We start from the raw sequence: 144,179 nt of genomic DNA, 5'->3' as shown, positions 1-144,179 counted from the left end.
GCGCGTGCACATGCGCGTGCGTGCGTGCGTGCGAGCGTGCGTGCGTGTGTGTGTGTGGTGCTGGGAATTGAACCCAGGAGCCCTGTACCACTGAACTACCCAGCCCTGTACCACTGAACTACCCAGCCCTTTTTACTTAAGTTTGAGAGTTTGACACAGGGTCTCCCTAAATTGTCTCGACTGGCCTTGAACTTAAAATCCTCCTGCCTCAGCCTCCTGAGCAGCTGGGACTACAGGTGCACATCACTACACCCAGCTTTCTATTTTTCTTTTTAACCTAAAATGATGAATGGGGGTTGCGGTACAAGTTGAAGGACCGACTCTACCAATTTCTATTCTAACACACAAGAATGACCTAACCATGCCAGTGGACTAGTTTTGAAATTTGATGGGGCAAATATAAATGTGATAGAAGACTTTTCCTTTTATAAGTTCTTTGGGGCTTTGAAAGTGTCTTGATCTTTTTCTACACTGCAGGAATTCAACTAATTATCAGTCCTAGATCTTTCCTCCTCCCTTTATATAGTTGACATTTTCCAAATATAATATAAAACAAGAGGTTTTAAGATGCTAAGCACACTTTAATAATATAAAATAACACTGTTAAGTGCAGTGATAGATATGAACTTGATATAGCCTTTATGTAAGTATTTTGCAGTTGAATGCAAACCAGAAGATAAGAATTATTACATGAAATGCCTTCAGCATTAAGTAAAGAAAAAACAAGTTCCAAAGAGAATGAGGGAACAGTTTGCTTGCCCAGAGGCTTTGGCTTTTGAAACACTAATCCACTAAAGGAAGTTCTGAATCACCTGCGGTTTTACAATGGCAGAGGAACGTGAGCAAATCCCTTGAGCCAGAAAAGGCTTTAAGCTGAAAGGTTTCACTAGCTCATACTTGCCCTGTGATAGTCTGAAAAAGTGCTGTCAGGTATGTTAGATTTGTTTTGTATCATTTAAAATAATATTGCTATGACTTGCCTCCTGTTCTAAGAAAATTTCCACAGTAAACTCTTTTATACATGAATACTGTCTATATTAATTTTCTACTGGCCTACATGTTCTCTGGGAGGCTCATTCTGAGTCGATCTTTGAAGCAAAGGCAAAAGTGTCCTCCAAAGTCTACCAGGTCTTCACCTTGGAGTGTTCAGAGCCACGGGGACTGTCTCCCATAGCCTACAGTCATGAGTGGCAACAGGGCAGGGATCAACTAGCAGAACAGGACTCAGGAAGGTGAGAGGTCCAATGCTAAGTCAATATAGAGAATGGGTCAGAAGTTCAAGGAATTAGAAAAAAGGAAGCATGCAGAAGTTCTTAAAGGTAAAGATGGAGGGACTGGGTGTGGTGGCACAGGCGTGTAATCCCAGAGGCTCGGGAGGATCAGAAGTTCAAAGAAACTTAGTGAAGCTCTAAGCAACTCAGTGAGACCCTGTCTCCAATAAAATATAACAAAGAGCTAGGGATGTTGCTCAGTGGTTAAGTACCACTGGGTTCAAACCTTGGTATCAAAAATGAATAATTAATAAATAAAAATAAAGATGGGGAGGATCCCCAAATCAGAAAGATATGGAAATTAGAGCAGTGACCATGGGTACTTTTAATGTATTTGTGGCTTGATTTTATTTTCTGTAAAGCAGTTAATCAAAGTCATGACTTGAGTTATTTCCTCAAAAAGACATTCTGAAGTCCTAGAAATCTCAAATGCGATCACCGTGAAATGTAACCTCTTATGCAAATGAGGTCACTGAAGATGTGATTATAAGATACGGCTATACTGAAGTAGAGAGAATATGGGATATGTGTATAGATATAAACATGGGGAAAAGTCATCCTCTTTTATTCCTGGTCATAATAGTAGTTAATAATAATATAATGATGGTGATGTTGATGATGATGATGATGATAGTTGTTGTGAGGAGCAATCTGCCCTGGTTCCTGAGCATCCCTGCATGATTTTGCTGGGTATGCCAAGAATGCAAAGCCCTGACTAATGTTCACCTGGGCCATATGTCAGAGAAGTGTTTGCAGAATATAACCTTAACCGAAGAGGTAACATCTCTTTCTAGATAAAGAGAAAATTTGTTTACTACCTTCTATGAAAACTATGAATGTCTAAATCTGTCTCTTGACTCTAATGTAAATCTGCTGTAAGCTCAACATCTACCTGGGTTCCCATGAGTCATCCATTGAGAATAAGGTGAACCAATACAAATTTGCAGAAGCTTGTGTTTTAGCTGTGTTCTAAGTAAAATCCTTTATTCTTAAACCAGCAGTCTCATGTCTTCTGCCACCCTCCATGAAACTGTGGTGAGCTAATCTGTGAGCTTCCAAGTAGGGTAAAATTCCAGACACAGACAATATAACTTATCTCCATCTGCTCTAATTAACAATAGTAACAGAAAACAACAATTTTTAAAATAACAATATTGGTTATTGAGGACTTATTACATGCCAGGTACTAATTTATGTACTTTGTGTAAATTATGTCATACCCACAATAATTTTGTTCTTAAGGTATCCTGATCATTGTCATTACTGTTCTTTCTTTCTTAACAAAAATCTTTGTTATCCCTTATTTCTACCTTCTTATTGTAATTCCTTAGTCAGACATTAAAAAGATAATCAAAATAAAGAATATAGAACTCGTTCCCCCAGAAAACTCTTATTTCATTTTTCTTATACTCAGTGTAATAGTTAAAAGCTCAGACCCTAGAACTAGCCTTCAGTCAGTAGCTGGGTGATCTTGGGCAGGTTATCTAATTTCTGTGTCTCAGTTTCCTCATTTGTATTACAGGGGATAATAACAGCACCTACCTCACATGGTTGTTGTGGGGTTCAATATAAAGTTAATATAAAGTCCAGTTTACAACAATGCCAAACACACAGTAATAGTTCAATAACAGTCATTCTTCTCACTTTTCTGAAGGCAGAATCATCCTGAATCATCTTTTCTATTATATTAATTCCCTGTTGATGGTGATTGTACTAATCACCTTCAGCCTCCTCCTCCTCAGCTTCAGTTGAGCATATAGCATTTGCAAGGTAAGTATACTGCATTTACATCAGAATAATATTCCATTTCAAAGGTCTATCTTACCAGGGACCTAACACTATTAGATAGGACAGGAAATATAAAACAAGTTGAAACCATTGTCCTGGCCACAAAGGACAGTGCAATTTACCCTAGGATATAAAATTAGCACACATGCAATCATTAATTAATTTTTGGTATGACATTGCTCAGATAAACTCATATCTGTACAATATGAGCTCAGAGAATAATAACTGCTATGTGGCTTAAAAGTAGGCAAATAAGGATTCATATGGTAGAAGTTAAGAATCATGCTGTCTTAAAACATAGGCAACATTTTCTTAAGCAGGAAGGGAAAAGTTGAAGACTCTATTTGTTTAATACTTTCTAGTCTGTACAATTATTTTCCATATATAGATTCATTTTATCTTATGTCAATTTTTTAGTGTAGACTAAAAAGGAATTCTTACTATTTTGGCCCATAGTTGGATCCTGATTCACAGAGCAGTTAAGTAATTTGCCTAAGGTATAGAGTCAATCAATGGAAGCCACTAACCACTCCAGTTCCCACAAAGCCTCTGCCTGTAAGGAGCTGATACTTGTTAATTATAACGTTCATGCAGATATAACATGAACACATGTTAAAGGTTTTATTTAACTCATTATTAATGAAAGAACAAGATGCTACAACCAGTTCAAATGAGTAAAGATACACATATTTATATGAAGTAGAGGAAAATTGCCAATAATTTAAAAATGGATCAGAAAATGTCTTTTTCCATAGTGGAAGAGAGAAAAGTCAATTGAACCCCCAACAGGCAGATATATATATATATATATATATATATATATATGTATATATGAAATATTTTGCATTGCTATCATTTTTCTACAACTTATAGAGTTTTGAAGTAGCTCAAATATCAAATAAAATGAAAGTCTGGAGTTGGGTATCCCAGAAGAATCTTCTCAAAAAAATGAATAATTTCCATTGGAGATATTGAGTCAACTTTATGTTTATTCCAAATTTTCCTATTGTTATGGCTTAAATGTGTCCTCCAAAATCAGATGTTGGAAATTTAATCCCTAATGCAACATTGTTGAGAGGTGGGACCTTTAAGAAATGGGTAGGTCATAGGGGCTGTACCCTTCTGAATGAATTAAGGCCATTATTGCCAGAGGGGATTGTTCATCAAAGGGTGAAATTCAGCCCCTGCTCCTCTCTCTCACATGCTCTTTCACCAAATGATGCCTTCTGCCATGTTATGATGTCAAAAATCCCTCACCAAATGTGGTTCCTTGATCTTGGACTTCCCAGCTTCCAGACCCAATTACCAAAGAAATGCCCATTATTTATAATTTACACATTCTATAAATTATTCTGTATTCTGTTTTTTATCTTATTTTAAAATTTTTATTATTTTTTATTCTTTTTAGATATATATGACAGTAGAATGTATTTGACATATTGTACATATATGGGGTATAACTTATTCTAATTAGGATCCCATTCTTGTGGTTGTACATGATGTGGAGTTACACTGATCATGTATTCATATATGAATATAGAAAGTTATGTCTGATTCATTCTACTATCTTTGCTATTCCCATCCCCCCTCCTTTCATTCATTCCCCTTTGTCTAATCCAATGAACTTTTGTTTTCCCCCTGCCCATGGTGTTCTGTTATTGCATCAGAAGATGGACCAAGATGGTTACACATTGAGTTCTAGATGCAAACAACGTACAAGTGGCACAATAGCAAATGGTACATAGCTATAGGGTTGAAGGTGGGATTTCTAGATACCTAGCACCATACCTTGGGCTCCCAAGCTAGTGTGGAGCTCCTTAGGACCAGGAAACTAGTCAAAGGTGAAGAAAGTAGTTTTGTGATAGTCATTCAAAGAGGTCTGCTCTAAACTAGGCCAGTTTTGAGTTCAAGGGAGGCTCAAAGGTGACATTTTGAAGTTGCTGAGTGAAAGATGGCAGTGGGTACATCCCAGCCTGAACAACATTATAGGTTCCAAATTTAGAGGTTCAGATCACCATTTACTTAAACTTATTATCTAGCACAGCTTAAAAAACAGAAAATAGTAATTAATTTTATGAGACAACATGGATACACTTTCCTTACTTTCAGAGACTAGGGGTACTAGGTAAACTGAGAAACATTTATTGATGTCCTAATGAAGGGTTGGTACAGACATGCCCTTGTGAAAATTGAATTTATATTCAAATAGGTGAATATGTAACTCATCCTTTAAAATATAATTATGCACTTATACAAGGTAATACAAGTAATAATACATAGACTTGGCCTTCCAGGTAGGCAGCCACCTACATGGTGTGATCTGAAGGGTGATCAAAAGCCTCCCTGCTTCCACATGACTCCTAGTGATCTGCCATTTTTTATGACATTCCCACCATTAATGTCATTTCTCTGGGAAAAAGAGGTCCAGAAGACATTTGTTAAAATGCTTGGAATCTTTTTAAAGAGGACTAAGAAAAGAAGGGGATGAAATGGTCTAGACCGTAGGTAGAAATGTCAGTCCTGAGGAGGATGGCATATGGGCATCTCTAAAAACCCTGGAGGTGCCATGGGAGCCCTACCTGGAAGGAAGATCAGTGACAAGGTGGGCAAGAAAGGAAATCTGGAAACATGAGGATACAAATTTGAGTGTGTCACAAAGTTGTGATAGCCCTGTGATAGTATGCACTGATACAAATATATTAAGAATTTCTGTGAGGTGGTTGTGGTGGCATGCACCTGAAATCCCAGTTATTCAGGAGGCTGAGCTAGGAGGATCACTTGACCCCAGGAGTTCAAGGTCAGCCTGGGCAACATAGTGAGATCCCATTTCAAAAGTGCAGTATTCTGTAGAAGAATTGATTTTCCCTGAGTATATACCTGAAGGAATCAAAAGTCAACATACAATAGAGACACCTGCCTAACCATGTTTATCAGGGTGCTGTTCCTAATAGGGATGTTATAGAAGCAGCCTACATGCCCATCAACAGATGAATGCATAAAGAAAATGTTGTATATATACATACAATGGAGTATTATTCTGCCATAAAGAAAAGTGAAATCATGTCATTTGCAGGAAAATGGATGAAACTGGAGATCATCATGTTAGGCAAAGTAAGCCAGAATCAGAAAGACAAGTATCCCATATTTTCTCTCATATGTGAAATTTAGGGGAAAAAGATGACATGAAAGTAGAGGGGGCTGGGCTTGGTAGTTTACATGCTTGTAATCCCAGTGATTTGGGAGGTTGAGGCAGGAGGATCACAAGTTCCAGGCCAACCTGGGCAATTTAGCAAGACTCTGTTTCAAAATTTAAAAAAAAAAAAGGATAAAAAGAACTGGGGACTTATTTCAGTGGTAAAGCACTTTTGGTTTCAATACCCAGTAAAAAAAGAAAGAAACCGCTGGGTGCGGTGGCATACGCCTGTAATCCCAGCAACTCAGGAGGCTGAGGCACAAGGATCCAGAGCTCAAAGCCAGCCTCAGCAACTTAGCAAGGCACTAAGCAACTCAGTTAGACCCTGTCTCTAAATAAGATGTAAAAATGGGCTGGGGATGTGACTCAGTGGTTAAGTGCCCCTGGGTTCAATTCTCAGTACAAAAAAGAAACTTAAAAAATAGAAAGTAAAAGGGGACTATTAGGAAGGGGGAAAGGGACCAGGGAAAGCAGAAATGGGGGTTAGGGAATGCGGATATGATGAAATCATGTTATATGCATGTATAAAAATATCACAATGAAACCCCTCATTTTGTGCAATAGTTATTTTGTGCTAATAACTATAACACAACATTATTATAAAGCATTATTATTATTAGAAAAATATGTTTCAAAAAGCCAAGTCACATATTATATAAGAAGCATCTAATATTCCTAATATTAATATGTTGTTGAAAAATATTTGACTAAGAATTGATACCATAGAACCAAAGTTGCGAATCAGGTATTACTAGAAAACAAAGAGTCCAAGTGGGAAAACTGGTTTATTATTCAAGGTTAAGGACTTAAACACAAATAACCAAGAAAAACATCTTTACTACCCATGACATCTTCATCATCCTTGAGATCAAAGCAATCATTAAATACCTATTGGTACATCGAGCTGCAGCAAGTGAGTAAGCACATGCACACATGGTATTTGTAATGGTATAGATAATTCCATGGGAGGAGTACAGTAAACATATACAGAACTTGAAAAATTGATAACTTACATTAATTTAGCAAGTCACATTTTCTTTGAGTGCAAATATGAAGGTAAGTGCATTTACCAGAGAGTTAAAGAATTAGAATGTGAAATTACTGACACTTTCTTAAGATTTGTCCGCTAGCAATAGACTTTCAAGAACTTTCTAAATAATGGAGTGGAGGAGCTTATACAATTAAACTGAGTACATTTTAGTAGAACATTCAGGGATGAGAATGGATAAATGATACATGTTAGGAGAACCTCCATTTTATTCATAGAACCTAGGTTCAGTGATTCAGATCAGCAATTAAGGTTTTATTTAGCACAAAATTTTTTTTAAAAAAAGAAAGTAGTTAATTAATTTTCTGACACTGACATGGATAGACTTTCCTTACTGCCAGAAACTCGGGGTATACAGTGAGCAGAGAAGACATTTTATTGAGGTCCTAATGAAGGGTTTGTACAGACAGGCACTTATGAAAGTTGTATTTATATTCAAATATGTGAATATGTAGCTCATCCTTTAAAATATAATTAGGCACTTATACAAGGTGATACAAGTACTAATACATAGACTTGGCTGTCTGTGTAGGTAGCCACCCACATAGTTTCCTTCACATTTCCTTGAGGAAACATACATTATAGGAACACCTGTGGGATTTCTCTTTGCCCCTCCTTTATGTCCTATCAAATGAGGAACGATTCATTCAAGCAATGGATTTTTGAAAAGAAACTGAGAAGGCTCTGATTTGCCATTTTTTGGTTATAAATTATTTCTAAGGTTTTTATTGTGGTCTGATCTTGGTTTGTGGGGCAGGCTTGAGCTTGTCCCTCTATGCAAGTGACTAGGTGGGTGAGGCTCCTTAATCTAGGGGTGAGGAAAGCTGTCAGAAAGAAAGCTTAGGATGTACATTTCAGCCATGTCCTCCAGTCAGTTGTATAACTGATATTTTGATCTACTACATGCCCTTGTCTCACTTGCTTTCAAATTAGGAAGATAGATATTGCTGATTGTTCTCCTAAAACCCAATAGGGCAATGGGTAGATTTATCAAACAGAGGGGAAGACAGCTGATAAGAAAGGCAGAGAATTCCCATAAACCACATGAAGAAACTCAAACTTCACTGTCTTCCATTTTCCTTTTCATAATAGTTATCAATATGATATACTATTTAGTCCAGAGCTTCTCAAATTATACTGAAAGAAAAGTTTTTCATTTTTGAAAAATTTGATCTCTTTAGTTTTACATGACAGTAGAGTGTATTTTGACATATTATACACACATCCAGTATAACTTTCCATTCTTGTGGTTGTACATGATGTGGGGTTTCACTGGTTGTGTATTCATATATGAACATAGGAAAGTGATGTCCCATTCATTCTACTGTCTTTCACATTCCCTTCTCCCCTCTCTTCTCTTCATTCCCTTTTGTCTAATCCAATGAACTTCTATCCCTCCACACATCGTGTGTTAGCATCCACATATCACAGAGAATATCTGGCTTTTGGTTTTCTGGGATTGAATTATTTCACTTAGCATGATCATCTCCAGATCCATCTAGTTACTGGTATATGCCATGATTTCATTCTTCTTAATGGCTAATATCCCATTTTGTATATATACCATATTTTCTTTATCCACTCATCTGTTGAAGCAGTAAAGACTGCACTGATTCATCTCCCAGGTAAGTTGTCCATCCCACATGAACTAAATAGTCATAGTCATAGTTCTAGTTTCAGTAGATTACCAAGTACATCTCTATGAACAATTGCAGTATTTTTCAGTGCTACTAAATATTGTTTCCCAAAATATCAGTTCTATTTCCTATAAGAGAAGGCCTAGAAGGCATTCTAACTACTAGAATAACTTGGAGTTGGGAGGGATGGGTTGGTGGTGCCCTGGAGACTAGAAAGTACCTGCTAAGTTAGATCAGGAAGCAAAGTGTGCCAAATGGCCTTGTAACAGGGTTAAGCAGAGATTTATTCTAGTCAGAGAAGTGGCTAACTGTTCCAACCTTCGTCCCCCTTGGCATTTCCTATTCTGCAGTTTCCTAGTTCCAGCTAAATCCACTTATTTTAATTATACAAAATGTGCTAATAAAAATTCACCTGAATGGCATAAAACATTAACCAATTATTTTCCCATATCAAAGAAACACTCTTTTCAATAAGGCAGAGCTAATAAAAAATCTGATTTGCTCTCACTATTATGGCCTTTTGTCTATAGGACCAAAACAAAGGCAGTTTTGGGTTACAGGGACTGTTTAGAGTGTGCCTCTGGCCTCATTGGGGTGCCTTTTCTGTGGCAAACTAAACTAACTTTATTTTTTCCTGTTTGTTCTGGTAAAGCTACAGGTTTCACGTTCCAAAATTACTTAAAGGCACTACAAAGTCTGTTCCATTGTGGGTTACAGAGGAAATGCTATCTACTGAAACAGGTGAACCACAAGATTTCAGAGATTAATTTTTTTAGTAGAGAATATTAAGCTCAGTGACATTTTGGGGAGGGGGTATAAATTCAGGGTGTCAACAGGTGGTATATTATGTTCATCTTGATTTTAATGATTTTGAAGACTGACAATTTCTCACCAGTGATGGAAGGATGGAAGGTAGGGAAGAGAACAAAAGGGCTATCACAGTGGAAGATTTATTACATGGTTATGTTAAAAAGAAAGCTGAGGGCTGGGGTTGTGGCTCAGTGGTAATGTGCTCGCCCAGCACAGGTGAGGCACTGGGTTTGATCCTCAACCCCACATAAAAATAAATAAATAAATAAAGTAAAGGTATTGATACCGCCGTTTACCGGTGACGAGTTCTGCTTCCTCTAATGTTGAAGTTTGAACACTAGAGAAGCAGCCAAGGCAAGCATATTAAGCAGGTTTTATTTAAAGGTAATAATACAGACTTCTCCCGGCAGGAAGAAGGGGGCCATGGCTGATGTTCTAAAGTCCCCAGAAGTGAGCGCACCCTACATCTTTTATAGGTTAAGGTCTCTTTTGTTCTCCAGTTCTCTTCCCTCTTATCTCTTCTTCCTGCCTACGTGACTAGGCCTGGTTTTGCATTAAGTGAGAAGCCATGGGCAGGGGGAGGGCCACGGTGATTCAGGCAGGTAAGGGCCCAGGGGGCATTAATTAGCAGCTCCTTGCTTGCAGTCCTTGATAAAGGCAGGTAAATTTGGTAATCAATGAGCTCCAGAGATCCTTGACATTCCATTCTTCCAGGGGCAGTCTCCAACTTCCAGAGGCAGATGACTTCATGGCTTCATTTCCTCGATTTGACCCGATCCCCTATTTCTACACTAACTACCTGTCCTTAATTCTGGCTTCAGTATTGTGTCCATCTACAACTAAAAACTATTTTTTTAAAAAGCTGAGGGGTGGGCTGGGGATATAGCTTAGTTGGTAGAGTGCATGCTTCTCATGCACAAGGCCCTGGGTTCAATCCCCAGCACCGGGAAAAAAAAAAAAAAAAAGTTGAGGGGCTGTGGCTCAGTGGTACAGTGCTTGTCTAGCATGTGTGAGGCACTGGGTTCAATTCTCAGCACCACATATAAATAAATAAAATAAAAGACCATCTACAACTAAAAATATTTTTAAAAAAGAAAGGTGAATGAGCTGAATGATGAGTAAGACATCCCCTCCTAGAAACAAAGCCATCTGGCAAGTCCTTGACTGAATTCAACATGAAACAAAGAATGTTAATTATCAAATCCTCATTCAGAATGAAAAGCCATTCTTGGTCCTCACTAATGAGTGAAAATAGTGCATGTGTACCTGAAATGTAAATTGCAAATGCCTGTCTCACCTGTCTTTAGGTTTTTATTTAGATGAGCGGAGAAGATTGGTATTTTAACAATTGAAATAAAATGACTTCCCTGCTGTTGCCACCTTCTTGCTGTGATTGTGAAATGATCCACTTCCTGGTGGGAAGCCTCACCTGGAAAAAGTGAGCTTTTTCAGTAGCCACACATTCAAATCCAGTTACAGAGACAATGAGAAATATTACAGAGTCATTTAAGGGGAAGTCGATCTTTTAATAAGATGGAATCAATGAGTATCTCCCAGGAAGCATCGTATTTTTCCTTGTGTTGACCAGTCACCAGTAAGCAAGAATACCTTGACTCAGACTCAATAGAGTCCTGGGGTAGCTTGGGCCACAGTGAGAAAATACTTGGCTAAAATACCTTTGGAACCTGAAGCCAGGGAGCAACTATAGAAGCTGCTAATGCTCCTGTGGCATTTAGCCCCCACCTAGACCCCTAATTCCATATGCCATGGATAATTCACCTAACCCCTAACCTTGTTCCTGTACTATTTGAACTTTTTTGTGGAGATGGGGGTCATTCATTTATGCTTCCTAGTAAGTGGCATTTAATTGTGTGAGGGTCCTCTTTGGTTAACCTGTGATAATGCCCTAAAGACTTTCTGACCTTGACTTCTTTATTTTCTGTTGAGTGAACCTATGTCAAGGAAGAGTTAATTATTTAAGATCTCTCCATCTCTCTCTCTTTTCCCTCACCTCTTTTCACTCTGGACATTCTAAAGTCCTCTGAGAGCTAATTCCACATCCACATCTAGGTCCTTGAATAGTCACTGTTTTCCCAGGACCTCATGATTCTTAACTGGCCTCATTGCAGGGTGAACCTTCTAGATAAGGTAACTCTGGTAGAAAGGGTTTCCAAACCTCATTTGACTTCCAGAGTAAATTCAAGGGCCTCTTAAGCCATTCTTGGACCCAAGGATTTGAGATGAATATACTTAGTGGTCTAAAAATAATTGCTAGGCAGCAAAGGCTAGCCAGCTTCTTACTTGGGTATAAAAATAAAACGTTTATTTTACTCAACACTTACATAATGCTCTACAGTTTTTAATGTGTTTTAACATTGTCTCATTAAATCCTCCCAACCTATGAAGTGAGGGAGTTAATAATATTCCCACAAGGAAGCTGCAGTCCAAACATTAACTTCCTGAAATGTATTATTCCAAAATCAACTGGAAGGGTAACTTTAGCACAAAAGGGAATTTATTTGTTCACATACTTGCACGGTACCTGGCAGAGTTGATGGGAGAAAGAGTTGCCAGGAACCAAGGTCTCAGAGATTGGAATAAGGACTCAACTTTGCCAGAACTTTCTTTCCACTCATCTTCATTTCTTGTCTTTGTTTGGATTCACTGTGTAGACAAGCTTTCTCTATATGGTAAGCTACATTTATTTCAGATACTTTTGGGTAAGGATTCCAATTCACTTAGCTAAGGTTATGTGACATCTACCTTGGACTCATCCTTTTTTCCTAGGAAATGCAGTCCTGTAGTTGGACCAGGCATAGATTGTGTTCCCACTCTTGGGTTCGGGTGAGGTGGGGGCACCCTGATTGCCAGATTCACCAAGAAGACAAGGAATAAAGAGTGAGGTCTCCAAAAGGAAGGGGAAAATGCTCCAGGGGGGAAAAAAAAGAGGAGGTATGTGGGGGAGACAAAATCAAAAGTCTACTACACCCGAATTCTGGAAAGTTCAGTTTGCTCTTGCAAAAACACCACACTAAGACAGAGTGAGGAGAAACAAACTGGAGAATATTTAAGGAATTTCAGAAAGGTTATTTTAGACCACTTAGCCATTATTTTTGAGAAGTTATAAAAGCGATCTAGACCTAGAGAAATGAAAACTTTGTGTATAATCCATAGTTGAAAAAAGAATTGTCTTGGTGAGAGTGATGTTTAGAAAGCTAAGAGCACAACAATTCTCAAATATTGTGGTCTGAGGAGCCATTTATGCTCTCAAAATGTTCAGGGAACCCCAAAGATCTTTTGTTTATGTGAGTTTTAACTATCTAGATTATTAAGGCAGACCTTAAAACAAATATTTGTTAGTTTATTAAAGAATATAAATAACCCATTGAGGATTTAAAATGGCATCTTAAAAATAATTATTTCTACTGCTTTGTCAAGAACATTTTTAAGTGAAATTCAGAAATTGCTTCTTCTGGTGGTGTATGGTAGTAAAGAACACAATGACTGCTGGGTGTGGTGGCACATGCCTATAATCCCAGTGGTGCAGGAGGCTGAGGCAGGAGGATTGTGAATTCAAAGTCAATTTCAGCAACTCAGGAAGGCCCTAAGCAACCCAGCAAAATCCTTTCTCTAAATAAAATACAAGAAGGTCTGGGGAAGTGACTCAATAGTTAAGTATCCCTGGATTTAATCCCCAGTACCAAAGAAAAAAAAAAAAAGAAAGAAAGAAAACCCACAATGACTAGTAGTAGAGTTTGATGCCCCACCCTGATTTATGCTATAGCACCACCAATTTAGCCACCATTGTTCACCACTGATACATATATAAACACTCTGGAAGAAAAATGATACTTCACTATCACTATGAAAACAAATTTGACCTCTCCAACGCCCTAAAAGAGTCATGGAAATCCCCAGGTATGTGTGGACTACATGTTGAGGATGCAAAGTGTTCCAGTAGAGATCACCAAGTAATGCATTTATCCATCGAGACTATCATCAAGAAGTGGATAGTTACCAGTCAGCTTTGTATAAAGCAAATTCTTCCAGGACATTTCAGTTGCCTTCTTTGATAGAAAAAATTAGGCCTAAGAGTTGAGTGAAATATCATTATAATGAAATCATTCTGATATAATTTAAAAGTTGTTAGGTTTTTACAGTCATCAATACCAAAAAGTATTTGTTAACCTTGTAATTCTCTTACTTCTAAGGGTTTTTAATGTAAGCTGGAATACATCAACAGAGTTCGCCACAGGAATCCATAAGTAAGAAAAGCAGGTAGCAAAATTTTTTAAAAAGCAAGCACATATGTAAACCATTGAATTTGTATGTCAAATACCAGATATCATTTAATGTCATGGTCTTGTCCACAATGCCATACTCAGCAGTAAGTTGTAAAGACTTGTCAGTATGGACAGCATGAGGGATGATGTCTGTCTCAAAGACCACACCCAATAAGAGACGATCAGTGGCTCATTATTAACCTGAAAGTGATACCTATTGTGGTACTTCACAGACTGAGTCCTGGTGATGGTATGGCAAATCCACCCATGAGTCCAGAAAAGATCAATTAACAGATTTATATGTAGTTCTAACTTTGATGCTGAATTAAATTGGGACAGCATCCTGGGAGGGGCCAGGCAATATTTATTAATATATCAGGTCACAAGACAAAGTTTCAGGACATAGAACTTCTAATGGCAGAGCTCTGTAATTATAAATTTGACTGTTTATTTGTTTAGTGTCTACCATTTTCATTCACCAGTGTCCATGGAGTCTGACAAATATTTACTGTGCGGTAAATATTTGCTGAATAAATAATTGATTGCTTCTCATTGATCCTTCCCTACCTATCTTTCCAGTCCCATTCCCCAAGATGCTGCATCTGGCTCTCTGAACACTAGTCATAGTAACCTTATTTCCATCTTTTGAATACACCATTCTTTCAAAGAGACTATGTTCTTCCCTCTCCTTAGATTGAACCCCTACCCTATTACAGTAACTGATCAGATCTCATCTCCGGTTTTAGGTTCAGTTGCTTACCATGAACGGCTATGACCTGTATGATGAACAATCCTCCTTCTACATTTTTTGTAGGAACTAGCATAGGCACAGGTTTACATTTATTTGTGAGATTATTTGACCTACGTTTGTCCCTCTCCTCACCCGACTGGATTTTAAGTGACATGAAGGCAGGGCTTAGGTTTGTTATCACTGAGCATTACAGATCACAGAACAAATATATGAAGGACAGGATAAAGGGAGTGTAATGCTCTCTTGTCATCTAAAGTCTCTAAGACAATTTGGGATGGGGGGAGGGCATTGGAGGAGCTGTCACTTATCCTTTCATTTCTTAAACTCTTTTCATTCCCTTTATCTCCTCTGTGGTTCATTTGTTTTCTGTGGTTACTTATCTGAAGTGGCCTTATAACTCTGATTAGGCTGACATAATTATTTAGAGCAGAGGTGGACAAACTGACCCATGAGCTAGCCCACGACTTGTTTTTGTAAATAAAATTGTATTGGAATAAACTGCATACATTCACTTACATATTGTCAATGACTGCTTTTGCCCCACAAGAGTGTAACTGAATAGTTGCAGTACAGACTGAATAGCCTGGAAAGACTAAAATAGCTCCATCAGGCTTTTTACTGAAAAAGTTTGCCTATCCAATTTACAGAAATGTATGGGTTTTTTTGTTTTGTTTTTCTCTCTCTCTTTCTTTCTCTCTCTCTCTTTCTTTTTGGTACTGGGGATTGAACTCAAGGGCACTTGACTACTGAGCCACATCCCAGTCCTGTTTGTATTTTATTTAGAGAGAGAGTCTCATTGAGTTGCTTAACACCTCCCTTTTGCTGAGGCTGGCTTTGAACTCATGATCCTCCTGCCTCAGCCTCCTGAACTGCTGGGATTACTGGCATGCACCACCGTGCCCAGCAGTTTTTTGAAAGTTCTATATCCGTGTTTAACTTTCAGTGTATCACTGGACCTCCTACTTAAACATTTATTATGATCATTGTGTATGAGGGATGGACACAAAATTATATTGGGTAACTGATACTCTGTCCACACCATCTTCACAAAATTTCTTTGATTTGCAGCCAGGTTTCCCCATCAAAAGCCTGATAGCTTTGAGCCCCTTGTACAGTAATAGCTAACATTTACTTAGCATTTCCCTTATTTTCTGGTGGTGGAAATGAACCCAGGGTCTCAGTCATTCTAGGCAAGTGCTGTATCACTGAGTTCTGACTCTGGTCCCTGTTCAGCCTTTTTAATGTACCAGGCTCAGTTCTAAGCACTTTACACAGATTATGTCATTCATTCCTCACAATAACTCTATAGAATATTATTATTATCACTGCTTTACAAGTGAAGGCACACAAAGATCATGCAACATATCAATATTACAGAGCTTGTGGAATTACCTCAGCAGAAATTTAATTTGAGAACTTCAACTTGAGAAAAGACCCTATACTCTTAACCACTCTGCAATTCTGTTTGAAGATTTTTCTCCAAACAAGACACCTATTTCCATTTTTTAAATTGGAAGAGAGTTTATGTGCTGTAATTTCCACGTGGGACCATTCAGAGTTTTGGGGGTAAAATGTAGAAATGTTTTAAAATCCTAATGCTCAGCAGGGTGCCAGACACATAAAATTCAATCAATGGATGTCTTTATTGTTGTTGGAAGTGAGATGGCATTACGAAGGAAGAGGAGGAAGACAAAGAAATCTCTACTTGGGGTGTTACTTCACCATATGTCATTGCCAATGAGTGAATGGCAAAGTTACATGCTACTTTAGATAGGGTATTTAGAGTAGTTAAGTAGGGCAGTTAAGGAAGGCCTTGATATAGTGTATAGCATATAACATTGACTGAGAGCTGAATGAAGTGAGGGATGTCAGGGGAAATTGCATTCTGAGTGAATAAAAGCAATACAAAGACCTAGAGCTAATATAGCATTCGGGTTATTGAAGGAACAAAAAGGAAACCAAAAGGACTCAATCGGGGCAAGAGAAGGGGAGGTACAGTACAAGATGAGGTCAGAGAGATTGTTCGCAACCAGATACTGTATGAGCCAGTGGGCTACGTCAAGGTTTTTGCAATCCTATTATGATAAAAACTAATCTTAGTTTTACATTTTTTTGTTTTACAATTGCCATTTGTGAACTGGACCATTGACTAATATAACAATATTTTATTTTGATATTTAACTGCAGTGGTAGAAGTAGCTAGAACATATCTTAGTAGTCCAGAAGTCTTTATTTTCAACATGCTGGGAAAACAAAAACAGGAATTGATATATGTGTGGTATAACAAAGTAGTGCTCAAGACAGACTAGCTCTTGGTAGATGACTTATTTGGGGCATGATAATATCTGACATTTAAGAAAATGCTTTCAAAGTTGTGATCTCATCAGACTCTCATTAATAACCCCAAGAGATAGGGAGGACAGGTGGTATTACTGATATGGAAACAGAGTTTGTATTATTTACCCCAAGATTACTCAGTTATATGAATCATTTTCAGAGGCACAGACTCCTGACTGAATATTTTATCTCCTCATTGCCCACTAAAAGGACTGTTGAGTAACTTTTTGACTCAGAGTTCAGAATGTTAAATCGACCAAATTATTAACTTGTTTCTCTTAGCTCCCAAGGGCATAAAATATGAACTACAGAATTTAGCTAACAAAGGAGTAGGGAACATTGCTTCTTTTTTCTTTCCCTTCTTCCATCTTCCTCCCACCCTCCCGCCCTTTCTCTCCCTGCCTCTTTCTTTTTTTCTCCTTTTTTCCTACAGCAGGGTCACTGGCCAGAATCCTATACACTTTGAAAGCATAGTTCTGTTCTCTGGCTGGGCACGTAGGACCTTGACCACCTTGAAGATCACAATAGTCAAGGGGTCATCTCTTTACCCACTATGGTGGAAACCAATCTGGAAGAGCACATCTCTCTTTGAGTCCCACTTATTTTGCTCAGTATTTTAACAAATTAAACACTGACAATATACTCAATTTACGGTATATTTGCTAGCAGTTTCCTAATGATATTTGGTAAAATGTCGAAGTACTCCTCCCCCAAAATGGCACAGACTCATTTGACACTTGGAGTCTGATTTAAATAGGGGAGAATTATTTCTTGAACAGCATCAAGTAATCAAGTAGCCAGGCAAAAGAAAGAATTCAGGATTTCAGAATTCCAGAAGTGAAGAAGTCATCCAAGCCTGGCGTGGTGGCAGATGCCTGTAATCCCAGCAGCTCAGGAGGCTGAGGCAGGAAGATTGATGTTCAAAGCCAGCCTCAGCAACTTAGTGAGGGCCTGTCTCTACATAAAAAAGGGCTGGGGATGTGGCTCAGTGGTTAAGCATCCCTGAGTTCAATCCCCAGTACCCACCACTCCAAAAACAATCATCCATATATAATTATGATTTCTTTTTCACTACCAATGCTGGAATTTTCTAAGGCCCAGCTCTGAATTCCCTTCCATCTTACTGTATGCTTTCTTCCTAGGAAGGCTCATCTGTATCTACAGCTTAATTACCACTTGCATGCAGATGAACTCACCAATCCATATTTCCAGCTCAAACCTTTCATCTGACTGACAGAACAATTAATCTAACTACCTACTTGACCTCTTCTATATGATGTCAGAAAGACCCCTCCAACAAAGCTTGCTTCCCAAGCCTGGTCCTCTTCTAGGCTTCCCTGTTTCAGTGGCTTGCCCTACCATTCTATGTGGTTGTGCTTAGGGATCATTTGATACCTCTCTTCTTTTCCCTCCACTCCAAAACCTGTGTTTTGTTAAACTCATCTTTTTACTTCCTAAAAAAATATTTAGATTACACCCACTTCTTTCCATCTCCATTATCACCATTGGTTATATCATCACATTTTACTTAGACTACCGCAGTATCTTCTAATCTACCCACATCTACTTTGGCTTCCTTCCAATCTGTTTTCACTGCAGCCAGAATGGTCTTTAAATAAGGAATGCTATATCATTCTCATGTTAAAAGCTTCATAGCTTCCTGTTACTCTTTATGATAAACACAAAGTTCCTTAATGTGGCCTACAAGGTCCTGCATCATGTGGCACATACTTATTTTCCAGCCTCATCTTCATCTCCCTTAATTGCCACACTACAGTTACATTTGCCTTTTTTAAGTTTTTTAGGTCGCCATGCTCTTGTCTCACAAAGGCCCTTTGCATATTTTGATTTCTTTGTTTTGATGGAACACTTGTTCCTGTCTTTCTCACCTGATTTATTCATCCTTTAGAGTGAATTTTGAGAAATTCTTTCAGGGTATCTTTCTTTGATCTCCCTGAGTAGGTCAATCTAACAGTTATAAGGTGTCAGAGAACTGTACACTACTACAGCTTTGTAGTGCTTGTCACAGTTCCTTTTCACATTGGTTAGCAGGGTTACTTGATTTTTTTTTTAGCTGAAAATATTGATCAACTCCTGGGAATGGCAGCCAGCTGGGAAGAGCTCTAGCCCTCTCATTCCTTGGCAGGGACCACATCTCTGTCCCTTAGCAAAGTCCTTCTTTCTATAAAGCCTTGTGATTCCAATCTCTAGAGAAAACCAGGCCAGTTTCCTACTCTGTCAAGGAGCAGCACAAAGGAGTTCCTCTGTATTGGGGACCCTTTCCAGCTCTTCCTGGGTCCTAATTATTTGATTATTGTCTGTCTTTACTCACTTGATTGTTAGTTCCTTGACAGTATGAACTCACCATGGGATTCCTATGTCTCCCACAGTGCCTAGCACATAGTAAGTTCTTAATAAATATTTGAATGACTGACTGAATATGTTTATGTATATTGGGTCAGTACTTTCCCCTCTGAGGTCAAAGTAATGGACATTTCCAGTTTTTTTTTAACCTTTCTTAAACTCTCACTTGATTCCATATCCATGCCCAATTTCAAATAGCTCCCTATGTTTTGTAACAGCATAGTTTATGATGGCATAAAAATAGACCTAGTTATGGTTCCTATAAAATTAAATGCCAGTGTTATGAGAGAAATACATACAGCTTTGCAATGGGAATTTCTCATGTAAATCATCTAAAGGAATATCATCTACTTGTGCCATTAAATAATTTTCATCATTTTCCCTTTTTCACATAGATTTTACTTTATAGAGCAGTTTAAGGTTCACAGCAAAATTCAGCAGAAAGTACAGAGTTCCCATGTACATCCTGACCCCACACAGGTACACCTCCCCACTATCAACATTCTGCACCAAAGTGATGCATTTGTTACAATTGAGCACTATACTTTGACACATTATTGTCACCCAAAGTTCATAGTTTATATTAGGGTTCTCTTTTTTTTCTATACTGGAGGTTGAACCCAGGGGTGTTCTATTACTGAGCTCCATCCCCTGTCCTTTTTTCTTTTAATTTTGAGATAAGGTTTCACTAAGTTGCCCAGGCTGGCCTCAAACTTGCCATTTTCCTGCCTTAGTCTCCCAAGTCACTGGAAATACAGGTGTGTTGCTACCTGTTGAGCAACTCTTTTCTCTTATTGCTTTAGCTACCTCTTCTAGCACAATGTTGAAAAGGAGTGATGAGATGGAGTATCTTTTCCTTGTTTCTGATATTAACTGGAAAGCTTCTAGATTCTCACTATTAAGTTATGATGTTATCTATAGGGTTTCTGTAAAATTCATTTATCAAGTAGAGGAAGTTTTCCTCTATTTCTTGTCTGCTGAAAATTTTTATCATGAACGGGGCTGATTTTGATTAATTGCTTTCTCTGCATCTATTGATATAATCATGTGATTTTTTTCTTGAGCTTATTGAGGTAATGGATTATTTTAATTGATTTTCAAATGTTGAACCAGACTTATACATCTAGTGTATCTTGCTTGGTCATGGTGTATTTTTTGTATGTCATGCCCATAATTCCAGTTACTCTGGAGGATGAGGCAGGAGCATCACAAGTTCAAGGCTACCCCGGGCAAACTGGTGAGACCCTGTATCGAAATAAAATAAAATAATATAAAATAAAATAAAAAATAAAATGACTGGAGATGTAGCTTAGTTGGTAGAGAACTTGCCTAGGATGCTTAAGGTCCTGGGTTCAATCTGTATACTGTGAACAATAACACAAAAGTAACTTCATCCTTCCTCTTACTGGAAGCCCAAGGGGATTTTACTCTGATCTTCACTGTAAGAAAGTGGTAAAACTCTAGGAGGTAAAACCCATGAAGGAAATCTTAGGTCATTTCCATGTTCACACTGATTATACAACAATGCACCAGTTACAGGTTTAGATTTTCTTTTCCTGCTCTGAACCAATTCCTGTGGAGGCCTCTGTTCATAGTTTTCTGCACAGGGAAGTCATGATTCTCTAGTTCCACTTGTCTCTCCAGTTTGGGTGCCAGTAGTTTTCCCTATGAACTTACTTCTTTGACATATCTGAGGAGAGTCATTGATTTTTCAATTTACTTGTTTATTTTTTGTTGTTGTTATTAGGACAGAGTAGCAACTTCCAAGGTTTTTTATGTGTTGGACAGGAAACCAGAAAAGTCTGTTGTGTTTTGTGATAACACAAATGTAGATGCTATCTCTGCAACTCTTAGATAAAAATTAGAAAAATATATCTAATCTATGTTAAAGAGTGGGTTGCTTACTGAAATATTAGCAGGCTAGAAAGGTAGGCACTTTGTTGTGTATTAACAATTGATCCAAGAGCTACTCTCCCTAGGTAAAATTTAGTGCCTATTTGTGTGTGTGTGTGAGAGAGAGAGAGAGAGAGAAAATAACTTTAATTTTAATGAGGGGAGCAATAATGTTTTGCTTTCAGAAGACTGAGACTACTTATCAAGCCATTCCTTTTTAAATTTTATTTCACTCAATTTCTGCATCATCTTCTCCCCTTGTATTATTAACAGGAAACATGGCAGAGTCATCCACATGTGAAAGAGTGACTGGAAATTTCATTAGTGATGCAGTGTTTTCTACACTAGTGTGTATAAGAAAATCTATTTCTGTGGCCTTTCATGGTTTGCAGTTCTAAAGTTCTATTCTATGTTGCAGCCCATATCTCCCAAACAGCCTTTTCACTCTTCCCCAACATGCATATTCTGTTCCTGTCAGGCCGATTTTTTTATTCTTCCCTAAATTCTTATTTTTTCTCATTTCCTTCCCTCCTCCGATTGTCTCTTCTTCCAGGGAAGCACTATCATCCTTTCTACCATCTAGTTAAAATCCAGACTTCTCTCTGAAACCCTCTACTACTCTAGACTTTTTGGATTTGTTCTGATGCTTCTAAACTGCCCCACAGCCTTTGGCCTCTTTGTTTTATAACTTCCTCTGTTTTGTGTATTCAAGTCTTGTCTCCTCAATAAGAGATTACATGTCTTTTTCATATGCCCCACAGCGGAAGGCACATAGCAGCTTCTGCATGTTAATGACTTGTTTGACTATTGTCTGCCACATTGGAGCATTTACTGTTATGAATGTCTGAAATTCTATAGTTAAGCTTTTATTAACTCTGACTTTACAGCATTTCCTTGGGAAACAGGCTACCTATTTACTCAACTTCTGCTTGCTATGTGGAAATTATTGGAATGCCTATCAGATCTAGTATGATTATACTTGACCTCATTCAAAGCTTTCCTTCTAGGTGATCCTGGTTTGTCATTTGATTTTAAAGATTTCTTCATGGCAATGGTAATATATTTATTAAAGAAACCCAAGACCTAACTCTGATGACCTTTGGATTACTGTTGCTTTAACACTATTTCTACTTACTTAAATTTCCTAAGATATTAATTTTCTGACCATAGTTTTCTGCTTTATCTCAATAGGATTTGACTCTAATGTTCAGTTGCCTATCTCCATGAATATCTTAGGATGCTATATTAAATTTCCATGACATATGCTGGCATATGATCTCAGCAGTATTGATATTCACTTTCTTGATGCTTTGCACATCATCTTGTGAATAATTTCCATGCCACACACTCAGACTAAATGAACACTTGGATTTTATATGAATTACATGTTAATTGTAAAACAAGTTGGAAGTTTAGTCCAAAGATCAATTTGCAAGTTCCTTGGTGGGTTATCAGCCCTGGCTGCCGTTGATTAAAATGAACCTAATTAACAATCTTTTTTCAACTTCTTAGTGATAGAGGTGAATGATCAGGATACCAGCATCAACATTATAACTAACTATATTATTATGGAATATTAAGTGGTTCTTACATGAATCTTTTCTTTTATTGTCCATTCTATTCAGTTATACATAACAGCAGAATGCACTTTGATTCATTGCACACAAATGGATTACAATTTTTCATTTCTCTGGTTGTACATGTCTCATATGAATCTTTAAATTCTCAGGCAACAGGACATGTGGTTAGAGTTCAAAATTTGTGTTCCTAAATAATTTATTAGTTGATAATATATTGTGAAAGTATTGGTAGTCACTGATATTTTTCTGTACTTGTCACAATGCAAAAATTGCGAATGCTTATTTTCCATATTGACCAAACAGTTCCAAGAAAATGAGACAAGGGACAAAATAATAATAGTAGTTTTGCCTAAGTTGCAAAAGTCAGAATTTTTAGCAAAGTAATGGTCTGAAGAGATAGACTTTCATAAGAAGAAATGCAAGTCATTAAAAGATGCAAAGTGTTTCCCTGTGGGAAATGTTTACAAAAGGATATTTACAGCTTACCAAGGGGGATAATGTTAGATGACTTTTCTGAGGGAGGAGTGTCCTTTTTGACTTAGGAGACTATCTGAGGAAGACTAATTCTAGGGAATTTACAGAGAATCAGAGCTATAGCCAGTTACTATGATGTTAGACAAGATAATGTGTATGAATCTTAAAGGAAACAACAGGGTTCCTTAAGAACTTGAAGGAAAACAAGGGCTCTGGTGTGGAGCAGTATTCTTCTAAGATTGAGCCAGATTTATGAAGACTAAGTTCTTAGTAGAATTGAGGCCTAGAAAAGAAGAAATACATAACTCAATTATCCCAGATTTTTCCAGCTGTTTAAATGAGATTACATGAACACTAGTATCCGAATTTCATCAGCTGCAGGTTCCCACCTGTTCACAAAGGAAATTAACCCCCTTACAAAGAGTCTCCAGTTATTTCTGGTCATCCTCATCAGAGTGATTTACCACATCAGTGCTTGTAAGGAGCTAACTCACTTTCTTACACTCTAGCCTATTAGTCCTCACTGCCTCTGCTTCCGATGCCCTTTGTGTAAACATTATTGTCTGGCCTAGCAGGTGGCACAGGCCTCTAATGCCAGATGCTCAAAAGGTTGAGGTAGGAGGATCACAAGTTAGAGGTCAACCTGGGCAACTTAGCAAGATGATCTCTCAAAATAAAAAGGACTAGGGATGGAGCTTGAGGAAGAGAACACATGCTTAGCATATGTGAGGCCTTGGATTCCATCTCCAGTAAAGGAAAAAAAATCCACAAGATTGTCTGTGTCAAGGCTTCTAAATATCCCAGTTTTTAGCTCCTGAGCTATTAGGATCTGGGTCTCTCATCCAACTCTATGATAATTTTGTCATTTTAACCATGAAGAGCATTATTTGAGCCCACAATAGACAGATAGCCCTTCATGAAAACAGTTCTCTCAGTTTTAGCTACATACCCTTCCCCACAAATCCAAAGGGTCAGCCAGAACACCAATGCTCTACCTTCATCTGTATTTTCCAACTTTCTTTTCCTTGTTCTGTGTGCCTGCAGTGTCAGAGTGGGGGGCAGTTATCAGTCTTCTGCTTAGACCTCAAAATCTTCATGCATACAGATTTATGCAGATGAGTAAAGGAAGGAATAGAGGAAAGTGTCACCTAATTCTTCTCAGACAAAGTTCTAGTACTAGCTACAGCTCAGCCAAGACACCCTAGCACACATGTAGTAAAACATAGGCTATGTTCCTATTAGAGCTGGGTGGAAACAGGAAGAGCATTTCAGAAGGAAACTGATATAAAAGAAACCTTCACTTCAGAAAGAAGAAGCCATGAAAGAGATAGCGACTCTACTTGTTTTTCTTATTGCTATATTTCACTTTTTCAGGTTTAATTCAATATTGAGTCAAGCTATTTTCTTACTTCATACTTAGACCTAGAAGAAAAGAAATCAGCACTCTCAGCTTAACAACTACTAGTGGAGATGGTTTTTCAGCACAAAATGCTATAGAAACTGCAGGATGATTTTGAGTTTGGCAGACCTCTTTACCTTAAATAATTCTATTTCATATCTGCCTTTGAAGCCTTCTGTTCCATAAATCAGTGGAATATCTTTCCAGGGCAAAGCAGCCTTCATAGAAAGACAGTATCACATCAACAGTCTTTGCACAGTTATTGCAACAGTGATGAAATCCAAGTAGTCCTTTATAATCAATCATCTCAGTGTGCAAATTTTCAAATTGAAAAAGAGAACACTGAACTGTTACCTCATGCCTGGAAGTTGAAAAATTTACAGACTCGATTTCTTATAGATAGTGTTACACATGAGGGAAATGATTTTGGACCCCCATTCCAATTGGTAATAAAGAGGAGGAAAGTTCCGGAAGGATGGGTGGAAGCACAAGAGATTTTACAGTTGTAAGAATTCTTAAACATCAAGAGTTTCTGACAACACGGAGAACCTGGAATTAGTGAAGTATTGCCAAGGGTGGAGAGTGCTATAACAAAAAGGTAAATGGATAGATAGATCCACCTAGAACAGTGATGCACAATTGAAGGAGACTTTGCCCTCTAGGGGCTATTTGGAAATATCTGAAGACATTTTTAAAAATAAACTATTTGTTACAATAGTTTTAGATTTACAAAAATGTTGCAAACTGACTACAAACACTTCAGAATGCCTCCACTGTTTTCCCACATTAATAACTTATATTAAAGTGATATATTGTTTTGGCAGGAATGGATATCAACAAATTGTTATTAACCGAAGTTTTAACTTTATTCAGATATACTTAGTTGGTACCACATGTTCTTTTTCTGTTTCAGGACTCCATCCAGGGAACCAAATTAAATGTATTTCTCATGTTTCCTTAGACTGCTCTTGGCTGTAATAGTTTCTCAGACTCTCCTTGTTTTTGATTATCTTGACAGTATTGGGAAGTACTGATTAGGTATTTTGTAGAATGTTTCTCAATTTATCTAGTGTCATTCTCATGACTAGACTGGGATTGTGGAATTTTAGGGGAAAGACCATAGAAATGAATTGCCATTCTTACATCTAGGGCTATCAGCCTGATATTCCTGCTTATATTAACCTTAGCTACCTGTCCAAGATAGTGTTTGTGAGATTTCTCTATTTTTAAGTTACTTCCCCCCTATTCCATACTGTACTATTTGGAAGCACATCATTTTGTGGAGCCCTCACTTAAAGGGAGAGAAGTTATTCTCTATTTCCTCAAGGAGAGTGTATCAACATAAATCATTTAGAAATTTTGTGCATGTGAAATATGTCTCTTCTCTCATACTTATTTATATATTTATCATTTACTTACATTAATATGGATTCCTGGATATTTATTGTATAATTTGAGGGGCCTGGCACTTTTGAAATTCAGTAGATAGAGAATAGGGATGCTGCTCAATATCCTATAATATAGTGAATAGATCCCCCAAACGAAGAGTTCTCTGGCCTAAAATGTCAATGGTTCCCCAATTGAGAAACCCTACTATAGAGCTTCTGATATTCTACTCTGCTAAGAGATGCCGCATATGGAAATAAAACTCCACCATTAATAATAAAGTCAGTAAATAAAAGATGTATTTTCAGAAAACTTTGTCAGAATATCTAAAATGAATAATTCTTTTGGTATTCTGGGAATATATAGAAAGTTTAGTCTCTCTAAGGCTCTGTATAAATATAATGAATTACAAAGTTAAGGCATCTGCCCAGACTATTCTAATCCAGTTGTATCCTCCACCCACTGCCCTGTTATTGAGGAAAAATTCTGGCTCATGTGTATAAATTGGCAGTCTACACTGTACGAATTTACTGAATATTTACTTGGCATCAGTATATGTGTTCCAGAGGCAGGAGAATCAAGAGATGCTTTGGAATGAGCCTGGAGGTGGGAAATGTGAAATTAAAAAGAAAATGTCATTTCTTCAAATTCTACCTTCTCTATGGCAACTTTTGTACTTCCTTGCCTCTCACTAGAATAGCATTGTCAACCAGGATCAATTTTGTCCCCTCCAGAAGACATTTGGCAACATCTGGATATCTCTGCAACCTAGGGAGAGGGATAGTACTAGCATGTGTGATGCTGTAAAATATACTACAATGCACAGGGCAAGTCCCCAAATGTTTATCCAGCCTGAATGTCAATAGTGCCAAGATTGAACAACCCCATACTAGAGAAAAGGAAAACACTATTTCAAGTTGATAAAATTAATTTATTATAACCAGAGGAACATCTATATCTTAGCATATCCCCCTTTTTTGTGGTACTGGGGACTGAACCCAGGGGCACTCTGCCACTGAGCTACACCCCTAACTCTTTCTTATTCTGATTTTGAGACAGTCTTATTAAGTTACCCAGGCTGGCCTCCAACTTATGATTCTCCTGTCTCAGACTCCCAAGTTGCTGGAATTATAGCATAAACCACTGTGTCTGGTGGCATATCCCCTTTTAATAGTGGTGTATGTGTGTGTGCATATGTGTGTGTGTGTGTGTGTGTGTGTGTTCCACCAACCTTTTTCTAGCTACTACTAGTGCAGTTTATGGCTGGTGTGGAAAGACACTTCAGAGCATAGATGTACTTAAGTAAAATCAGACCTCTTACCTTGGACTATAGTACCTTGAAATGACAGCCCCTTTTCACTTCTCTGACTTCTTTCCATTCCCAACCTTGGTTCTCTATGATCCATTGAGATGAACAAAGACCAAGTCCATGCTAGCCTTAAGGCTTTTACACTAGATGACCCTTCTGCCTGGACCACTTTCCCCTATGACCTGGGCATGACTGGGTCCCTTTAATCATGTGAATATCTCAACTGAAATATCACCTTCCCAGCAAGGACTGTTCAAATCACCCTATCTATAGTACACCACTACACAAATCACACTTTTGATCTCATGTTCACATTTTATGTTGTCCACGACACATCACATTCTGGAATTAACTTAATTTGTCTTCTACTTCAACATATAAGTTTCCTAAGTACGGTGACTAAGTCTGTACAGCACAGCACTATATCTGTGTACTCAATTCCCTGCCATGGACTCAGAGTTAAATAAATATTTGCTGAATGACCGAAAAGCTGGTGAATAAATTTGGAGTGAAGATTTAAAATTTCTGGAAATTTAGCAGAAAAAAAATGGTTTTGGTACTGTGGATTGAACCCAGGACCTTGAGCATGCTAAACATATGCTCTGTCACTGATCTATACCTCCAATCCTGCAGAAAACATTTTCCTGCTTAGCCTGTTCAAAATTATGCAATTCTGGTTAGATCATAAAATGATTATACTTGTTATATCACATTACATAGTACTGAATTTTTTTTAAAAAATTGAAATTTCAGCCAGGCATGGTAGAACATGCATATATAACTAGTGGCTCTGGAAGTTGAGGCAGGAGGATCACAAGTTCAAAGACAGCCTCAGCAACTTAGCAAGACACTAAGCAACTTAGCAAGATCCTGTGTCAAAGTAAAACACAAAAGGGGTTGGGGATGTGACCCAGTGGCTAAGTACCCCTGGGTTCAATCCCAGGTACCAAAAAAGAAATTAAAATTTCATTCCTAGTTCTTGTCTATTTGAGAGCTGCAGAAAAACCCATGATGCTAGATAAAAACGAAAGTACTATAGTAAAGCAAATGAAGTTAGTATATTGTACAACTTAGGGTCCAAAGCAGATACAGAAAACATTCGTTCTTAGAAAACAGCTGATAAATGGGTGGAACTGGAGATGATGTGCTAAGTGAAAGAAGCCAATCCCCCCAAAAACAAAGGATAGATGTTCTCTTTGATATGCAGATGCTAACACACAATAAGAGGAGAGAGAATAGTTGTTGAATTAGACAAAGGGGAATGAAGGGAAGGGAGGGTGGAGGGTAATAGGAAAGACAGTAGAATGAATTGGACATAACTTTCCCATTTTCATATGTGAATACACGACCAGTGAAACTCCACATCCTGTACAACCACAAGAATGGGAAGTTATACTCCATGTACATATGATATGTCAAAATACATTCTACTGTCATGAATAACTAAAAAGAATAAAATAAAAAAAAAAGAAAATAAGCCAAGGTAAATGAGCAAGATAATCATCCCATAACTCATTGAACACAAATTTTACCCTAAGGGCGCTTAGTTAACTGACTCCATTTTGTTTTCTGAGATATTACTACCAGTAGTGTCTTCTCATATGCTTCATTTCATGAACTTTTAAAAAGATACATTTTGCAATCTTTTGCTTTTAAATGCTTTCAATGCAGATTATTTTTAAATTTTTTTGGTGTATATAGACTCAATACCTTTATTTCATTTATTTATTTTTATGTGATACTGAGGATGGAACCCAGTGCCTCACACATTCTAGGGACATACTCTACCACTGAGCCACAACCCCAACCCCTACTATTTAAAATAATAATTTATTTAGGTGAAATTTGAATAATGCAATTTAAACAACTTAGTGACATTTAGTACACACAATGTTGTGAAACCACCACCTCTATGTAGTCATAAACTCTTCCCAAGTTTCCAAAGTAGAACTTCTTACCTACTAAACAATGTTTCCCTTTGCCTTAGCTCTGGTATCTACTATTTTACTTTATGCCACTATAAATTTATTTTGGATATTTCATCTAAATGGAATCACACAATGCCATTTTCTGTGTCTTCTTTCTGTTACTTAGCATACTACTTTCAAGATTTATTCATGCTGTAGCATTTATCAGTACTTCATTCCTTTTAATTTGTTTATTTATTTTTTGTACCGGAGATTGTACCCAGGGGCACTTAACTACTGAACCACATCCCCAGACACTTTTGTACTTTATTTAGAGGCATGGTCTCATGGAGTTGCTTAGGGACTCACTAAGTTGCTGAGGCTGGCTTTGAACTTGCCATCCTCTTGGCTCAGCCTCTCAAGTTGCCGGAATTATAGGTGTGTACCACCATGCCTGGCTACTACATTTCTTTTAATGAATGAAAAAATTTCCATTGTACAGATATAAAAATTTGTCCAGTTATTTGGTGATAGACATTGGACTATTTCCACCTTTTGGCTCTTGTGGATAGCACTGCTGTGAAAATGTGTGTATGTATTTTTAAGTACCAGTTTTCAGCATTTTGGGTAAATATTTGGAAGTGGAATTATTGGGTTATATGGTAACACTGTTTAACTTTTTGAGAAGTGTCATATTTTCTGCAACATTGAGAAGTTCCTTTCTGATATTAAGTATATGGGCCTGAAATATTTGCTAACACTGTTAAATATTAAGAATGACATAAAAGTGGCAGATGGGAAATAAGAAAAGTAATGGCTGATGGGGAAAACTCAATATTGACCTCATGAATTAATCCATTGTGTATGAAGAAGTTACAACCTGTAGTAAACTTTTATAAATGAATAGATTAAGTACATTGAGATAATAGACAAAGAAACTGGAAAAGTTTGGGTATTTTTCCTTTACAAATTGTGTAAAGGACAAGAAATCATCTTTCCCTTCAAAAATTCCACTCGTTTCCTCAAACACATTTCACATAAATTGAACAGATCATATTTTCCTGCTTTCCTTAGGTATTCCTGATGGTATTTTATTCAAACAAACCAGGGTATGTTAACAAATGTGGTTATAGTAATTCTGCTTACAGTTAAAATGTAAACCCTCTGGGAAATTGCTATGAGGTAGGCAATGTGGTAAAGTAGAAGGAACATTTAACCAAAGAGTCAGGAAATCTATGTTCCAGTCCCCAGTTCTGAAATAACTAGGTTCATAGCCATGCATGAATTACTTAACCTCTTGCAGCCCCAGTTTCCTCATTTGTAAATAAAGAGATGACTGAACTGTTACATGACCTTTAAAGCCCTTTACAGCTCTAAAATTGTTTTTGAGAAGTTCATGTTTTAGGTACTTTAAATTTCAAAGGCAATTGCAATTGTTGTTGTTGTTGTTTGCATGTATAGAAAGGAAAACAGTTGCTTCTGTCAAATCTGTAAACAACAGAATAGTGGGCCCAGGGACACAAAGTTCCAAGTGCTCAAGTCACGCTCTGCTTGGTGTCCTGACCAAGTACCTTGATACACTTGTACATGTGATGATCTTCCCTCTGTCACAAGGTTTCTTAACCTATGTTTTGCAATGTGTGTCATAGATATTTATTTATAAAACACAGCATGACTGGCTCAGACAGGATATAGCTCTATTCCCTAGTCAGTGGTTAAAATACTTCTCATCTTCTGAACTTTTCCAGTCTTTCATTTCATAAATTCTGTGACCTCAAATGAAGACACCTTGACTTTTCACTTTTCTGATGATGTATTTTTGTTTTCTACAGGAAAACACTTTTTTTTTAAAAAAAAGATATTTTTTAGCTGTAGATGGACATCACATCTTTATTTTTTCTGTTTATCTTTATGTGGTGCTGAGGCTGGAACCCAGGGCCTCACACATGCTAGGCTAGTACTCTACCACTGAGCTACAGCCCCAGCCCAGCACTGGGTTTTGAAATGCTTGTTTTCCTCCCCTTCACTTATAGGAAAATTATAATATATATTGAGTTGATTCTACCTCATCACCATGGTGGTTTCCCTGCAGGCCTTCTAACATAGGCTCCAGGGAGCTCCAGGTCAACTTGTTGCCATTGGTTTTTTATTTTAATCCCTAGATTATACCCAGCCCATTGTATGTACCTAAATGTAACATAATCCTTCCCAGATAGGTCTCTACCCCTGACTACTCATCAGAAACCACAGTTGCCAATGGAAAGGGCAAGGATTGTCATCTCAGATGAGTGTAGTTGACATGATCATTGCATGGGTACTATTTATTTCCAATTTCAGAAGTTTACTCATTGGATCACCATAGCAGATAAAGGCTCTATCAAAATTCACTATTAGAGAACTTTTATCAGGAAATAATTTTTATCTGCATTACCTAAATTCCTGTTCCGGATATTTTTATTACCTCTCACCTATTTCTTTTTTGTTACTTTACAGGTATATTTTGTCTCAGTGCTTTTCTTGTGTTTCTGTGTTTAAGTCTTTCTTTCAATCCCAGGTCAGCTTGTTTACTTCCAAAGAAAGCAGTAGTTTCTCCACAATGCTGCAAAATATGGTAGAGTATGGGGCAGGGGTAAGAGGCTGTAATTGAAGCTGAAGGTGTTTAATTCTGCTCTCTCTCCTCCCACTTTTTCCCCAGTAAACTGTTTTTGTGTTTGTTTGTTTGTTATGTACCAGGGATTGGACATAGAGTAATTAAACACTGAGCCACATCCCTAGCCTTTATATATATTTTTATTAAGGGATAGGGTCTCGCTGAGTTTCTTAGGACCTTGCTAAGTTGCTGAGGCTGGCTTTGATCTTGTGATCCTCCTACCTCAGCCTCCTGAGCCACTGGGATTACAAGCATGTGCCCTTGAACCGAGCCCCAGTAGAATGTTAAAATATTGTAACCCTATAAAAATTTCCCTAACGCAAATCCTGAACAAAAGAAATGCATCTCACTTGACCCTGAATCAAACATGATTTATTTTAGGTTGGTTGCTTTTGTTTAAGAATTTTTAATTTTCACTTAAAATTACCTTTGTTATATAAATAAGTAGGTAAGTAGAAGAGTGTAGAGAATACATAGATAATTGCTTATACATGGTAAATCAATGGGATGAATTATGATTTAAAAATAATGTACTTTCGCACACTTAGGTATCCATCTGGAAGAAAAAAATTGTGGATCACTCCCTTGTCATATTCAAAAGCAATTTCTAAATGGAAGTAGTTCTAAGATGTAATTTTTAAAAAATTTAAACATTAAAACATTAAAAATTTTCAAGACAACTTTTTTTTTTTTTTTTGCAGTGCTGGGGATTGAACCCAGGGTCTTGGGTATGCAAGGCAAGTACTCTACCAACTGAGCTATCTCCCCAGCCCTCAAGACAGCTTAAGAAAGTATTTGTACAACATTGGCACTGAGAGAAACTGTTCAATTAACACTGGAAACTCAGGAGATGTAAAGAAAAAAATGACATATCCCACAACACTGAAGTTTTCCAATTCTTCTACAAAAGATAAAATGAAATTACTTTTGTGATTTTATAGCACCAGTGCATCAATTTGTTTTTTTATTGGTGGTCTTCTTATCAATAGAATTATAACTATAAATTATTTTCAATTTCTTTTAAAATCAGAGGAAGAATATTTGGTGATGAGTCAATTAATCTTAAAATATATAGTTTGATTTAGCAAGTTCTAATAATTATAAAGAGATGCAAATTTATTTTAAAGGATGTTTGTAATGCACCATTAATAGTACTGGAAAAATTGGGGGACCATCCCAAATGTTCCACAAACAATGGGGTAATAATGATTAAATAAATTACATGACACTTAAATGCTAGAGTATTACACATTCCCGAATATTATGTCTTTAAAGAACTTTAAGAAAATTTCAGGAGAATTCATGTTTCATGTTAAATTAAAAAAGAAAACCATAATACTATCTATTGGAAATGGTTCCAATTTTGGGAAAAAAAAAAACATGCTTAAGAAAAAACTGGTAAATGGAATTTTAGAATTTTAAACAGTAATTGGGATGCTAGAAGTGTAAATTTAAAAAGCATTCTTTACATATTTTGGTGTTTTCCATCTTTTCTACAATGAGTAATTATTACTTTTAGAAATAGATGTAGAATGTTATTAAACATTTTTAATGAAAGCAAATTATGCAACAGTGGGATAGCATTTTTTTTTGCCTATCAGATTGGCAAGATTTTTAAATTGTTGATATTCCAATTTGGCAAGGATATGAAGAAACTGGCACTCATACACTCTAAGTTGGAGGATTTTGAAAGTTTACTTTATAAATATCTTTCAGGAATGTATTAAGTTCATGTACAGTGATAAGATAGCTACGAAGAGCTTGACTACATTCACATAGGGGCTAATTTTCACCATAGCATTATAGAGTATAGTCAAATGGAGAAACTGAGTCATAAACTGATCTAGATCACCTGCTTAAATTTTTGTCCTGTGATGACAAAATCAGATTTGCTTAACTATTTCATAAATACCGAAAGCTGTTTTTATAGTTGGTCTGGGTTGGTACAAATAATAGCTAAAAATGACTTTCTAAAATATGTATGGGCTTACTTTCAAAGTATTTCCTATAAATGTCATCTCATGAGAGGGGTTCACACTAGATCTAATACAGAAGTAGGATGTTACAAAATGAAATTTGGCTTCTCTTTTAGGAGTATTTAGGTGATATTGACATGGATGGGTGAAATATTACTTTTTCACTCATATGCATATTTTCCTCTGAAATAATAATGGCATCTACCTCAGGATTTTTTTGAGGGTTAAATAAATTAATGCAATTTGATTGGTGCAGCAGCTAGGACATAGTCAATTCTCAATAAATGGTGGCTTGTATTATTTGAACATAAGGATTTTCTATTTGAATAATAATAACTTAGCTTATACCAGGCACCATGTAGAGTCCAAATAAAGCAGATAGTTTTATTACAGTATGTAAGTTTGAAGAAGGATTGCTTTAAATACATTTCTTCAGGTTCAAGCAGAGTGACTATTTGGATATAAATATGGGGTTTGTCCATTTCATAGAAGGTATAAGCAAAGGGAATATTTGAGGATTGAAGGAAATGGGGATTGGCTTGGAGGTCAGACAGTGATTTAGTGAATGAAATGGCTATAGATCACTTCTCAAGGACTTTAACCCTTAGCTTTAATGAGAGTCTCTTGATAAGTAGGAGAATATGGAGAAAGACTGTTCTGGTTGTAACTTACTTTTATTCCCCATCTGTAAAATAAGGAGGTTGAGCTTGGTAATTAATAGCCACCATTTTCTACAGGTGTTTTATAAGCACAATTTCATTTAATTTTCCCTCAGATGAGCCTTATGAATAAGATACCATTATTACCCCCAGTTTACAGATGAAGAGGCTGAGGCTCAGAAAGAGGTCATGTAATGTGGTCTAGGGTGAGTGGCCTAAGTCCAAAACTCATGTGTTTTCCCCTCTGCTACTATGTCTCCCAGGGCTTCCAGCTTTAATAGTTGATGATTTTGGGTAAGGAACATTTAAAATTTTTATTTTACTGGTCTTTTAAAAATGGCACATATTGGAATATTCTTGTAAATGAAAGGGGAAGAAAGGAAATTAAAAAGAGATTTTGGATGAGTTATGAGGCTGATGCTCTATCTTTTCTCCTAGCATTACTGGGCCAGAACCATCACAAAGAGTGGACAAAAATATGAGGTAACTTTCTTGCAGTAATGACAATCACAGCACATTTCACTCCATCTTGGCCTTGTGGATAATAGAAATACTTTTTTTTTTCTTTTTGGGGAAGGTTGCTAAAGCAATTTTCAAGGACAATTGCAGAGGACTTTATTTAGGGGGTGATAGGAATTAGCTTTAAACAGATAATGAATGAGTTTCATGAGAGAAACTGAAATTAAATTCCATTAAAACCATGCTGGGATCTGCATTTAAACTGCACTGACTTTATAGATTAATTTGGGAAGACCTTAGTCTATAACATTGCATCTTATCATTCAGGGGCAATACATGTCTTTCCATTTGTTTTTGTCTTTCAACTAGTTTTAAAACTGGTAAAAATGTACTGGAATGAAGAGAAACAATTATTTGAAAAGATTAATCATTTCTCCAAACAGACATTTAGATCCAGCTGCTATGCCTTTGACCATTTTTGTATTTTTTCCCTTCGTGGTGATGGAGATTGAACTTAGGGCCTCAAGTGTGGTTGGGCAAGTACTCTAGCACTGAGCTACACCCCCAGTCCCTTCTTCGTTCATTTTTGAAATGAGTAGCTTAAGTTATTATTTACATTCGCAGCAAGATCTGCCTAGGTTTCTGATTTCACTAGTCATTTCAGACACACCATTAAAGACAGTATTTGTACTGGTTATTAGGTCTGCAAAAACAAGGTTTGATAATGGCAAACCCTAACAATAACTTGTCTACACAAATATTATTATAAAGTCCTGCTGCTTGTAGTTGAACCACAAGAGGAAATTATTATTCTACTAGCCTGTGAAGAAGGTTTAGAATGCAAAGGTTTATTATACAGTTAATGAAGAACAGTTGTTTTCTGTTCTTCCATAAATAACTAATGCCAAGAGCAGCCTGGCTATCTGTTTCGGCTTCTTGTTACAGAAGAGCAAAATAGCAAGGCCTAAATATCAGTGCCTGCCAACAGAGTGGTCATGTTAAATTCTATTTAGCTTTGAAATGTTTAATTTCCATGCTTTCAGTGCTTTTTTTTATGTTATATTTTGAATCTGTCAATAGCATTGCATATTTCCCTAACTCTTCTATTTCCATATATTTATCTATTCAGTTTCTAATTGAATGGATTGTTCTGGGCGGGATGCATTACTGAGTGAGGCTGATGTAATGGCAAGCCCCCTGGTGTGGTAGGAAATCCAGACTCTGTTACTAGTTATTTTACATGCATCTGTTTTGTCATCTTTTAAAAAGGGATAATCTCCATCTTCCTATCTACTAAACAATGGTACAAATGTTTTCCCTAAAATGTCTGACAGCTGCTTGGGGAATGTTTTGCTCTTGCGTAGTAGTTCTTGGAGAGTTTTTGATGACAAGAAATAAAAGGTTTGTTTTGACCCTAAAAAAGTGAAAAAGGAAGAGCTGGAAATAGGGCAGATACATTTGGTTTCCTTTCTGGAGAAGTAGCTTTTCTTCCTTCTTCATTCTGGTTGTGGTTCAATGCGGAGAAAAAGGTGAGATATGTTAGGTAATAAAGATGCCAGAACTGTGGGTACTAATAAATAGTTTAAATGATAAAGCTCTTGAAAATTCAACCAGTTTTGTTGGTCTGATAAATATATTTATATCATGTATGTGTGCATACACATATGTTTTAGAGAGACATACATACAAATAACAACAACAAAAGATCTTCAGGTTCTAGTGACTTCTTTCCCCTATGTCTTGTAAAGTTGGAGGAAATTCAGTAAACTGAGGACTCAATGTTCAGATGAATTACCTAACTGAAAATGTCTGGGTCAAGAGAAAGATAATAAGGAAACTGGCAAAAGTACCCTTTAATTAGAAGTTCTTTTTCATCTCAGTCTAACATTGATTTATGTGTTATACTGGTTCTATGTTGTATCTTTTTTAGTTCCACAAGACACTAAATGTGTTGAGGGCAGGAATGATCATTCTTCCAACTTTTGTGTTAACCCTACTACAGATGACAGTTCTCTGTACACTCTAGATAACTACTGAATTATATTGTTGAGAAATAATTACCCATTTCTGGGATTAACAACAAGATCTCATAAAAATAAAGACAGCAATTAAACTTGATGTTTGAAGTCCTGAACTTTCTAGGTCAATCTTGAAAAAGGATACTGCATGAGTGCTTCAGCAATATTTATAGGAAAATTATATGTAAGTGGCTGGGTCGATTGGAAATTAAATGAGTACTATGACTTCAGAGCAATAATACAAATGCTATAGCTCTTACTTTTCAGTTAGCTACCTACAGTGTCACCTGGGATGCTTATTAAAAACTCAAAATTCTTAGCTTCACTCAAATCCTGATAAAAACGTATGGGGGTTATAGCTTTAGGTACCCACATTTGAACAAGAGCCCCAGATGGTTCTGATGCATACAGTTTAAGAAGTACTGTAGTTTGTAATCTGAGATGGTCAGGCATATCTGGTAATTCTAGGGGAAATGGAAAATAGCAAGCGAAGTGAAATGCCCACTATCAGCAGGAAGAGGAAGCTAGTCCACCATTATGCACCAGGGAACTGGAAGAATACTTGACATTTATTTCTTTTGGTGATATATTCTTGGAAGTTTGTCCTGGCTCATTTGTAGTTGTCGTCTGTCCCTTTTGAAGTACTGAGACAGTTCCCCGGAATTTTATTTTTACCAGTAAAATTTCTCGAATCTTTTGGGAAAGGCATTTGTAGGACTGGCTTATAAACAACGATCAGGGCCAGTAAGATGTCACAGTGCTGCGGTGACTTTTTCTTATCAGTTTTGAGTTCTTTTGCCATTACATGGTGGTGAAAATGGAAGGCGTAGCGTGAAAACCCTGCATCTTTGTGATTATTTCATTAGCGGGAGGGAGTGGCGATCTTAACGCAGTTAAGAGTCAAGATAAACGGATGGGAAACATTAGCTCAGGCTTCCAGAAGCAGGAATGCCTTCAGTCAGAGTGTTAAGGTCTCTCTCTAAAGGAAGAGCAATGAAGTCCAAAGATAAGTGTCTTTAAAGGGAATCTGGAGGATGACCTCAAGGGAACTTTCACCCTGGGGCGCAGTCCTCAGAAGCAGGTGTGGGCGTGGGCCGGTTCTGCATCTCTCCGCAATTAGGCGCAAGGCCCATTGGAAACACACTCGATGGCACTGCCAGCAAGCCCGGGAGCAGCGGCAACCCGCAAGGAGCCTTTAGCCGCCTCCGCGCCCCCTCAGCACCCTTCCCTTACAGCTGGTGCTCGCTCTGCTCCGCCTTTTCGGCTGACGTCCCAGGCGAGCGGGGGCGGGCATGTGGGTGGGCCGAGCCGTCTGCCGCCTGCGATTCGGCCGACTCAGCCACACCACCGCGTGCCCCCGCTCCTCCCGCCCCTCCGGGCGCGTCTTTTCCGGGCTCGCGCTGCGCCCCGCCTCCGCCGGCTGTCCGGGTGCGCGCGCCGCCTCTGCGGCTTTTTCTCTGGCCTCCGCGGCGCGCCCCTCCTCGCCCCAGTGCTCGCGGGCACGCGGCTCCCTTCGTGAGCTTCCCGAGGGCTAGGTGCCCGCCGGCTGCGAAGACGCGGAGGGCAGCGCCTTGGGTGAGTAACGCCTGATGACGAGGCTGCGGCCCGGGCACCGCTGCTTTTAGGTCTCTGGGCTCCAGCTGCTCGGGGGTTAGCATAGCTCACCTGAGCCCTCAGGAAGCTAGGTGGGCATTCCTGTCCCCGGAATCCGCTCGCTTTCTCCCTGAGCCCGGCCAGTCTACCCTCCCGCCTCTCCCGAGACCAGGAAGATATCTGCGGTCACTGTCTTCTCCTTTTGTAGTGGCTGGGGTCCTTGAGATCCTGGCTTGCCTCTTTCTGCCGCTCACGGTAACCCGAGGCCAGAAGTCATCTTCCTGATCAGAGTATGAGGCTGTGCCATGACCCTTTTGAGAGGAGCACATCAACTGCTTGCTAGACCTCCAAACGACCTTTAGGGCGCCCCTAGACCTCAGCTCCATTTTGTCCCCTCCCAGTCGCTCTTTAACTGAGAACCGGGGTGGGGGGTCTTTCTGGCTACAGAAGCATCCGGACTCTCGAATTTGGGGGATGCCGATATCCTGTTAACATCCATACCTTTAAAAGGTGATGCTAGAAAACAGATGGATTCTAGCAGAAGCATGCTTTCCGCCACCCCCAACCCTGCCCTTTCTGTCTACATCCCTGCCTTCACTTGGTGCTGTATATTTAGTATTAGCTTTATTCACTTCCTCTTCCTCTCATTTGAGTACCCGAAAGAACTGTGGCTGAAGTCTATAGACACAGAAAAATCTAGGAGAATATGATTCATTGCCTAAACCCATCAAAGGGTTACATATTTGAAATAAGACGTCATTTCTTTTTTACTCCAGCATCTCCTCCTTCGATGGCATTTTTTTCACCCTCTTGAAATTAACTTGCTTTATTCGCTACTTTGACCTTTAAAAAAAGTCCATCCTCACTCTGAGAAATGATGGTGAGATGCAGAATGAGGGTAAAATAGCACTGAAAAGAACCCCGTTGAAAAAGTAAGCACTTTACTTTATTGGTTAATGGTTTAATTAACTGCTCAGTTTCCTCTTCTGCAAAAATAAGGATGTTGGTGTGGAGCATAACTAAAGTTCCTTCTAGTGTTTTCATTCTTGAACCTCTAAATTAATGCTTACTAACATGTTGCTGCATAACGGAGATTTAACCCAAGGAAACTATTTCCCATCGTTGCTTGTAACTTTAGTTTTCCTTTTCTTTTGCCTCTAACAACAGTTTCTTGATACACGAGGCAGCAAGGGGAGCTTCAATTATTATACTGCCAATAAGCCTATCAATCAAGATTTTAATGGTGTAAGGTCTCTTTCTTAGACTGCAAAATAACTCATCTTTTCAATTGAAGCTGCTAAAGGCTAAGACATGTAAGATTCCTGTTACAATTAACAAATACTCTGCCATTTAGGTGTCAGATGAAACATTAAACTGTCAGTACACTTCCCATCTTAGACTAAAGTGCCTTATCAGACCATAAGTAATCTGACACCTAAAAAAATCCATGGAAAGTGTAATGCAGCAAGTAACTTCGAGTACATTCAGCTTTGTGTGTGTGTGTATGTGTGTGTGTGTGTGTGTGTGTGTGTGTGTGTGTGTGTTTTGGAAAACCCTTGGAAAAAAACCAACAAATGATTCAGATTAAGTTTTTGTTTGAATATTTGGGGCAGTGATGAGATAGTGGACAAAGAAGAGTCTTGCCCAATTCAGTGAGAAGAAAATGAGTTGGGACTCTGGAGACGCTCAGGTACTAGTTCCAGCTCTACCTAGATTTGTAACCTTGAACAAGTCATTTTACCTTTCCTAGTTTTCACATTTGTAAAGTGTCTTCAGACAGTTGACAGAATCATCTGAAAGTTCCTCAATATGAAATCTGTATTCTTAATACTCAAGAGATATGATGAATATGTGTGTATAATGCACTTTTCATTAAGACTCTGTCATAAATCCTGATGTATCATTTACTATTTAGAATGTTTTCCTCAAAGGTCTACATATGCTTGCTTCAATTTAAATATACTTAGTTCCTAATTCATTGGGTCTTAATGAGTTCCTTACTATATTTGGAAGTCTATAAATTGGGAAGCATTTTACAAAAGTCAGATGTCATATTGTTAACTTCTACTTGTAAATGAAACATATATGTATATATGCATATATACACACATAACACTGGTTTTTACATATCCATGGTTTTTAGAAATTTGTAAGAAAATGTGTACATACCGCCTTATAACTGTTATTGGCCAAGAACTTTAAAAGAATACACTGATATCTCATTGTGTTTATTCATTCAACTATCTTTTCCCCTCATCTATCACTTATTTTGTGCCAGGCCCTCAAGATATGATGGTTATGAAGACAGCTGCTACTTTGAGTATGTTGCCTGGGATGGTGGTGGGGTTGTAGAAAGTCAGATGTATGTGCAGTTAATTTTTATTAAAATTGAAAGCCAAGGATATGGACTCAATGGTAGAGCACTTATCTAGCATGTGTGAGGTCCTGAGTTTGATCTCCAGTACCACAAACAACAACAATAAAACACAACAGCCAAATCAGTGACATAAACCAAATTCTGGGAAAAGTTAAGGTTCCATAAGGGAAAAGATGTTTGTATTAACTATAGACTATTCAAAATTACTTTTGTTTCCTTCCTTGGCTTTCAATTGCTGAACCCTTAGCAAAACTAAAAGCATTCCCCCCAAACTTGTCTTACATACTCTTTCTTTTCTTTCTTTCCCTTTTGACTTTGAATTTTCACATAGTTGTAGATTGTCATATAGTCATAAAAAAATAGTACCCTTCATTTGATTTTCCCCAGTGGTAACATCATGCATAACTATATTATCACAATCAAGAAATTGAAATAGATACAATCTAGTCATTTTATTCAGTGGTTTTCTTTTTCTTTTTTCTTTTTTTTTTTTCTTCTGGTACTGGGGATTGAATCCCTGAGAGCTCTACCACTGAGCTACCTTCCCAACCCTCTTTATTTTATTTATTTATTTAAAAATTTTGAGACAGGGTCTCAATGAATTGCCCAAATTGGCCTGGAACTTGCAATCCTCCTGTCTCAGCCTCTGGGATTACAGGCATGTGTCATTGAGCCCAGTGATTTCACCAGTTTTAACATGAACTCTTGTGTATATTTAGTTCTCTATGATGTTATCAGTTGTAGATTTGTATGTTCACCATAGGCAGAACAGTTCCTTCACCACAAGGATTCCTTATGTTGCCCTTTTATATTTACAGATGTCTCCCTAGCTCTCTGGCCACTTGGCAATCACTGTTCTGTTTTCCACATCTGTTGTCTTGTCATTTTAAGAATGCTAAATAAATGGAATCACACATTATGTAACCATTTGAAATTGACTTTTTTTTTACCCACGTGGTATAATTCCCTGGGGATTCAGGTAGAGAATGTATCCTTTATCAACATTTTGTTCCTTTCATTGCTGAGTGGTATTCCCTAGTATTGATGTATGTTTAACCATTCACTTCTCAAAAGATATCTGGAGTTTCCAGGGTTTTATTTTTTTTGGGGGGGGGTTTTATAAATAAAGATCCTGTGAAAAACTATGTACGAATTTTTATGTGACCATTAATTTCCCTTTCTTTGGTTTAACTGCCTAAGAGAACAATTGCTGGTTGTTTGGTAGTTGCATATTTAGTTTTCTAAGGAACTATCAAACTGTTTTCCACAGTGACTGTATGATTTTTTACATGCTCATTAGCAAGGTATGAATGTTCCTCATCCTTGCCAGCATTTGGTGTTGTCATTGTTTTTTAATTTAGCCATTTTGATAGGTTTGTAAGATATTTTCCCATAATTTTAATTTGTGATTTTTGAAGAGCTAATCATGTCAAATGTCTTTTCACTTACTCATTTACCATCTCTATATCCCCTTCAGTGAAATGTTCATTCATGTCTTTTGTCCATTTTCTATTTGGATTTTTTTTAACTGTTGAGTTTTGAGAGTTCTTTACATATTTTAAATACTAATCCTTTAGGTATGTGTTTCAAAAGTATATTCTTGTCTGGGGAGGTAGCTCAGCTGGTAGAGTGTTTGCCTCACAAGCACAAGGCCCTGAGTTCGATCCCTAGTACCACAAAAAAAAAAAAAAAAAGTATATTCTTTTAGTCTGTAGCTTGTCTTCCCAACCTCTTCAGAGATGTTTGCAGAACAAAGGCTTAAGTTTGGATGAGGTCCAGTTTATTAATTCTTCCTTTTATGGATTATTTTTTTGGTGTCAAGGGATCTTATATACTTTTCTTATTTAATTTTGTTTCCCTCTGTATAATATCAATTATTTGTGTAAGCAATATGAGCATTTTCTCTTTCAACAGTCCTAGAGCTCAAATATATTCTGTGAACAAGTGGCCTTGAGTTTAGTATGTGAATGCTCACACATGCTTTTATTATATTAAAATGGCTCCCATGCTTTTGTGCCTTAAAAATATGATATCTACTTCACCAGGCTGTCACATACCACATACAACATAAAAATCTGTATTTTAAAGTAAATAGACACATGATGTGCCAAGAAGGTTTTTGGTTTCACTTTCTAAATTAAAATATTTTGGCAAAACTATATATTTTCTCATCAAAGATTTTGATAAGTAACCCGAGGAACAAATTTGTGTTCTCATTTAACCATTCGTTGAAAGTCTATTTCTGCATTTTCAGTAATGAAATTATGAATCATAACCACATATTTGATGGGCTTTTTTCATTGTTATCAGAATAGTGAATAAAAGATTATTGAATCTGACTGTTAAAACTCCATATTTTCCTTCTATAGTTGGACTTAGCATTCATTTTAACTGTTTTTATTTATTTATTTATTTTTTTATGGAAGAATCAATTTTTAATTGGCATGTATTAATTGTTAAAATTATTTTATTTATTTACTTTTTATTTCTTGGTACCAGGGATTGTACCCAGGGATGCTTAACCCCTGAGCCACAACCCCAGCCCTTTTTTATTTTTTTAATTTAGAGTTAACTGTTTTTAAAATAAATTTTAAGGCTGGGGTTGTGGCTCAGTGGTAGAGCACTTGTGTAGCACATGTGAGGCACAGGGTTCGATCCTCAGCACCACATAAACATAAGTAAATAAATAAAATAAAGGTATTGTGTCCATGTACAACTAAAAATGTTTAAAGATTAATTTTAGCTTTAAGTGATGCTAATTATTTTACATTTAAATGTGTATGTACTTGACAGACACAGCAGCACACACCTGTAATCCCAGCTTCAGGAGGTAGAAGCAGTAGGATTACGTGTTTGAGATCATCCTCAGCATTTTATTCAGGTTCTAAGCAATTTAGTGAGACCCCCATCTCAAAATGGAAAACAAAAAGGTCTGGGGGGCTGGGGATATAGCTCAGTTGGTAGAGTGCTTGCCTTGCATGCACAAGGCCCTGGGTTCAATCCCCAGCACTAGAGAAAATAAAAGGGTCTGGCGATGTGACTCAGTGAGAAAGCACCTCTGGATTCAGTTCCTAGTATAAAACTATAGTTATACACTCATAAGAACTTATAGGAAAAGGTTAGTGATTAATTATGAGAATAATCATTTCTGCAAAGTAGTATTAAAATTATCACTTGTCCTTTGATTGTTATCATATTTGCTCAATTATGTGTGCATCTAGTGTAATATATTCCTGTTTGAAAAAGATCAACATTGGTATAAGTCAGGGACAAGCAAAATGCTCCCTGTGGCCAAATCCTACCCATTACCTGTTTTAGTAAATAAACTGTACTGGAATGCAGCCACATCCATTCATTTATGTACTATCAGGCTATTCTCACAATACAACATCAGAGGTAGAACAGGCCTTATGGCCTGCTAAACTTATTTACTCTCTGGACCTTTATAGAAAATGTTTGATCCCAGAGATAAGGCAACCTTATAAATCATCATCCTATGTTATCAAAGAAATTTAACAGACTGCCTTGACTCTTTGTACATTTTGTTTACATTTTTAGGGGATATTGTGATTCAGAAGACTGTTTTCTTGACAAAGTTAGCAGGCTTGGTAAGGCATGTATAGAGAATGGGAAAAGTTGATTTTGTTGTGATTATTGAAGTGTTAGTTATTTCCATGTGAATGTAAATTTATAGGTATGGCAACTAGAAGTGTATGCAGTCATGATGATGTAGATCTTCACTGGGAGCCACAGTGATTGGTAATCAGTAAGCCAGGCATGGCAGCACTTTTGCTCCTGAAATTGCTTTGTGATATTTAAAGACATAGTACTATGAGTCTGTCAACCTGAACTTAGACTATTGTCTATTATTTTGTTTGCCCAGCTTCCTTCTTTTGTAAGTTGACACTTTAGTTCTTTTAAATGCTCAGTGTTTTTGAAAATGGAAATGGATTTAAGACAGTTGCTTAAACATTCAGAAGGAAATGGATCCCCACCTCTTATGATAACACAGAAATTAAGATATATTTAAAAATATTAGTATATATTTAAAAATATAAGTTTATATGTTTAATACTTTTGGAAAGTATGACATCATAAAAAGTTGAAAAGATAAATGTGACACTAGAGAGAAATAGCTTCCACATATGCAGTAGAAACTTTGACTTTCCTGACTCACCACATTAAATGATGATCTTCAATTTCCTATGCACTGAACCTTTGCTATTAGTAGGTTAGTCTGTAGCATTCCAGTGTGCTTGTGTACCAAGATGTTTATTTATTTAACCTGTTTAATTTGGTTTTACATGTTTTTTTAAACATGTAATTTGTTTAATATTTTGTAACCTGGTCAAATATGAGTTGGGAGATTTGGAGCTCTTACTGAAAACTTACAGGTTAATAAGTACAATGTCTGGGATTTGCTTCTTAGTTTATGGGGATGGGGGATGGAGTTGGGGAGTGGATAGATATTGAAGAAAATACAATTTAGTTACATAAGCTTCATTATAAATGAAACAAATTGAGTGTTTTACAAAGAGTTTGAAACAAGTTGCTAAGGAAAATACTAAGTAGGTATGGCTAAGACAACTATAATAGATCTATGTAAAATTAATGTAGAAATCAAAAAAGTTTTGCACTTACCTTGCTTTACTAGTATCTCAAGTCATTTGAAGTTTTGTCCTAAGAATTCAGTTTAAAGTTCTATACAATCAGTGGGCCAGGAGTTAAAGACAAAGGTCTTGGCCTCTGTATCCTATATCAAAATGTTGGTGAATGATTGTACATTTACCACTGATAAAATGAAATGTGTGCAATAATATTTAAAAATAATTTTCACCCAAATTTAACTTTTTATCCCCAACTATTCTAAATCACATTAGATAAAGGGCTTCTACTATATAATATGCATAATATGTAAAGAACTCCTATAGATAAGTAAGAGAGGCACCCATTAGAAAAAGTGGCAGAGGAATATAAGTTGGCATTTTTCAGAAAAAAATGAATAAAATGATGAATAAAAAATTATGCTCAAATTTACTCTAATAATGAGGGAAACGTAAACCATTTTTCACCAACTACATTGGCAAAAACTAAACATAACCACTTTTAACAAATGGGTACATTCGTTTGTACATTTTGTAGGTCTTTGAGAAAGAGTAATTCAGTCCTCATTTTAAAATGTACATACATTTTGATCCAGCAATTCTAGGGAATATCTCCATGTATATAAAGCTATACATTGTTTCACTACAGTGAAAACTTGGCAGCAACCTAAATATCCATCAGTAAGGGAATGATTTAAATAATAGGTTGTACTGTAGAATACCATAGAGCAATTAAAGGAAAAAGGAGACCTATAGGAACTGACATAGGAGTTCTAGAGTATGTTTTTAAGTAGGAGATAAGGGTGAAGGGAGTCACAGAACAGTTGTACACCATAATTCCACTTATCAAAAAACAAATAAACCCTTATCATCTGTACAGATAATAAAAAAGTTCTGATTGATAACACACCAAGAGTAGCTATCCCTAGAGGAAAAGGGAGTTCTCTTAGAGGAAGGCCACATAGGGATACTTTAACTTTTTACCCTATCCAATTCTGTAGTGTTTTTAAACAATTTATAATTGATTTTTATAATTTTGAAGATTGATAATATGAAACATTGGCACACTGAAGGATAATTACAATATGGTTACTTTATTACATAACAGTACTGTGCTACAAATGTAATGGCTTGTACTGAGTGAGCTCTCAGGTGTTTTTTAATTACATAACTTTTTCCCCATTGTTAAATACTATTTATATTTTCTAAATTCTCTACACTGAAAATTTAGGGAAGAATATAAGCACTATGATCCCATACCCAGAGAGCTTCTTTGTGTATGCTTGTAAATAAATTTTTGTATGTATATGGACACTTGGATGCACATGTATGCACACTTGTAATCACAGGTGCACACACATGTATATCATCTTAACTACAAAAATGGATTCTCAGAGTACATAGTGATTTATAACTTGCTTCCTTTAACTTGAAACTATACTGGGAACATTGTTCAGGATCAGTAACTCTGAATGAGTGAAAAAGATGTCTGGTGAGAATAGAACAACATTGTGCCATATAAATATAATGCTTTAGTTAAAATAACCAGTTTCTAGGACAAACTATAATCTTGAAAAAAAGTTATGGTCACCAGAAACAAATAACCAGGGAAGTTTTATGTTGTCAGTGTTGAACCAGTTCAGTTCTGTTTTGAATTTAACTGAGAACTTGTTACAGTCATATGTCTCTTAGCGATGGGGATATGTTCTGAGAAATGTATTGTTAGTGGATTTTTTAGGCTGATTTTTATCATCGTGTGAACCTAGGTGGAACAACGTACTGTACACCTACTGAACATAATTGTATATGTTATGCTTTTATATGACTGGCAGCACAGTAGTTTTGTTTACACTAGCATCACCATAAGCATGAATAATGTATTGTGTTACAACTTTAGTAGGTAATAGGAATTTGTGAGCTCCACTGTAATCTTATGGGACTGCCATCATATATGTGGTGTATCATTGATGGAAACATCATCATACAGCGCTTGCCTGCAATTAAATTGTGGTTGCTAGTGATGACATATAAGTGAAATACTTTAAAATGTCATTAGGAAATTAATTTGTGTGGAGTTTGGTTTTAATGAACATTTATAAAAGTTCACACAAATGATTACTTTTGGTAAAAGAAAAACCAACTGCTGTGTCTGGTTTTTGGCTAAAGTTGTGCATGGCAAAGTTATATTTCTTTACAATTTATAAGAGTAAAGAAAATCTAGGTATCTGTAGTAATGTCAGTCTTCTGTGATACTTCTATGAAATGAAGAGCGGAGCTGTGTTGGAGAACCATGATAGATTTGGGCAATTATGTCTGTATGCCACTTTCTCTTATCATTTGTAGGCATTTATGAAACAAATCCACTGAAGGCTCATTATAATATCCTTTGGGTTTATGCTGTGGCACTTAGAGGCAATAATATATCGTTTTATGATGAAGAATTTTTGTTCCTTTAATCATTTTCCACAAATTCAGTTGTGCATTTTATAAAAGAAGACCACCTGTGGACAAAGGTGTTAATACAAAGGATGTGCCTAGCCACTTATATTTTTGTTACAATGATGGAAACAGCCTCTGTTTTGCAAAATTATATGCATCTTGGCCTTTTTGGATTTGATTTGATAGCATGAGTTTTCTCTTATAGGTGTTATCAAGTTAGCAGACTTTACAGGGGAGTCAGGGTAGAGGTTCCCTATTTCAGTTGATTAATGAGAAGGGGATGTGAGATTGGACTATTAAAGAGGTGTTGAAAATGTTAATGGTGGATTCTAGTGGTTGTTGAATGTTAATGTAGTGGGAACACATGATGAAATACCTGTTTTCTCTTAGGTATTTTGTTTATTACCTTTAATGTGTGCTCAAACTATTTTAATACTATAAAAAAGTAATGATAGGTTTGGAAGGACCAATCCCCAGAGGGTACCTGACTGATGTGTCATCAAAGAAAACCTAAGGAAGTGGGCAGTGCTGGTACTGCTGGGAAGATGGTGATCCTTCACTGTGCTCAGAATATGTTAGTCATTTCTGTTTCTCAGACAAACTGAAAGCTAAAAAGTTCCCTCAGACAGGAAACAGGAACTTGGTGAATGAGCTTAAAATTCAATCATGAATTTGAGAAGAGAGCTCATGCTAATAATGCATTGAATTAATCCAAGCAAAAGATGTATTCCACATGACCACTGAAGATACCAAGTTGAGAAGGAGCTTAAAATAATAATTGAAAAATCATAAATTTATTAAAGGATAGAACTGGGCAGTATTCATAACAATTGTCAGATGAATGTGTTTTAGACGAATAGTGCAGAAAAGAGAAAAGCAGGTCAGGGATAATGATACTCCTACAGCTTGGAACCACCACTTTCTGAAATTGGTCAAAGGTAAATTATAATGTTAGTCTATCATGGTTTAAAGTCTTTGGTGGAATATTTGGGGTGCAGAAAGTTTTAGGTAGCAAGGCAAGCCCACAAAGATTTTAGAAGGTATTGGGTTCCCCTCTATGTCTAAACAATTCCTTACTATTTAAGTTAAGAGTTTCCAAGATGCAAGTTGTTTCCATAACCTGGAAGCTAGAAAAAACAGGGCTCAGGTGCAACTTTGGTGAATTATGCAACCTTTAATTGGGAATCCATGTAGTGTTTATTTTCTCAAATAGTCAGTATTAGCATTCTCATTCAAATACAGTTATGTGTTCTATATTTTTAAGCAAAATGACTGCCCTCCTAAGGATGTTATGCAACTCAAAATTTTCCCTAGAAACATATGACTGCTTTACTTAGATTTTCTTTTTAGTGTCAAGTATAAAGGCCAGAATTTTTATGTGGAAGCAGGATCTTTTCATTTATAAACATATTTCCTTTTTTTTTTTTTTGTGGTGCTGGGAATCAAACCCAGAGCTTTGTGATAGCAAGGCAAGCACTTTACCGACTGAGCTATCTCCTCAGCCCATATTTACATTTTTTAACATTATCTTGATTACCAAAAAATTAACTCTTAAAATATTTGTAGGAGAAAAGTTTCTCTCTAGGAAATAACCCTCAGAGAATTCAGGAGGTTCCTCTTATCCTCGGTTTTTACTTTCCATAGTTTTCAGTTACCCACAGTTTCAATTACCCACAGTCAACCAGTCTGAAAACATTAAATGGAAAGTTCCAGAAATAATCAGTTTATAAGTTTTTAATGACTTATATTACAGTATGTTGAGATAATTATTCTATTTTTTATCACAATCGCTTCCTTGCTTAATTTATAATTAAACTTAATCAAAAGTGTGTATGTTTAGGAAAAAACAGTGTATATAGGGTTCGGTATTATCCACAATTTCAGGCATGTGAAGAATGTCTTGGAGTATATTTCCCATGAATTTGGGGGTACCATACTTCATTACAGGTGGTATTAAAGTACAGGCTGTTTTAGAAGAGCCAATTAACTATAAAATGAAAACCTTCATGGTGTATGCCCCTGCCTTATCTTGTATTTCTCTTTCAAAATGGAGTTCCCCAACATCACTTTTAACAGGTGAATCATGTCTTTGCATTTCTTTTGGGCACTTGCTTGGCTTAAACTGAATGATTGGTAATTCTCAGCCCCAGGGGTAGATAATAGTGAAGTTAAAAAGACACTTACACCAGCCCTGCCAGCTGTCTTGAATCCTAGCTCAGTAGGGGTATAACAGTAAAGTATAAACATAAGTGCTCTATAAAGGTGACAGCTCTGGCACTTGGGAGGAAAAAGTTCCAGTGGTGGGATAGCTCCCAACCCCTGTCTTATCCCTGTGTTACTCTGCATTTATACCATTGTCATTTGGTTACCTGCAATATTTCTGTGGAGTGATTGACGTATGATTTGCAATAATAGAAAACTGGGGATTTGCAGCATACCACAGTGACACAGCCACATCAATGTTTATAGCAGCGCAATTCACAATAGCTAAAGTTTGGAACCAACCTAGGTGCCCTTCAACAGATGAATAAATAAACTGTGGTATAGATACACAATGGAATATCCCTTAGCCTTAAAGCAAAATGAAATTATGGCATTTTCTGGTAAATGGATGGAGCTGGAGAATATTATGCTAAGCAAAATAAACCAATCCCAAAGAACCAAAGGCCAAATGTTTTCTCTAATATGCAGATGCTAATTCACAATAAGGCTGGAGTGGGGGAGGGGAGAATAGAGGTATTTTGAACTAGACAGGGGAGTGAAGGGAGGGGAGGGGCGTGGTGGTAGGAATTATAGTAGAATGAATCAGACATAATACCCTATGTGCGTAGATTATTACAGGACCAGTGTAATTCTACATCATGTACAACCAGATGAATGAGAAGTTATCGTCCATTTATGTATAATGTGTCAAAATGCATTCTATTGTCATGTATAACTAATTAGAACAAATTTTAAAAAAAAAGAAAACTGGGAATTTGTTCCTAACACAGTTTTCAAATACCAATGTTTTTCTCCAAAACCCAAGAACGAAACTCATAACACTAAGGACCAAATTTTGTGTGTTAGCCTATAGGGATAATGCATTTGTGTGCTCATGTCTTGTTTCCAGTTGTCCTCAACTTGGGAAAGCTGTTGACTACCTTCCTCCCCCACCTTTGTTTCAGGGGTCATCTTTCTCAGAACACTGCCAGCAGGAAACAGGAGGTGGATGCTATATTAGGGCATTACCAAAGATGAGGAGGAAGTAGTATTGAATTTATGGTCTATAGCCAGGGTGCACCTTGAGTTTTGAAAACCAGGAATCTCAAATCCAACTTGTACTTAAGAATCATATTTAAAAACAAGGTGTAGCCTGTGGGTTCCTTAAGCTAAGTAATAGATTGAAAAGCTCTGCAGTTTTTAATTTGGTGATCAGTTGTCAGTGAAAATTGGCAAGATTGAGTTAGAACTCTATCATTCTTTATCAAAGGTGGGATTGTTATTTAATACTTATATGTTGCTATAGTGAATTTAATAATATGGAAGCAATTATTTTGAAGTAGCCGACTTTGATTACACATTGTTTTTCAACCTACAGTGATTTCTCTAAGTTTTGGCATCATTCCTAGCTAAGGTAATAAGCACTTAAGGTCTAATTATTTGTCTCATCTTTTCTAGATATATAACATTTGTCACAAAATCATGGGAAAACATTTCTTTTTCATTGGAATTTAATGTGGATGATTAATTCTTAAACTGTGAACTCTGCTGATGACCACTACCTCTGAAGTTAAAGAAAAATCAATGATATTTGAAAGTTGTACAGTTACCTATTTGGGTTGCATAAAACTATCCTGTGGAATTATCTGAACTTTAGGAGTTTGATTTTTGGCCAAGTCTGTGGCCACATCCTGCTATTGCTACACCATTTTCCCCCTGCTTTTCCTGACTCTGCCACATTGCTGCTGAAAGATCAGCATGTTGCCTGAACTTGGCACCAGGCTCTGAACCTCAATATTGTGCTCTTTTACTTTCATGCAGAACAGTCCTGGAAATCATAAAATGAGGGTGTTAAAAGCATTTTAATGATACCTTTTCTTATTCTTTTTAACAAAGTCTGGTCTGTAAGACATTCTCACATAACCAACAGAGCTCAGGATGATTTATGGTAAGGGGAAACATTTCAAAACCATCCTCTGTGTTGACCTTGGTTTTTGCCTTTGAAGAAGAGCAAGCAGCAGATTGCTCCATATACATGAAAAAGCAAACTACCATCTTATCTTTTATTACTGTTGACATTGGTTACAGATGCTTCAAGAAGTATTGAATTACTGCCTAGTTTAAAGATGATGTACTTTAGATTAAATAATCACATAAATAACTGCAAAGGGATATCTTAAAGGCATTTACATCGCCTATTCAGCAAAAGCTAAACGCATTAGGGATTTATGGGCAATATCTAGTAGGAGGAAATATCAACAACTGAAATTGCAGCAGGTTCCTTTACTGACCTTTGTATGGAGATATGTAACTCCCCTTTCCTTGAATGATATTTCATTGAAATGGGGGAAAAACACTTCTGATCTGCTTGGGGTTTTAGAACTCTAGCACTTCTCTTTTAATCTCTTCTTGGAGTTCTTATTTTTTGCAGAGCTAGGACTGGATCCCAAGGCCTTGCACATGCAAGGCAGGTGTTCTGTCATTGAGCTATAACCCCAACACTGAGTTCTTATTTTGGCACTGTGAGAACTACTGTACATTGAGGCAGATTAAATACTTAGGTACTGAAACCTCCATTGGGTGTGTTCCATAGTAGAACTAACCTATTCCAAATTTCACATTTGCTGGAATAATATAATCAGACAAGAGTATAATAGCTGGCTAGTCTGTTGATGAGATTGATCAGGACCTTTTAGTTTTCTGTTTGTGCTTTTTGACACTGTCTTTTTCTTTCTTCCATTCGTTTAGAATAGAAGGTCCCTTTTAGAACCTAACTTTCATCCTTTGTATACTTTTTATGCCCCAAGATTTGAAGAAACATAGAACATAAAATTCACTTTTAGGCAAGCCATTTAATACCTAAGCAGTAACAGGTATAACTGGATAATCATGGAGGGTAGCTGTTATTACTAACTTTTTAAAAAGCTTATAATTGTCTAGATTGTTATAGGGTTCAAGATTGCTTCCTGGGTAACCTTCCTTTCCTATTTTATGTACACATTTAGCTCTGTGTTCTAGCCACTTAATATAATGTCTGTTGAATAGTAAGCTCTATGAGGGTAGAACGTGGTATATACTCATTGAATATTTCTTGAACAAATGCATGCACATGCATTTATAAGTACTCAGAAGTTGGAAAAATGGATTTTTAAGAATATCATGAACCAAATGGGTTGTCATTGGTATAATTTAAACTCCTACCATCCTTTATGTTTTATTATGGTGGGTAGTCTTCAGCTATGATGTTTATGAAACCAAATAACACAGAGACTTAACCATGTTTTTCTTTTTCAATGACTCTACTATGCCCAGTAGGGTGACATCACTTTCATATTTAAGAGAGGACAGATGATGTAATTGTCTTTACAATTTGCCGTTGTAATGATAGGAGGAGTAGTGACTTACTCTCAAAAATTCATTCCACTATATGCCTTTTTATATGTAGGGATGGCTTAATCAAATTGATTCTTCTAAGCTGGGTGTGGTGGTGCACACATGTAATCTCAGCTACTTGGGATCCTCCAACTGAGGCAGGAGGATCATAAGTTCAAGACCAACCTCAGAAACTTAGTGAGGCTCTAAGCAACTTAGGAGACCCTGCCTCAAAATGAAAACTAAAAAAGGCTAGGGATATAGCCCAAAGCACCCTGAGTTAAAGCCCCAGTACAAAAAATGGATTATTCTAGATTTTTAAAAAGTTTTTAGATTGTACTTTTATATTTTTAAAATGTGCTATTACCACATTGGCTTATTTTTAAATTAATATTTTATTTTAGAATTTTTTTTCTTTTTGGTACTGGGGAATTAACCCAGGGGTGTTTAACCACTAAGCCACATCCCCAGCCCTTTTTATTTTTTTATTTTGAGACAGGGTCTTACTGAGTTGCTTTGGGCCTTGCTAATTTGCTGAGCTGAGGCTGGTTCCCAATTTACAATCCTCCTGCCTCAGCCCTGAGTCGCTGGGATTACAGGCATGTGCCATCATGCCCCTATTTTGGAATAATTTTACATGGGTTTGCAGAAAATGTATTAAATGTATTAAGGACAGTCCAGAGATCTGATGTATAATTTGTCCCTAGCTTCCCCTAATGTTAACATTTTGTATAACATAACACTGGGGCAATACTGTTAACTCTAGAGTTCTCTTGAATTTTCCTATTTTTTTCTACCAATTTTTTCCTGTTCCAGGATTCCAAAGTCTTATATATATTAATCTTAGAAAATGTATATAGATAAAATGATAAAGATCAAACGAAGTATTATAATCCTTGTATCAGAGACAACTGATATTTTAGTATATATCCTTCTATACTTTTTTCCCTGTGGAGACTATAAATACATCCCCCCCAAACTGTTTGAACTCCTCTAAAAGATAGGCTGAAAAGGTATTTTGTATACCATTTTTAATTTGCTTCTTGACAGTTTCTTTGAGAAACCTCTTCCCCCAACCCCTGTTTTTAATATAGTTCATTCTCTATCCTTAGATATCTTTTTGTATGAATTTCTTTGCTTAGTTATTTCTTGATATCTTTAAGTAAAATGCCAACCACGCATGTATTCTCAACCTTTTCCTCCTTAGTAAACCAGAGAAATATGACATACACTCATCAGTAAGTGATTTCTCAAAAGGCCAGTGATTTTGAATGTGTGTTAGGTTGAACCATTTGAAATTGCCATTGTTGTGTTTTTTTTTGTGTGTGTGTGTGTGTAACAGATTTTTTGCTGTTGGCAGTTTCATGTGGTTCATCATAAGGTTTGAAAAATCTTCCTAGGTTATCCGCTTCTCCCTTTCTAGCTTCATTGAGAATCTATATTTAGAATAGTGAGCTGACTCTCAAACCATTTCACTACTCGAAAACATTGACAAATAGGAGTCTCTGATAAGCACAACATTCTACCCTGTGTTGATGGTAGACTTACGGAACTTGAATTCCAGTGAATTGTTTCTGCCCATCAAAGTAATAGAGACAGACTTGTGATCTTTCAACCTAAGCTCTGCAAAATAGCCTTATGATTCCCTCCTGGTTTCATTTTTGCAGTGGGTAGCTAGGGACACTAGTGCCACCCAGTGGCACTCTCTAGACAAGCTGCTGAATGTTTTACTCCACCATACCACTTTTGCTTTTTCTTGCATGCTTTTGTGATGGTGGTGACACCTTCCTTTTCTTCTCACCACCTATGCCACTGGTGCTCAAGCATTTCATTTGACCCAGCTGATAATATTTAGGGAGATATACTAGCCATGTAATTTTTCTGCAGTATCCTTATTTTATCCTTATTTTAATAAATGCTTTGGAATATGGGGCATGAAATAATAAGTATGATCACACTGTTATTTGCTCTACTTATGAAGTCATAGTTCTTTACCCAGAATGGACATAAAGTTTGTTCTTTGTCAGAGTATGGACACTTGCCATATTCAATGGCAAGCCTCTTGGTGTATGAGGAAGCAGTTCTATATATCTCAAGTGTGAAGAGGCATAAACTTCCACTTAGAGTGAAATACTTAGTTTGAAAACTCTTCTTTGATTTCCTTTCTCCATTATTTCATTCCATAATATCTATTCAAGGAATATTTATTAAGCACCTACTGTGAACCTGTAACTGTGCTAGGTTCAAGTATTACTATGGTTATTAAGACACACATGATCTTTCTCTCTGAGGAGTAAAGCCTAGCAAGGGAACAGAAATTTAGTGAAGTTTAAGTGTAGCGCTATAGGGTGCTTTGATCGCAAATAGCAGATATAGCCAACATAAATAGGAGATTAAGGAAGGCTTTGTTCAAATTTCATTTAAACTAAGATGTAAAAAGAAGCAAGAAAAAGGGAGTAGAGAATGTTCTTGGCATCATAAAAGGTATGTGCTAGAAGGAGAGGTGAGAGATTAAGGTTGGTGCTTTTGAGAAGCTGAAATAAGTTCATAATGGATAGGGCTATGAGTTTAACTCTTTTAAAACTTACAACAGTCCCACTATATAGTAGTATTCCCTATTTGGTAGTTTTGGCAATTTAGGCTACGAGGTTAACTTGTCCTAGGTCATTCATCTCTAGTAAATGACAGCCTAGAATTGAACCCAGGCTGTCTGACTGTAGCATATTGCTTCTAACTTCTATATGGACTGCCTCTCAGCTAAGACATGGTGTTGTATTTGAAACCTGAATGATATTTTTTTTTCTTATGGGTCATTTTAAATACAATCTTTTTTAGTATTTTGATTGATAGACTATACTAAAGAAAGACTGTTCCAGGAGTTGGAGCTTGCAGTATCTGGATTAGTTTAAAAATGGTTCAGATTTGCTTTAGTTTTTTGTCACTGGTTGTGAATCAGATACTTCATTTGATATACAACTCTAAGGTTTCTCATCCATATTTTCCAGAAAATCGTAAGTGGGAAATTATAACTGTTATATTATTCATATATTTTTAATTAGCATAAATATGTATTCCTTGCAAGGGTAGACTTTTTGTTTGCATGCTAAAGTTAACCTGGCAGTATTTTTTTCTCTGATTTCTAAAGTTAAAGGGTAAACACAACTTATTAAATAGGTTTATAGTCTTTAAAAGTCATATGAGCTGGGCTTGGTGGTGCACACCTGTAATCCCAGGGGCTTGGGAGGCTGACACAGGAGGATCGTAAGTTCAAAGCCAGCCTCAGCAAAAGTGAAGTGCTAAGCAACTAAATGAGACCCTCTCTCTAAGTAAAATAGAAAATAGGGTTGGGGATGTGGCTCAGTGGTTGTATGCCTGAGTTCAATCCCCGGTACCTAGTCTCCACCAAAAAAAAAAAAAGTCATATGAATCAAAAACCTATAAATGAATGTATTTTCTTACAGTGAAATCTGATTTATTCTATAGTAAATTATACTTTTTTTTTCTTTTTCTTTTTGTACTGGGGATTGAACTGGATGCTTAACCATGGAGCCACGTCCTCAGCCCTTTTTAATATTTTATTTGGAGACAGGGTCTTGCTAAGTTGCTTAGGGCCTCACTAAGTTGCTGAGGCTGGCTTTGAACTTGTGATCCTCCTGCCTCAGCCTCCCGAGCCACTGGGATTATAAGCATGTGCCACTGCACCCAGCCTAAATTATACATTATTAAGATGAGGAATTGACTTCAGGAAGTCAATAGTTAAGATGTTAATCCAGATTTTAGTTGGAGTCTAACTGTTCGGTTGTAAATAAACTGTTTAAAATTAGTAGTAATTTGATATTGTTGACACATTTGGAGTTGTGTGTGCGTATTTGTTTAATGTTCTATAACTAGTGCTTTCATTTATTTGTCTATCATGTGACTGAGGATTCAAACAGGTATTTATACTTGGAAGTGTTTTTCAAGTAGGATAGGTCAGTGTCTGCTAATTTAGCCATACTTTCTTGCCTTCTTTGTGGGAACAGAGTTGGGGTACCACTAGGATCATTACTAGGATATTTTTGCAAAAGAGAGGGTCTTTGATAATACTTTGGGCCAACAGATGTATACCTTGCAACAGTGCTTGGAAAGCTGGGAAATGTGATTGCTCTCATTTTAATCAGTTCATCCAGGGATTAAGTTTGTTAGTTTTGCTTCAGAAGCACTGGCTCAATACAGTTTAACGAACCATCAGCCACAGAGCAATTTCCCTTTACTTTGGAGTAAAAGCATTAATTTTTGTGTAAAGATGTTACTGTATATTGTAGTACGATTGTATATGTAGCAACTGTATTATTTTATGATACTTAATGCTGTGAACTCATGCTGCTAGGTCCTGTTGAGGTTATTACAGGACACATTCATAGATGTGTGGGCCTTACAGGAAACGAGATTACTTAATGATAACTTTACTGTTTCCCAAAACATTTTGAAATGAAAATGTTGAGGAAAAGAAATGATTCAGCCTATTCTGCATTCCCCTTCATTATGAAGTCAGCTAGTACACATATGTAATGTGATATCATAGTTGATTAGAATTTCTGAAGCAAGACTATCTTAGGTAAGATGATATCCTCTGAAGTTTGAGTTTTTGTTCCCAGAGATCAGGTTGTAAACAAGAAAGGACTGACAGAGTTCACTTCTCATATCTCCTCCTTTCACAGGCCTTCTGATCATCAGTGTGAAAAGCAACACTCTGGGTATACCTATTACAGGCATTTAAGGAGTGATACTCATTTGGTTCTTTTTGCTTGAGATGCCTTCTCTAGGGTTAGGCTTCATACCCTGTGAGAGACTGATTCTAGTCAACTGAAAACATTTTCCTTATGGGACAGAAGCATGTGAGTTATCTGCAACAGTACTTATTTAATCTTATACCAATATCATCTTCCATTTGTGATTCTGTTTGTTTGACAGGATAAGTGGAATTCTTATCTTTCAGAAATTATTTATACTTTTATCTATGTGTGGAACCCCTTATCATTCATGATTGTCTGACTTTTTGATATTGCCCATTTTCTTACTACTAATAATTAATTTAAAAAATAATTTTAGATGTTGATATACCTTTATTTTACTTATTTATATTTATGTTGTGCTGAGAATCGAACCTAGCACCTCACACATTCTACCATTGAGCTATGAACCCAGCCCCTACTAATAATTAATTTTTTAGTCACATTTTGATATAGGAGATGGCAAGGGTGCTTAGCTTTAGGAATCACTTAACCTTGTAGTTATAAGATAAAATAAACATCATTTTATTTAGCTTCACAGATTGTTTTACTTTGAGTCTAGTTTAAAAACTAGGTATCTAATCTACTTTGCTTAGTACAGCTAAAGTCAATTTTTGGTGTCATTGTGCTTCCTAAGTAGGGCCAAACATCTTTTTGGCCATATTCATTGTCACTTGTCAACATACATACACATACTAGAAGAAATTGAAATCCTGGTGCTATATTTTTAACTTTATTATTAATTGATGAAACTGACACATTTTTGTAGAAGTTTTTAAAAATGTAGGACAGACATAAACCTAAAATCACCCGTAATTCTACAACCCCGAGACATTTTGAATTATAGCCCATATAAACCTGAGAAAATTGATATTGTACTTTCAATTTCATCTTAAATAAATTTCACTTCATGTATCTTCCATGTTTTCCCATATCCTTAAATACTCTTTGATAATAGTGCATCATTATTTTGCCAATCTCCTTTTGGGAATTGAGACTACTCCTAATTTTTCTGTTATCTACACCATAGTGATGACTATTCCCTATGCTTTTTTTTTGTATTTGTCTCATTATTTCCTGAGGATATTCCTAGAAGTAGGAAGTGAAGTTACCAGGTTACGAGGTATGACTTTAAAGCTCTTAATATTGCCAAAATGCTTTCTATAAAGTATGTACCAATTTTCACCTCTGTCAACACTATTATATAAAGTTCCTTGTTACGTGCTTTGGACAGCACTGAGTAATTTATTTTTAATTGGCAATACTTCTGACAAAACCCCAGTGCTTTTTTGTTTTAATAAATAAAAATTGTTCAGGGGAGAAATAAAAAGTACAGATGTAATATTACCAATAATAGTACTGTAAGGAACTTGTAGCCCCAGGTAATATGTTGGGAATCATTGGAACAGGCTATGTTTTTATTCTGAGTCTATATTTCTAAAAATATATTTTTTCTTTTTTATATAATTTATAGGGGGAAATGTGACTTTTTCCGAAAAATCATTATGCCATGAGTATTTGCTTCTCATTATATTCATCATTTCTGTGTGTATAGTTATTAATACTCATGTCTTTGTGACTTTTAAAAACAAAGCATAACTTTTGGCCATAAATGTACAAATTTTGTGGAAAGTCATGATTATTATATAGGAATTCTTCCTGGTCAAGATCATTAAAGTAGCAAGCATTTCCTTAAAGTATTATTCGGGTCTCTGATATTTTAATGAAAGCCTTGAAAATTCAGATTCACTTATATCATCATATTTTTTGAATAAACTTGAAAGGGAGATATTTGGAAAGTATAGTGTTTACTGTTGTGCATTCTGTTTGTCAAGAATATTTAAAACTCACTATCATAAGTGTCTGACCACCTAAGTCAAGAATTACCATTGTGGAAGCAATTTCATCTATTGAAAGTTTTTCCCTGTGGTTGTTTCAGAATAGTCAAGTTGTAGCTTAGGTGGACCTTAAAAGCACGACTTATTGATTTTTATGATTTATTGATGTTTATGGCTTACAAATTCTCATTTAAATGCAATTAATATATTGAGTGCTTCAAAAGAGAATGTTTTCATCTTCCTTCTCCTCCCTTTCCTCCTCTACCTTTTTCTTTACTTTTTTTTTTGTTTTTCTTTTCTTGTTTTGAGACAGGGTCTCACTATGTTGCCTAGGCTAACTTTAAACTCCTGGGCTCAGTGATCCTCTTGCCTCAGCCTCCTCAGTAGCTGGCACTACAGGTTTGTATTACTGTAGCTGGCTTGTTTTCTTTCTTGATACTGCTAATTTAATTTTGGGTAGCCACAAGGATAGAAACCATGTACTGTTCTGGGATTTTATTTTCTTATATTTTCACATTCATCTTCTATCTTATCTCTTAAGATGATATTAACAGTAAAACTACAACTGAAACTTATCAGAAAGAAATTCTTAATTTTACCATATAGAGAAGCACATATATAGTGCTTTTGTAATATTCTATAGTCATGGGAGGGAGAATAGTTTCTTTTTGAAATTATTTTATAATTTTATTGTTCTCAATTTTTTTAATTCTTACAAAAATCTTGCAAGATAGGTAAAGAGGAGTTAAATAAGTTTTAATATCAACTAAGTCCCTCACTTCATAATTTGTTTTATACTAATTTATTTTAAGCTAGAATGCATACCTATTCAAAATTTAAGATTTTAAAAGATTTATTAAAGAGTAAATGAAATTTTATAGCCCTCTCTTTATCATTTTTTTTAACTTTCATTGGACCAAATGTGGAAAATCTCTCCTTTGTAAATAGCTTCTATTATTCATTAAATATGAGGGAGAGGTGGGTTAGAGGCTAAAGAAAAATAGAAAATTTTCTAAAAAGAATTTAAAATGAGTTTGAAAGCTGTGATAAAAAATATGGTTAGGAACTTTGGAGATTTCTAATAAGCTTCAGGTAAAGGGAGCAAATGGTCAGGAAAAAAAAAGCACCCAGACAAAATGTCAAACCAGGTAAAGTTTGTGTTTGAGCAGCTTCCATTTCTCATGTTAGCCTGCATCCCACTGCTTAATTGTTTTGTTTACCCTGCTCTTTGTCACTGGTAGCAGAACAAGAAAGCATGCTCAGACAAATACTGTTCTAAGAAATGTGTACTGCACATTTCTTTTTAAAAACATTTCTAGCTGTAGATGGACACAACACCTTTATTTTACTTGTTTATGTGGTGCTGAGGATGGAACCCAGTGCCTCACATGGGCTAGGTAAGCACTCTACCACTGAGCCACAACTCCAGCCCTATACTACACACTTCTAAAAGTGAAATGGATAGACTCATTTGGTGTTCTTATTGCTTCACAACCTAATTTACATTCATTTTAAATTAGAGAATGATGATAACTATATATTTTTAAAATTGGCTTTGAGAATTTATATTACAAATTATTGTTTAATAATTTAAAAATACTTTATTAAGACATGATTGACATACAAAAAGCTGTGTAGATTTAATGTATACAACTTGATGAGTTTAGAAATATGGATACACCATGAAACCATCATCACGATCAATGCCATAAACCCATTCATCACTTCCCAAAGTTGCCCCTACATTCTTATTTATTATTTGTACATGGATGATAATGACACCTAACATAAACTCTACCTCTTAACATTTTTTAGTATGTGACAGTAGTTTTTAAACTGAATGTACATTATACAGTGGAACTTTAGGATTTATTCATCTTGCATATCTGAAACTTTGTACCCTTTAGCTAAAACCACCCCATTTCTCCCTCTACACAACTGCTGATAAACCGTCATTCTATTCTTTAATTCTATGAATTCGACTAAATCTGGTTCTTTTTGTAAGGGTTGTCATGTAGTTTTTGTTCTTCTGTGTCTTCCTTATTTCACTTAGCATAATATCCTCCAGGTTCATCCATGACAAGAGTTTTTTTTCAAAAATCAGTTTACTATTTCACTTTTAGGCTTATTTTGGCTCTGAAACTCTAACTTTGTTAGTAAGGAGTAGGATTTGTATGCATGCTGTTTATTTTCCTGTCCCAGGTGAAGTCTGGCACTCACATAGTAGGCACTTGATAATTCTATGTCTATCTCCATACTAATTAGAGGAAAAGTTATGTAACAAAATGAGTGCCAATAGAATTATTTGCTAGGGTTGAATGTTTTGGCATTTAAATTAGACTGTCATTGAGCTTAGATGAAAACATGGGTCTAATATATAAATAAGCATTGCTTCACAACTGGCAAAGTGAAACTATCAAGATACTGCAGATTTAACTATGCAAAGAAATAGTGCCTTTTTTCATAGATATGTACTTTATTACTGTTTTTTCCAGTGTTCAAAAGACTATGATGTTGGTTTTGAGTAGAACCAAGAATTTTGTTTGGCTAAAATAGATTATTGTTGGTCTAAAATATAATAGTGGTAGCTGTTTGTCTAAAATATAAGTGTACTTACAAGAAGTTTCCAAAAATATCTGTTGATTTGAAAATCTAAAAAATATTCTAGCTTCAAAAGTTACAAACAAATGAAGTGAAAGGTAGATATGAACTGTGATAAAACAAATGGCTTAAACCAGCTGTATATTCTGACAAGTGTTATTTGTTCCATGAAACATTTGATGTTATTTACAAACCAAAACGGGCTATAGAGATATTAAGGCACAGTCATTGCCCCAAATGAACTTACAATTTTAGATAAGTGATTAAGAGAAAGTCATAATACAAGTTAGTATAATGCAACTTAAGAACTAATTAGAGCCATTAGAGAAGAGCTATAGGAGTTCAAAGAAGGTCAGAAATTTTAGCTTGAGGTATTATTGAATGTAATCCACAAAAGGTGGTTTTTAAAGCAGAATTCTGGATAAAAAGAGAGCACAAATCAAGAGAACTTCAGAGAATGTGAATATAACCTAATTTTAAAGGCAATAAATGGTTTTGTTGGGGTAGAGTACAGGCAAAGTAGGTATTTTTGTCTATTAAAATAATAAAAATATTTCATAGTAGAATATTCAGTCGTGCTGATGGGAGTATAAATAGGTACAACCTTTCTTCAAAGTACTTTCTTGTATATCTCAATAGACTTTCCTCCCACCCTCACCTTCCCACCCACATCCCATAAAAGATCTATCTTTGACCTGGTAATCATACTTTTAGGAAATATGAGGGAATAATTTTATAGCTTTGAATTGAGTATATGACTAAGAAGCTAGAAAGGAGATACATTTTACTACTTAAAACTTACAAAGCATTATTTGTCCAAAAGAAGCACCTGAAATGAAGTGAAAAGCTATACTGGGAAAATATTTGCAATATTTCAAAGGGCTTGTTTCCTTAGAATACAGAGTGCTCTTAATGAATCAACAAAACAATGAATAATTAAATGGAAAAATGGGCATAGGACTTATGCAATATCCTAATATGAGAAATTTAGATGTAGTGAAATATTTTTGGATATCCATTGAATGAAAATGAAAAAATTTTAAGTAAAAGTGTTTTAGGCACCGAGCATGCTGTTTAAACCAGAGTTGGAGCAGATGTGAGGAAATCTGCACACTGATGTGCTGCTGGCAGAAATGTAAAATTGTGTATTTTTCTGAGAACAGTTTTTCTTTTTTGAAATAACTTTTAGATTTTAACTAAAGAGTTGTTAAAGTAGCACACCAATTCCATGACCCTTTACTTACCTTCTAATCTTAACATCTTAGATAATGATACTATCACATTGTTAATGTTGGCACGATTCTATTAATTACAATACAGGCTTTGTTCAAGTCCCATCAATTTTTACACTTATGTCCTTTCTCTGTTTCAGTATCTAGTCCAGGATCCTACCTTGCATTGAGTTATTTGTCTCCCTAGTATCCTTTAATCCATGATAGTTCATCAGTCTGTCTTTGATAACCTTGACAATTTCGAAGAGTATTTGTAGAATGTCCCCAACTAGGGTTTCTCTGTTTTTTTGTTTTCATGATTTGACTGAGATTATGAAATTTGAGCAAGAATATAACCAAAATAATACTGTGTTCTTCTTGGTGCATCCTGCCAGAGTTTGCATAATGTTGATGTGCCTTATAACTAACTGGTGATGGTGGCTTTGATTTTCTCCTTAAGATGGTGTCAACTGTGCTTTTCCAAAATAATGTTACTGTTTCCCCCCTTGTGTTAAAAATATTAATACTTACATTTTATTTTATTAATAAAATAAAATATTTATGGGAGATCCTTTGAAACTGTGCAGTATCCAGTTTCAACTTTGAAATTTTGCTCACCATTGTTAGCATTCACTGTTTCTTATTCTTTCTTGTAGCAATTATTCCTGTGATGTTCTAATGGAGATTTTCTATTTCCTTTATTTCTTCTATATGTATTAATTAGAATTATTAGGTAAGGAAGATTTGTCCCTTTTGCCTCATTTGTTTATTTAGTCAATTATTTATTTGTGGGAGTAGGAATCATGAATATTATTTTATTCTTTGGACTATAATCTAGTATTATCCTTATATTGTTGCCCAAATTGTACCAGCTTTGACCATTAGGTTTGGCCCCTTGTAACCTTTTGACCTGTTTCTTTTTTAAACACTTTCTTTTTTTCTGGCACCAGACTATACCAGGCTCATATTGTATTTTTCCCTCCCTGTTCCTGGAATCAACTACTCCAGTGGGCTTTTGTTCCTTTTACTGGGGAGTAGTATTTGGAAAATCATGATCTGGGTGTTGGATATGCTCATTGCCACTGGGGTATTACTGTTTCTAGGTCTAGAAGTCAGTTTTTAACAGAATAAATTTTAAAAGATCATATCTTTTTGATTCAGTAGTTCTGCTAGAAATATATCCTATAGTGGCACTGGCATAAAAGTGTTGACAAGGATATTCATTGTTATATTTCTAATAATGAGAAATCAGACAAAATCAAAATGTCGACCAATAGAAAATATTGGTTAGACTTAATAGAGATATGGTCATACAATGGAATACCATAGGACTGATAAAAAAATATATCTATATTATCTGATGTGGAAAGACATGTAAGAGAGTTGTATTTTTTAAAAAGCAAGTTGCAATGTATATAGATAATATGACTCAGTTTTTGCTTTAAAATTGTGTGTATAATTAAAATATGCTTAGAAAAAAGGATTCAAGTTTACTTTCCAAACTTATTTCTAATCAAATAAAATACTTTCACTTTATTTAATGTATTTGGTAATGTTTGAATAGATACAAAAATACCATTTATTTATTTATTTATTTATTTATTTATTTTTGCAGCACTGGGATTGAACCTGGGGTGCTTTATCACTGAGGTACTTCCCCGGCCCTTTTTATTTTGTATTTTGAGACAAGGTCTCATTAAGTTGTTCAAGCTGGCCTCCTGCCCTGGCCTCTAGAGCCTCTTGGATTACAGATATGCACCACTGCACCTGGCTTTAGAACACTTAAGAAAAGTTATCTAACTTTTCCATGAAACAACACTCTAGCCTATTACAGTCTAGAATTATCTCCATAGTGGTCATACTATAAACAATACATTTTTGGTAGTTATACTTAAGCTTAAATATTTCTTAATATATTTTAATATTTATGAATCAAGTGAAACAATCTTATCATTTTAGCCTTCTGGAACACTCATACACATATGTCTTCTTAAGGGGAAAAGAAAAGATTCTTTCATAACTTAAAGTCTGAGCCTCCAATAGTTTGGCTGGCATAAGAAAGTTATGTAGTCCTGTTTTAAGTGAATCATTTTTTGTTCCTTTATAATTTTAAAACTCAATTTTAAGTATACATTTTTTATCTATGGAAATTTTGGAAGACATAAATATATAAAAATATTAAAGCATATAAAATTCATTTGTAATCACACAGCAGCAATGTGCCTAAATATTTGGTGTTTATGTTGCTAATTTTTCTATGAATTCATAACATTCAAACTTGGTATATATAATGGAATCATACTCATATTATTTCTTGATATTTCTAAACTTCGAATTGCATTCCACTATGAGAGTTTTCACCCACAAGTATATGCCAGTTTATAGTTTATAAAAACTTATCTAAAATAAGACCTGTACAAGACCATTGCTTAGGAAATTGCTTTGAAAAAGACTTTCCAGAATCTGCTTTCAGATTTGAATGTTATGTGATATTTTCTTAATATTTTTCCATTCTTTTCTGAAATGTTCTATTTTAAACTTACTAAGATTGATCCTGAGACATTAAGTACCACAGGAAAATTCATCATGCTTGAAATATTTCCAACAGATGCTATCACAAGTTTAGTATTTACTTTAATTTGGAAGAAGGTTTTCAAAATATTGGTTAACAGACTAACTTATTTACAGAGAGGGTCATAACCAAACACATTAGTGGTTTGTTTTTAAGTCTGTCCCAAAATATGAGGGTTGTCTGAAATTGAACAACACTGCCTTGTATGTGTATCAGTGTTTGCTTTTTTTAAAACCATTTTTACTCTCATTAGTTGCATGAACATTGTTTTGCTCCCTGGTATTTGGTGATTTGGGCTTTCTCAATGCTGCCTTCTTCCCTAATTGTAAGATGGTCAAGTTTCAATGCTGTATTATCTTTTTTCATACTACCAGGTTATTATTAAGTAGAAACAAACATTATCTAGCACTTTAGTGTGTTAAACATTTGCTAAGCTCAGACTTAACAACAAAAAGAGTAAAAAACAAGTGAGTGACTAAAGTTTGTATTATAATTTTAGCCAAATCAACCCTGTCCCTAATCATGTATAAATAGAACCTGCATGGTGGTAATCTGCTTAGATCTTTTGTATTAAATTATTTCTTCAATTTATTTTAATAGAAGGACTATAAAATGACAGTGTGATTTTGTAGGAGGGATGCTGGGAGAGAGGAAAGTGAAGGACCAATTTTTATGTAGTATAGAAAAACTCCATTAAGCTAGATAAGAAAGATTACTTTCTTTCATTTCTTTTTCTTTTTTATTTTCTGGGGGTGGGGTAGAGTGAGGATACTGAGGATGGAACTCAGGACTGCACATGCTAAGTACATGCTCTTCCATTGAGTTAAACCCTCAAAACCCCCCCTCTCTCCCTCCCCTCTCCCCCCCTCTCTCCCTCCCCCCTCCCCCCTCTCTCTTTTGTTGTTGTTTGTTTTTTGTACTGGAGATCAAACCCAGAGGCACATAACCACTGAGCCACATCATCAGTCCTTTTTATACTTTATTTAGAGAGAGTCTCACTGAGTTGCTTAGGGTCTCACTAAGTTGCTGAGACTGGCTTTGAATTTGTGATCCTCCTGCCTCAGCCTCCTGAGCCACTTGGATTATAGGCATGAACTACTATACCCAGAAACCCCTCTTTTTATAAAATAAATGACCTTTAAGGTTATAGGCATCAAGAAACATTTTATCTTCTTTTGGTACTGGGGATTGAACCCAGAGTCTCGCTCCTGAGTGTTCTACCACTGGGCTACAGTCCTGGTCCTTTTTTAAAAAATTTGAGACAGGGTCTTGCTAAGTTGCTGAGACTGGCCTTGAACTTGGAATCCTCCTGCCTCATCCTCTGGAGTGCTTGGGATTATAGGCATGTGTCACCATGCTGGGCTTTATCATTCTTTGTATTAAAGAACCTCTGAGACTTGCTTTTCCTTGCCCTGCTGATTTGAGGTTGGAAATTTTATGTGACTAGGTTGAAACTACTGTCATGCAACTGGTAGGGTTCTGATGCCTGACCATCCCGACACTTGACTTCTTCTCTAGTGCCAAGGGTCAAGTGTTGACTATCCTTTGCAAATTTTTATTGATGGAATTATTTTCCAAGTGTGACAAACTAGTGGATAGTATTAGATATTTCCCTGCTTCCTCCCTCCTCCTTCCTGCACCCTCCCACCACTTATAGATCTTTAACTGCTTTTATAGAAGGATGATTTTTTGTCATTTTTCAGTTATCAGAATTATCTGTGGAAGAAATATATAATTTATATGTACAACTGTGAAGTTCTTCTCTTATAACAATTATCTTGTGAGCTCTTTGGACTTTATTTTAATATGTTTATTCAAGATTCCCCCCCTGCTTTCATGTTAAAATAAATGGGAGAAAAATAAGGAAATCTGACATAGCCTAACTTCAGTAGTCTTAACCATTTGTGTTCAGACTTACACTTTCTTAATACGAGATAGCATTTATTCTAGTAGTAATATGAAAGCAAAAGCCAAAGGGCTGATATTATTTCCAGCAATCTTTCTCCCAAAATGTAGATGGTGGATATTAAGTTGAGGTTGAAAGTAATTCTGTTAAACAGAACAAAGGCATCATTTGTTAGTTTAGTGATAGGTCTGGACACAAATCATTTGTTCTGTCATCCTTCTAATGGTACCAAAGGAGAAAATTCCAGTTACTATTAGCTATTTAGTGTTATGATAACACTAAATAGATATTTGTTGTTATGTCTTCTATTGAGATATCTGGATTAAAAAATATTTGAAGGATTATTCTCACAACATAATTGTATGCAAGTAGTAGTGAGTGCTAATCAATGGAATAAAAACTTCAGTTTTTCAGAATCATGACATCATGCCTAAGGACACCCCTGTGGTAGTGAAATGTAAGTTAGCAATATGAAATCATTGATGGGTCTCATTTTATTGAATTATTTAATGATGAGTGTGCAGATGGTAACAAATCCTCTGCATTGTCTAAAATAAGTTAGACCTCAGCCACAAAACTAACCTTTACCTTATCAATATATGTATTTTAAAGAGCATTACAAAAATCATCTGTTTACAAATTGAGGGAAGAAGAAAACATTTTTATTTTTCTACTTAGGCCATGAATGCTGTATTTATATTTGCAAAGAATCTTGCATTGTTTAAAGATAAATACTTAATTTTAGTTTTGATGGAAACATAGACATCTACAGGCATTTGGGAGTGGGAATTCTGTCTTGGTAGATTGAATAACTTGCTGTGGTCAGATGTTGTCTTGTATCTCTGAAGTTGGTATTGTCTGAAAGTTGGGGAATTAAAGGTACAAAGAAAGATATTAAGAACAACTTCTTATTTTTCCTTTGGTACTGGCTTATCATGGGTTATGGTGCACAGGTAATGTGAAAGCTCACTTGGTTTTTACAGGGTTCATTTCTCATGTAACTGTACTCATACATGTTTTCTCTTATTGCAGATTGAATCATAGAAGATATACGTGTTCCTTAAAGGAAAAGAGGAAATCTGTAAGTATGTGTCATTTAGAACTTCTAAATGTGTAATTATATCAACTTTTTGAGAAAATTAAGGGACCATACTAACTGGCATCTTGATACCTTGTACCTGTATCTAGTCAGTGATTCATTATTTTTGGTGAAGTTAAATCTATAGCAATTTATACTTGCCCCAGTACATTAAAGCTTATTTCTAGTTAGTAGCTATTTCTCAAACAAATAAGTTTATTTCTGATCTTCATAAATTTAAGTATCGGCAGTGTCCTTCACTGAGGTCTCTACTTTAGAACATGATCTGTAGTAAAATAAATATAACAGAGCGCCTAAACTTAAACTCATAGTGTTGGAGTCTTGAACTTTGAAAATGACCTACTGCAGTGGTTCCCAAATACTGATTTTTAGACCAGTGGCTAGCTAGAAATTTTTACTGGTCTAAGGTGAAATGAGGAAAAGGACAGCAGATCATGAGCTTCTTAAAAATCAAAACATTTTCAATTTAAAGGCTTGCTGCTTCTTTTTAAAATTTTTTTTTAGTTGTGGATGGACACATACCTTTATTTTGTTTATTTATTTTTATGTGGTGCTGAGGATTGAATCCAGTGCCTCACATGTGCTAGGCAAGTGCTCTACCACTGAGTCACAATCCAGCCTGGATTGCTGTTTCTTATAGGATATATATACTTCTAATTTTGGAGAGTTAGACATGGTCTTTTTATTTTATGAAATGATGGTGATAGTAAATGATAGGACTCTCTTTAATGTTCATATCTGGCAAAAAATTGACAGCTCTGTATCATTTCCTCTCACCATCTTATTATTAAAAAATTTAAATCGCCTTTGATATCTTAAAACTTGAAGGCATCTTTCTCATTTTACAGGTGAAGAAGTAGGCACTGATAGGTTATTAACTTTGTTACAGCCATTATAGCTCAATAGCTCCTGAACCAGGACCAAAACCATGTATCTGATGCCCCCTCCCTGGTATTTCTGGTCTTCTGGGAATTGCTTTCATTTTAATAGCTTATGAATGTCAAACAGAAGACATAGTAGCTCTTATGGGCCAATAGCTAATTTTTATTTCCAAACACAAAGAAATCAAAAAGATTTGATATTCTTATGTATGGCAAAACATCTGACCAACTGCATTTAAGAATTTACAGATAGTATCCTGTGGCATTTTGGAGAATTCTTTTCAATTATCATAGCTTTGTCTCAGCTCCCACAAAATAAGTTTCAAAATAGAAATAAATAATTTCCTTATCACTCTTGCTTCCTTAGTGAAACATGGGTCAGGTAAACAAATGAATAGAAAGAGAAATAACAGCATGGAATGTATTCTTGCCCCTAACATGGAGATAAACTCTAGGAGTAATTTTCCATGACTTCTTGTATTTGGTTTTGTATGGCTTCTTATTTAAGTTACGAATTCTTTAATTTCTGAAATGTCAGACATACCCTTAATGGAATGTTAAGGATAAAAATGGCTTTTTAAAATTATCTACTGTCTTTGGTATACATGCCCTTCTTCTTTTTATTAGCCACTGTTGATAGAATGACCATAAGATTTCAATCTTCAATAGACTTATCAGTTTGAGTTCTTTGATTAGTTTCACTTATAAGATGTTTAATACTGAAGAGTAGAGAGAAATCTTTTTTAAAAAATGCTACAGTTTCACATTAGGGTGTTTACATAGCCGAATTGTAGTGGTGGACTTGGCCATTTTGTAAGAAATGGTTTAAGACTGTTATTGCATAACTTTTAGCTGTATAAATTACTGGGAAATAACACTGGCAAAGAACCAACATATTAAACTGCCTCCTTCTGTAGCAAATGTGGAGGGAAGGTCATGTGGCAAATAAAGAAACAGGTCTAGTTGCAAAATTCTCCTTATAACACAAAGATATTCCTGTGGGAAATACTGCTAGTTACAGATTATTTTTGAACCTAAACTTATATTTGACAGCCCTCAATTGTATTACTTTGTAATACAAATTGTATATTTCAGATGATAGGAGATAGATGATAGCAGATATATATGTAACATGTAGATATACCCTGTATATCTGTTACTTGAACAAAACATATTTATTATAAGTTAACTCAAAAACTATTTCTGGTTAACTTATGTCAAAATCAAATGTGTCTGACAGAGAAAAGCACCCAGCAAATTGAAGACTTTACAGATGAAAATAGTCTACACTGTGGTGTTGTTGATGGGCAGTTTCATTTAGCAACAAGGTTGCAGAACCTTGAAATTGTCATTTGTTATATGCTTCCCTTCTATAGCATTGAACTATTTGTTTCCCTCCAAATATCTAACTCCCAGAACTTGGTTTTTCTCCCTTTTTCATGCTTAATAAAGTTGGATTGTAACATCATATTTTGCCAATAGGTGCCACTTTTTAGCAAATTTTACATTCAAAATTACATAGAGCATTGGGGTAAATTATATACCTAATTATATAACTAATTCTTATTGTAATAAATCTACATATTAAAAAATCAATCTCAGTTGCTTAAGATGAGCAATATATATTTAAGCATATACAGTGTATGTGTAGTGTGCAGCAACATTGGCTTCTCATTTCAACATGTATAGATAGGATCCAAATTATGACAACTTATGACCTAGAAACAACATTATCTGATGCATGTTAGAGATATTCTTAAGGCATTATGGGAGGGGACTCATGTTAGAGCACGAAAGAGCATCTTCAACATGGCTGCCGAGGTGCTTTCTTTACTGGGAAAAGCTGGGAAGAGACTGACAGGATGGCGACTGCAGGAGTTAATATCTCTCCAGGTGATGAAGTAAACAGTTTGGTTAATCTTGTGAGAGACACACCCAAAGATCAGTCAGAGTTGTGATATGCTTTGAGTCAAAATAACTAGCATAAGTGCAATATGTTGATACAGCGCATCTATATATTCATCTTAGGTTTCTATTTTGCCTTTTTTCAGTTTTAAAGTGTATTTATTATAATTACTACATACCTGAAATTAAAGTTTGATTGTGCAGATCATTTCATATTGATTAGACTTATTCATAACAATTTTAATTTGGTGAGTCTTAAAAGGGGCAATCTGATATATATTTCACGTGATAATTCATCTTGCATACTGGCTGATACAGAGCCTGCTAGCTACTCTCTTAATGCCTTTAATGTCTTAAAATATTAGAATTTTGTAAGTTTAAAATATAAAGTTAATTACATTGTAACATATCTACTTAAAGTTTGATTTCATTTAACAAATATAACCATTCTTTTTAAATAGAGTATTTGAACTTTCTCTTATGTATTTTAAAATCATTTGGAAGTTTTTAATAGTGTGTGAAACAAGATTTTTATAAAAGCACTCCACCCCTTTACAAAAGCCTTGGTGATGCAACATCTATTTAGAAATATGATTTTAAAATGTCTAGCAGATATTTTTAATCTTTTGGAACTATTGTAATTGTTTTCTGGTTCAGTGCTTAGTTGATACAGCAAATTCTTTTCAGAAGGGCAACTATCACTAATTGGTATTTAAATTAGTCTTAAATAATGTGGGACTTGAAAATGTGATTTCTTAAATGATTTGAAAATCAAATCAATGATTTTCAAATTGATATATTTTTTAACATTTTCACAATGTCAAAGCCAGGTGTATTTGTTATTGCTGTTTCAGCCTGACAATTGCACCCATCTTTGCTTGGTTTAGTTCATTTTCTAAAACTTTTGGAAAAATAACTTGGCATTAACTAACTTCAATGTATTAGTTTTTTTTTTCATTGTTAAATTGGTGTTATGCCACATGCTTCTGGGGGAACTGATTTCTTCTTTTAAATTCAGACTTTAATTAGTATGTAGTATTTTGTTTACTTCGTGTACTGGAGCTTAATGTATCACTAATGCTTTTTGTGTTTAACCTTTCGCAGAGTGTTTGAAGTAACTGGAATGAAATACTTATCATTAAACTTGTTCTTAGAACAAAATTTAATTATATCTGATTTTTCACTAAAATTTCTAGGATTCACCAAACATCTCAGATCACAGGCAGTAGAATCAGAACTGAGTTCAAATCCTTACTCACTGTACTTACTTTGGGAAACTATTTAATCTCTTCTCTGTGAGTCTGTTGTAAAGTGAGGTTATTTCTTTGCAGGGTTAAATGAGATAATACATCTAAAATACAGCACAGTACCTCACCCATAGTAAACATTCAATGAGTGGTTGTGAGTCTGGTTTCCATATGAAATTAAGAACTTCAACAGGAGCACTTAACTATCCCGTGACTGAAGATGATACCCTTGCCCTTTCCAGACAAATACAGTACCTGATCCTAAGAAAGTACAACTCAGACTTCATGTTTTCACTAACAGTGGGACAGCAGTATCACTTTTTTGTGTGTATAGAAGGACTGCATACCTTTGTAAAAGACATCAGTGAAAGAGCACATAGTGAAAATTGTGTAACCTTTGTGCTTTTTAATGCCAGTCTTTTACCCTCTCCAATAGGTAGTTTTTCCAGCCTGGTATTTTCTGTTAAGCAACCAATAACATATTCAAATTCATTCTAATTAGTAGAATTGTAAGAGCATAGTATTTCCTAGAATGCTGGCACATACAAAGGCTTTTTTGGTTTGTTTGTTTTGTACCAGGCTTAGAACCCAGGAGCACCTAACCACTGAGCCTCATTCCCCAGCCTATTTTTAAATTATTTTTAAAAATTTGAGATAGGGTCTTGCTGAGTTGCTTAGGGCCATACTAAATTGCTGAGGTTGGCTTTGAACTTGTGATCCTTCTGCCTCAGTCTCCGGAGAGGCTGGGATTATAGGTGTCTACTACTGTGCCCAGTCACAAATGATATTTTGAAATACGGTTAACTGCATTCAGATTATTGTACTTACATATGCTTTTACTTTTTAGTTTCAGAACAATTCTATGTATCTTCTTGTTCAACAAATCTATTAAACAACTAACACACAGAGGTACTGTTCTGGTCACTAAAGATTCAGCAGCAAGATACAAACTCTCTACCTCATGGGTATTGTGTTCTACTGGGGACATAGACATTAAGCATGAAAAATAAAACCTATGATATATTAGTGAAAAGTGCTAAGGAGAAAAATTAAGCAAGAAAGGAAGTGTTGGAGGTCTGGTTTTCAAAGATGGTGGCTGAAGAAGGCCCCATCTGAGAAGTTATTTGAGTAAAGACAAAAAAGAAGCAAGGGAATAACTTACACAGATATCTTAGAAGAACATTCCACACACAGAGAATAGCAAGTATAAAGGCAAGGTCATGTTTGATATGTTCCAGGAACATCAAGGAACAAGTAGAACTGCTGCAAGGGAAAGGGTAGTAGGAGCTGAAGTCAAACTTGATGTGTAGTGGAAAGATGTGTTCTTGTAGATCACATAATAACTTTAGCTCTTCAGTGAATCGTAGAGATTCTTTGAAATTTTTGAGCAGAGGAATGGTAAGATCTAATTTACAATTTAAGGAGAGCACTCTAGCTGCTGGGTTTAGAATTTATTATAGGGCGTAGAAGGTGAATGTAGGCAGATTAAATCAGCTATTGCATTTATCCACATGTGAGATGATAATGGCTTGGAGCAGGATGACAATAGTGGAGGTGATGAAAAATAGTTGAATTAGATATTTATTAAGTAGAGTCATTAGGTTTTACTGATGTGTTGCAAGTGGAATGTGTGACAAAGAGAAGACAAAGTATGAATCCAAGATTTTTGGTCAAAGGCACTGCAATATAATGAGACAGGCGAGACTGGATGAAATAGAATTGTGGAAGGACAGTCTGGTTTAGTTTTGAATATGCCAAATTCAAGGTACTTAACTGATACCTAAATGAATTCAGTGAGGAAACATTTGGATATATGAATTTGTATTTAAGGCAGACCTCTAAGCTTGGGGGAGAAATTTGGGCATCATCACCATATGTATGATATTTAAAGCTACAAGACTAAATCAGATCACCATGGGATTGAGTGGAGATAAAGGAGAGATTCAGGGAATGAGCATTGTAGCATTCAGAGGTCAGGGAGATGAGGAAGCAGTACAGTAACAAAGAAGACTGAAAAGGAACACCCAGAGAAATACGAAGAAAACCTGAAGAATGTCGTTTCCTGGATGCCACACAAAAAATTCAAGTAGAAGGGTCAACTGTGTTAAAGGCTACCAGTGGGTAAAGGAAGATGAGGGCTGAACTTTAATTGACCATTGGATCAAACAACATGCAAGTCATTGGTGACAATATTCAGAAAAATTTTATGTATTGGTAAGGGACAAAAGCCTGCATGTAGTGGGTTCCAGAGAAAATCGAAGATAACTACATAGACTATTGCAAGGAGTCCTAAAGAACTGGGCTATAAATGAGAGCTAGGTACAGAGAGGGAATGGTTTTTAAGATGAAAGATGATAGTTTGTTATGACACTGATGGGAATGATTTGGTACAGCAGGAAATATTAATTGTGCAGGAGAGAGAGACATAATGGGTAAAGCTGCACTACCATGACCATGTATATACAAAGGTGTAGCACACAAGTGAAGGGGTGGCCCTTAGGTGCAATCATACACAGTTCATCCACAGTCACAGAAGAGTGAAGAGCAAGCCACAGATATGAGTAGGTTCATAGGGGAGTCTGTGAGACTTTTTAGATTATTTCCATTTTCTCTGCAAAATAGTAAGCCAGGTCAGAAACTGACCATGAGGTGGAAATGAAATGTTGGTGTCTGAAGAGAGAAAATAGGATGTGAAACCTGGAAGAGTAAGCCAGTGAGTAGACTTGCTCAGTGTGGCTTCTGTGCAACATGGAGAGCCCACTTGAAGTAGCAGCCATGAACTTAAAGTGAGACATTCAGTAGTTATGTATTTCTCCAAATTCAGCTATGTGGGTACAGTTGCACATTAAGTGGAGAATTGAATTGGACCAGGTTGTAGTTTATCTGAGTACAGCAAAGTGAGAGAGTGACAAGAGTTGAGTGTGTGTGTGCCAGGGACTGATTATGATTGCCCTTGGAATTTATGTGGGGGAAGATAAAGGATTCTCGCAGCAATACCATGAAGCAGGTAATATAAGCAGTATTCCTATTTTACAGATGAAGCTGTTGATAAAGTTTTTAAGTGACAGGTCATATATCACTTGTTCAAAGTCACACTTGAAAGCAGACATTGAGGTTAGAACTGATACTGCCTGGAATATCAAGACTTTCTCCTCTTTAGAATACAATTCATCTTCCCTTAGTACAACAGCAGAGTAGTCAATCTTGAGTTGCAAAATCATCATATGCATATGTCTTTAATGTCTAACTTCTGTGTAGTAAAGTTGATTAGGAAATCATTGTTTTCCCACAGACTTAGGTCATAAAAATGGAGCAGTAGTTTACACAGAAAGCATTAGACATTTGCCATACTACTTTGTTTTTCAAAAACATCCTGTGCTGTTCTTCCCCCTTTAATTTGCTCAACTATTTGTTTTCTTTAGTAGAACGGTCGTCATTTCCCAATAATTGTCCCTTGCTTTTGAAAACATAACCATCCTTCACAACCATCACAAAACGTGTGTGTGTATAAGAGAGAGACAGAAACACCTTTCTTGATGGCTGAAATTTCTCACCCCCACCCCCCGCAAGTGGATGCAATTTTCTTGCTCTTTTGAATTCTTTTAGTATTTTGTTCTTTCTGCTTTTATGGGGCTTTTCACAGTCTGCCTTATGGTTATTTATGAGTTAACCTCTGTTCCCAGCATGCATTTGAATACATGTATTATTTGAACATACACATGCATTAATGTTTAAGGGTATATTTTGCTCATGTTTTTATCAACTGCTCAACACCATGCCATGCTCTTACATTCAAACTTTTTAAGTGAAATGAAATGTTCAAATCTTTTTTGAAATGAATTATCGGTAAACCAAGTGTGACTCCAGAAAACCTTTGGCAAAGAAGGATTTTAAGATGATAGGCAAAACTGGGCAGAGGCCAACTGATGTGCCTGAAAGAACACCCGGTGTTTGGTTTGTGCTGTAAAATTAATTTGCTTCTAAAAGATGAGGGATCAGATAATATCAGTGGTTTGAATATTCAGCTGAACAGGAGGTTCTAGGGAGTCCCTTCAGGAGCTATTAGAGCCTCCTCTGCCTGAGCAGCTCTGCTTTTGGTTTTATCTATATTTGTATTTTCACATCCATGTAAATTTTATTCAAATAGATGACCCATGACTCCCTCACCATGTCTAAAAAAATTTGAAAACCTTGAAACTAAAAATCTCTCTGGTCTCCCCTCACCTGAATGTTCTTTGAGCATTGCCTCATGTGTGTGTTTATCTGTATGTCTCTGTATTCAGCACTGAAGATATGTAGAAGGTTTTTCCGTTCCTCCAAGACTTAAAAGTAAATACATATAATAGACTAAATGTATATAACATCATGAATGACTAAAAAAACATACAATGCAGTTTAAATCCAATAAATGATGAACTTTTCAGAGACCGTTTTCTACTTCTTTCTATGTCTTTGGCCCCTAGTCTGAAAATTTTTGGTTTGAGGGTGAGGTAGTATTTAAGGGCATTTTAGATATGTGAAGACATATTTTTTGTCTTCTAATATTGTCCCTGAGAATTTAGATATTCAAACAAGTATTTTTAATTTCAAACTTTAATTACCTTTTGGTATCTTTTATATTTCCAATAAGAAACCATGTTTTAAAAATTTTATGTAGTCTAGCTCATTGTTTTATCTTTCAAGGTTCATTAAGAGGTATTACAAAATCTTTGTTGTGGGACTGGGGAGATAAGCTCAGTTGGTAGAGTGCTTGCCTTGCAAGCACAAGGCCCTGGGTTCGATCCCCAGCACCCAGAAAAAAAAAATCTTTGTTGTAAGAAATAGGTATTGGGCTTGACAGGCTTAAGAACTGCTAGGCTGTGCTACATAGTTAGGTGCCCTGTTTTTTTAAAATGATGGTAATATAATGAAGTATCAGATTAAATGGTTAATAACATAGGAAGCCAGAAAACTGCAAGATTATTGTGGACTTGAGTAGTCATGAAATTTTCAATGGAAGAGAGGACTGTAGCAGGGGATCTTGTGTATATGAAGGCCATGGGCACTGTGATAGACAATTGACACACTCCATCTTGAAGAAATGAATGACCAGACTTGTCAGACTGAGAAAATTTCTACGTGTTAAGTGTGTAATAGAATTTAAAGTTGGAAGGTGTTTTAGTCAGCTTTTTTGCTGCTGTGACTAAATGACCCAACCAGAACAATTGTAAAGGAGGAAAAGTTTATTAGAAGACTCAGGGTTTCAGAGGTCTTAGTTCATAGAAGGTAGGCTCCATTCCTTGGGGCTAGAGGTGAGGCTGAACATCATGGAGGAAGAGTGGCAGAGGGAAACAGCTCACATGATGATCAGAAAGCAGAGAGAAAACCTCCACTCTTCAGATACAAATATATACCCCATAGCCCCACCCCCAATGAACTACTTTCTCCAGCCACACCCCACCTGCCTCCAGTTACCACTCAGTTAATCCCATCAGGGATCAATTCACTGATTAGGTTAAGGCTATAGCCCAATCATTTCTCCTCCAAACCTTGCATTGTCTCACAGGTGAGCTTTTAGGGGGCACCTCACATGCAAACCATAATAGAAGGACCTTTTCTACCTAGGACAGAAATTCTTAATTCAAGTTTGCTGTCACCTGTTAGGGTTCTTGAATTGAAATCATGGAACTCATGAATCCCCTGAAATTGTATATATTGTTTTGCATATCTTTCTGTGGGAAATGGGATTCATAGTTCTCACTGAATTCTCAGTATCCCTCTCCTAAGAGGTTAAGGCTTAGTGATCTAATCTGATCTTGGACTAAGATGATTTGCTCAAGGTTACACAGCCACTTGGTGGTAGACATGAGGTCTGAAACCCAGTGATTTCTAGTTTCTTGTTCACTACATTCAGCTGAAGGCCATGAACAAAGGCAAGGCGGGATTAGGTTACCATTTTGTACTAATCAATGTAAAAACAACTAACATGGGGTCAATTGAATTAAGTCTATTAGTCTGTTTGCATAAGTTGCAGAAGGATGTGCGTCAGCTTTGCTTTTGAAGTGAACTAATATTTTAATTTTCATAGTTGAACTATACCCTGCAATTCATCAAAATAACTTTTTTAGCTCAAGCCTGACTCCTTGCAGGATGATATTATCCCTGAGACTGTTTATGCACTTCCTTTCCAAAGGCACAGTTTTTCTTACCTGCATTGGCACCCAGTTTTCTGCCTACTCAAATCAAAACTACTTTGCTTAGTTTGTCAGATCCTGTACTACCATAGCCTACTTAACCAACTTATATCTCATTCCTTAAAGTCCTCTTATTCCCACCTACGTATCTTTCTTTGTGAGATTTCCTAATCTCGACTGCCCTCCATTCTTTCTCCATTTACAGATGCCTGACATAAGATCTAGCTTAAATAAATCTAATTCCTACAAAGCTCCTTCTAGTTACTCTTGGCCATTTTGCATTTCTTTTGAACTCCTTTTGCATCTACTATGCACCATAGCACTCTGTTACTTATTACCTCAGTGCTTTTCAGTGGAAATGCTTCAGTGGTCTCCTTGGGAGTTGCGTTTCAGGAGGTCTGGAGGGGGACCCGAGACATCCCAAATTCCTGCTTTAACTAAAGCAACTCCAGTTCAGTATTAAATGTGGGCAGTTACCCCCTTCCCTCATCCTCCAAAGTCTGAATAACATTGGGTCTTAGGTGCTACTTGCCTCAGAAGTGTTACCACACAATAGGCGAGGGCCAGGATTTAATACTGCTTCAGACTTATACAACTCCACCCAAGCAACTGATGCAATTGTGAGTACAACATGGGTACTTGGGAAATGATTTTACACTCATTGCTCCCATTATGGAAATAGGGGATAGTGATCAACATTACCTCAGAAATGTACCTTAATGAAGAACTCAGAATAATATTTCTGGGTTGTTCTTTGAGATATTAACCTAAATTGTGCTCATCCCCTTTTTGGGATACAATACCTAATCTGATTTAAAGCTGTCTTGTTGATATGCACATATTTAGAAAAACCTCCTTATTGGCATACCCTGCCCTCCCAAAGTTTGGCCAAACTTAAATATCATATTCATCTATTTGCACCAGCCTTAGTGTTACCCACCTGTTTTAGTCAACTTTTTCATTGCTGTGACCAAAAGACCTGACAAAAAACAATTAGAGGAGGAAAAGTTTATTTTGGGGCTCATGATTTCAGAGGTCTCAGTCCATAGATGTCCTACTCCATTCCTCAGGGCCCAGGGAGAGGCAGAACATCATGGCAGAAGAATGTGGTGGAGGAAAGTGGCTCAGGACATCGCACCAAAACGCAGAGAGAGAGAGAGCTCTGGTCAACAGGGACACAATATAAACCCCAAAGCCATGCCCCTAGGGACCACCTGCTCCAGTCACAACCTACCTGCCTACAGTTACCACTAAGTTAATCCCTATCAGGGGATTAGTGCACTGACCAGGTTAAGTCTCTCATAACCCTATCATTTCATCTCTAAACCTTCTTGCATTTTCTCACACATGAGCTTTTGGGGGACACCTCAAATCTAATCCAGAACACCACCTGACTTACAGAATGATCTTCAGATTAACAGTACACCTAAAAATTTGGTAAACATTAAATTTGGTGCACTGAAAAGCATTTACTGTCGTTAATGACTGAAAATGAAAAATGCTAGTCTTTCAGACCAGTTATTTCAGCTTTCTGTATCAAATAAATTATGTAAACTAATAAAGACCTGAGTATTTGAATCAATTTTGCTATCAACTTATTAATACTCTTATTTTGTTTTTTTTTCCTGCTTTCTGCTTGGTTTATTGTCTTTACCTACAGGTGTACTTTATTGTCGGCTTCCAAAGATTACTAACTTTTATCTGTATCACTAAAATTGAACTGCCTTGGCTCTACTGCTCCTTTTACTGCTGCTTCCATTATTGCCTTCTTCAGCAAACTAAGGCTTTCAGAAGCCAAAGAATAACAAGAAATAAGCATCATTTTAGAAGCCTTTCCACTATGAAACTTAAACTAAATGTGCTCACCATTATTTTGCTGCCTGTCCACTTGTTAATAACAATATACAGTGCCCTTATATTTATTCCATGGTATTTTCTTACCAATGCCAAGAAGAAAAACGCTATGGCAAAGAGAATAAAAGCTAAACCCACTTCAGACAAACCCGGAAGTCCATATCGCTCTGTCACACACTTCGACTCACTAGCTGTCATAGACATCCCTGGAGCAGACACTCTGGATAAATTATTTGACCATGCTGTATCCAAGTTTGGAAAGAAGGATAGCCTTGGGACCAGGGAAATCCTAAGTGAAGAAAATGAAATGCAGCCTAATGGAAAAGTCTTCAAGAAGGTAAGACATTTTTGTTATTTCAGTTTTTTCAAAGGAGGTTCATTTTGCTTTGTCATAAATCGAGGGCATTTTAAATATGTTGGTATTCTGTTACAGTGCTGTGTAACTAATTATTAAAAGGCAACATAGTTCTGCTTATTTGCTTAAGGGCATTTTAAGACTTCCATACTTTGAATAGTATTATAATTATTTGAATAAATATACTAATATTAGAGAATGTCTCACTTTTACAGTTAATTCTTGGGAATTATAAATGGATGAACTACATCGAGGTGAACCGCAGAGTGAATAATTTTGGTAGTGGACTTACTGCATTGGGACTGAAACCAAAGAGCACCATTGCCATTTTCTGTGAGACCAGGGCTGAATGGATGATTGCAGCACAGACCTGCTTTAAGTACAACTTTCCTCGTAAGTGCCTTATGTTTTGAAAGAGGGCTTTGCTGAAATGTGAAAATTGGTCCTTAGGCTGGGGATATAGCTCAGTGTTGGAGCAATTGCCTAGACTGTCTGAAGCCCTAAGTTCAATCCCAGCACTGCACAGACAGTTGTTCTGAGATGCTCTTGTTTTCAAAGTAAGTGTTCTGAGCTGGTAGTGTAGCTCAGTGGTAAAGAGCTTACCTAGCATGCTCAAGGCCCTGGGTTTACTCCTCCAGCACTGTAAAACAAATAAAAATAAAACCAAAATGAAAAAAACATTGAAACAAAATAGATGTTCTTTAGCCTTTCTTTTCCATGAATTATGTCTATAAAATTGAGTTGGTTCAGGTTTAAAAAGTTAGACTGGGTTGCGGGTAGAATGCATGCCTATTATGCATGAGGCCCTGGGTTCCAGCCCCAGCACTGCAAAAAAAAAAAAAAAAAAAAGTTGGATGCCTGGGAATTTGTAAGGATAACTTTGGGGGTACCTGGGAGACTATGAAATAAAATTAAACTATGAAATATATTTATGTCTGTTAGTGTTACTATCATTTAGGATTGACTTAAATATTATCTTTCTAGTAAGTGTTTATTATTTACTATTTGGATTTTATTAAATTACATAGTTGTGACTTTATATGCCACGCTTGGCAAAGAAGCAGTAGTTCATGGACTGAATGAATCTGAGGCTTCTTATCTGATTACTAGTGTTGAACTTCTGGAAAGCAAACTTAAGGTAAATATGAAAATTTTCTTTTTTAAACTTTATTTTTAATACACAAAAATATAAAAATTATTTATATTCATGGGGTGATGTTTTAATACACATACATTATTCAATGTTTAAATCAGGTTAAATTTACTGTCTCTTCAAACATCATGTCTTTATGGTAAAAACTTTCAGTATACTTTTTTTGGTTTTGTTTTCAATATATTTTCTTCTAGCTTTTTAAGACACATAATGCATTATCGTTCTCTGTAGTCACCCTGCCATGGAATAATACATCAGAACTTCATTCTCATATCCAACTGTAACTTTGTGTCCATTGTTAAACCTCTCCCCATCCCTCCCTTTTTCCCTTTTATTCTCCCCAGCCTCTAACAATTACCATTATACTCTACTCCAAGATCAACTTTTTTAGAATCCCCATATGAGTGGGATCATGTATTAATTGTATTTTTGTACCTGGCTTATTTCATTTGACATAACAATCTCCATTCTATTCATCTTGTTGTGAAGAATAGAATTTCATTTTTTATGGTTGAATAGTATTCCATTGTGTATGTGTACCACATTTTCTGTATTCATTCATCCATTGATGGACACTTAGGTTGTTTCCATTTCTTGACTATTGTAAATAATGCTGCAATGACCATGGGAGTTCAGATGTCTCTTTACCATAGTGATTTCACTTTCTTTGGACATATCCTCAGTAGTAGATTACAGAATAATATGGTAGTTCTGTTTGAGGAGCCTCCATACTGGTTTCCATGATGGCTGTACTAATTTATATTCCTATCAACATGTACAGAGGCTCCCCTTTCTTCACATCCTTGTTGGCGTGTGTCTTTACTTTTCCTGATAATAACCATTCTAACTGATATCTCATTATGACTTTGATATTCATTTCCCTAATTATTAGTGATGTTGAGCCTTTTTCATATACTTGTTGGTCATTTGTACATCTTCTGTTGAGAAGTGTCATTTAGGTGCTTTGCTCATTTTGAAATTTGGTTATTTCTTTTTGAGCTCTTGAGTTTTTGGAATTCCTTGTATATTCTGGATATTAAGCCCTTGTCAGATACATAGTTTGTATATATTTTCTTCCACTTTATAGATTGCCATTTCACTGTGATGATTATTTTCTTGCCTGTGGATATCCAATTTTTCCAGCACCATCTCTTTTCTCTTTTTTATTATTAGAGCACTATAATCATACATAGTATTTGGGTTCATTTTGACAAAATTATACATATATACAAGATCTTTGATTTCAATCCCCCTTTCCCTCACCTTTTCCTCCCTTCCTTTCTCTCCATTTTCTCCTCTTCAACTGTACTAATCTTACTTTCACTCCTTTGGCAGGGGGTAACCAAGGATTGAACTCAGGGGCACTCAACCACTGAGCCACATCCCCAGCCCTATCTTTTATTTTATTTAGAGACAGGGTCTCCCTGAGTTGCTTAGCACCTCGCTTTTGCTGAGGCTGACTTTGAACTCGAGATTCTCCGGCCTCAGCCTCTCAAGCTGCTGGGATTACAGGCAGGTGCCACCATGACTGACTATTAATTTATTTTTGATTGGTACATTCTATATATAAATAAAGGTGAAATTCCCTTTGGTGCATTTATATGTCTGTAACATGATTCTGTTAAGATTCATTCCGTATTTCTTCCCCTTTCCCTTCCTCTCTGGCTCTTGTTCTACTTCTACTCCACTGATATTCCCTGTATCTTCATGATATCCCATCCCCTCTCCCACCACCAACTTTCCCTTATTTTGTTCTAGCCTCCACATATGAGAGAAAACATCTGACCCTTGATTTTCTGAATTTGGCTTATTTCACTTAGCATGATGTTCTCCTGTTCCATTACTTAGTGCAAATGCCATTATTTCTTTCTTCTTTATGGCTGATTAGAACTCCATTATATATGCACATACACATACTCCACATTTTCTTGATCCATTCATCTATTGATGGGCATCTGGGTTGATTCCATAATATAGCCATTATGAATTGTGCTGCTATAAACATTGTAGTGGCTGTATCACTGTAGAATGCTATTTTTAGTACTTTTAGATAAATACCAAGAAGAATAGCTGGGTAATATTTTTCCTAGTTTTTTGAGGAATCTCTATACTGCTTTCCAGAGTGGTTGTACTAACTTGCTATCCCACTAACAATGTATGAGTGAGTGCCCCTTTTCCCCCATGTCCTTGGCAGCATTTAATATTATTTGTATTCTTGATAATTGCCATTCTGACTGGAGTGAGAAGAAATCTTAGTGTAGTTTTGATTTTCATCTCCCTGATTGCTAGAGACGTCAGATGCTTTTTCATATATTTGGTGGCTATTTCTGTTTCTTCTTTTGAGAGATTTCTGTTTAGTTCTTTTGCACATTTATTGATTTTTTTTTTTCTTTTTGGTGTTGAGTTTTTTGAGTTCTTTATATATTCTGGATATTAATCTGCTGTCAGAGGAGTAGTACCAGCACCATTTCTTGAAAACACTGTCTTATCTGTTATTATCACCTTTGCTGACAATTGACTGTGGGTGTTTGAGTTTACTTCTACACTCTCTATATTGTTCCATTGGTCTATGTGTCTATATTTATGTCAGTATCAAGCTGTTTTTCTTAAATTTTTATTTGTTCTAATTACTTATACATGACAGTAGAATGCATTTATACATTTTGATAAATGATACATAAATGGAATATAATTTCTCACTTTTCTGATTATACATGTTATAGGATCACATCAGTCATGCAGTCATACATGTACATGAGGTAAAAATGTCTGTTTCACTCTACTATCATTCCTACCCAAAGACCCCTTCCCCTCCCTTCACTCCCCTCTACCTAATAAAAAGTACCTCTATTCTTCCCTAGCCCTGCCCCTTATTGTGAATTAGCAACCACATATCAGAGAAAAAATTCAGTCTTTGGTTTTGGGGATTGACTTGTTTTGTTTAGCATGATATTATCTAACTCCATCCATTTACCAGAAAATTTCATAATTACTATAGCTTTATAGCATATTTGAAAGTGAAATAGTATGATGCTTCCAGTCTTGTTCTTTTTGCTCAAGATTGCTTTGGTTATTCAGAATTTTTTTTTAATTTTTCCATACAATATTTTTATAGGGATTACATTTAACCTCTATATCACTTAGGTTAGTATGAATATTTTAACAGTATTAACTCTTCTAAGCCCCAAACAAGGGATGTTTTACCATATATTTGTGTCATCTTCAATTTCTTTCACCTGTTTCATGATATTTATTGTGGAGATCTCTCACCTCTTTAATTTTTGTAAGTATTTAACTTATTTTTGTAGCTATTGTAAATTAGATTGCCTTCTTGATTTCTTTTTGACATAATTCACTACTGGCACAGAAATTCTGCTGATTTTTTTGTATGTTGATTTTGTTTCCTGCAATATTGCCAATTTCTTTATCCATTCATCTATTGAAGGGCATCTAGGTTGGTTCCATAATCTAGCTATTGTGAATTGAGCAGCTATGAACATTGATGTGGCTGTATCTCTGTAGTATGCTGACTTTAAGTCCTTTGGGTATAGGCCAAGGAGTGGGATAGTTGGGTCAAATGGTGGGTCCATTCCAAGTTTTCTAAGGAATCTCCACACTGCTTTCCAGAGTGGCTGCACTAATTTGCAGCCCCACCAGCAATGTATGAGTGTACCTTTTTTCCCAATTCCTCGCCAACACCTATTGTTGCTTATATTCTTGATAATAGGCATTCTAATTGGAGTGAGATGGAATGTTAGGGTAGTTTTGATTTGCATTTCTCTTATTACTAGAGATGTTGAATCTTTTTTCATTTATCTGTTGATTGTTTGCAGATCTTCTTCTGTGAAGTGTCTGCTCATTTCCTTAGCCCACTTATTGATTGGGTTATTTGTATTCTTGGTGTAAAGTTTTTTGAGTCCTTTATAAATTCTGGAGATTAGTGCTCTATCTGAAGTGTGTGTGGCAAAGATTTTTTTCCCACTCTGTAGGCTCTCTCTTAATTTATTGATTGTTTCCTTTGCTGAGAAAAAGCTGTGGTATATATACACAATGCAATATTATTCAGCCATAAAGAAGAATAAAATTATGGCATTGGCAGGTAATGGATGGAGCTGGAGAATACCATGCTAAGCGAAATAAACCAATCCCAAAAAACCAAAGGCCAAATGATTTCTTTGATAAGTGGATGATGATATATATCAGGGGATGGGAGGCAAGAATGGAGGAAGGATGGATTGTGTACAGGAAAATGAGGGGTGCAGAGGGGGCGGGGGGAAGGAAAGATAATAGAACGACAAACATCATCACCCTAGGTACATGTATGATTACACAAATAGTGTGATTCTACTTTGTGTACAACCATAGAAATGAATGTGTACAATGAATCAAAATAATAATAATAAAAAAAATTTGAAGAAAAAAATACTGCTGATTTCATTTATTAGCTCTAAATTTTTTGCTGATGGTGGAGTTTTGGGCTTTTCCTTTATATGAAGACATGTTATCTACAAACAGTGACAATTTGACTTCTGTTTTTCCAATTTGAATGTCCTTTCTTTCTTTCTTTTCTCTAATTGCTTGGCATAGAACTTGTAGCACTGTATTGAATAAAAATGGTGAAAATGGGCATCCTTGTCTTGTTCCAGTTTTTAGGAAATTTTCAGCTTTTCACTGTTCAGTGTAATGTTAGCTGTGGGCTTGTCATAAATGTTATTTATTTTATTGAGTTATGTATATTGTATGCCTAATTTGTTCAGCAGTTTTATTATGAAAGGATTTCGATTTTTATTAAATGCTTTTTCTGCATCTGTTAAGATGACCAAATAGATTTTGTCTTTCTTTCTTGTTGACATGGTGCATTGTGTTTTGGTTTCCATATGTCAAGCCATCCTTGCATCCCTGGGATGAATCACAGTTGATCACAATAATCTCTAATGACTATTTACATTTCTGTGGTGTCAGTTGTAATATCTCCCTTTTCATCTCTGATTTTATTCATTTGAGTCTCCTTTCTTTTTTTCCTTAGTTGATCTAAGTTTGTCTATTTGCTTATTTTTTTGTTGATATTTTATTTTGTTTATTTAATGTCTGCTTCATTTATTTATGCTTTTTATTTCTTTCCTTTTGCTAACTTGGAAATTGTTTTTCTACTTCTTTGAGATGCAGCTATCAGTTAATTATTTGAGCTCTTTCTATTTTTTTTTTATATAGATATTGATTGCTACAAAATTCCCTCTCATTACTGCTTTTGCAGTAGCCCATAGATTTTGGTATATTATGTGTTCATTTTCATTTGTTTAAAGACATTTCCAATTTCCTTTGTGATCTTTTCCTTGGTCAACTGTTTGTTTAAAAATAAGTTGCTTACTTTTCATGTATTTATAGATTTTCATGTATGAATTTTTCATATATTTATAGATTTTTGCTTTGTGGTTATGATGAATCTTACAAAATATCTTTTGTTTTTCACAGACTATTTTGAAATGATATCAACTTAGCATTCTTATAAAAAAAGAAAAAGAAAATATACTATGAGAAAACTCTACACTTGCACTTCTTCCCCACATTTTGAATTTTTGATATCTAACTTTACATCTTTCTCTATTACCCATCTCTCAAGACATTAATGTAGTTTTTTTATATCTTTTTAGTTTCATCCTAAGGATGTAAGTGTTTTATGTACCATATTTAAAATATAAAAGTATTCTGAATTTCTGTGTATAGTTTCTCTTAATCATGAAATTTTCTTTTAATTCACCCTAGTCTTCACAAGTTGGAGCAGGGAATGTTTAATCATTGAGTTTTTGTTGTAGGCCCAAATTTAATAGTTGGGTTTTCTTTCTGTTCAACAGACTGCACTGTTAGATATCAGTTGTGTTAAGCACATCATTTATGTGGATAATAAGACTGTCAATAAAGCAGAATACCCTGAAGGATTTGAGATTCACAGCATGCAATCAGTAGAAGAGTTGGGATCCAAACCAGAAAACTGTAAGTAAAGCAGTTAAAATGAATTCATTTATTTATTCAAGGTTTGTTATTTCAGTAGGTTAGGAAAATAAGTAACTTGAGGGAAAAAACTAAAGTTTTTTGATTAAAAAATATTATAAAATATTTAAAAAGTATTGAAAACATATGATTAAGACTTTTTTCTCCCTTTCTCCTCATAAGGGAACCATTGTTTAAACTTTGCTAAATAGTTGAAATATAATAAGTGGTTTAGACTTTTGGCAGTTTTTGGCAAACTTTTTTTTGTACCAGTATTTGAACCCAGGGGCACTTAATCTCTAAACCACTTCCCAAGCCCTTTCATTCATTCATATAATTCATATATACATATGTGTGTGTGTATATATATATATATATATATATACACATAAGTTTTTTTTTTTTTGAGACGGAGTCTTGCTGAGTTCCTTAGGGCCTCACCAAGTTGCTGGGGTTGGCTTTGAACTTGGAATCCTCCTGTCTCAGCCTTCTGAGCTGCTGGGATTACAGGTGTGTGCCACCACACCTGGAAAAACTTTCCTTTTTAAAAAAATAACTTACAAAACCCTTTGATTTTGGACTCAGGAAAGGAAAAGATCTCGGGCTTTCCATTCAGTAATTTTAAAAGAATTCTTAATGCTAGCAATTTTAATGATGTTTCACAGGATACAAAGATGTTCACCAAGATTAATGCTTTGATTTATTCTACCAGTGAGGTGGTATTTGGTATTTGATTGGAAACTAGTAAATGTAGCAAAGTGTCAGTCATTAGGAAAGAGAAAATTAATGCTTCATGAGAACAGTTTTCTTCTTGTGTTGCATGTGAAGGTCATAATACTGAACTAGATGAGGACAGAATGCATTTGGGCAGGAGAAAATATTGGTTGAACCTCTACTCAGCCTCTAAATAACTTACCATTAGAGAGTGAACACATGTTTACAATTACAGGTATAGGTAGCTTTCTACCATGTGTGGAAAATGACAGAGTCTGTCTGAAATTTTATCTGATTTGCAAGTGAACAAGTGAGCCTGCCAAAAATTTCTTTTTTTTTTTATTTGAAATTTCCTTTTATTTTCTTTTCTTTTTTTTCTTTTTTTTAAATTGTAAACAAATGGGATACATGTTGTTTCTCTGTCTGTACATGGCGTAAAGGCATACCATTTGTGTAATCATAAATTTACATAGGGTAATGTTGTTTGATTCATTCTGCCATTTTTTCCCTTCCCCCCCACTCTCCCACCCCTCTCCTCCATCTATACAGTCCTTCCTTCCTCCATTCCTGCCCCCCTCCCTAAACCCAACTCCACCCCCAACACTAACCCTTCCCACCCCCCATTATGTGTCCTCATCCACTTATTAGCGATATCATTCTTCCTTTGGTTTTTTGAGATTGGCTTATCTCACTTAGCATGATATTCTCCAGTTTCATCCATTTGCCTGCAAATGCCATAATTTTATCATTCTTTATGACTGAGTAATATTCCATTGTATATATATATACCACATTTTCTTTATCCATTCATCAATTGAAGGACATCTAGGTTGGTTCCACAATCTGGCTATTGTGAACTGAGCAGCTATGAACATTGATGTGGCTGTATCTCTGTAATATGCTGATTTTAAGTCCTTTGGGTATAGGCCAAGGAGTGGGATAGCTGGGTCAAATGGTGGTTCCATTCCACGTTTTCTAAGGAATCTCCACACTGTTTTGCAGAGTGGCTGCACTAATTTGCAGCCCCACAAGCAATGTATGAGTGTACCTTTCTCCTCACATCCTCGCCAACACCTGTTGTTGCTTGTATTCTTGATAATCGCCATTCTAATTGGGGTGAGATGGAATCTTAGGGTGGTTTTGATTTGCATTTCTCTTATTACTAGAGATGTTGAACATTTTTCCATATGTTTGTTGATTGCTTGTATATCTTCTTCTGTGAAGTGTCTATTCATTTCTTTAGCCCATTTGTCAATTGGATTATTTACATTCTTGGTGTAGAGTTTTTTGAGTTCTTTATAGATTCTGGAGATTAGCGCTCTATCTGAAGTATGATTGGCAAAGATTTTCTCCCACTCTGTAGGCTCTTTCTTCGCATTGTTGATAGTTTCCTTTGCTGAGAGAAAGCTTTTTAGTTTGAATCTATCCCAGTTATTAATTCTTGCTTTTATTTCTTGTGCTATGGGAGTCCTGTTGAGGAAGTCTGGTCCTAAAAGCCGACATGTTGAAGCTCTGGACCTACTTTTTCTTCTATAAGATGCAAGGTCTCTGGTCTGATTTCGAGATCCTTAATCCATTTTGAGTTTAGTTTCGTGCATGGTGAGAGATATGGGTTTAGTTTCATTCTTTTGCATATGGATTTCCAATTCTCCCAGCACCATTTGTTGAAGAGGCTATCTTTTCTCCATTGCATATTTTTGGCCCCTTTGTCTAGTATGAGAAAATTGTATTTATTTGGGTTTGTGTCCGTGTCCTCTATTCTGTACCATTGATCCACCTTTCTATTTTGGTACCAATACCATGCCGTTTTTGTTACTATTGCTTTGTAGTAGAGTTGAAGATCTGGTATTGCGATACCCCCTGCTTCACTCTTTCTGCCAAGGATTGCTTTAGCTATTCTGGGTTTTTTATTCTTCCAGATGAATTTCATAATTGCTTGTTCTATTTCTGTAAGGTACATCATTGGGATTTTAATTGGAATTGCATTGAATCTGTATAGCACTTTTGGTAGTATGGCCATTTTGACAATATTAATTCTTCCTATCCAAGAACATGGGAGATCTTTCCATCTTCTAAGGTTTTCTTTAATTTCTTTCTTTAGTGTTTTGTAGTTCTCATTGTAGAGGTCTTTCACCTCTTTTGTGAGATTGATTCCCAAATACTTTATTTTTTTCGAAGCTATTGTGAATGGGGTAGTTTTCCTAATTTCTCTATCTGAAGATTCATTGCTTATGTATAAAAATGCCTTCGATTTATGTGCATTGATCTTATATCCCGCTACTTTACTGAATTCACTTATGAGATCTAAAAGTTTTCTGGTGGAATTTCCTGGTTCCTCTAAGTATACCATCATATCATCAGCAAATAGGGATAGTTTGAGTTCTTCTTTTCCTATTCGTATCCCTTTAATTTCTTTGGTCTGTCTAATTGCTCTGGCTAGAGTTTCAAGGACGATATTGAATAGAAGTGGTGAAAGAGGGCATCCCTGCCTTGTTCCAGTTTTTAGAGGGAATGCTTTCAGTTTTTCACCATTTAGAATGATATTAGCCATGGGTTTAGCGTAGATGGCCTTTACAATGTTAAGGAATGTTCCCACTATCCCTATTTTTTCTAGTGTTTTGAGCATGAAGGGGTGCTGTATTTTATCAAATGCTTTTTCTGCATCTATCGAAATAATCATGTGATTCTTGACTTTAAGTCTATTGATATGGTGAATGACATTTATTGATTTCCTGATGTTGAACCAACCTTGCATCCCTGGGATGAAACCCACTTGATCATGGTGCACTATCTTTTTAATATGTTTTTGTATGCGATTTGCTAAAATTTTGTTTAGAATTTTTGCATCGATGTTCATTAAGGATATTGGTCTGAAATTTTCTTTCCTTGATGTGTCTCTGTCTGGTTTAGGAATCAGGGTAATATTGGCTTCATAGAATGAGTTTGGGAGAGTTCCCTCCTCTTCTATTTTCTGGAATACTTTGAGAAGTATTGGAATGAACTCTTCTTTAAAAGTTTTGTAGAACTCGGCTGAGAACCCATCTGGTCCTGGACTTCTTTGTTGGAAGGCTTTTGATGACTTCTTCTATTTCATTACTTGAAATTGGCCTATTTAAATTGTGTATGTCCTCCTCGATCAGTTTAGGCAATTCATATGTCTCTAGAAACCTGTTGATGTCTTCGAAATTTTCTATTTTGTTGGAGTATAGATTTTCAAAATAGCTTCTAATTATGTTTTGTATTTCAGTCGTGTCTGTTGTGATATTTCCTTGTTCATTCCAAATTTTAGTGATTTGGGTTTTCTCTCGTCTTCTCTTTGTTAGTGTGGCTAAAGGTTTATCAATTTTGTTTATTTTTTCGAAGAACCAACTATTTATTTTGTCAATTTTTTGTATTGTTTCTTTTGTTTCAATTTCATTGATTTCAGCTCTGAGTTTAACTATTTCCTGTCTTCTACTACTTTTGGTGTTGGTCTGTTCTTCTTTTTCTAGGGCTTTGAGCTGTAGTGTTAGGTCATTTATTTTTTGAGTTTTACTTCTTTTGTTAAATGCGCTCCATGAAATAAATCTTCCTCTAAGTACTGCTTTCATAGTGCCCCAGAGATTTTGATATGATGTTTCTTTGTTCTCGTTTACCTCTAAGAATTTTTTAATTTCCTTCCTACTATCTTCTGTTATCCATTCATCATATAATAGCATATTGTTTAATCTCCAGGTGTTGGAGTAGTTTCTGTTTTTTACTCTTTCATTAATTTGTAACTTCAATCCATTATGATCTGATAGAATACAAGGTAGTGTCTCTATCTTCTTGTATTTGCTGACATTAGCTTTGTGGCATAATATATGGTCTATTTTAGAGAAGGATCCATGTGCTGCTGAGAAGAAAGTGTATTCGCTCTTGGTTGGATGGTATATTCTATAAATGTCTGTTAAGTCTAAATTATTGATTGTGTTATTGAGATCTATGGTTTCTTTGTTCAATTTTTGTTTGGAAGATCTGTCCAGTGGTGAAAGAGGCGTGTTAAAATCACCTAGTATTATTGTGTTATCGTCTATTTGGTTTCTAAAATTGAGAAGGATTTGTTTGACATACATGGATGAGCCACTGTTTGAGGCATAGATGTTTATGATTGTTATATCTTGCTGATTTATGCTTCCCTTAAGCAGTATGAAATGTCCTTCTTTATCCCTTCTGACTAACTTTGGCTTGAAGTCCACATTATCTGAAATGAGGATGGATACTCCAGCTTTTTTGCTGAGTCCATGTGCATGGTATGTTTTTCCCCATCCTTTCACCTTTAGTCTATGGGTATCTCTTTCTATGAGGTGAGTCTCTTGCAGGCAACATATTGTTGGATCTTTCTTTTAATCCAATCTGCCAGTCTATGTCTTTTGATTGATGAATTCAGGCCATTAACATTCAGGGTTATTATTGAGATATGATTTGTATTCCCAGTCATTTGGTTCATATTTAACATTTTGACACATCTTGGTTCCTCCTTTATTTGACAGTTCCTTTAGGATAATTCCTCCCTTTGCTGATTTGCTTCTTTGTTTTTTATCTCTTCCTCATGAAATATTTTGCTGAGAATGTTCTGTAATGCTGGCTTTCTTTTTGTAAATTCTTTTAGCTTTTGTTTATCATGGAATGATTTTATTTCATCGTCAAATTTGAAGGTAAGTTTTGCTGGGTATAAGATTCTTGGTTGGCATCCATTTTCTTTCAGAGCTTGAAAAATGTTGTTCCAGGCCCTTCTAGCTTTTAGGGTCTGGATTGAAAAATCTGCTGATATCCGTATTGGCTTCCCCCTGAATGTAATTTGGTTCTTTTCTCTCACAGCCTTTAAAATTCTGTCTTTATTTTGTATGTTAGGTATTTTCATTATAATGTGCCTTGGTGTGGGTCTGTTGTAATTTTGTGTATTTGGAGTCCTATAAGCCTCTTGGACTTGATTTTCCATTTCATTCTTCAGATTTGGGAAATTTTCTGATATTATTTCTTCAAATAGATTGTTCATTCCTTTGGTTTGTTTCTCTAAGCCTTCCTCAATCCCAATAATTCTCAAATTTGGCCTTTTCATGATATCCCATAGTTCTTGGAGATTCTGTTCATGATTTCTCACCATCTTCTCTGTTTGTTCAACTTTGTTTTCGAGGTTAAATATTTTGTCCTCAATATCTGAAGTTCTGTCTTCCAGCTGTTCTATCCTATTGGTTATGCTTTCTATGGAGTTCTTAATTTGGTTTATTGTTTCCTTCATTTCAAGGATTTCTGTTTGTTTTTTTTTCCAATATCTCTAACTCTTTATTCAAATGATCTTTTGCTTCCTGAATTTGCTCTGTTAACTGTCGATTGGTGCGATCGTTCAATGCCTGCATTTGCTCTTTCATCTCATCGTTTGCTTCCCTAATCATTTTAATTATGTACATTCTGAACTCCCTTTCTGTCATTTCTTCTGCAATGCTGTCGTTGGATTTTATTGATGTAACATCTAGATTTGTTTGGGGCATTTTCTTCCCTTGTTTTCTCATATTGTTCAGGGATCAGTGGGTCATTAAGATATTGCAGATTTCCTCTATTGACTTATAATGTCCCTGAAGATTGCTAGTATATCCCCTCTTATCCTTCAGTAGCCTGAAGTCTTGGAGGAGGTTGATAATGCAGAGCTCCACGAAGAAGCTGCCTCTCTAGGGGTGGTGACCCTCAGGTGGGGTATATTCCCTGATAGTGGGCAGAGGTGCCTCCACTTGTTGACCAATGGTCACCCAATGGGGAACTAGACTGCGGGCTGAGGCAAGGTCTGTTTGTGCCTGTGTCTCTGGTTTTACTGTCCCTGTGGGAAAACCTCCCCCGGCCGGGAAGACTCACTCGGTGGGGACGTCTCGCTGGTCAGTTGCCCTCCTAGAGGTTCCCCTCAATCTACAACTACCACCTGGGCTGGGCTGTCTTCCTCTGCAACGATCCCAGGGGCCCGGAACTACGTCCTGGGCCTGGGAGCCTCACCCTTCGCAGGCGAGTCTCCTTAGGCTGCCTCTCCCAGAGAATCTGCCCGCCACCCTGGAAACTTCACTCCGCCCCTAGGCGTGTCTCTGTGCGGCTCTTCCAGCAAGAAGCCACCTAACTCCTGGGACCCTGCTCTGCACCAATCGCCTGGCTATGCAGCCTCTCCTCTGAACCACCACCTGGAGCCCTGTACAATAACTCCGAGACCCAGAGACCCGCCACACACCTCCTCCTCCGGACAGCCGCCCAGTTTCTGACGCAGTCACTAGGAGTCCAAACAACTCACTTCACGTCTCCTCCTCCCGCCAACCGCCCGTAGCCCTAGGCAGTCACTCCAAGCCCAAGTGACCCGCCCTGTTCCTCCTCTTCCTCCTCGGGGTAGCCCCCTGGCTGTTCAGGAGTGGTGGCTCCGAGACCAAGTGACTCACCACGCTCCTCCTCCAGGCAGGCCACCGGTGGTCAGGAGCGGTCGCTTTTAGTCCAATCAACTCACCACTCGCCTCCTCCTCTGGCAACCACCTGTGGCTCTGACGCAGTCACTCCTAGACCAAGCGACCCACCGCTCTCCTCCTCCAGGCAGACCACCAGTGTTCTGGAGCAGTTGTTCTGAGTTCAAACAGCTCGCCATGCAGCTCCTCCTCTGGCAACTGCCTGTGGCTCTGATGCAGTCACTCCTAGGTCAAGCAACCCGCCGTGCTCCTCCTCTTCCTCCGGGGCAGTCCCCCGGTGTTCAGGAGCGGTCGCTCTGAGTTCAAACAGCTCACCAGCAGCTCTTCCTCTGGCAACTGCCTGTGGCTCTGATGCAGTCACTCCTAGACCAAGTGACCCGCCACGTTCCTCCTCTTCCTCCAGGCAACCCCCCCAGTGTTCAGAAGTGGTCGCTCTGAGTCCAAACAGCTTGCCAGGCAGCTCCTCCTCAGGCAGCTGCCCGGAGCCCCAGTGGTTGCTCGAGTCCAAGCGCTGTGCTGAGCCGCCTCCTCTACGATGATCCCAGTTGTCTGTGTTTACCGCTCCAGCGGGGGGAGGGGTGTCTCGCCGGGCAACTCCACTTCACAAAGTTCCCTGTGTTCCGGGGCTACCGCCCCATCCGGGACGCCTCCCCAACTGGAGAGACTCACCCGGCGGCTTTGAGTTGGTCCCAAGTCTCTCACTATCTCCTCTTTTGAATCCTGCGTCCTGGAGTGTCGCGTCCCCTCTGCCCGCAGAGAGAGACACGGCAAACGTCTGAAGCTTTGGAAGTTTATTGTGCACAGTCTTCCTTCCTTTCTGTTCCCTTCTCTCGCTCTCTTTCCCTCTCCTGCACTCAACTCCTCTCCCGCTCGGCTCTCGCCCGCTCCGGCCACTTCTTCCGCTTCTCGGCTCTCGCCCTCGCTCGCAGTCCCTTCTACTCCCGGCTTCAGCTACTCCCGCCGCCGCACCCAGGAGGTTACCAAGCTTATATACACTTCAACCAATCAGGGGAGAGTACACGAGATAAACGCGGACAGCTGCAGGCACAGGATGGGTACACGAGGGGGGGCATGCTCTAATCACATCGTTAACTAGCCAATCATTGGAATTCGCTGGTTGTTTACTGTATAGCTGGCCGCTTTTGGCTCAGCGTCAGGCGCCATCTTGACCATGTCTAAGGCCGGGGGCTCTAGAAACCCCGACACTGGAGCAGCGTGAAATGCAGCCGCCCTCTAGTCCGCCATCTTGGCCCCTCAAAAATTTCTGGTAGATAGAAGATTTTTAGGTCAAGATGAAGATTTTTTTTACTGATAACACTAGCAGTAGCCAGAGTATCATATCAGCTTTTGTGTCATGGGTGAGGAACTCAGAGTTTAGGGAACCCAAATATTTCATTATTTTTATTGTACTGGACAGTAAGCACATCAGCTGTGAGCTCTGCTTAGAGAGAATATCTCTGTGCAGACCTCCTTGAAAAGGTAGTCTGGAATAAAGTCTGTTCACAAATGTGCAGAAACACAAGAGACCCATAATAATTATCTCTGAATATCAGGATGACCCTTCAAGATTGGGTGTACTTGACTAGGATGACCTGATTGGTAGGGATCTGTTGCTAATTCTGCTGATTAACTAAAGGGTGTTGGTAAAAAACTTAAGGGTATATCAGTCCTTGTAATTTTGTTTGAGTAATAGTATGACATCTTACCTATTTTACCTGGTTCTATTCTTCTCTAGGATACGTATATTTTTGTGACACTTTACCTGAGTAGACAGTTATTATGATCACATTTTTTTGAATGCTTATTCAAATTGGACATAAAGGAAGTGTCATGTTTTGTACTAAGATTGAGAGCTTAACATGTCTATTGCTGCTGCTTTAATCATCAGAGGAGATATGCATTCCCTAATTTGTTTGGTTTATAAACAGTGACCATGGATATCTGTTTTCGTCAGCTTTTTCATTGCTGGTACCAAAAGACCTAACAAGAACAATTTAAGAGGAAGAAGTTTATTTGGGGCTCATGATTCAGAGGTCTAAGTCCTCTGAAATGTATTGACTCTGAATGGCTAGCTCTGTTCCTCAGGGCCTGCAGTAAGGCAGGACATCATGGTGGAAGAGTGTGGTGTAGGAAAATGACTCAGAACATCATACTAGGAAGCAGAGAGAGAAAGAGAGTTCTCTCACCAAGGATGAAATATATACCCCAAAGGCACTCCCCACAGACCCACCTCCTTTAGCCACACCCTACCTGCTTACAGTTACCACCCAGTTGATCCATTCAAATGAATTGATACACGGATTAGTTTAACGTTTTCATAGCCTGATCATTTTGCCTCTAACCTTTTTTACATTGTCTTACACATTAGCTTTTGGGGGATACCTAATAACTAAACCATAACAATATCTTTAAGAACATTAGATTGAGCCAGTTTAAAAGTAATTTTGTGTGTTTCAGTGGTGTGTCTTGCTTTTAAAAAATTTTATTTTAACATATACAAATATTAATCATTTTTGCAAAGAGTTCTTTATTCTAATAATATCCATAAACTATTATTTAATTCTAATGATATATCTGCCATTCTTGGCCATTTTCGTGGATTCTGGGAAGGAAAGGTGGTTACTGGGTTAGCATGATAGACTGTCTTGAAAATGAAATCTCCAGTGTGATGTTTAAAACTTAGTATGTTAGAATTTTAAAATCTCTTTAAAGGTCTAGTTCAGTAGTTTTCAACCACAGGTATTTGTAAGAGTCACCTATAGAGCGTTTGTTCTATCCCAGACATAGTGAATCCAAATTCAGAAATGGGATTCAGAAACAGAATTTTGTTAAAACTCTTCAGATGATTCCAATGCCTACCAGTGGTTAAAAACCATCATCTAGTCAATTGACTCATTTTAAAGGTGGTAAAACTGAAGGAGGCCTAAGGAGTTTATACACAGTAGTGTATACCAATTCTCTAAAGCCGTGGAAATTTTGTCACAATACTGCTCACTATACAACACTGGGAAGAGGCATGAATGGACTGGGAATAGACTAAGCATCCCGTAAATGAGCTGAATTGAGTTTGATATTCTCATTGTAGTTAACCAGAATTTTTGCTTTTGATGATCAATACAGAGTACTATCATTATGCAGCATTGAATATATTATTGTTTAATAATTAAACTCTTGAACTGAAAAAAAAATGGTGCTTTTTCATTCGTCTAGCAAGCATTCCTCCAAATAGACCAACTCCTTCAGACATGGCCATTGTCATGTATACGAGTGGTTCTACTGGCCGACCTAAGGGAGTGATGATGCATCATAGCAATTTGATAGCTGGAATGACAGGCCAATGTGAAAGAATACCTGGACTAGGGTAAGAGAGAATTATTCAATCTTATTCTTTGAAATACAGAGATCATGTTTGGCATTCTCTAAACTCTATCTGTATTAAAATGATAAAGTTATAGATGTTTCTGATTTTAAAATGCCTTTTCAAACTTGGAATGGAAGCATCATTTGACCCAGTTATCCCACTCCTTGGCAGAAACCCAAAGGACTTAAAATCAGCATACTATAGTGATGTGGCCACATCAATGTTCATAGTAGCTCAATTCATAATAGCTAAGCTATGGAACCAACCTCGGTGCCCTTCAATAGATGAATAGATAAAGAAACTGTGGTACATATACACAATGGAATATTACTCAACCTTAAAGAAGAATGAAATTATGACATTTGCCTGTAAATGAATGGAACTGGAGACTATCATGCTAAGTGAAATAAGCCAATCCCAAAAAACCAAAGACTGAATGTTCTCTCTGATACGTGGATGCTGACTCACAAAAGGTGGAGCAGGGGGTGGGGGTGGGTAGTGGAGGTTCTCCAGTTTGGACAGGGGGAATGAGGGGAAGGTGGTAAAACTGAGGGAGGCCTATAGGATGGGGATGGGAAAGACAGTAGAATGAATTGGACATAACTTTCCTATGTTCATATGTGAATACACAAACAATGTAACTCCACATCATGTACAACCACAAAAATGGGAAGTTATACTCCATGTACATATGGTATGTCAGAATACATTCTACTGTCATGTATACCTAAAAAGAAAAAATAAGAGAATGCCTTTTCAAGAGTGCTTAAAATGTTTCTCTTATTTTATTTTAGACCAAAGGACACATATATTGGCTACTTACCTTTGGCTCATGTGCTAGAATTGACAGCAGAGATATCTTGCTTCACCTATGGCTGTAGGATTGGATATTCCTCTCCACTTACACTGTCTGACCAGGTGACAAACTTTCAGTACATTGGCATGACAATATTAAGTTATATTGTGTGGCATATTACTTAAACATGAAATATTTATATTCAGTTAAAACTTTCTCTGTAACTTAAAAAATACCTCTTATGAGCAATATATAGCTACAGTAAATAACCCTGTGATTTTGTTACTATTGTTTCAGCTACATGTTTTTCAATTTATTTTGAAATGAATGATTAATATCATCTTTTCTTTTCATATTAGTTTTTTTTTTACTCTGGAAAGCTAAGGTAGAGAATATAAATATACTGAGCCTTTTTGACATAGTACTCAGGACCATTAATGGGTTCTTTTAGAGAAGAGGTGGAGTTTTGGCCCAGTATTCATCTGAATTTTCTCTTACACTTTTGCTGTCCTTAACAGTAGTCACTAACTGCATCTTTAAGTGGATATTAATTAAAATTAGAATTTAAAAATTTGCTTTCTCGTTTTCACTAGCCATATTTCAAGTTCTCAAATAACTATATGTGATCAGTGACTGCTATATGGGACAGAACAGATATACATTATTTCCATCCATGAAAGTTCTTATTGGACAGTACTGCAGCATCTCTAAGGGCAGCCCTTGGTTTACTACACTGAGTCAGGGTTCTCCCTTCTATGTTATTTGTGGCAACAAACACAACAATGGGTATGACTCACTCTGTCTTTTAAGTGTGTCTAATACCTATTGTCCACAGTTATGTTATTGCCTTCTTCAGTATAGTTACTATAGAAAAGACTCAACCAGGCATAGGAAAAAATAGCTACTAAGAAAGTTGCGAGTTCAGTGTGCTGAAAGATAAAGTGAGTATAAGAGTATAGGAATGACTTGACTCTGGGAGTGGCTCTGACACTCCTGAGGACCCAGCAGTTATTTTTAGATATCCAACCAACAGTGCCTTTTGTTTGGGGTCTGATGGTGCTCATAGATAGAAATTGTAGTACTTTTAACTTTTTGTAGAAATTCCTGGTTAGTTAGATTAGTAGGTTGTATAGTAGTAAGACAAAAAATTTAAATAGATTTTTTCAGATTTATTTGGGATTCCAACCACCTTTATTTGTATTTTGTTTTTTGCTTTTGAAGTATAAATTAAGGTGCACGAATATTAAGTGTATTACTTGATTAAATTTAATGTACACATGTAGATTTCTCATCCTTACTATTCAGATCAAGAAAAAAGAATGTTTTCAACATTGTAGGATTTTCCCATGTTTCCTTTAGTCCTTACCATCCCACAAGGATAATTCAGTTTCCCTTTAATGTGGTTTTTGCTATGAAAAAGAGTTCTGTTCCAAGTAACTACCAAATGTGTACTTTAGAGGATGTGACCTATTTGTAAGAGGGGTTGCTGTGGTATTTAATTTAACTATAACTCTCAGCCCCAAATTCACATTTGCAATTTGCCAGAATAGTAATAGGATAAGTAAACTATCAAATAAACTAATAAAACTTGATCTAGTAAAGTCAGAGTAAGCCTATATATATATATATACAGGACTTAAATTATTAGAAAAATTTTAGAAACATGTGTGATGATTTTGTTTTGTGATTGTAGTGGGAATTTCTTACGTTTGGAGACATTATTAAAATGCAAAAACATTTTCATAAGCTTTGGGTATGTTTTTCTTTCCCTTTGAGGAAATTCAGAAACCTAGACTAGCACCACTCCCCCCATTTTTTTCACTGCCTTTTCAAGAACAATAGCCTCATTGTGGGGAAGGAAGAACAGTTGTAGTCTATTGCTGGTCTGACTTAATTCTAGCTGTCTGTTAGGCAAAGCTCTAGTACATTAGAAGCCTTTTAATTAAAATTCATTCCTACTTTGTAAATGAACTTACTCTAAAGATTCTGAATCTTACGAGGAATCTAAAATTTAGAAATTATCCTCAAATAGGAAATCAGGGAAGCACAGAGAAAAAAGGCAACACTTTTGAAGATAGCAGATGATATTGATGTTGTCAAAACCAGGGTCGCTGTGATCACAATAAGACCGAAAAACTGATAATACAGGTTGCGCATCCCTAACCTAAAAATCTGGAATCCAGAATGCTCCAAAACCCAAAACTTTTTGAGAATTGACATGATGTCACAAGTGAAATATTCTACACCTGATTTTATGTAACAAATCACCATTAGAACATAGGAGCACTAAAAATATTGTATGAAATTACCTTTAGACTATTTGTGTACGGTGCATATGAGATGTAAATAAATTTTGTGTTTAGATTTGGATCCCATCCTAAGGTATTTCACTATATATATGCTTATATATAATGCATGTGTTTATGTGCACATGTGTGTAGACATTCCAAAACCTTTAAAATTTTTTAAAGCAGTCACTTTTTGTCCCAAGCAATTCTTTCTTGCTTTTTTTTTGTCCCAAATATTTCTAATAAGGGCTCCTCAATCTGTGGCTCCTGCTACTCTGGAACATCTTTCTATGGTAACAACTGGTCAGTAACCTATGAAAGGCAGCTTCTACTTGAAGGACTTGAGATCCAATTTTCTCTCTACAAAGTGGCTTTACCATGCAGGTGTGCATATGTGTCTACACACTTCCACTCACAAATGTTCATACACTTGCACATACATAAGACATAAAGAGTTATTTTATCTCCTTTATCTGTTTTGAAAGAAAAGCAGGAAAAAATCAATTTAGTTCTATTAGCAGAACCTTCTGTATGGTCAAGTTGGTGGTTCTTGTGGGTCACATGGCTTCTTTAGAGTTGATTATCTTCTTCCTTGTATTAGCCATCTAAACTTACAATTTATTAGTACTGCATTTCAAGAGTTTCTTATTTTTAATCTATTTTTTGGTGGATGATTTTTATCAATTTTTCTACCTATTGATCTGATATTTGGAATCCCAAATGGTATTTATGGGTAAAAGAAGGAAGGAAGGGAGAGAGGTAGGGACAGAAATATACATTTATATATATACATATATCTATACACACACACACACACACACACCTCTGCAACTTGGCCACTGGTGTTGTCTTCCTATGTTACTGAGCCCAACATTATCCAATTAGGATCTCTGTATGTTAGTTTATACTCATCAAGATGACTTTGAGATGTGTCTTTGCTTATTCATTGATCAAAGAAAATTGCCTTTTTTAAAATTGTTAAATCTACTTTAATTGAGCTTTTTTTTGAAAATGTCTGTAGAAAAATGTAGTTTGTGCTGTATTTGATGGTACATTATTAATAAGAATCTTTGATTCCCCAAATTTCCCATTCTTCCTTCTGGATCAGTGTTTCTCCTCTACAGAAGGCTGAGATATGCTAGTAGGCATAATCTTCAGGATGAAGCACTAGATTGCTTACACTTTAACCTTTTGGGTTATGATAATTGTAGCATATAACTCACAGAGCAATAGAAGAACAAATTCCATGTGTAACTCTAACTTTGGTATTATTAATTGAGTTGGAACATTTTTTGCTAAGGTTGGTTTCTCTGATCATATTTACATTTTCTTTATTGTAGTCCAGCAAAATCAAAAAGGGAAGCAAAGGAGACTGTACTGTACTGAAGCCTACACTTATGGCTGCTGTTCCAGTGAGTATCAAATATGAATTTGAACAGAAGAGGAACACTTGTATAATTTCTTGCTTACACTTTGACTATTTAAAAAGTAATACTCTGAGATATATGCATATATTTCAAAATAATTTTACTTTATTGGAATCATGCCAACTGTGTTCCTTAAAATCTTACACATATTAGCACAGATGAAATGGCAAGTTTCTGAAATCTGTGTTAGTGTTTGCTGATCCTTGAAATTTAGGTGATGAAAATGACCTTTCAACTACCTAGTTTGAGATTCATCATAATATCTTAGGATATACTCTGAAGATCGTCCTGTTTAATCTCTTAATTTAAGAAAAGGAACAAGGAAACACTGGGCTGTCCTGGAAAACTGAGGCAGCATTTCCAATTTTATTGACCTGATTGGTGACAGAGCTGAGTCAAAGATGCAAGCTTCCTGACCATCTTATGGTGACCAAGGACAACTGTTAGTTTGAGAGAGCTCCCATAGGAAAAAAGTTGAATTACTCAAAATCCTTATGTGAAATTTGGCCTTTAAAAAAGCAAGATCTTACGTTTTATAATTTTGGAATGATAAGTTTTGCAACATCTAATGCATTCTTTCCAATTTGTGCAGTCAAATATGTTCCAGCATTTTATATTTTGAAACCCCAGGGACACTGTGTATTGTTACTGCTTATATTATGATCAGACTTTAAATCTTATTCCAATATCTTTCACAGCATTATGTTTTTTACATGACATGTCTGTCCAAGTTTTTCTATGTATTACAGATGGAAGATATATGGTCTTTTTAGTTTCTAATTCAAAATTACAAAATAGCTGAAGATTAGAATCTGTCAGAGAAGCCTTTGTCATTTTACTTAGAGGAGTTGTATAATTTAGTGTTCTCAAAAAGAGAGATTTCTGACTAAAAACATCATGAAATGATTCTAAGAACAGCAAGTGAAGTACTTACTGTTTTCCAGGCTAATCTTCCCTAAGTCTCTGCTGGGTGGGCCCTGTTATCCCTTCTTTTTCTTATAAAGAATGAAGTTTAATATTTGGTAGAATCAAAGCTTGAACTCTACCAGTCTGGTATAAAAATCTTAACAACTATGACTGCCCATTTAGGATAGTTTTATGTTTTGTTTTGGGAGACAATATACTTGACTACCCAAAGTACAGGGTTCCCTAGTGAACCTCAATGTAGGGAGGGGGAAGGGCTAAGGTGTCAAGTCAGGCCTGATTTTAGGCCTGAAGGATAAGCAGGAGTTAGCAGGTAGGCTATTTATCCTCTAATTGCCCATCATCCATTCTTCCCTGCTCTACTTTCTATGTTGGAGGGCTAACTTCTATGGATGAATAACCAGGGCTTCATTGCCTTATAATTTCTGATTGGGTTCATCTAATTAGAAGTACTCATGAAATATTAGAGAATAGGAAGAGAGCCACAGGTCTGCACATTTCTTACCTCACTTTTTTCCTGCTGGTTTGAGAGTTTGGCAGTTATCAAGCACCCGTTGGGTAGTCCCTTTCCATTTAGCTGTAACCAGGTCTTTTCCATGGCTAGTCTTATCCAGCTTCCAGTGATAACTGTCCTCTTACTTCTTCAAGCCTAGGAATAGTGAATAGTTTTCTATATTGCTAGTTCATTGGCACTTCACCAAAACTTGCTGGTTCCCTTAGTTCTTCCTACTCCTCTACAAATAGGCTCTTTTTAAAAGAAAGAATCTCCTTCTTGAGAACTGTTTGTTGTTGTTATTGTTCTTTCATGGTGCTGGAGAGCAAATCCAGAGCCTTACACACACTACACAAGCTCTACCACTAAGTTACATCCCCAGCTCAAGAACTGTTTGTGATAGATGCTGCTTTTGAGTTTGTTTCATTCCTGGGTATGAATAAAAGATTGATTTAGTGCTGTTAATATTCACAATGTGAGGATTCAGAATAATCACTGCTTCTTATAAGCAGTGACTCAATGGAACATCATGTAATGTTAGTTTGAGATAAAGGGTGATTTGATGAGCTAACAGTAAATCCTGCCAACTTGTTGCAACTCTATAGTGTTACTTACTCACTGAGGCCTTTCCACGCCCATGATTAGTATCTAGTACTGAAAAAAGCAGTGGAAGTGGTTCTGACACATCTGTCTCACTCCCATGCACTTGCTTTTGTGTGTGTGCACTTTAGGGTCCTTTATGTTTTTTAAAAGGATAGTTACAGGATTTTAAATCCCTTTAGGGGAATATTGGGATTTCTCAGACATAGATCTAGAGAAACATTTCCGTTACACAATCATGATTCCTTTTGTAGAAATGGAGAAAACAACCTTTTAAGGAATGGTTCTGCTGACTTCATTTGTGATTGGCTCTACTCTAATACTGAAAGAACCATCCATGAAGTTATTCATTATAGGACAACTTAATTTATACTGATAATTGATACTTGAAATATTTAAACTAGGTATGTATAAGCAAGTGTGCTTTATGCAATAATTTTTGTTAATTTGTGCTAGGTAATTTCAAGAAGGCATCATTTAGTGATTAGGATTTTTTTTCTGTGTGTTGTACATGTTAGCCTGATAATTATTATATTCTAAACCATATCCTACTTCTACTTTTGCACATAGCAGTAAGAATACTGCTCTTTTTTGTTAAATTTTATTCTATTAAAATGGAATAGAAGTGCCTAAATTACAGGGACATAAGATTTTTAAGAAACTGTTACGTGCTGCAAGTCACAAGGTCATAGTTAAAATATAGATAAAGTATTAGGATTAGTTTCAACATATTGGGTGTTTCAATGCTATCTAAGAATAATTAAATATTTCTGTGAGAGTGAGTGAATTCTCTATACTTTAGTTAACATTTCTTAAAGTGTTAGATGAACAGGATATAGAACTGAAGAAACCCCTATACTTGTTCTTTATCTTTTTTTAAATTAAAGTTTTATTTTTGATTGTCAATTATATGTATGTATGGGGTCCAATGTATTATTTTGATATATGTATTATAGTCTTTTTGAAGGAGTGAACAAGTAAAATTAATTCTATAATGAAAGAAATAAATATGTCCATTATCCTAGAGACATATATCTGAGATGTTACAAATAAGGTATCTTCAATTATAGACTGTCCAAGTGTTAGTGTAATTCTTTTCAGATTATTAAATGTTTTGTTTATCTTTTAGGAAATCATGGATAGAATTTATAAGAATGTTATGAGTAAAGTTCAAGAAATGAATTATATTCAGAAAACTCTATTCAAGATAGGGTATGATTACAAATTGGAGCAAATCAAAAAGGGATATGATGCACCTCTTTGCAATCTGTAAGTACATTTCATAGGACCTGTAGTTTGAGTATTTATTATTATTATTAATATTATTATTTTTGAGATGGAGTTCTTCCTTGTTTCCCACATGCTGGCCTCAAACTCCTGGGCTCAGGCAATCCTCCTGCCACAGCCTTTTGAGTAGATGGAAATATGAGTCCATGCCATTGTACCTGCAATTTGTGTGTTTGGGTGTGTGTGGGTATGTTTAAATCTGGAACATGAATGAGTAAATGACAAGTCAATTTAGTATCACTATTACCACCATAACCATAAGGCTGAATTTCTCTTTTATTCTTAGTATTTATACAGTAAGCACAGGACTCTGAACTTGGCAATTTGATAAATTTTAATAATGAAATAAATGTTTAAGATTTAATTATAAAATTGGGTCTTGTGAAGAAAAATGAATAGACTTTTGAGTCAAGACACTTGAGTTTAAGAAGTGACAGTTCTGGTTTAAAAAAGTGATCTTCAAGATTCATTTCACATGGAGTTTTCTGATTTATTGTATTCATAATATAGTATAGGAAATGTGTGAATATAACAGTTATTTTAAATGTGGTACTGGGGGTAGGGATGGGAAAGCATATTTTATTTGAAGGGAGATAAGTTAGGTGACTAACTGCTTCAAAGATAACCACATTTTTTCCCTGTGACATCATTTTCTTTCATTTACAGTATGTCAGAGCAGTTTCCCAATACTGCAAATTTCAGGGTGGGTGTTTAGGAGCTTTTCTGGAATTTTTTAAAGATGTATTAGTTGTTTCTTTGTTAACATCTTATTACCAGCATGCTTCTGAAATGTACATGTTCAACCATAGTTGAGAAATCTTTTCCAGAGTTTATAAATTAGTGTGTCGCCAAGAATAATGTATGCATGTATTAAAATAATTTCTCTCTCCTTTTATCCAGGTTACTCTTTAAAAAGGTGAAGGCTCTGCTGGGAGGGAATGTCCGTATGATGCTGTCAGGTGGGGCCCCATTGTCTCCTCAGACACACCGATTCATGAATGTCTGCTTCTGCTGCCCCATTGGCCAGGGTTATGGACTGACAGAATCATGTGGTGCTGGGACAGTTACTGAAGGTAGGCATTATTAATGTGGCCAATAATTTTATGTTAGTCATTGCTAATAAATTCATTTGCATTATCTTTGGAAATCATGATTTATTTATAATCTCTTAATATCATTCGATGCAAACCTAATTTTTAATTTTGTGAATACTTAAGCATATTGTGTGTACCCTTTAGTTTTAAGCCATGTAAATATTTATGCCACATTTTCAGTCCTCAAAATTTAGTCACCCTAATCCTTTAATCTTCTTTTTCTAAGTAATTACTCCTTTGGAGAACTGTACTCATGGAATAAAGTATCACTAATATGTTCCTCTTAAATAAACATTCCTGTCTTAAATTTTGTATTTCCACGTCTTTATTTTCAACACCTCAAGTCAGGATTTCCCAACCTTTGCATCAGACAATTCTTTATTGTTGAGAGTTCTTCTGTGTATTGAAGGATGTTTAGCAGTCAGATACTTAGCAGTAGGAACTTGCTTACCTAAGCTGTGACAATGAAACATACCTCTAAACCTTGCCACATATCCTTGTGGGGCAAAATCACCCCAGGTTGAGAAACACTGGGGTAAAGTATTTTTTAAAATGATCTCACTATCACTTTAAACTCATTGTGTCTAAAATCAGTTTCCTTATCACAAACCATCTCTCCACTACCACATGATTTGTTTTTCCAATGGTATCGTCACCCTTAAAATCATTAAGGGTACCAGCTTTTAAGTACCCTTAAAAGCTGAATATTTACTCTGTAATATTGTTAAATTCTGTCAGATCTTCCCATTCCTTAATTAGGTTGCTCCTTGCCTTCCAAGCCAATGTTGTCATTCTACCTTTCATGACTTTCAGCTGCTCTGAGGTGGCAGCCTTTCAGTGACTGTATCCATGTGTGTTCTGTCATATGAAATCTATCCTTTATTCTTCTATTAGGCCCATCTACCTCACTCACTTCTTGATAAATGGTGTAACAAATCTAAATACACCTTTAAGACATCTTTAATCTGGCACTATTGCAACTATCCATCATCATTTTCCACAAATATACATCCCTGATTTTTCTCTCTAAGCAAGCCAATCATGACCTCTTTCTTATACATGGAATTTTGGTCTCACCTCTATATAGTTTCTCTTCCCTCTCTTGAAATGCCCTTTTGTTAGCTGCTCATGGCTGTCCTTTAATGCCCGACTCTTTAATGAAGTCTTTTCCAAACTACTTCATTTTACATTGACATTTCAAGTCTCTAAGGCACTATTGTGCTCACCATTAGTGCCATGCAGTTTAGTATTTAAATGCTCTCTAAGTTATTTCACATGTATTTCTTCCCAGATACTTCATTTGTAGATCACCAAGGGCAGGATTTCCTTATCCTTTGTGTTTTCTTCAAAATATTTAGTATAGTGTTGTCCACATAATAAGCTGTCTATAAATATATGTGATTATTGCTAACAGTAATCACAGATTACAAAGGATATTATCATCATGATGTTTAACAGTGACTAGCATTTTTTATGTATGAATATTTCTTTTTTTAATGTTTGATTCATTGTACATAAATGGGGTACAACTTTCATTTCTCTGGTTGTACACAAAGTAGAGTCGTACCATTTGTGTAATCATACATGTACGCAGAGTAATGATGTTTGTCTCAATCTATTATTTTTCCTTCCCCCGCCCCTCTCCACCTCCCATTTCCCTCTACACAATCCATCCTTCCTCCATTCTTCCCTTACCTCCCCCCACCCCATTATGTATTATTATCCACTTATCAGAGAAATCATTTGGCCTTTGTTTTTTTGGGATTGGCTTATTTCACTTAGCATGATACTCTCCAACTCCATCTACCTGCAAATGCCATAATTTCATTCTTCTTTTGACTGAATAATATTCCATTGTGTATAATAAATACCACAGTTTCTTTATCCATTCATCTGTTGAGGTGACTAGCATTTATTGAACACTTAGTTTGTGTCAAGAAGTGTTAAGTACTATCCATATACTATCTCAATGAATCTTCAGAGCTTATCCCTTAATGAGGCAGGCCCTATTGCTATCCTTGTTTAATTGATGAAGAAATGGAAGCATAAACAGGTTAAGCAACTTATCCAAGTTACATAGCCAATGAGTGATAGAGCAGGAATCCTCATCAAAGAGATTTGTATATCTAATTATCTAAACTATAACCCTGAAGTGCAAAAATACACTTGAAATGGAGTAGAAACACTGAAAAATGACTACCCTTTGCATTCCTTTTACTACAACCTCTTCTTTCAGACACTGAGTTTCTGGGTTCTCAGTGTGTACATCTGAAATGTAGTATCCTAATATTTGTTGCTTTTCTTTCATAGTTACTGACTATACTACTGGCAGAGTTGGGGCTCCTCTTATTTGCTGTGAAATTAAGCTAAAAGACTGGCAGGAAGGTAAGAATTTCATGACAAGCTCTTGTGACTCTAGATACATCAAAAATTACTGCAAGCCTCAAGATATTTCTTTAAAGTGTGAGGTTGTCTAAGGGAACACATAGTGCTTTCTCATGGATGCCTATGCCCTGCACTTTCTTTTTACTCAGTAATACTTTCAGGTACCCAAGAGGAAAAGAAAATCTCTAGATTCTAGACCTGGTGATTCTCAACCTCAGAATACTTGAAGGGAAAGTGGTAAAAATTCTTAGTGAAGCTTTACCTGGGTTTACAGAAGGTAGCAATTCTTTGAAACTCAATTTTACTGGTAAGGATGTTGGGGCTGAAAAAAAAAAAAGCCAGATTTCCAGGAGACAGAGTGACTAATTTCACACATACACAAACTAACATTTTAGATCTTGACCCTAGCAAAGATTTTCATAGTTCTGATTCACCTTTCCAGCTATCTGAATAGTAAAATTTTTACATACCTACAGAGACAAGCTAGTTAGAGGAAACTTGTACTATACAAAAATTGGTCGGAATCCTTTTTACAAATGAGCTAGAAGCAAGGTACAGTGGTGCATGCCTATAAATCTTAGCCACTTGGGAGACTGAGGGAGGAGGATCTTGAATTCAAGGCCAGCCTCAACAACTTGACAAGACACTGTCTCAAAAAAAAAAATTAAATAATTCTATTTATTTATTTATTTAGAGGTAGGGTCTTGCTATGTTGCCTAGGCTGGTCTCAAATTAAAAATCACATTTAAAAGTCAGTAGATTCTCAAGAGTTTTACACTTTAGGACTGAATCTTCCTTCCTTTCATGGGGAGGTCATTCCAATTTTACAATAAAAATCTGAAGAAAACATAGGTAGTGTGTATACGCATATTAGGCATCAGGATCAAAATTGTTTTATTAGATGGGTTATTTGCTAGGCCCTTTATACAGAGAAATGATTATAGTAAACTTGGTAAGTATACTTTTGCCTTTAACTCTTATTTTCTAATTTCTTGGTGTTGAGTTTTAGATGTCAGTTTGGGGGAGGGGGTCCCTATTTGAACATGTATTTGGAGTTTTCCTTGCTGTAAAGGATTTTTAGCGTCATATAATAAGAATGTTTTTAAAGTTTTGCATATAGTGGATTTTGTCATCTTGACATATTGAATACTTTTAACTTTATAGGAACAGCTAATAAAGGGACTCTTTAATCCTTTTATGACCCAAAATTTAATCAATCTCATTTTATAAGTTGAGATTTTTATATATTTTCCTTAAAGTCAGCTTTATTTAGTAATAAAGAGGCAGTGAGTAATGATAACATATTTTAGTAGTTATTCTCAATTTTTTCAATTTCTTAAATTTTAAAGTCATGCCGGACCACAGACAAAATGAATAAATTTTGTGTTCTATTTTCCATAACCTCCCTTTCACTCTCACTTCAGATACTGCCTTTCTTAGGTACTTATTATCTATTCTGTTTGATTAAAACCTTTAGAAAAAATCTGAAACACATTGATGCCAACTTATTACTAATTTATAATAACAATTATAAGTGTTGATCATGTTGGGGGTGATTCCATTCTAACAGAACTCTAATGAACCCTAAGCTTTAGTGGTGAAGGTTTTTGTCATGGGAAGGTTTGGGATGGGTAGTTGTTGATGGTAATTACTTTTGAGCTGGTGCTCCCAAAATCACAGTCACCCACTATCTTCATGTAAAACTGATTACATGTAAACTAATACTCTTCCAACTAATGCTGAAAAATTTGATCAGCAGAAAAATATTAACAAAGGAACTTAAAGAACTAATGAAGTTATGGGGAAGTGCTAGCAAATGAAATCTGCCAAATTATGCTATATTCATGTACAAATATGCCACAATGAATCCTGCTTATACATATAATACACTCAATAATAATAATAATGATATTAATAAAGAAGAAGAAGGAGATCAGAGTAGAGCAAGTGGATCAGGAGGAAGGGGGAGGGGAGAGAAAGGAAAGGTACTAGGGGAATGAGATTGATCAAATGATTATATACAAATACGAATATGGCCTAATGAATCCCACTAATATGTATAATCACAATTTAAAAAGTTAATGAAGGTAAATTTTGTTTTAGAACAGTAACTGATTTACTTTTATTATTTACAGGTGGTTATACAGTTCATGACAAACCAAACCCCAGAGGTGAAATTGTAATTGGTGGGCAGAATATCTCCATGGGATACTTCAAAAATGAAGAGAAAACAGCAGAGGATTATTCTGTGGACGAAAATGGCCAAAGATGGTTTTGTACTGGTGATATTGGAGAATTCCATCCTGATGGATGTTTACAGATTATAGGTCAGTGTATGCTCTTTTTATGTATTTTTCTTTAGTCTTGGTGATTTCAACATATGTGTGAAATAATATTGGTCAGGTCATCAATAGGGTTGATGGTTATATGGGTTCAATCTTTGGGCAAGTTATTTAACTTATACCTGAGCTTCTCCATTTATAAAATAGGGACAACAACACCAATCTCATACAGTATCTGTTAGGATTAAATGAGTTGATATATATATATATATAAAATTCTCAGAGCAGTACCTCAACCTTAGTAAGCAGTACCAACAGTAGCAACTGCAGCAGCATTTGAATGACAGGAAAATAAAAGATTGGTTAATGAGAAAACAAAAATAGTTCAAGAGAGGTATGTTTTGGTCAACTACATGTAGTTCTGCAGAACTAGTTACTGTAACATACCCTATTCTATGCCATACACTTTACTTTCCACCCAAGGGACAACGTTTTGTGTGTGTGGGGGGGGCAGGGGCATGTTTTCCTGGTGGTCATTTATATGACTCTAACTAGTCCTAAAACTTAGAAAATGATAATATCAATTCATAACACCAAGTTTATTCTGAGAATATCAGTTCCTTTGGCATTACCCTTACTGAGTTTACTGAAGTAGACCTTTATGTTAAAAGAGCAATTCAAGAAGTAGCTCCAATTGAAATATTCTATTCACTTTAATCAGAAAAAAGTTAAAACAAAAGTTGACTAACTAATAAGGACCATTCTGCAGAGTCCCAGTCAGGCCCTTCCCAGGCCATATAGTTCCTTCACTCATAGCTGTAGGGATTCATTTTACTCTGTTGCTGGACTTTACAATACCTGACCCAGATATAGAGATTACCTGGGAAAATCAGTTTTTCATCTAGACATTTGATCAACTGGGGAAATTCCCAAGAAACATGTTTCATTTGGGAACCAATAATCCTTTTTTTTTCCTTTGAGACTTAATTGCACTAGAATCAAAGGTTGTTTCTGTAGAGTCATCTCCCAGGCTATGGGTAGGCAAATCAGTGCTCACACAAAGGTTGTCAGGCAAGTCGATGATTGTTCAAGCTGGGTCATCCTGTGCCAGCATTTTCTTAGAGCACAATTATTTAAAGAAGATAATTTTAAATATGGAAAATTGGGGATTAACATTTTTAAAATTTTCTCTATATGGCAGATATAGTGTGACATCCTGTATGAGTTAGGCATCAATATTCCTGATAAAAGAGAGGGTGAGAGATGTTAAATGACATGCCAAGAATCTCATAGCTAGTAGTATGCATAGCTACTATTCAAATCTAATGCTTTACCAGGGCATGGGCAACTTGGGGGGCTGAGGCAGGAAGATGGCAAGTTTGAGGCCAGTCTGGGCAATTTAGTGAGATACTATCTCAAAGTAAAATTTAAAAAGGACTGAGAGTGGCAGAGCACCTGGGTTCAATCTACAGTACCACCAAAAAAAAAAAAAAAAGATTCTCAACTAATTCTTAAAAATTCTGTTATTTCTTAAAAATCAAAAAACTAATTCTTAAAAATTCTGTTATTTCTATTAACTTCATTATAATATTTAAGATTATGATAAGATGTTCAAGTTTTGAGTATAGGGTATAGCTTTTAGCCAGTACTTCTTTAATTAGGCATTTTCTTTTTAACTGATATGTATAGACAAACAATATGTCTATATGTAATGAGATTTTAAAAGAAGTATCTCTGTAAAGCTTTAGGCAATGAAATTTTTTAAAAAAATCAGAATTGTTCATACCTGCCAGGTGTGGTGGTACACACCTGTAATCCCAGTGACTTGGGAGGCTGAGGCAGGAGAATCACAAGTTCAAAGCCAGCCTCAACAACTTAGCAAGGCCCTAAGCAATTTAGTGAAATATGAAACTCTGTCTCTAAATAAAATATAAAAAGGGCTGGGGATGTGACTCAGTGGTCTAGTGCCCCTGGGTTCAATCCCTGGTACCACAAAAAAAAATAGAATTGTTAGTATCTTAATGAAACAGACCATTATGAAACATTATTCATGACTTACAGATCGAAAGAAAGATCTGGTGAAATTACAAGCGGGAGAATATGTGTCTCTTGGGAAAGTAGAAGCTGCATTGAAGAACTGTCCTCTTATTGACAACATCTGTGCTTTTGCCAAAAGGTAACTTTCAAAACTGACATTTTATATTTTATATACTTACAGTAAAAGGAAAATCAGAAAAGAATTTGATTATTTATGATCATAAGCATAACATCAAACTCCTCTAGATCTTTCATCAGAGTTGAAAAATTATTCCTATCAAAGTTCTTGAATTCCTATGGAAGTTCTTGAATTCAAAAACTTTAAGATTAGGTAGGATAACTTGTACATTGTAACTGTTGATTGGATACTTACTGTATCTTGTTAAGTACTTATCTATGCCACAGAAGTCATTTCATTTAGCATCCATAACAAATAAGTCATAGCATAAGTAATTTTCCCAAAAAGATCACACAGCTAGTGCAGGTTGAGATGAGGTTTTAATCCAAGTTTTTCTAGATCAAAAGCCTAAGAAAGGGCTTGGGTTGTGGCTCTGTGGTAGAACATGCTTGCCTAGCACGTGTGAGGCACTGGGTTTGATTCTCAGCACTGCATATAAATAAATGAATAAAACGAAGTTCTTCTGGGTGCAGTGGCTCATGGCTGTAATCCCAGTGACTTGGGAGACTGAGACAGGAGGATCACGAGTTCAAAGTCCCTCTTAGTAACTTAGTGAGACCCTAAACAACTCAGTGAGACCCTGTCTCTAAATAAAATACAAAAAGGGCTGAGAATGTAGCTCAGTGGTGGAGTGTTCCTGGGTTCAATTCCCAGTACCAATATGTTTTATTTTATAGACTTTATTCTTTTTTTGAAATCATAATTGTGCTTAAAAACTGACAAAATTTACCATCTTCACCATTTCTAAGTGTACAGTTCAATAATATTAATTGTATGTACCTTGTTAGACAGTCAATCTCCAGAAATTTTTCATTTTTCAGAACTAAAACTCTATACCCATTAAACAACTCTCCATTTCTCCCTTCCCTCAACCCTTGGCAACCACCATTATACTTTCTGTTTCCATGAATTTGACTATTCTACATGCCTCATATAAGAAGAATCATACAGTATTTGTCTTTTTATGTTTGGCTTATTTCACTTAGCATGATGTCCTTAAGGTCCATTCATGTTGTAGCATGTGTCAGAATTGCTTTCCTTTTTAAGGCCAATATTATTCTAGCATCAATACATAGAATGTACAATAGTTTATACATTCTTCTATCAGTGAACACTTGGGTTCCTTCCACCTCTTGAATAATACTGCTATGAATAATACTGCTATGAATATGGATATGCAAACATCTCTTTAACATTCAGTTATTTTTGATACACACCCAGATGTGGAATTGCTGGATCATATGTAATTACATTTTTTATTTTTTTGAGGAGTTACCATACCGTTTTCCATATTAGCAGCACCATTTTTACATTTCTAGCAGCAAGGCACAAGTATTCTAATTTCTCCACCTCCTTGCCAACATTTGCTTCTATCTTTTTTTTTTTTTTTATAGTAATCATCCTAATGGGTGTTCAGGGATATCTCATTTTTGTCTTGATTTGCATTTTCCTAATGATTATTGCTGTTGAGCCTCCTTTCATATGATTTGTTTATCATCTCTGGAGAATTTTTTATGCAAATTGTTTGCCTGTTTTTATTTTTTAATTTTTAATTTTTTGTGTGTAGTGCTGAGGATTGAATCCAGGACCTTATGCATGTAAGGCAAGCACTCTACCATCTGAGCTGTTTTTAAATTGAGTTATTTGTTTTTTTATTGCTATCATTGTTTAGTTATAGGAGTTCTTTATATATTCTATAGAATAAGCCCTTATCAGATACATGACTTAAAGATATTTTTTCCATCTCAATAGATTGCCTTTTTGCTCTATTTTTTGGTGTCTTTTGAGGCACAGAAGTTTTTAATTTTAACACAGTCCTATTTGTCAATATTTGCTTTAGTTCCTTGTACTTTTGGTTTAAAATTACCAAATACATTGCCCTAAAGCTTTTTCTTTATTTTTTCTTCTAGGGGCTTTATAGTTTTAGCTCTTAAATATTTAGGTATTTGATCCATTTTGAGTTAATTTTTATATATTTTGGAAGGTAAAGGTCCATCTTCATCCTTTGCATGTTAATGCAAAGTTTTCACAGCACCATCTCTTGAAGAAACTACCCTTTTGCCATTGAATGGTCTTAATACCCCTGTTGAAGATCACTTGACCATAAATGAAAGGGTTAATTTCCGGGCTCTCTCTTCTAGTCCATTGGTCTGTTTTTCTGTCTTTATTTCACTGTTATGTGTTTTATTACTTCTTAAAGAAACATTAACAAATAAGAGGAATGTATAGTTGGAATTATATGTACTGTACTATACCATTGTGTAGCTTATGAATATTTTTGCTTATTTTAATTTCTATTTTATTTTCTAATTTTTAGTGACCAGTCCTATGTGATCAGTTTTGTGGTTCCTAATCAGAAAAAGTTAACACTTTTGGCACAACAGAAGGGGGTAGAAGGAACTTGGGTTGATATCTGCAATAACCCTGCCATGGAAGCCGAAATACTGAAAGAAATCCGAGAAGCTGCAAATGCCAGTAAGAAATTGCTAGTTCGTTGAAATCCATAAACATCATCTAATAATATCTTATGCATTAGACTCTTCAAGATTTTTGTTTAATGATGAAATACATGGTTTAGTAATGAAATACATAACTCTTAAATATTTATCTACCTCTTAAGAATATGTAATGAATTTTATGTTGGAAAGATTCTTAAAAGTCATACAGTAGAATAATCTGTCTAGTTGTTTATTGTGTATTGTAACATCCCTACAAAGTGATTATCTAGCCTGTGTTTAGAATAGTCCATCTTTGAAGATATGTATTATGTAGGTCTACCTTATATCTGCAAGCTAGAAGCTAATAACTTTTTAGTAAATAATGTAGCTATTACTATGCTTTGTGTATGTACATTGGCTCTCTAAATGGACTGTCTTAGATGGTATATTAATAGCCAATTGGAGAACATCCAAGTAGGTACTATGTGCCAGGCAGTATATCAGGTACTAGGAATATAAAAGTTAGTAAGATACATTTCTTTCTCTCCTGGAGCTCATTATCCAGTGAGAGGGACACAAGAGAGAGAACCATGTTAATAGCAATAGAGATAGGAACAGAGAATCATGGTACCACAGATGAGGGCACTTAATTTGTCCTGGGAGTTCATAGAAAGTTTTCTTATAGAAATGTCACTTAAGTTCATTCTTAAGGATTAATTAAAATTAACTAGGGTGAGAATTCTAGACCAAAGAGCATCAGGAGTAAAGGTATAGAGCTATGTAAAAGGAGATGTGGGCAGGGAACAACAAGTACTTTGGTGTTACTGGTAAACTACAAGATAAGGTTGTAAAGATAAGCAGAGGCCACGACCTGTAGTGCTATGTATGCCATTTTCTGAAATTTGGGTTTAATATTGTAAGCAATGGGGAGCCATTGTAAGATTTCATCTGGTTAGTGATATGGTCAGATTTGCATTTCTGACAGATGCATTCAGGCTAGCCTCCAAACCATTAAGATATTACTTGAGAGGACCCAGACTGAGACAGGAGACCAATTTAATTAAGAGAGCTATAGTAGATACTTAGATGAGAGTGGGAGTAATAAGGCCCTGAACCAGGAAATCAGGAAATATTTAGGAAGGAAAATTGTCAACCTTTGATGATCACTTGAATAATGTAGGCAAGGGAAAAGGGGTGTAGGATGGCCCCTTGATTTGTAGCTCAAATGACAAGGTTGATGTTACTATTGATTGAACTAGAAAATACAGGAGGAAAAGTCAGCTTATAAGGGAAGATTATGAGTTCATATTGGGACATACATAGTTTGAAATTCTTGTTGGATAATCAGAGTTAAAATTTCCAGCAGGAGGTTGTGTATGTTAGACCAAACGTTATGAGAGAGACCTTTATTGTTGGGTATAATTGAAATCATGAAGGTAGATACACTAGCCATGGGAGAGAATTTAAAATGAAAACAGGAGGCTGAAGACAGGTCCCTGGACAACACCAGCATTTAAGGAATGGATGGAGGAAGAGACTTAGGTGGAGGGTGTGATTCACCAGATACCAGGAGAACAAGCTGAGAGAACTTCAGGAAAGAGAGTGGTCTCCAGTTTCAAATGAGCAGAACGGTTGGATGAAATGTACTAGAACATCGACTGAGAAATCAAATAATTTAAAAAGTAACTGTCAAGCCAAATAGTAGACCAGTTTTATAACCTGTTTAGAGTTTTACTATTAATTCTTTTCAGTGTACTAATAAGCACACACCATTTTTAAAATAGCAAATAATATCACAAGACTTGTGTCAAATAGCAGCCCTCCATGTTTTCCACATGTTTTAATCTATGGCATTTGTCTCTCTCTCTTTTTTTTTTTTCTTTTTTTTCTTTTTTTGCTCTTTCTTGCCTTTTTCATTTGGATCTGTGGACTTCCTACCACAGAAGATGATGTAGCTATCATCTTCTCTCCATCCCATCTACATACTCCCTTTTGCAATATATAGTACAATTTCATGTTTTGCATTGATGTTTGTATTATCATAACTAAAAATATTCACAGCTGAACTACATATTATTTTATGATTCCATTTCCTTTCTTGGACAACTTTTCGTTTTTCCTGATTTTAATAGTACCTCTCTACTTAGTTTTCTTTGTACCTGTTATTAATTCTTCCCCTGAATTCTGATAAAGTTATAAAAATACTAAGTACAGGAAAGCAGAGCATATTTGTATATTCCTTTTCCTGGCAACTTCCTTCGTAGGACCATTCATCCTCCCACTGAAATTTGGACTGTTTATACCCCATAACTTCCCTTTATTATCATCCCAGGAATTTCCTTTGCCTCTCTCCTGTGTTAGATCCTGTTTCCTGAATCTTATGTCTTTCTTTTCCCTGGTTTGCTCACTCATTTGAATAAAGCATATCCTCCACCAGTTTCCTAAGGAGAGGTGCATAGGAGGTAAATATTTGAGATATATTTACACATCTGTTTACATGCTTCTTATATTCTCACCATTGAGCTATAGCCTGGCATATTTTAGAATTCTAGATTGTAAATCATTTTTCCTTAATAATTTGTCTTGGAGTCTTGGTTCCATTGTCTTCTAACTTTAGTGTTGCTGGCTGAAAATTCCACTTCTGTCCATATTCCTGTACCTTTTTGTATTTTATCTCTAAGTTTTGAGGTTGATTATATCAAATTCTGGTATTCTGATAGTTCATAGCGGTATACCCTGGTGTAAGTCTTTTATCATTTATCATTATGTAGACATGATGTGGTTTCTTTCAATCTGGGGGTCTCTGCCCTTCAGTTCTTAGAAATACTTATCTTTTTGTTCATTCCCAGTGTGTGTGTGTGTGTGTGTGTGTGTGTGTGTGCGTGTGCGTGTGTGTATGACTACTTTTATAAGGCTTTGGACTACCTGTTTCTATCATCTAGTTTTATCATCTATTTATCTCTTTGTCTTTTTGTTTCATATTCTGGCAGAGTCCCTCAATCTTATCACCTCATATCTATTATTTTTATTCTTAGTAAGTAAACATCAATTTCATTTGGGAACAGGAAAAATGTAAATATTTCAGAGTAAATCTTAGTAAAGTAATATGTGGTATTGAAAGATTTTTTTCATTGTCATTTTTTTGACAGTGATAAATATTTAAAATTTTTTTCATACATGTATATAGGGTAATAATGTCTTTCTCATTCTACCATCCTTCCCATCCCTACCACCCTACCCCTCCCCTCACTTCCCTCAACCCTCCACTCCCCTCTGTGCAATGTAAAATTCCTTCATTCTTCCATACCCACCCCCGACTATGGATAAGCATCCACTTATCAGAGAAAACATTTAGCCTTTGGCTTTTTGGGATTGGCTTATTTCACTTAACATGATAGTCTGCAGTTCCATCCATTTACCTGCAAATGCCATACTTTCATTCTTCTTTAAGGGTGAGTAATAATCCATTGTGTATACGTACCACAGTATCTTTACCCCTTCATCTGTTGAGGGCATCTAGGTTGGTTCCATAATTTAGCTATTATGAATTGAGCTGTTATAAATATTGATGTGGCTGCATCACTGTAGTATGATGATTTTAAGTCTTTTGGGTGTAGACTAAAGAGTGGGATAACTGGATCAAATGGTGGTTCCAGTCCAGGTGTTCTTAGGAATCTCCATACTACTTTCCAGAGTTGATCCATCAATCTGCAGTCCCACCAAAAATGTTTGAATGTACGTTTTTCCCCACATCCTTGCCAACACTTATTTTTGCTTGTATTCTTGATAATTGTCATTCTGACTGAACTGAGATGAAATCTTAGGGTAGTTTTCATTTGTATTTCTCTAATTGCAAGAGATGATGAACATTTTTTCATGTTTGTTGACCAATTATATTTCTTCTGTGAAGTATCGGTTCAGGTCCTTAGCCCATTTATTAATTGGGTTATTTGTTGTTGTTTTTTTTTTTTGATGTTAAGTTTTTTGAGTTCTTTATATATCCTGGAAATTAGTGCTCTGAGTTGCATGTGGTAAAGATTTTTTCCCATTTTGTTGGTTCTCTCTTCATGTTATTGTTTCCTTTGTTGAGAAGAAGCTTTTTAGTTTGAAACCATCCCATTTATTGATTCTTAATTTTACTGCTTGTGCTTTAGGAGTCTTGTTAAGGAAGTCAGGTCCTAAGCCTACATGATGAAGATTTGGGCCTGCTTTTTCTTCTATTGGGTACAGAGTCTTTGTTCTAGTGCCTAAGTCTTTGGTCCACTTTGAGTTGATTTTTGTGCAGGATGAGAGATAGAGGTTTAATTTCATTTTGTTACATACAGATTTCCAGTTTTCCCAGCACCATTTGTTGGATAGGCTATCTTTTCTCCAATGTATTATTTTTGGCCCCTTTGTCTAGTATGAGATAACCATATTTATGTGGGTTTGTCTCTGTGTCCTCTATTCTGTACCATTGGTCTACCTGTCTGTTTTGGTGCCAATACCATGCTGTTTTTGTTACTATTGCTCTGTAGTATAGTTGAAGGTCTGGTAGTATGATGCCTCCTGCTTCACTCTTCTTGCTAAGGATTACCTTGGCTACTCTGGGTCTCTTATTTTTCCAGATGAATTTCATGATTGCTTTTTCTAGTTCTAGGAAGAATGTCATCGGGATTTTAATAGGAATTGCATTAAATCTGTACACTACTTTTGGTAGTATGGCTATTTTGACAATATTAATTCTGCCTATCCAAGAGCATGGGAGATCTTTCCATCTTCTAAGGTCTTCTTCAATTTTTCTTTAGTGTTCTGTAGTTTTCATTGTAGAGAACTTTCACCACTTTTGTGAGAATTATTCCCAAGTATTTTTTTAGGCTATTGTGAATGGGGTGGTTTTCTGATTTCTCTTGCAGTGGATTCGTCACTTATGTATAGAAATGCATTTGATTTAAAGGTATCAAGTTTATATTCTGCTACTTTGCTGATGAATTCATTTATGAGTTCTAGAAGTTTTCTAGTGTAATGTTTTGGATCTTCTAAATATAGAATCATGTCATCAGCAAATAGTGGTAGCTTGAGTTCTTCTTTTCCTATGCATATCCTTTTAATTTCTTTTGTCTGTTTGATTGGTCTGGCTAGTGTTTCAATGACAGTGTTGAATAGAAGTGGTGAAAGAGGGCTCTTATGTCTTTTGAATGCTCAGTTCCCAGTCTCAGATTGTTAATTTTCAAAAGATTGTTAATATTTTCCCAGTGTTCCTTTTAATAATACTCTGTTGCTCTTTTATGAATTCAATCAATTTGTTGTCTGTTATTCTTCTAAGGATATTAAAGGGACTCCTTTTATGTGGTTTCCTTCTTCTATTAGTTTCTCCTTTTCCTCCAAGTTCTACTTTATGGTTGCATTGGTTGTGGCTTCTCAAGTGTCTGCTGATCCTAGTCTGTGCCTTCATTTTTAAGAATGAAATATATTTTTTTAAATGTTTGGAAAGCTTCCTGGGTTTCACTGAAAAGTTATTCAGATGTTAGTGTCTTTTTTTTCTCAGTTCACTCCATTTCTCTGAAGAAGACTTTGCCCATCTCATGCCTGGGCAATATTAGCCTGACTGCCAACATTCTTATAGCCAGAGGGAGCAAGGGGCTGGGGGAGAGATAGGGTGGGTCACAGCAGGTCCTGCCCTCACTGGATCCTTACTCTGCCTGTATTTTGCCCCATGTTCTTGAGTCCAGAGTCTCTCTAGTGCAGTTTTTCCAAAAAAATAAATCTGTCCCCAGGCTGGTTTGGGAAGAGCAGCACAGGGTGAGAAAGGACTATTCTCTAAACAGGTTGGGGACCAGTTCTCCAATCTTCGGTATTACCCATTCTTCTTGTCTTCAGAGGCTTAGCTCAGTGGGTATTTGTCTTGACTCTCCCATTAGGTCACTTTGCTACTTATTAATGCTCTTCTCCATAGGCAGTTGTTTTATCCCTCTCAACTCTCAGTTACCACTAATACTTTAGCTTTTTGTTTTCTAAATTTTTATTGAACTCTCCTATCCAGTGCCGCCTTCTTGTTTTATTTCTTTCCTTGTGGTTAATACCTTTTTTCATTTAAGAATTTAAAACTATTTAAGTTATTTTCCAGACAAGCAGAGAAAAAGTATACACACTTTATGTTTAATTAGAAGCTTTTAATCTAATTTTAATCCATTGTTTCACTCTTAAAAATGAAAGTAATCATTTTTCAGATTACAGATTTCCTGTACTTATTATAAAATATTGGACAATGAAGAAAATTATAAAGAAGGAAGTAAAAATCACTTGATGATAGTTACTTTTAAGTAATGAATTTATCTTCTAGCATATGTACTTAACTGTCAACATCATTAATATTTTCTAAGTCAGTAGCTATAGAATTGCAATACCATTTTTAATTGCTAAATGTTATTCTGGTATAGGAGTATCTATTTAAGTCCTTGTTTTAGGTGAGATACCCATTTTCCCCCACTTTAAGCCAATGTAACACATATCTACTATACTCAGTAATTTTCTTGTGTGATAATTTTGCTAGTAAGAATTCCTAGAAATTGAGTTTCTGAGTCAAAGAGAATATAAAGTTTAAAGATTTTTTCCCTACATTGCCAAATTATTCCCTCTTCCCCCAGAAAAACTTACTGGATTATATTTCCATCAGAGATACTCATTACTCTAACTGGGCTATTGTTATTTCTATTCATTTTAAAAGTAAACTACTTAGGTTCCATTTTGGTTTGAAAACAGTTAATAGTAATAGTTTTTCAACTGTTTTTAAATTGATAAATATTTTCTCAAGAACTTTTTGAACTCTAGACACTATAAAGATTTAAATAACAATGACCTATTAACATAATCAAATTGAAATTTTATTTATATAACTATAAGAATCGTGGCTTAATGTTTTCTTCTTCAACATAGTGAGAATTGCAGGATTAATGATATAATGCACTTTCATATTAATGTCACCAACCCTCCAGAACTTTCTTTTATATAAATCCTGATTTTTAAAAAGATGTAGTATTTCATAAAGGTATTTTAACTGATAAACTACTCACCAGAGATATGCTCCAATTATTTTTACTCTCTGAATGCACTGACAGAAAATAAATTACTCGAATAATTATCATTGCATTTTTAACTGTAAAAGCAATAATGGAGAAAGTCAAACTGCATCTTAATCAGGCAGAAAACAGAATAAATATCCTAGGATCCACTAGGCCCTGATAAATTTCCTGTTCTTAGAGTGAAGCATGAAATTGAACAATTTATGCTTTGAATAATGAATGATAATCACAATCTAAATGTCTAAATCATAAGCTTTTCTGTTCCACAAAATATTGATTTTTCTAACCTTTTACTTCAAGATTGTCATTTTGGAGAATTATGTAAAATGGTGTACAATAGACTGGAATGTATTCAGCAAATGTGTCTAAGATTTCACATCGTTCCTAGTAGTTCTCTTTATGTTTAAATATAAATGTGAGGTAGAGATAGTATTATAAGAATGCAAAGTAATTGTTTTTAGGTAATTTGAAGGAGAACCAAAGGCCATAAAAATTGCTAGTTGCTGCCACCTGCAGGCCACACTTTATAACATTCAAGTTAATTCAGATAAAAATGCCACATGCAAAAATTGTTTGTTTCTCCCTCCCCTAATCTTTCATCTTTCTCGCTTTTGGCAATTACTTTATTCTGTTTACAGGAAACTTTATTGTTCAATACTGTAGCTTATGGTACTAATGTTTAGGAGTTCCCAAAATGAAACCCTAAAGCTGCTCCGTTTCCTCTTTATGTAAGAATTTAACTAATGAAGATTGAATACATGAACATTTATAAATGTGCCTTAATTAGCCTGTGTGCAACTGAAATAATGTGCTTGCCTTACCCAATTTTGTCAGTATCTCTGGAGTAGGACCTATGTAAGTAGGGAAACTAAAATGAAAAAAAAAAAAAAAAAAGGATAGGTTTGGGAGCCACATCTGAAATTAAGAATTTAATTGTTGACTTGAGATCCAAATGTGACCTTATAGTCAGATATTTCAGGCACCTCTACTGTAACTGAGCTGTAATGTATGAACAGAATAGACACGGCTAATTCAAGCAAGGTTTATGTTCCTTTACTAAATGTTCAGGCGTTATTTTTAGGAAGTTGATTCTAAGTAATATTTAAAAGATTACTATTAAAAAATTTTAGTTGTCAGTGGATCTTTATTTTACTTATATATATGTGGTGCTGAGAATCAGACCCAGTGCATCACACATGGTAGGGAAGCGCTCCACCACTGAGCCACAACTCCAGCCCTAAAAGATTATTTTTCATACTTGACTTTATATTCACATTTTAATGAGAAATTCACTAATTTACCAAAACTTTCATAAAACTCAGCCACAATATGAACAAGGACTTCTTTGAAATTGAACTCTTTGTGCTTACCACTGAAATCAAATTGTTTTTCAAGTTGTCCAGGCTGTTCAGCAGTAGTTTTTTAAACATGAAAATATTTACCTCTGTGCAATTGCTGTTTTAAATCATTGCATATAAAATAAATTTTATTCATAGATTAACATTGTTAATGGGCATTCAGAATTTTAAGGAGAGCTTGTATTAATTATAAATAACTTTGTGGCCTACAATGGCACACACCTGTAATCCCAGTGACTCAGGAGACTGAGGCAGGAGGATCGTGAGTTCAAAGCCAGCCTCAGCAAAAGCAAGGCACTAAGCAACTCAGTGAGACTCTATATCTAAATAAAATACAAAAAGATGGACTGGAGATTTGACTCAGTGGTTAAGCATATCTGGGTTCAACCCATGGTGACAAAAATAGATAGGTAGAAGATAGATAAAATAACTTGGTGGAATATGAACTCAAGAATTTAGATACAATAATAGAGCTAAAATTTTCTTAAACTTCTGGTATGTAATTGACTAATTCAAGTACAACATGTGCTGCATCAGTTCTCATAGAATTTAAAGAGCAAATTCCCTTTTTGTTCTGTTTTAATATATAACAACTTACAAAGAATATTTGTCTAGAAGCTTAATTTTTTTGTAGAATGAACTAATAATTTATATGTATTTATTAAGGATATAGCCCTGTAGTTGCCAGTGAACAAACATAGACCCTGCTTTTATGGAACTTAAATTCTAGTGGGTGACATATAATGTGTTGGGTGGGGGTTAGTACTTTGATCAAAGCATAGCACAAGAAGATACAGAGAGACAAGAGGACTTCTCTTTTGTTATAAGTGGTCACAAAATCCTCTCTGAGAAGGTGGCTTTTGAACAGACACATGGAAGTAAGGAAATAAGCCATACAACTATTTTGGAAAAAAAACATCCCAGATTGAGGGAACAACAAATGTATTCCTCTGAAGAGGAAGGGGTGGTATGCATTTGTATGTTTATATGAATAAAAACTACAGACCGAAGCTATCTAATGGAAACAATTTATGTGTATTTTGAGAAATACAAAATAAAATGATAAGACAGTGGTATCATTAATAACTGTTCGAAACCATTAAATAAGTTTGCCTTATCACTTGTGTCATCTAGGTAAATTCTACAGAATTCATGTTTTACTAATTATTTTTCTCTTTTCTTCTCCTCTCTCCTCATTCCCCTACTCCCCTTTCTGTCTCCCTGTCTCCCATCCCTTTCCTTCTCATTTCAGTGAAATTGGAGAGATTTGAAATTCCAATCAAGGTTCGCTTAAGCCCAGAGCCATGGACCCCTGAAACTGGTTTGGTAACTGATGCTTTCAAACTGAAAAGGAAGGAACTGAAGAACCATTACCTCAAAGACATTGAGCGAATGTATGGGGGCAAATAAAATGTTGCTCTTCTGCTCGTAGGAGAGGTTACATGAAGGGTGACCTGGTTCTTTTTCAGTTCTAGAGTTTAAGCCTTTGTCGAACTGTCTGTTTAGAATGTAGGTATATCATTCTAAAGATGTAGTAATAAAAAAACTGATTAAAATAGTTGTTGAGTCTACTTTAACTTAGTTTTGCATAGTTCTAGTGAAACTGAAATTGAAAAGTTATTTCCCTTTAGATGTATTATTAATTTTAGAGCAGAAATTCTGTTTAAAAAAGCCTAATACACTTTTTCCATAATCAAAATATTTAATGTTGAACAAAATAAATTGGAGTTGGAGTAGAATGTAGTTTGAGGAAATTTGCAGCTTCCAATATCTATCGTCTGCCTAGTTCAGAAGTTTAAATATTAAGCATGACAAAAATATGTATTAACACTACTCAAAGCAGAAGTGCTGCAGGGCTTTAAAATTCTCTTCTAACTATCTTGAAGGGAAAATTCAGTCATGATATAATAGAGTAAAATAGTACCTTAGGAGGTATTATTTTAAGATCACAATTGTTAAATAGGTTAGATGTAGAATCATTGTACTATTGTGAATAATTACAGTGCCTAAAGTAAGAATAAAACAACATATACATACCAAAAATATCTAGTAACATATTTGAAGGGGAATTGAATAGTTATTTTAAATCTTTGAGATCAGTAACTGTAATTATTTGAATGACTAAAGAGGAAAGTACAATTTTTAAAATGCTGAAAATTGCCTTTTTGTGTTTGTCCAAAATGAAAAACTGAGACCAAGAGTAAAATGATGGAAAGTTAATCACAATTTAACAGGAAGCATTTTCTCTGGAAAAGGTGATGAAAACTTAAATATTTAGAATTATGACCCTTGCACAGCACTGAACCTGGAAAAGAGATTTAGACTCTGAATTTATCTTTGATAACAGGGATTGATTCGAAAATGTACTCATATTAAATTACATTTGTAATTTATGATCTGTTTGCTGTTGCTGATTTGATTCTTGATCGGTAGTTTGCATTTCAGAGAGCCTTTCATTTTGCTTTAATTTTAGCAAAGCGGGTGATGATGAATGACTTCCCCAATATCTTGTTCAAACCTACGGGTGATTAATTGTCTTGGATGAGTTTTGGGAAGTTAAAGGGAAGAAAACACTGTTACCACATTTTTCCTGTTTGTGAAGAGTTTAGAAACTGGAAATGCTACATTTGGGAGAAGGGCGGAGATACTTGATAAGGGACTGATGTTTGCATAGTAACATGGAGTGTGGGTTTCTTTTTAAATCTATAATTAAAATCTGGGATTAGATATTCACACTTGAACCATAGTTACTGCAAAAAGCAAAAATTCTTAATACTGTTATTCTTTGCACTTTTTCTTAATCATTTTATATATATTCATATATATATATATATACACACACACACATATATATATATATATATTGCTTACATTGCTTTGTACAGATGTGGGCCACCACTGCAACAAAGAGAATTCTTTTTGCTCTGAAATATTTATAAAGAAAATATTTAAATGTTATGTATATGGTGGTAATAAGGAAAAAAATCATCTGGTATTATAAGCAAGAATGAAGGTTTTTGTAAAGATTTCTGTTCAGTGTTCTGCAAAGTAAAATTCTAGGTAAGTTTTCCTGAAGTTATGTATGAGTATTCTCATTCTTCCCAACTTGCCTTTGAAGAGTGAAACACCATTATTATCAAGTAGACTGCTATTCAACTTCTACTACTCTTGGCCCACTGTTAATCCTTTAAGGATGATTTTATTAGACTTTTCCAGTATGTGACCCCCAACCCTATTTAGAATGGTGATTTTAAATGTGTGAGTGCATGCATACTATCTTATCTCAGATGTTTGCACCCCCACCCACCCCCATCTCCCTAAAGCTGGAACACTGCCAACTAATCTGTTGAATAGGTCCTTTAGAAACAGTAATTAACACTTAAGGTTGGGTGCTGCTAATTCTTTGCGAAATCCAAATATTGTTAAGGGACCAGGGAGATGCCACTACCCCCTGATTTTTCATCTAAAACTATACATGTTTATGTAAATGTAAATCTTTCCATATTCATAGTGACTTTTTAAGTATTGGAGCTTACAGATTTTGATCTCACATTTTTATACCTATTTAAATGGTTCATAGTTATGTGTAAACCATCAAATAGAGTTGTACTTAATAAATTTACTACAAGTATGTACATTTCTAAGTCAAACACTTGTGACTTTTGCTTTAATTAAATGAAAGTATCTTGCCTACTTGATACTTGTATTCATTGTTTTTTCTCCTAGAATGGAGGTATCATTGTATGGCTTTTCAGAACCAAAATACATATGAATGATTCAAAAACTCAGAAGTTAAGGAGAGCAATGTTTCTTTGATCACAGAGACTGATTAGTAATCCTGCCTATATTTTCCTAATAGCATATGACAAATGTTTCTAAGATAACAAGTTGAGAACAGGTTAAAGATTGTGTGGTGTTTTGGATTTGGAGAGAAATGTTTTAATTTTTGAATGTAGTTACAAATTATAATGTATTCATATTTGTACTTTCTGTTAAAATGCACGATTGCAGAATTGTTATTTAGATTTTGTGTTTATTCTTGATGAAAAGCTTTGTTTGTTGTTTTTAATTTTGCACTCGAATCTTGTGAAATAAATCCACCCATGTTATCAAGCTCATTTGTACTTATTTATGCATCAAGATGAAATCTATAAGTTTGAAAATGACCCAAACTTTTAAGCATATAATTTTTAAAGTACCCATCTCTTGGTCTATGGAATTACATGAAGCAGTTAACCCAGCTTTCATAAATTCTATCCATTATTTTGAATTATTTGAACTGAAAGTTACTGCTTTAATACAGTAAGTAGAATAGAATCCTTTGTAACACTGATATTGTAGGACAAATCATACTCATGTTTCATGGATTATTGGTAGGTGCTAGTGAGAACTAGTACTTTTAGGCTGGTTAATATTTAGGAAGATATTAATTTATGGAATAAATGGGAGTATATATAAAATGGTATTTAGAGCTCTGGAATCAGACTGCCTCAGTCTATTTCCTTCTTTTGCCATTCACTAGTTTTGTGACTCTGGACAAGTTAACATGCCAGAGCCTCATTTCTCCATTTGGAAAAATGGTGTTGAGTGATAAATGGGTTCTGTGGTATTGGCTTATTGTGAGGTTAAGATGAGATAATCCATGTAAAGTGTTTAGAAGAATAGCTTAGCTATTATCATAATCATTATTATATCCAGATAGAATTCATTATTCAGGTTGTTTAAAGTATTGACTAGCACACTAAAGACCTTACAGAATTTCCTGCCCCTGAAGATTTTGTACCCTTTCAGGAAATCTGGGCTCATTGTATCACTGGCTTTGTAACCATGAGCCAATCTCACAACAGCCTCCTCATCTTAATTTCTTCTTTCCATTGGAGAAGGACTAAAAAATGCCCTTTGCCAAAAAAAGAAAAACAAATGATAGGACAAATAGGAAATGTGACAGCCCCTAAGGTCTATTGTGTTGTACTTTTGCATTGTGATATTGCTGTCCTGAAGTGATTTTATTAATTTTTTAAATGATACCTAGGTCCCAAGTTTCCCATTGGGATGTAAGACTTGAAGGATGCTATCAGAAGAAGTAAGGATTCTACTAGGTACAAGGAATGTGTCACTGTTATTTATTTATTTATTTAGGTACCAGGAATTGAACCCAGGGATACTTAACCACTGAGGCACATTCCCAGCCCTTTTTATGTTTTATTTTGATAAGGGGTTTCGCTAAGTTGCTTAGGGCCTTGCTAAGTTGCTGAGGCTGGCTTTGAACGTGGGATCCTCCTGCCTCAGCCCCCAAATTGCTGGAATTATAGGCATGTGCCACCATTCCTGGCTCTGTCACTGTTATTTAATCATGGCTGTGCACACATAATTTTTTTCTTCCCCTTTCTCTGCTCTACTTGTCTTCCTTGTCTGTATGTATTATTTTTTAAATTGGTACTTTATAGGTATACATAAAGATAGAATTCACCATGGTATATTCCTATGTGTACATTGCATAATTTGGTCAATTTCATTCCACAGTTCCTCCCTTTCCTGTCCCCTCTCCCTTCCCACTGTTCCCTTCCTCTACCCCACTGATGCTCACTTCTGTCTTCATGGGATCCTCTACTTTTTCCCCTTAGTTTGCTCTATCCTCCTCATGAAAGAAAACATTTGACCCTTGACTTTCTGAGTTAGGGTTAGAATTTTTAAAACAGTGCTTCAAACTCTGTTTTTTACTGTGAATCACAATGCTGTGTACACACTTGTGTATATGCAAAACAATATTTTACAATGCTGTTTTCATGAAAAAATATTAGTGAGATGCACATGGATTCCCTATTTTATTTAAATGCTGGGCTGTGGCCCACTAAATTGATTTGATGACCTATAAAATACTGCTGTCCAATAGAACTTTCCTTGAAATTGAAAATGTTCTGTATCTGTGCTGTTTGTAACAACAGTCAACAAGATGTGGCTGTTGAACATTTGACATGTGGTAAGTGCGACTAAGTAACTAAATTTGTTATTTTCATATTGGACAGCACATCTGTAGGGAGATGACAAGGCACAGATTGAAAAGTGAGGGTTTAGAATCAGCTATTTTGCAGTATATGAAAGACAGCTGTTTCCTTCCTTCTTTTTCCCATTTCCTCTGTTCTAGAGGCAACAATCACTTTCAACTCTTGGTTGGCTATTTTGGTATTGACAATCTTGTATCTAAATAACACCCTTGTACTCTGCTTCTTGATGTTGTCACTATTTATTGACCTCTCGCTATGTACAGGCACATCTCTCATCCTCCAAATATAGATATGTTAACAATGTCATTCAGAGCTGAAAGGTATAGTAGAAAAAACATAATTTTCCTTTCCTGCATTTAACCCTCTGTGATTTCTTTGCTTTACTTTCTATGATTTAACCCCTTCCTTTCCACCAATAATCTGAAACTTTTCTCAACATGTCCAAGGCTGGAGGTATAGCTCGGTGGAAGAATACTTGCTTTGCATGCACCAAGCTATGGGTTTTGATCTCCAGGCACATCAAAACACAATATTTCCAAGTAACAAGAATTCTAACAATTTCACCTGAAATAAATTCAGAACTTTCTGTTCTACTTCAGTGTAGGTCATTTGCCCTCTTTTTCCTGGTACACAGACATTGTAATGGGACCTTCACTGTCATCCTGAGATTAACTTTTTCCTTCAGCATGTTTTGGATCTTCTGTCCCTTATATCCTATGTCTTTTTCTTACTTGGATTATTACCTCTTTTTGATGGAACATATCTTATAGTAGAGGTCTTAATTGATCATTTGGTTGGGTGTAGAATTCAAAATTCCTTTTCCATGTTGAAAGCACTATTTCATTGTCATTAGGCTTCCCACCTTCTCCAGAAGGTACCTATTTTATTTCTGTGTTCAGTTTGTCAAGCTCATCCCTCCCCACGGTTCTTCACCCTACATGGACTTGGGAATCACATGGGTATGTTAACAAACAAAAAACAGTGCCCATGCCTCATCCTTTCTCATTGGCCAAGGGTGTCCTTCCTGCTAGATCTTTAAATTTTCTTTAGTAGAACTTATCTTTAGGATTAAACCATAGAATAGTTCATAGAAGAGGGTATGGTTTTCAGTTTGCCAGAGGCAGAGTCTGCTGGTTAACTGTTGGCTCCGCAACCCCTCCCCTGTTGGTGTAGGATCCATGTTTCTTCCACTAGCTAGCTGTTTCTAGCTAGATATTCCTTTTGTTACTAAAAAGAAGAGATTCTGAAAGGATGAGCTATAAAACCAGGGCATTTCTTGGAATATACCCCGAAGAATATCAAGAATTAGAAATGGGCTCTAGTAAAGGATGAGACACTTGGAAATGCCAAACACCAACTTATCCCATTTTGTATTTTTGCCTTGGCATTTTAAGAAATCCACCAACCAGAGAAGAATGAAGGAACTTTGGAAGGTGTAGAGGAAAATGGGATGGAAGCGGGTGGAGGACAGAAAGATAGTAGAATGAAACAGACAGTATTACCCTATGTACATGTATGATTACATGGATGGTGTGACTCTACATTGTGCACAACCATAGAAATGAAAAGTTGTACCCCATTTGTGTACAATGAATCAAAATGCAGTCCATAAAAATAAAGATTTTAATAAAATCCACCAACCAAAAAGACATCAAAAAGCTCCTAGGGAAAGAGGGAGAAGGAAAAAAAAGAGTGTTGAAATTCATTCATCTATGTGTCTCTCCAGAGTGGCTTCCACAGTGGAAATCTGAAAATTGTTCTTTTGAAGTCAGGTATTTATTCTTTTGCTCATCTCTTTATGGGCTCTAGCCCATAGAGTTCCAGGAAGCTCAGAATCAGATATGTATATACATATACTAAAGACATATCCACATATATTTTCTTCCTTATGGCCAACAGCTCTCCTTAAAAATGCCTTTCTCATCTTAGCTGTGTCTGAAGTGTTCCTTAGGATAGGGCACTCTAATTCCCACAGTCAATTTGGGATGGTAAATTGCATACACCAATATAGGAAAATAGCAATATGGCTTCCTATGTGCAGGTAAGGAACAAAGAGAAAGAAATCAGAAGCCTTCCTGTCGAGACAGTGACTGAAGGATGAAGTAACTCCAGGAAACAAATCTTTCAAATATGACCCCCTTCCTCTAGGTGGCACCATCTCTCATTCAGAGTTGTATTATATTGCCCATCGGGCTTCAAGATGTAACAGAATTAACCTTTCTCAGGGAATCCAAGGGAAGGATACAGAACAGCAGGGGTCTTTGTTTTCTTTGTAAAAGCCCCCTGAGATCTTTGCTTATGAACTCTTCCCTTTTGCTTGTGGAATAAAAAATAGCTCTCTTGACTCCCACATCCTAGGGTTGTGCACTATCTTGATTGGCCTTTAGGTTTGCTCAGAGAAGAAAAACTCCCAAACTAGCCTGAAGCTGCAGGGATTTAGCATCCCATCTCCATGAGTAAGGCTGTCAAAATATGTTAGCTTGAACTCTTGACTTTATTCTCTGTTAACACTTTGGAACTTTCTTAAAAGTTTGTAAAGACAGGACAGGTGCTGGCCTTTTCTTAGATAACAAAGCCGCTAATGTTTCAAGGGCCAGTTAAGTTTCAGAACTATTAGATTCCCTTTGTCTTAAAACATGACATTTAAGAAGTGCTTCTGGGCTGTCTCTTGTTTAGTCCTGTCAGATGCTATGGGGAGACCAAAGATCATGGGGATGAATTACAAGCTGAACTTTGAGGTAAAGACAATACATATGTAGAAATTTAGAAAACACAGACAATCTTTTAGGCTTCAGTTGTCTGGAAAGTTTCCTTGAAAGCCTCTAGTCTGAGCCTAATGCTGAAGAGGCCAGAGTGACTTTCACCAAATTCCAGCTAGTAACAAGTGTGCATCCATCCCCAGCAACATCACCTCAGTGTCCCATCAGCCTTCAAGGACTAAGTGGCATGACAGCACCAGGAGACTCATGGCCATTGCTTGAGGTTTAGACCAGAGACTTCCAAGAGATTCTATCTGTGCCCTAGATATTGATGCTGTCATCCCTTGGAGTGGCCAGAGGTCTCTGGCAGTTCGCCTTCTTATCCATTATCCCAAGGGATCAATATATGTTATCTATGTGTGCAACAGTTGGAAAGCACTGTTCTAGATGCACCTATCTTCTTGCAGAGCATGAATAATACATGTTCTGAATGATTGCTTTTCCTGTCTGTAGTCTCAGGCAGACCATCATCAGCTTTGTGAAGGTAGACACAATCTCATTCATTCTTACATCTCCAGTCTCTGCCACTGTCCCTGACACCTAATGAATGAGTGGTTGAATGAATGAGGAACTCTAGGCTTTGCAGGACAGGCAAAATGGATAAGAAAAGGTTAAGCGTCTGCAGAGGAGACGAATAATAGGAATAGACTCTGGTATGTTCATGGAAGTGCTAGGCACAGTTTGCAGAGCAGCTGAGGGCTCAGAGTTGTTCATGTTTTGAGGCAGTGGGAAATTACCAGGCCTCATCATACCTATTTAACATAATGTTGGATGAATAATGAGCCACTGAAGCATTACTGCCAAAGAACAAAATGAAAATTAAAACAAACAGATGGTAGTTGACACAAGTAGTCTTGATTTTTCTGTTAGCATTTAATTTCAGGTCAGGCTTTGCCTACCCACTGTGAAAACAATTTCTATGATGGTCTGGGGCCTAATTCCAATAATATTTCAATGTTCCCATATCATTTTCCAGCTCAGAATCCCTCATGAAAACTCCTGGCATGCCCAAAGCAAAGGGTGCTATCCATCCCTCCTGAGGCAGGGGTGACAGGAGGTGAACCCTGTTGCTTTCTTCTCCCCTAATGATACAGGCCTTGCTTTCCACATGGAGAAAGGTCTGAATGGCTACTCCCTGCTCCACATTCATCTCAGTTGGCACATCGTCAGTGAAGTCTACTCTGAGTTCTCTGAGACCGTTAAATGCTTTTCTGGTTCTTCAGTGCCACATGCTTATTGTTAATAATAAAATAACAACCAAAGCCTCCATTATTGAGCATTTAATGCGTTCCAAGTGCTATGCTAAGTATTTCATAACCATAACCTTATTTGATCCTTGCCACAAAATCCTACAGTAAGTACTGCTGTTACTGTGTCCATTTTGCATAGTGGAACACATGTGTAGTTGAGTGATTTGCTCAAGGTAACACAGCTGGTAGGCAGGCAATGTAGAACTAAAAGGAAGGTGTGTCTGAGGCTGGAGCTGCTATTATTCTTCAGCACTGTGCTCTGCTACTGACCTCTAATGGCACTTCTGCCACACCTTTTTGTAATGGTCTGGCCTGGTGTCTCTCTTTCCCACGACCCCTTGAGAATGTTAGCTCTATCCTAGCAAGTCGCCAACTCTCATCTAGAGCGCCAGCGCCTAACACAGGACACAGCCCAGAAACAGACAGTAAACATTAGAATTGCAGAATATTCTGAATGAAGAGAAGCAAGACCCCCAGTCCTCCACCAGATGGTGCTGTGAGAATCCAAGAGAAAAGGGCCTTAGGGGACTCTTCCTTTCCCGCTCCTTTCCCACAGAATACCCCACAATGTTTTCTGTTTTTGTGCAGAGAAGACTGTGGGGTGGAGGGGGGGAGAAACATTTCAAGATAATATTTGTACAGGATTTGACACAAATTTGACAAATTCATTTATGACCTTATGTCTTGACCCAAAAGGGAAGATTGACCTTACTCTTTTATATTCATCTACTTCTTTCAAAGATCCCCAAGTGGGGCTGGGGTTGTAGCTGAGTGGTAGAGCGCTTTCCTAGCATGGGTGAGGTCTTGGGTTCAATCCTCAGTACCACATTAAAACAAACATACAAATAAATAAAAGTTAATATTCCTTTGGAAAAAAGATCTCCAAGTGCTTGTCAGATCCTTGTCACCACTGAAAAACTGGAAATAAAATCAGAATTGCCCAGGACATTAGACAGCAGCATTATAATTATAATACCATGGAAATAAAGATTACAGACTTGGGTTGGCTACCTATGATCTATGGGACTTTGGGCAAATTACTTAACCTCTCTGGGCCTGTTTCCTCATCTATATAACGGAAACAGTACATACCTATTTCACAGAATTGTCATTAAGGACTGAGATAAAGTATGGAAAGTGCTTAACACAGTGCTTGTCATGCATAAACTTTCAGTAAAAGCAATTGTCAGAGCTGGCACTCACACTTTAGCAACTTTCTAGAGTGAATATTTAGTAGTCATCAAACTTGTGGGCAATTAAGTAATAAAACACAGTCAGGCTTTGCCCTTTTATAAGGGTAAATGCATTTAATGGGTACAAGATAAGATTAAGCATGTGATTGAAGCAGAGGTCTGCAAAAGTAACCACAAACAATTGGAATCCTCATACATAATTTGTGGCAGTGTAAAAGACAACCACTTTGGGAAAAGGTCTTGCAATTTCTTATAAAACTAAACTAAAGCTAAACTAAATCTTTCCAACAACCCAGAATTTCCACTCCAGGTATAAACCTAAGAACAAGTAAAACATATCCATAAAATGATTTGTATAAGCATTCACAGCAGCTTTCTTTTTAATAGCTAGAAATTAGCAGCACCCCAAGTGTGCACCAGTAGGAGAATGAATGGATAAACTGTGATCTATTCACATAATGGAGTACTACTCAGTAAGAAAAGGAACAACTTACTGATACAACAACATGGATGGTTCTCAAAAATATAAAGCCGAACAAAAGCAGTCTTATTTGAAAAAGGAGCTTTTATAAGCTGTTGGTGGGAGTTTAAATTAGTACAGACATTATGGAAAACAGTACAGAGGTTCTTTAAAAACCTAAAAATAGAAATACTTTATGATCCAGTTACTTTAGGTATATACTTCTGGGTATATACCTAAAGAAAATGAAGCTAACATACAAAAGAGATACCTGCATATCCATGTTTATTGCAGAATTATTCACAATAATGAAACTATAGAATCAGCATAGGTGCCTTTCAAAAGATGAAGGGATAAAGAAAATATGGTGTTGATATACAATGGAGTATACTCATCCCTCATGAAGAATGAAATCCTGTCATTTGCGGGAAAATGAATGGACATGAAGAACATTATATTAAGTGAAATAAGCCAAACATAGAAAGATGAGTATCACATGTTCTCTCTCATATGTGGAAACTAAAAAAGGGTCAATCTGAAGGTAGAAGGGGAATTACCAGGAACTGGTAGGGTGTTGGGGAAAAGGGTGGGAGTGGAGGAAGGGTAGATGGATATGATCAGTGCACACTATATGTATATATGGAAATATCACAGTGCATTTCATTAATGTACAATTACTAAGCGTTAATAAATCTTATTTAAATAAGTTAATATTATATGATTTTATTTATTATGAAGTTCTATAAAAGGCAAAACGAATCAATATTAGAAAAATTGAAACAGTGTTTGCCTCTGGGGATGAAAAGAGGGGATTCCTTAGGAAGACCTGGAGAAACTTTCTTGAGTGGTGGTAGAGGTCTGTATTTAGTAGGGGTAACATTTTTCAAAACTCAGAAAATATACAATCAATGTTTATGCATTCCATTGTATGTATATATATATATATATATATATATATGTAGATATGCTTCAAAAGTAAAAAGAATAATAAGCAAATATGAAGCTCTACTTAATCACAGACATGAGGAAAGTGCTGAGGAGTGAAGAGTATCGACATCAGATACTGGGTAGGTCAATGGGTGGAAGGAAGGCTAGGGGAGGAATGGATAAAGTCCGTAAGGGTAAATATCAGTGGAAGAAATTAGGTGGTAACGAGGTATGCATATAAAATTCTTTCCATTTTGTTGTATCTTTGAAAATTTTTAACACCTTGATTTTACTTATTAATTTATATGTGGTGCTGAGGATGGAACCCAGTGCCTCATATGTGCGAGGCAAGTGCTCCACCACTGAGCTACAACCCCAGCCCTGAAATTTTATATAATACATATTCTTGAAAAAAAATGTAGTCACATCCTCCACAGAGCAACTCCTTTTCAAATGTGGAAAGTTTCTTGGATAAAGGAAAAATCCAGACCTATGCAAACATTTCCTAAGCACTTACTGTGCATCAGGCACTATGCTGGGCGAGGTGAATACAGCAACTGCCCTTCAAAGGGCTGTAGGGGCCATTTGATGAGCATGGCAGGTGAAATACATACCATTGCTTTAGGGGATTGGCAGGCAAGTGGGTTTTCATGTGCCTGCAATGAACACTGGGGCAGGTGGAGCATCAGTAGGGAGAAGAGAGGTTCTGAATGACCCTGGACCTCCCTGTAGTCCAAGACTGTGAGATCTCGGTTTGCTCCTCTGGGAAATGGGAAGGAGTTTAGTTGGTACTTCTTTCCTACTTCTTCACCCCATGATGTTGTGGCTATGTAAGACCATAATGGTTGTTTGCAGCCAGCATCTATTCCAATTGTTCATTAGTTCATTATGTTTGGTCAGTGCTCAAGATATATTGCTGTTAAACATTTTTAATATCACCCCAAGCACCTCAGAGGGTTATTGTAAGGTTACTTAATATAATGTGTATAATATGTCTGCACTTGATAAATGAGATTAGGGACCATATTTGACACTCCAGAATGTGGCCCTGTTACAAGCCACTAAGATCCCTGATAAGTCTCTAAGATAGGCACTTGAAGCCCTTCTAAGGCCCATTCCTACCCACAGATAGGATCTTTATCAGATCCCAGTAACTTCCCAATATTGTGCATATTCCCATTAGTACCAACTGGACTTAGAAACTGTGCTATTTATTCTTGCCCATCATTTGCAAATGTCTCTGCTGTACTGGTTTGTCACAGGACACACCCTCAAGATGGCACTGCTAGGAATAGGAACCTGTGGCAATATAGCAGAGGACAGTAAGCTCAGACCACCTGAGGTCTTCCCGTTTTTTTTTTTTTTTTTTTTTTTTTTTTTTCAGAAGAGGCTTGGACTCAAGTGCTTAGAACTTGGGTCCAGAGTCACAAACCAGAATTCTGGCTGGCCTCCCTGCTGACTGCTCAATGGACTCCATGTCCTGGCACTCCCTACTTGTCCCCAGTTCACAAAGAAGTAGCTGTGAGAGTTATAAAGACAAACTGCTCACCAATGTGACTTGCTCACCGATGTGTCTCTAAGACCCAGCACAGAGCCTTGCACAGAGTAGCATGTGATTCCTACTCGTCAAATGAATAAATGATTTGCTTTCAAACTGTAGTTGGTACTTCATGAAACTTTCTTTCCTCCCCTCGTTCAGAACGCACTGTGGTTTTGCCAGTCTCCTGGACTCCAACAGTGCTTACCATCTGTGCCTGATCTTTGGCAACTGGCCAAACTCAACTCGGTTCAATTCAACCAACTTCCATGGAGCTGCACTATTGGCAGGAAGCACTCACAGTCTCGAGGAACGGTGAAAGCATTTCCTAGTCCATGGCGCCTCAATTGTACTTTTCAAACAACCTTGGCATGCATCAGAATCCTTTCCAAGACTTTTTGAAAGTTTAAATGAATGAATATAAATTAATTCTCTTTGCCAATACACTGGATGACCATTCAGTAATGAATGAATCCTGGACAATGATAATTTGACAGGTATGGGGCAGGTGTTTTAGCAGGGTGGAAGGATGGGGAAGAATAATAACCAATATTTGTGTGATGAATTCATAGTTTCATTAAGTATGGCATCTCAACAATCCAGGCCTGGCCTGGGACTGGGATTTGAAGAGATTCCCAGAAGCTTCTGGTGTAAAAAGAAAGTCAAAAATCTCACACATACCTGTTGTTTTTTTCTGAGGGATGGGCCTATTTAAATTTTACAATTCCTCATTTCTGTTTCCACCCTCTTAGGTACTACACCCCATGCCAGCCTTCTGTAAATTGGCAATTTGTTTTCTCTCTGGTAATGTTTCTTTTAATGGAATTAGAAGTAATTTTGTATGTGTTCATTAAAACATTATTGTTAAGAGAAAAATCTGGAAATAATAGAAATCATACAATAAGGGCTAATTTAAATAAATGGTAGCAGATCTAATAGTCTGAAATACTGTGTAGGAAATGAAATGCTGTTACAGAAAAATAGTACCTGATGTGGAAAAATTCATAAGTGAGAAAAATAGGCATTGAAATGAGTGTGTGTGTGTGTGTGTGTGTGTGTGTGCACGCATGCAACATGTGTTAAGGAACAGCCATGAGGGCTACTTGGTGAAGAATCTGAGACACAAACTGAAGCATGGAGCAAGGTTTCCTTCAGGTAATGAAATAATGAAATTGATTTTTGTTGTTGTTGTTGTTTTGGTACTGAACCCAGGGACACTTTAGCACTGAGCTCCATCCTCAGCCCTTATTATTATTTTTTTTAATTTTGGGAGAGGGTCGTGATAAGTTTGCTGAGACTTGCCTCAAACTAGCAATCCTCCTGCCTCAGTCTCCCCCAAGTTGCTGAGATTACAGGTGCATGCCATGACCCTGGCCAGGCAGTGAATTTTGAAAAAGGCAAAAGGCACACAGTGTTGGAAAGGAACTCCAGGAATATGCCATTTTTTCAGTTCAAAGGAGGAGAAGATGGGGTCTATTGGTGTTGAGGATTTAAGGACCACCAAAGATTGGGGGCTCCATTGAAGAAACGATGAGGAGTAACTCTGGGGATCTGAATATAAGGATGGACTGATGAAAGTGGTGTTGGAGGAGAGTTATTCTAGCCACAGCATGGTGTATTGGGTTATAGGCAGGGAGATCTGCCAAGAGACTCTCAGTCTGCATATTTGACCTGAGGTAATGAGAGCTTGGATTAAGCTTGTGGCAATAAAACTAGAAAGGAAGAAGCAGATGAATCTGAGAGATGCTACCAAGAAAGAATCAGAGAAAGAGACTCAGATTTGATTGAACACATGTCAGTTAGTAGGCAAAACCATTTAATGGGACCCTTTCTAAGGAAATGAATGTTAAGAGAGCAAAGCTGAGGATTGAGTCTCCCAGGATTCCAAGAGTTAATGGGAGAAAGAAGGAAAGAAGAGCCAGCAAAGAAGACAGAATGATGGGTCAGAGTGATAAGAGAAACTTGAGAATACAGTGCCATGAGAGCCAAGGGTAGGACAGTTTCAGGAAGGAGTGGGTGATTGATGGTATCAAATTCATCCTCAAGGTTAAAGAGGCAAACTGAGCAGAGACCCTTGAAATTGCCGGGGAAGTCACTGGAGAAATAACAGAGCAGTTTTGGTAGAAAGCATTGGACTCTAGAAGGTTCCAGAGGAGGGAGAGATGGGAAAATAGAGGTAGCTCATGAACACCAGTCATGTGAAAGGAGTAATGTGGTAGGACTAAAAAGAACGAGATAAAACTTTATAATTCTAGTCCTGCTATTTAACCACCCAGAGCTTCAGTTTTCTCTTTTGAAAACAAGAATAATCCTACTTGTTCATAAAGCTGTTGAAAAATACAAGTTTAAATGATCATTCTTTGTTATAATGAAAGAGATTTTTCCCCCACTGAAACCCCACCAAATAACCCCCTAGTTATTTCTGGGCATGTTTTAATAGATAAGAGGAGTCTTTTAGCTCAACATTGTAGTATACCTAGATTGACACTGTTTTTACTGCTTTGAAAAGTTCCTAGCTGGTGTCTGTCCTGTGTCATTCATCATGCTCAGTCACATTAGCAACTCTTCCCTGAGCCCCTCTGAAGTGAGTGCACTGAAGCACTGTCAGGGTCATGAGGTCTGTGTAGACTGAAGCCAGGCTATGAGACTGGATAGTTTGGTGCAAACCTCACTTTAAAACCAGGAGGCTGTAGCCTCTGAGCTGGTAGTGGGCTGGAAGATGGCATGGGCAGAGGCACCAGGAAACCTTCCTTCTGAAAATCCATGGCACCTGCAGTTTGAATGGCTACTAGACTGAATGGTCTTGAACAGGCAGCATGGTTTTCAAGGTGTGATAAGGGCATGTACTTTTCTTTCCTTCTAGTCTCATTTGGTGACTCTATTCAAATGGACTTGACCAGCACTACCTCAATTTTTTTGACCTCACTACCTACAAATCCTCCCTTTTCCTTTGTGAAACCCAGCCTGTTTTCAGTTTAACATAGTCTAAACTAACCTTTTGCTGACTGCCTTCTTTTCCCTAAAAGAAGATACCCCCTGAGAAAATATGGCTTCCCCAGAAGCCATCAGGGCCTAGGTCTACTGCCAACTCCTGGAGAGATACATATCTGTGTGCTAGTCTAACTGGGATGGAGGTAAGCATAAATTCTAAAACTGGCACCTATCAGACCCTGAAACATCTAGAGAGTATAACCAAAGGGTCTTTTAATGTCCCAGATCCTCTTTAATTTTTTTTCTGTGCTGGGATTGGACCCAAGGATGATCTACCACTGAGCTACACCCTAGCTCTTTTTAATTAAAAAAAAATTGAAGCAGGATCTCCTTAAGTTGCCCAAGCTGGTCTCAAACTTGTGACCCTCCTGCCTCAGTCTCCTGAGTCCCAGGATTACATGATTCCTGCTCCTCTTAATGGAAGAACTTTATTCTATTTCTGGGAAGATGGTTTACCCAAAGGAAACAAGGTCCCATCATGGATGGTACCCTCACATGCTAAGATGTGTGGGCCCCTCAAAAAGTGTGACAGGAGATCAGAGCAAGTA

General features: G+C 36.3%; 1 protein-coding gene across 4 annotated transcripts; it reads left to right on the top strand.

Moving 5' to 3' along the window:
- The first annotated feature begins 38,608 nt into the window (after positions 1–38,608).
- Positions 38,609–130,622, top strand: Acsl4 (acyl-CoA synthetase long chain family member 4). Of its 4 annotated transcripts, none has more exons than XM_047536197.1 (16): positions 38,609–38,767; positions 69,712–69,760; positions 81,645–82,175; positions 82,409–82,586; positions 83,222–83,331; positions 89,199–89,337; positions 99,711–99,861; positions 100,656–100,779; positions 104,286–104,357; positions 107,519–107,658; positions 108,577–108,749; positions 111,081–111,155; positions 113,291–113,482; positions 115,499–115,613; positions 117,970–118,127; positions 127,762–130,622. In XM_047536197.1, the coding sequence occupies exons 3-16, from the start codon at positions 81,825–81,827 to the stop codon at positions 127,917–127,919; spliced, it is 2,136 nt and encodes a 711-aa protein (XP_047392153.1). In that variant the 5' UTR covers positions 38,609–38,767; positions 69,712–69,760; positions 81,645–81,824; the 3' UTR covers positions 127,920–130,622. The 4 variants fall into 4 exon arrangements, with proteins under 4 accessions (XP_047392153.1, XP_047392155.1, XP_047392154.1 ...); XM_047536199.1 differs by having other exon boundaries at positions 38,610–38,767; positions 81,939–82,175; XM_047536198.1 differs by having other exon boundaries at positions 38,610–38,767; positions 81,936–82,175.
- Positions 130,623–144,179: the final 13,557 nt, after the last annotated feature.

The sequence above is a fragment of the Sciurus carolinensis genome, chromosome X (assembly GCF_902686445.1).
Source record: "Sciurus carolinensis chromosome X, mSciCar1.2, whole genome shotgun sequence".
NCBI lineage: Eukaryota > Metazoa > Chordata > Mammalia > Rodentia > Sciuridae > Sciurus > Sciurus carolinensis.
Note: the sequence above shows the minus strand (reverse complement) of the source record. Positions and strands in the feature narration are given on the sequence as shown.

Coding starts and splice junctions, on each gene's coding strand:
- Acsl4 (XM_047536197.1), top strand. CDS start 81,825: ATGAAACTTAAACTAAATGTGCTCACCATTATTTTGCTGCCTGTCCAC. Junction 82,176..82,408: donor ATGGAAAAGTCTTCAAGAAG/GTAAGACATTTT, acceptor TCACTTTTACAG/TTAATTCTTGGGAATTATAA. Junction 82,587..83,221: donor CTTTAAGTACAACTTTCCTC/GTAAGTGCCTTA, acceptor TAAATTACATAG/TTGTGACTTTATATGCCACG.